General features: G+C 51.6%; 12 protein-coding genes and 1 non-coding gene across 13 annotated transcripts in view; 8 read left to right on the forward strand and 5 right to left on the reverse strand.

Moving 5' to 3' along the window:
* Window positions 1-5856: 5856 nt before the first annotated feature.
* Window positions 5857-20875, forward strand: Calx (sodium/calcium exchanger 3). Its single transcript, XM_029112167.1, has 14 exons — window positions 5857-6546; window positions 8074-8324; window positions 9415-9616; window positions 11862-11952; window positions 12795-13041; window positions 14210-14388; window positions 14518-14758; window positions 16106-16405; window positions 16650-16741; window positions 18176-18309; window positions 19328-19454; window positions 19726-19893; window positions 20208-20493; window positions 20635-20875. Exons 1-14 carry the CDS (start codon window positions 5857-5859, stop codon window positions 20873-20875), a joined length of 3249 nt encoding a protein of 1082 aa, XP_028968000.1.
* Window positions 20876-23032: 2157 nt separating this feature from the next.
* Window positions 23033-25610, reverse strand: LOC100904284 (E3 ubiquitin-protein ligase RNF14). The gene is made up of 4 exons (XM_003745850.1): window positions 25476-25610; window positions 24722-24933; window positions 24348-24564; window positions 23033-24213 (listed from the first exon to the last, which is right to left on the reverse strand). Exons 1-4 carry the CDS (start codon window positions 25483-25485, stop codon window positions 23096-23098), a joined length of 1557 nt encoding a protein of 518 aa, XP_003745898.1. The 5' UTR covers window positions 25486-25610; the 3' UTR covers window positions 23033-23095.
* A 300-nt stretch (window positions 25611-25910) lies between these two features.
* On the forward strand, window positions 25911-28610 carry Snp (Snipper). The gene is made up of 5 exons (XM_003745753.2): window positions 25911-26405; window positions 26569-26685; window positions 26822-26967; window positions 27085-27254; window positions 28498-28610. The coding sequence occupies exons 1-5, from the start codon at window positions 26193-26195 to the stop codon at window positions 28587-28589; spliced, it is 738 nt and encodes a 245-aa protein (XP_003745801.1). The 5' UTR covers window positions 25911-26192; the 3' UTR covers window positions 28590-28610.
* A 34576-nt stretch (window positions 28611-63186) lies between these two features.
* Window positions 63187-69484, reverse strand: BORCS6 (BLOC-1 related complex subunit 6). The gene is made up of 6 exons (XM_018640492.1): window positions 69219-69484; window positions 65206-65341; window positions 64704-64945; window positions 64508-64614; window positions 64202-64285; window positions 63187-63529 (listed from the first exon to the last, which is right to left on the reverse strand). The coding sequence occupies exons 1-6, from the start codon at window positions 69337-69339 to the stop codon at window positions 63383-63385; spliced, it is 837 nt and encodes a 278-aa protein (XP_018496008.1). The 5' UTR covers window positions 69340-69484; the 3' UTR covers window positions 63187-63382.
* A 2511-nt stretch (window positions 69485-71995) lies between these two features.
* LOC100904572 (uncharacterized) lies at window positions 71996-95731 on the forward strand. The gene is given in 26 exon segments (XM_029112168.1): window positions 71996-72026; window positions 74098-74398; window positions 75898-76176; window positions 76319-76497; window positions 77100-77210; window positions 77331-78869; window positions 78872-79264; window positions 79455-79785; window positions 79959-80186; window positions 80281-80359; window positions 81417-81666; window positions 81882-82104; window positions 83101-83264; window positions 85810-86057; window positions 86136-86300; window positions 86400-86543; window positions 86711-86908; window positions 87092-87169; window positions 87251-87319; window positions 93051-93214; window positions 93304-93533; window positions 93652-93750; window positions 93870-93952; window positions 94708-94902; window positions 94999-95087; window positions 95224-95731. Coding segments are annotated over 26 exon segments (5907 nt in total). The 3' UTR covers window positions 95261-95731.
* Window positions 89596-90991, reverse strand: LOC100902222 (probable E3 ubiquitin-protein ligase RNF217). The gene has a single exon (XM_003745756.2). The coding sequence runs from the start codon at window positions 90775-90777 to the stop codon at window positions 89737-89739; it is 1041 nt and encodes a 346-aa protein (XP_003745804.2). The 5' UTR covers window positions 90778-90991; the 3' UTR covers window positions 89596-89736.
* A 771-nt stretch (window positions 95732-96502) lies between the features above and the next one.
* LOC100904718 (venom allergen 5) lies at window positions 96503-97633 on the forward strand. Its single transcript, XM_018640461.2, has 3 exons — window positions 96503-96878; window positions 97050-97294; window positions 97394-97633. Exons 1-3 carry the CDS (start codon window positions 96503-96505, stop codon window positions 97631-97633), a joined length of 861 nt encoding a protein of 286 aa, XP_018495977.2.
* A 2624-nt stretch (window positions 97634-100257) lies between these two features.
* Window positions 100258-103149, reverse strand: LOC100904864 (ribonuclease 3). The gene is made up of 6 exons (XR_003777122.1): window positions 103145-103149; window positions 102722-102773; window positions 102432-102595; window positions 101443-102271; window positions 100715-101338; window positions 100258-100599 (listed from the first exon to the last, which is right to left on the reverse strand). It is a non-coding gene; the product is annotated as a ribonuclease 3 (transcript).
* Window positions 103150-103827: 678 nt separating this feature from the next.
* LOC100902363 (uncharacterized) lies at window positions 103828-104584 on the reverse strand. Its single transcript, XM_003745757.1, has 3 exons — window positions 104417-104584; window positions 104113-104266; window positions 103828-103996 (listed from the first exon to the last, which is right to left on the reverse strand). Exons 1-3 carry the CDS (start codon window positions 104567-104569, stop codon window positions 103950-103952), a joined length of 354 nt encoding a protein of 117 aa, XP_003745805.1. The 5' UTR covers window positions 104570-104584; the 3' UTR covers window positions 103828-103949.
* A 3145-nt stretch (window positions 104585-107729) lies between these two features.
* LOC100902506 (uncharacterized) lies at window positions 107730-109599 on the forward strand. Its single transcript, XM_003745758.1, has 6 exons — window positions 107730-107778; window positions 107954-108058; window positions 108278-108988; window positions 109109-109245; window positions 109335-109486; window positions 109570-109599. Exons 2-5 carry the CDS (start codon window positions 107955-107957, stop codon window positions 109448-109450), a joined length of 1068 nt encoding a protein of 355 aa, XP_003745806.1. The 5' UTR covers window positions 107730-107778; window position 107954; the 3' UTR covers window positions 109451-109486; window positions 109570-109599.
* Window positions 109600-111006: 1407 nt separating this feature from the next.
* On the forward strand, window positions 111007-112984 carry LOC100905007 (uncharacterized). The gene is made up of 5 exons (XM_029112193.1): window positions 111007-111116; window positions 111533-112243; window positions 112420-112556; window positions 112640-112792; window positions 112887-112984. Exons 1-4 carry the CDS (start codon window positions 111007-111009, stop codon window positions 112753-112755), a joined length of 1074 nt encoding a protein of 357 aa, XP_028968026.1. The 3' UTR covers window positions 112756-112792; window positions 112887-112984.
* Window positions 112985-129685: 16701 nt separating this feature from the next.
* LOC100905147 (mucin-5AC-like) lies at window positions 129686-135996 on the forward strand. Its single transcript, XM_029112169.1, is given in 10 exon segments — window positions 129686-130829; window positions 132655-132856; window positions 132903-133571; window positions 133716-133978; window positions 134175-134344; window positions 134458-134564; window positions 134736-134836; window positions 134921-135070; window positions 135461-135598; window positions 135737-135996. Coding segments are annotated over 10 exon segments (3204 nt in total).
* A 1159-nt stretch (window positions 135997-137155) lies between these two features.
* spn-E (tudor domain containing 9 protein spindle E) overlaps window positions 137156-138623 on the forward strand; it is a gene marked incomplete at its 3' end in the record, with an annotated part of 5055 nt that continues 3587 nt past the window's right edge. The window contains exons 1-4 of the mRNA XM_029112170.1: window positions 137156-137380; window positions 138020-138218; window positions 138328-138480; window positions 138588-138623. The exon at window positions 138588-138623 is cut by the window's right edge and continues 50 nt beyond it. Coding sequence (XP_028968003.1) covers window positions 138033-138218; window positions 138328-138480; window positions 138588-138623 — 375 coding nt within the window. The remainder of the gene's footprint in view (window positions 137381-138019; window positions 138219-138327; window positions 138481-138587) is intronic.

Here is a 138623-nt window from a genome sequence, read left to right on the forward strand (position 1 = left end):
AGCAAAAATACACAGATACATTGTCAGCTGCCATCAGTGGCCTTGTGTAAACACTCGGAAGACTTTCTCTCGTCCCCTTTTGAGCTCTTCGATTTTGATCTTCGACAAGCGGCACGGTGACAACTTTTCCCTTCTACATCGATCGACATCGATTTGTCTGAACAAGTCTTTTATGTGTGTCGCCGGACCATGATTTGTAGAGCGAGAGAAAACGTAGCGAGTTTATCGTGCAAATAATTAGGAATTGTCAACGGAGTCCCGTGTTCGCGAGACTGTCAAATCCGATTGCTTTTTCCCTCCGTAGCCGAGTCAGACGACCACCGAGAACGCGTTGGGCCCCGTCCCGCTCCCGTCCCCGTGTACGGCTATTCGGAGATATGCCAAGGAGATATGGAACCGCGACGGCACACTTTCGGCATAAATATACAATACTGAACGCCATCGGCGAAACTTCCGAGCGATTCCCTCGTCTCACCCCCAGAATAATCATGAGCTCTTCATTAGAGACACTCACTCAGTGGTATGCTTAAATAGGTTGTTAATATTCATCGTGTCTATGATTCACGTGGCGCCCAACTGTGAATTCGCTGAAAAAAGGCTGACCAGCTGCCGATGAGCGACCGGAGCCCGTGAGTGGATCATCCGGAGTTCTAGGGATTCTGAACGAGCCGACGGAGTTTTCCGGCTCCGAGATTCCGAGACGGACGGTCTGAGAAGGAGGCTGAGGTGGGACGTTCGAAAATCTCTCATAGCCTCCATGATGTCGAATTTCGCCCAGAGTTTGAACAGCCGCGGGCCTCTCGGTTCCGCGTTGCGTGACTGTTTTGACTAGTGGCCCGATGACTTGAACAGTCTGGACGCTTGATCACACCGACGAAATTCAAGTGTTCGATTGTCATTGCGCTTCCATTTGACCGGTAATCCCCTGTGATAGGTAAGATTTTCCCTCGAAGACTGGCATCCGCATTCGCTCAACAGAGGGACGACGTCGTTGATGCGGCAGCAGAAGCGGCGTGGTGTCGCTCAATAGTCGAGTCGATTTTCCAAATCTCGAAATTACACTTGAAGCCGTTCCTTTGGGTTGGGGCAAAGGGGCGAGGGGGATCAACGCGACGCCTCTCCGAACCCATCTCGCTTATTCTCCATTTGGGAGCGTATTGCCCCAGAAGCTTCCATATCGACGGAAAAGCGGCATCGGACTCCGATGGAGGAGGTCGGCGGATTCCGACTCGGGATCCGAGTCGGCTCTGAAGTTGTCGGACCTGCTGGCAGACTCGATGGTGGTGTACTTTCCTTCGGCCTCTCCGCTATTCCCTTTCTCCTTGGTGCCGGAGGAGACTCAGGTGGCGCGGCGGCAGACTCTATTCGACTGGGAACGAGAACCGGCATCCCAGCAGTGAAAAGTTTCACCACCACCACCGAAACAACCAGCACCAGCGGCCGGTGGCAACATAAGCTCACCAGTCTCGCGCTCTACTCTACTGTCGGAGACTTTAGCGGTGCCCAAGCGGGGCGGCCGGCCATTCAGCCCGCTGCTGCTGCTGCTGCTGCCGTCGCCACCACGGCCAGTCGAACCGCAGTGAGCACAGAAGGAAGCGGGCAGCATCCAGTCAGCCACGCAGCCTGGCAGCAGAGAAAGGGAGATCTCTGAATTCGACCGCGCGCAGGTCGTTGTTGCTGCTGTCGTCGTCGTTGTCGTCGTCGTCGTGGTGGTTTCTTAACGGTGCGGTGTCTGGAACAGGCCCTCGAGCTTGGGTGAATCTTAGGTGAATCTATCGTTGCATTAGAGCTGCCGCCGCCACCGCCGCAAGCACCGCCTGTGAATTTCGGTGAGTTCAGATTGGATTCGTCCGTATCGGGGAGTGAATGTTCGAGTGAGCCGTCAGCCGCAACAATAGTAGCGGCAACACCAGCGACGCATTCAACAACAACGAGAGCAACAAGCGAAAGAAAGTTTCGAGTGATCAATGCGGAATCAACAGCGACCGGAATACCGACAGGCGCGGACTGAGTACCCGCAACACTCTGCAGCGTTAACAGATACATATCAGCTGATCTACGCGATGCAGTCAATGGCATCGACGACGGTTCGTCGATTGAGTCGTTTGGCGTGACACGGAGCAAAGAAGCTCTCGGTGGATGTCGTCAGGCCTCGCCAATCAGTCAGTCAGTCTGTCTGTTGGTCCTTTCGTCGGTCGTTCGATCGATTGGTCGGTCGGTCAGTCAGTCAGTCTGGAACGAGCCAGCGTTCGATATGCTCGCGAGCTGTGTCCGTTCGCGTGCAGTCGGTGAACTCAAATCACGTCTACGCCGCGGATTAGCTGGATCCCAGAAGCGCCTACTTCAGTTCAGAGCGGCATCGTCGGTGACGTGAATGCTTGTTTGCACGCCGACGGAAAGCGTGCCGTCCTCCACCAGCGTTTTTAGGGTCGTCGCCGGCGTCATTACCGTCTTCAGCTGAGTAAACAGGTCTCGCCCAAACTCAAAGCCGCGACTCAGCTATGGACGGCGATTCCCGCGGGATGTCGATGAGCTCCGGATTTTTCTTTCTCCGTCCCGATTCGGGTCTCCGAGTCGTTGTGTCGGACCCGAGCCTCATTAAACGACAGTCGGAATCAACATCGGAGCGCGTTCTCGGTGCGACGAAGTTTTCCCGAGGAGGGAATCGGACAAGAGAAGCAGAAGACAATTCATTTGTGTGTCTTTTTCTTCTGTTCTCTCCCACGAGTGTCTACGCTGGTCTCAGCGATTTTTCTGTGTGAGAGATCCCCTCTTCCCCGGTCTATTGTCCCGGCATTCGTTCGATCTCGCGCGCAGACTCCGCTTTCCTCCGTCAGATCTCGAACGCAGACCTGTGGATCCCGTCCCGGTGGAACTCGACGGAGAAATCCGGACTGCACACAGTGACGGTGGGAGACGGACGCGAGCTTCAACACTACTCCGGGGCATTCTCGTATTTCGGCTCCGTCCGGAAGAGACGGCTGTTAATCATATTCATGTCATTTCGACGGAACATAAAATCGTCGAATTTGTGATACATAAACATGGCATTCATTACATCACAAACGCTGCTGGCGAGCCGCTTCCCGTGCTGCTGTGCTTAGTGATGTGATGATGGTGCCGATGCTCGGTGGCCTCCACCACCGGCGGCATGCGCCCGGCTATCGAGCGAGCCCTCCGGGCGCTCGGGTGGCCAGCAGCTTGGCGGGCAGGCAGGCAGTCATTCAGACAAGCTCTGTGGCACCTTCGAGATTTACACCCGGAACGGGACCTAAGGTCTGCTTCTGGTAAACCTGTGCTTGGTTTCCACCTTAGTTGGAATTCGCTGCCACTGGTGGCTTCTACTTTCTTCTTCTTGACCTTGTGTGATCTACGAGTGTGGGGATCTATTGATCTACGAACACCACACCGGAGACGAATGATTCTGCCTCCGAATCGAAAAGCGAAATCTTTCTTCCCCGAAAGGCTTCGTTTGATCGTCGTAGATCACTGCCGTCGCCAGACGTTTTTTTTTCCACAAGACAGTGATTTTTCCCTGGCTTTGTTTGTCCGGAAATCGAGACCGCGATCTCTCCGATGACGCTCTCCCTGAGAGGAGCTGATTTCGAAGACTTTCCCTGTCGACTCGGCAACGGAAAAGATGAATGGCTCTAGTGAGAGTCCCCGGACTGGCATGTCCTAGCTCCACGTGAGACGGCATCGGAGACTTTCCGAGTACATGTCTGTAGGTGGTTTCGATAGCGTTTTCTCCGTTTCTCTCGAGAGCCCGATCGGATCGCCGCGCGTTGAGCTCAAACCCCATGGCGTTCCATGGACGCGGCCGTCGTGATTGGCTCGATTTTACATCTTGGCAATTTTCGAACCGGGAGGAGGATTCGGGCGCTATAAAAGATCTGAGGCGGGACGCTGGTTCCGGCTACCCTGTCCGGTGACGTACTCAGAGCCGAGGCTCACGGGAGATCGGCGTGCGTCGGTTTTACGAGATGTTGAGAGATCTCTTGTGCCAGTGGTAATGGCGCGGCGAGTCGTCTGCGTCCTCCATAGGGAGCGGCAGCAGCCTCAACTTTGGGCAAACCGAGGGTATTGTGTTCTTCCGAGATCAAGGCCCTCTAGTGACACACATCGAAAGCGGCGGTGATCAGTCGGCTAGCTGGATGGCCGGCTCGCTGACTGACCGACCGGACAGTCGGTCTTGTGCTCTGCATTTCTATGGCTTCGTGTTTGTACCTACTGCTCGGGTCTTGGAAAGCGAAGCGGGCAGAGCGTCTGTGATTAATTCCGTATCAGCTCTAGGGACAAGGAGGTCCAGTCGCTCTCTCGTCCGCCCCGTGTCCGCGCGGTGTATAATTGGATATTTAGAGGGAGACGAGTCCGCCGTTCCCCCAAGTGAAATATTTCTTCTCGGTGGTCGAGGGAGGAGCGCGCTGTTCGTTGCACCGGGAAAAAATATCTGAGAGACAAAACGCTAGGAAACAGCGATCGATTAGAAATCATAGGCCCGGTGAACGCGAAAATGTGGTGGCCGACCTCGACCAATCCCGGTGGTAGGTCTGTCGATCAATCTTTCGGGTCGCATTCCGATAGCCACAATGATGGATCAGGAGGACAACGAGGCTATTTTTCATCGGTCTGTGACCATTGTTGCCTGGAACGATGTCCTTTGAGCTCGAACGACGAATTGGCGTGCTAGCCGCTGCTGGCTGAACGGGCTGAAGGAACAAATACGTGGGCAGAGGAAAGATCCTCACGCGGTGGTTCTGTGTGACATATGAGTATGCGGTGATCGACCGATCGACGCGGAGAGAACGTCTGGACTCCCAAACCTCCGAACGTGGGGACGGCTGGTCTTTCGGACGAAAGAACGGTCGGACTCCCGGACGTAAGGACGAACGGAAGGTCAGACTGCCGGACGCATGACGGTCAGACTCCCGGACGTGATGAACTTCGCGCTCCCAGCGACCTCCAGACGCTCAGACGTCGGAACGTTCGGGCGCTCGGACTGCAGGACGCTCAGACGTCGGGACTTGCCGACCAGAATTGATGAATGGGTCCACGGAGGGTCATGGCGAACGAAGAGGGGGGTAAACTGAAGATGTAAAGAGCAACGTGTTGGATCCATTGCGGGATAGCGGCCTTGTAGCAAGTTGTTGTTGCATCGATCAGACCGACAGGCGAAGAATTCGGCTCTGAGCATCGGTGAGCATTGTGGGCTAGAGGGCGCTGTGATGACGCTCAAGGGTTCGTCTTGGGTTTGCCTTCTTACCGCCTCTTTCGAATCGGGGCCGTCCTCGTCTAGCAGGTGGTCCTGCTGCCAGCTAGGCTTGCCGCTGGCCGGACCTATTGAACGGCCGCACTGTTGAGGCTCTTTCTAGTGGTTGTCGGTGCGTCCGTCCGTCCGTCCATCTGTCTGTCCGTCCGTCCGTCTGTTCGTCTGTCTTTCCGTTCGTTCATCCTTCCGTCCGTCTGTCCGCCGGTCAGTCACTCAGCAAGTCAGTCAGTCGGTCAGTCAGACGAGTGGTCATCCAGTATGCTCGGTGCCAGCTAGCTAGCTAGCTTGATTGCTAGCCAGCGAGTGAGTGAAGTGAGATGCGTTCATCCCGATAATGAATTCTTTGCCGCAAAGCGAGGAGCATTCAGTGATCGATCGAGAAACAAAGCGACAGCGGAAACTTGAACTGATCGAACGGTATTCCTTTCCAGGACAGCATGAAATTCAAGTAGTGTGCGAGGCGACGTGGCAAGCGCTCCCAAAACGGAAATGAACCCTATGAGACGTTGGTGATACGGATCATGTGTGCCTGCAGTGGTTGATATCGGACGTCGACTTCGCGCTGGCCCAGTGCATCCGGCGGAGTGATGAGATACGTTGTGGCGGCGCGGAGGAGCACCGACTTGACGGATGAGCACGCCATGGAAAGCTCGCAAGGCCCTCCGGACCGGGCATTGCGCTCACGGCGTCACCCTCTCTGTAAATTCATCCCCACCTACCAGTTTGTATTGCTATTCACCATCGTCATCGTCGTCGTCGTCTCCCTACTCTCGCATGGTCTGCCTTCGGCGGAAGCGGCACACGCCAGCTCCAGCAGCGGGGGGAGCAGCAGCGGCAGTGGGGGCGCGTCGAACGAAGTCCGGATACCCTACAACCCGAGCGTATTCGCCACCGTGTTTGCCGAAATTCCCCAAGTCAAAGTCGTTAGCGAAAGCAGAGAATCGTCATCCACGGACGACTACGAGGTCGTCGACGGGGATTCCCCCGGTTTCTGGACCTACCTACTCCGGCCGGGCTTTGCGCTACAGAGCGAATCTCAATTGAAAGAGCCACCGACGAACGTCACCGACGATGAGGTTCCCGCTCACCAGAAAGGAAAATGCAAAGACGGACTCATTCTTCCGGCGTGGCGACCGCTGGAGCCTCTTTCGACGGGAGATCGTTGGGCTAGAGGAATAATATACTTTCTAGGACTCGCATATTTCTTCGTGGGCATTTCCATAGTTGCCGATCGTTTCATGGCGGCCATCGAAGTCATCACTTCGCTAGAGAAACAGGTTAGTGCAGAAGATGCGTTCATCCAATTACCTAGGTAGTTCCCCAGTCTAGTCGACTCACGAAGTGGGAAGACTTGACTGTAATTCCGTGAGGAGAGTGAAATCGTTCACCGAGGGCAGATAGCGATTGTGTTGATCATTAGCGACCAACGGTGTCTTTTTGCTGCCGCTGCTCCTCTCGCCAATGGCCGTATGCTCAACAATGTTTCGAGATCGATCGGCTTCTTCGGCGGGCGGACGAGTAGGCAAGCAAGCAAGCAGGTAGATCGTTGTTCTTTCGTTTGACTATACTCCGTTCGTTCGTTCCGTGGCCGTTCGCTTGAAGATGTGACGAGAATGTCAACTTGTTGGTCGCGGTTGCTTGGCTCTGGCCGGAACATCGTCGCATCGAGGCGTCACATCTTGCAGCCCATCGAAATCAACGACCTGGCAGGACCCATTGTGTGTTTGAAGTGACGGCGGGCCGTTCGCTGGTCCTGGTGGTAGTCCTCGTCTTCTTCTTCTTTTTCCCTCCCTGTTGTATGCGATATTCACCGATGGAAATTCTCAGAGTGGGGACAAATCGGTTCCCGACGCTTTGCTGGTGACCACCGAGCGACGTCATTCCGGAAGTCGCATCGGCTTGTTTTCATTGACCGAGACGAAAGAAATAATCCGCCACGTTTGGTGTTCTGCTCCCGATCGGGGAGGTTTTTTTGGTTCGTCTGCCACCAACCGGTTCTTGCCTAGGCATTGAGCTCGGAAAATCGACTGCGGTGACCGAATCTGACTGACTGACTGAGTAGAGTCTGATAGCAGAGCGGGAACTCGACTCGATTCGCCTCTTGACTAACGCTTAGTGAAAATGTAACGACGGAAGCTGTCACCGGTTGGCGTTACTCATTTCTCGGTACTTCGTAGACTCCAATGTAAACTGTATGGGCTCGCACCTTTTGCCGATTGGCCGTCGGCCAGCACACGGTGACGGCGACCGCGACAATATCGCTAACCCGAGCCTTCGGTTCTCCACAAAAATAAAAGTCTGAATGACGAAACTCTGTCGCCGGACGGGAGGACCGTCAGCCGGACGCAAGTCGGAAGCGGTATCGTGCTAATGTCTCGAAAAGCATTGCTGTAATTTTTCACGAAAGCCACAGTTCAAACCCGTGAGCAACGAGGCCGATAGCAGCGTTTCCGAGTCGGCCAGACTCTTGACTAGTCGTCCACTCGTCGTTCAGTTTGTCCGTCCGTCCGTCAGACAGTCAGTCAATCAGTCGGTTAGTCTATAAAGCGGCTAATGAGAACCCACCGAAACCTGGCAACAATTTATAGCTGTCCCGAGGTACTTCCTAACGGAGACGAAAGAAATAGCCCAACCAATAAAAAAGACATTCAACAAGATGCGTTCGACGGTGTGTCGTTGACGACCCTCCATCCTCCTCTAGCGGAGTCGCTGCCCGCCCGAGGGCAACGCATGAATCATTCACGCGAGTCCGCGAGGAACTTCTCACTGCACTTCTCACTAAGAGCTCGTCCAATACATTCCAGGTCACTATAACAACACCGGATGGCGAGAAGCAAGTTATCGCCGTCCGCGTCTGGAATGAAACGGTTTCGAACCTGACGTTGATGGCACTCGGTTCTTCGGCTCCAGAAATCTTGCTGTCTGTGATCGAGATCTACGCGGAGAACTTCGAGGCGGGAGATCTTGGACCGGGAACGATCGTCGGCTCCGCTGCCTTTAATCTGTTCGTCATCATTGCCATTTGTGTTTGGTCGGTGCCGTCGAATGAAGTGAGGTAGGTCGACAGTCCGTCCGTCCGTAAATCTGGGAGCACGTCATTGTTTATCGCCCCCCGTCCGTCCGTCCGTCCGAGCGGTATCCTTTCGCAATAGGGACCCCGCCCCCTCTCGCCTGTCTGATGCCTGAGTGATTCTTCGGCGACGACGACGTATCGCGTTACTATGAGGTGCACGTCGCGTTCAGTCCACTGCACCGTGGATGGAAACTTCGGTGGCTCACAAGTCCGTGGACACAAATACGGTCGCTGGCGAGCGGATAGGCGTAACGGATATGCCAGCCTACCGGATTCGGTGTCTTCCGCACCTCGGCGGTCATTTGCATACAGACGATCGACCGCATCCTCTCAATCCGATGATGGAAAGCCGCCGCCTCCATCGAGACCGTACTGGGCAGCTTTGTCCGATCGGTGCAGTCGAGCAGCCTATCTATCTGTCTGCTCTTCTGTTCCACTGTTAGCGAGTCGGACGAGTATTTCAGCAGTCAGGCGGGAAGCCTAATCTAGAGCTCAGGGAAGCGACTACCTTCTCTAGGGAGGATGAATCAGCTCACAGTTGGGGGACATCACATCGAGGCGGGAGGCATCAGTCGGTCGTTCAGTCAGCCAACTGCGTGTTGCTCACATGATCATTCTGGTCTCGTTAAGGGAACGTAAGCCACTCCGAAGTGCTTTCTTGATGTTTGCGACGGCTCGCTGCTGCCACTCGTGGATCGCCGCCGCCGTCGAACTCTATTCCCCATCGGCGGCGGAACGATTCTCCCGTCGATCGTATGATGCATCGCCGCTATTTCCACCTCGCTATATCTTGCTGCGAGGGTCGAAGGCGGAAAATCCGCCCATCGCTCGATTGACTCGTCACATCATGAATGCGGCCGGACGAGTTTTTACGCAGCCTCGCTGTATTGTTATTGCGTCAGCCGAGCATGTCGCCGAGGGAGAGGGTCCGAGAGATCGCCCCGCGCAGAAAAACAGAGAACTGTTTTTAGAATATATCGCTTAAGGCCTCGTTTTCGACTCCGGAGCAGAGATCCCGAGAGGCAACGGACCCTAAGGAATTCGCTTAAAAAATTCATCCGCTCCATTTCAGACGAATCAAGCACTTGCGAGTGTTCGCCGTCACAATGACATGGTCGGTTTTCGCCTATATATGGCTGTACGCCATTCTGACGTGGAGTTCGTCGGGAGTCATCGAAGTCTGGGAGGGCATTCTCACGTTCCTTTTCTTCCCCATCACCGTCGGTACCGCCTATGCGGCCGATCGAGGCCTCTTGTTGGGCAAGTTCCTTCAAGTAAGTTGAAACCATCGCATACTCGCTGACGCTATTTTTCCCGTCCTATGTATATGGTAGCTATGTAGTTTGTCCAGCGCCTACAAAAAAAAAAGATAGAGAGAGGGAAGAACATCGACCAAGCCGACTCCGTACGGATGGCCTCACTCGGTACGGAGGACTAAGAGAAATAGGCGTACCGTGAAGGCACGCTGACACTCTACTCACAGATTGTTCTTGTTGACCTCGGGAAAAGCCTCCGCGTCCTGGACAGTTCTGCCCTCCGAGCCGGAAAACATTTCTCAGGATGATCCTCTATTTACCCGTCGGACAGGACAGGCTTACGCGCTGTTTATTACGTAGTTACACAATCACGTACACACAGGAACTCGCCTCCGGTCGACAGCACTTCGAGTCACCGAACGACTTCCAAATCTGAAGTCGACCGGCCGCGAGTCGGTTTTCTTCGAGGAAAAACATCCGCGCGGCTATGGGACGAAGCGCCTCTCGTGCTTCCGGACTATCCGAAGTTGAATCTCGGGGAGTATCTTTCTCGAACTTGGCGCCCTGACGTGAATTGCACAATTACAACAGTCTGCGTGCATTCAGCTATCATATGGAATCTTATTGCGGCTCCGCCTCTTGTTATGCTACGGCTCCCCTTTACGCAACACGAATAGAAAACTCGTTATCGACCGCGGTAAATATAGTCTGACAGTGCGAAGGTCGCGAATCCATGTTTTCGGGATCGATTCGAAGACACCGATCAGGACAGAGGTGGTGATCAACGTCACTCAGTCAGTCAGTCAGTCAGTCAGTCAGACAGAGAGCTTATTGCGTCGCAGCGGGACGTATCCTTGCGCTCAATTTCCCGTTCTCCACCTTCCACCGCAATTTCACGAACACCGAAGGATCGGCGCCCGGTTCTCCTTAAGCTTCTCCTTAAGCGACTCGTGTTGCTCTCGATACCTGACGGAGAAGTCGCGGAGCGCGGTCACATATAGTTGTCGCGACGAACGACGATGATACGGAACAGCGGCGGCTTCCTGACTCGTTAGAATCAAAGAGCCCACGAAAGAACAAAGTTGATGAACGCGTTCGGGTAACTAATCAATCCCAGTCTGTAGTCATCTGTCTTAGCCTGCCGGCCGGACGAGCTTCAACGTCAACACGAACAGGCTGAATGAGTTGTCACGAACGACACATTCCGCCGAGAGCATATTGACCGACATCTCGGATGGAACACACTGTTCGTTTCGAATAGACCCATGTACACATGAACACGCATCAATCGTCCGTTTCGGCTCGACGATTAGATGGATCACCGAATCGAGTATTCGGAAGACGGACGAACGGCGATAGATAATGAAGAGAGAGATACGCGATTCAGGGGTATGACAAACTTCATCGACCGATCGGATGTGTCACAATAAACATGCTGTCGGCACGATTCCGCTTCAATCTGACTCAATAGGGTAGAGCAGCTCTTCGTTCAGCCAGCATCATGATTCGGCGTGAACTCACTGCGCTCTTGATGGATTATATGCTGACAGGAAATTATGCTTTGTCATATGGGCCGAGGCATTCGCGATCAGGCATTCCATGCTACGCTTCTCGAGGACTTCGCTCGCGACCGAGAGCACCCCGACCCTCGCCCTCTAGTCGGCGAACGTCATTGAGTGGATCTTCCGCGAGCGCGCACGATATTAGCGGATTCTAGATATGCTTCTCGTACCGCGGATCCCATCCGATCCGCAAATGACTGTCGCCCCCGTTCCTTGCCGGAGAGAAATAATAACGCGGTTCGCGTTCCATGGAACATAGTCCGCCGTTCAGTCTGGAGTGCGGAACGGTCTTGGAGCGCTGCTGCGCGACCATTTTTTCACGTTACGCCACGGAATTCGGTGACAGGTTCGGCCGTTGTTATCCCCATTAACGACGCGACGTGCCTTCTCCATTAGATTTCCCCTGCGGAAGCGGATGGTTAGCCGGTGCTTCCCAGCACTTTGTCGTCGAATGAGTTGTCGCCCATGGAGATTTTTCCCTGAGCCCCCGTAAACCAATCGATTCAGCTACGATTCGATCACGTCTGACTACGCAAAGTTCCGGCCCGCATATATTCATCGCAATAGAAAAAAGTCGACGAACACCGTCTGGTCCGCTACGGCCAACCAATCTCAGTGAGGCGGAACTTCACCCCTCGTGGACTCAGTCGGTCCTCGGGGAGCAAGGAGCTGAAACTTCATCAAAGTTCTCCGTGTTCCAGGGCAGGCAGTACCGTTTGAATAAGCGAGGAGTTATCGTTGGCGGGGAAGGAGGCGACGAAGAGTCGAAGTCGGTTTCGAGCAGCCGGAAGGGTAAGTGCTTTTGGGAGCGTTACGTTCATCTCATCTTCTTTTCCACCTCCTTTTGAGGTAAACGAATTTCCGACTCCATGTTCTCGCTCCCGATGTCTAGCGGACCGGAAGGTCGGTGGATAGACCCGCCTTGAGCAACAGGCGACCTTCGACTCCGTGACGATTCGTTTTCGTCGTTCGAGAAATAGGTTGGCTCCCGACGTCTTGGTTCCTGAGCCTCTCGCCCGGAGCTTTTTCTCTTCCTACGTCGACCGTTAACACTCGCTAGTACTTGTCCTACGTCTCGTATGATGAAGCGAGCCCATTCCTTTCTCGAAAACTTTTCTCTTCTCTGTCGGAGGGCGGTCAGAAACGGCTCAGTCCGAGCGACTCCGAGCTCTAACAACGCCTGCCGTCCGCCCATCGTACGAGCCCCTTGACCCTCGTTGTTGTCGTTGTTGTTGTGGACGCCCTTGGCCGCATCACGTCTCTAAACGTGTCAGATGCGCGAATCACCCGAAAGCCGAGTGCCTGACGACGCCCCGCGAGGAAGCCCACGTTCCCGCGGATGCGATTTTTTCGCGTCTAGCATGCGGATCCCACCTCACCAATAGAGCTTGTTTGGGCAATTTTCGTTGTGGATAAAGTTGTCGACGACGCAAGTTGCGTCATCAAATTACTCGGCGCATTCGCCCACTGTACAATGAAGAAACATAGCCCCGCCGCCCGTCGAACCCCGCCCGAGCTTATCTGAACAGGCCGAGATCCTGAGACTGGAAACAGCCGTGTGGGAGCGAGGAGTTACAAAGCGCCCGATATCAAATGGAGCGAAGGACGCCTAACTCATCCAGGTTCAGTTTCAGGCTCCCTCGAAATTCCGGCCATCACAATTATTCAACCCACGTCTAATGGCGATGTGCCTTCGGGCGATGAACGAGAACACGAAGAAGAGAATTCCGAAGCCGTCGCCTTTGAGAAGCATCGCAAAAACTACATCGACATCCTCCGAAATCTGCGGCGGAAGTATCCGGACGCCCTCATGGAGGAACTCGAAGCGATGGCTCGTGAAGAGATACTCAATCAAGGCCCGAAGTCGCGCGCCTATTACAGGTCAGTGCCGTCGCGGTCCTGCCCGATTCCACGGAAGTTTCATTATGAGGACAAGGGAAGAATGCGATCCGCTCGATATCTTGCTCTAGACTCCTAATCTTCGATATCCGGGTGTGGGGGACCGAGAGAATCGGGCTCGACCCGTAACGCGCGTGGGCTCATCGTCGACGACGATCCACGAACGACTCTAGTCCACCTCCGGAGACGATTCTGCGAGTCTGCAAGGCTTTCATGGACGTACGGGGGCAGGCCAGAGACAGTCAAAGCCAGATTTCCCACGGGTGACACGAATTAGGCCCGAGTCAATCAAAGAGACTCGTTTTCATTCCGCCGTCTCGCAAGTGCTGTCACCGTCGACGAGTCCCGCTCGCGCGCGACTCCCGTCTCGATTATCGGGAGTATTCTGTAGCTTCTGTCCTGTTCAGCGAAATCGATTTTTGCTGTCAGACTGCACGGCGGAAACAGTCGAAAGCGCAAGCTGAATGATGGCTAGGAACTCACGTGAGGTCGCGTCGGGCCTCCCCGGAGATTGCGGCACGTCATAAACATTTCGCCAGACACTCTCGCCGAATCGCTTTCCTTTCTCTGGAAACAGTTCCGCTCGACATTGTGATGAATTTCAGCCGCCATTGAAAAATTAGCTCTCCGTTGGTGTTTACACCAGCACGTTCGCTTCTTCATGAAGCAGATTCGGATGGTTTGCAGATTTATTGACGCAATTTACGATTTCCTCTCTTTTTGCCGTACGTTTCCCGCGCTCAGCAGGTGAAGTTACACGTCAGCGGCACTGTCTGAGGAAACTTGGAAGGAGGGAACAGAGGCTCCCGGAGGTCAATTATTTCCCGTTGCTGGCGAGCTAGCCCGAGCACAAAGCCGGGTTCCCATAGTTAGCGGCTCCATACGAGCCCGGCGGCGCCATGAATGGCTCATATTGAAGTGTGGGCGCCGGAATGAATAATGAATTAATCCACTCGTTTGATTCCCTATTGTCTCCCTCGGATATAAATAAAATCGGTCGTGGAAGCGAATGAGTGCCAATGCCAATCTGAATTAGCAATGTGGCAATAAGGCCATCGTTCCCCGAACTCGAGCCCCAAACTCGAGTTTCAGCGAGGGAGGAACTTGGAATCGTTGTTGATTCTCTTTTCACTGGAACCTCCGATTTCAGAATTCAAGCGACGAGGAAGCTAATGGGAGCTGGCCAATTGATGCGCAGGAGGCCTTCGAGGATGGTCCTTGAGGAGATTCGAGATAGGAGGACGAGAGCATTCTCCAAGGATGAACTCGAGCTCGGAATCCCGCGACCAACCGATGAGCCTCCCACCGTCAAATTATATTTCGATCCCGGTAAGATCCGAAAATTCACAATGTCTCCGAGGTCTCTGCCGCCTACGATGCTCCTCACGGCGGCGCGGCGTCTCGAGAGACTTGGAACGAATACACAGACTTCGTTGACGGCCTATTTATTCCTTCCAGGCCACATCACTTGTATGGAGTCTTGCGGAGAGCTCCAGGCCGTAGTCGTGCGAGAGGCACAAAATGTGGACAATACTGTTTGCGTAGACTACAAAACCGAGGACGGAACGGCGGTCGCGGGGCCCGACTACGAACACGTCGAGGGAACATTGATATTCCGTCCCGGGGAACGAGAGAAGACTATCGCCATCAAAATTATCGATGACGAAGTTTTCGAGGAAGACGAACATTTCTACATCAAGTACGTACCGTCTCGATTCTCCGACTCGAAAGCTCCTCGGTTGCGCTGACCGAGAGATATCAACTCACGTCGTCGTCATCTCGGTGCTCTAGTTCCTGTCTCTGACTTTCGGAGGTCAGGTTTCAAAAGCCGAGGCGAACAGGGCCCGTATGTTTTTTGAAACGAGAGCCATTATAAGATGCTAGCAGAAGCAAAATGATTAGGACTCCCTCCAGAGAGCCATCGTATGGACGACGGAGATACGACCACTGCATGAATCGGGACATTCTATGTATGTATGTAGCCAGCTAGCTAGATGGCCAGCCAGCTGGCTGTGCCTCGTTCCATTTAGACGGCCATCCGTCCCCGGGCCCGGCTCGGAGTTGCGGTGGGGTAAGTGGACGGCGGGGTAAGCGAGCATGTGACAGGGAGGCTCGGGGTAAACAGGGAGAAGAGAGCCCCGCGTCGCGTCGTCGTCGGGAATTCACAAGCCGACCGGAATAATGTCTTTTTTCGCATGTCGACTCTTAGTGAGAAACCGCCGTCCGTCGCCGGCACCACTACTCAGATTCCGACCCGAAGAACTTCCGTTACGACTTCGGGGATCTTACGCTATCTCGCTCAGAACGGGCATGTCGGGGCAGAGGGAAAGCCCCGCTCGGTAGAAAACCCTTCAGCGACGAATGCTCTCGGGGAGCATTCTTCTTCGACAGACTTTCACCGAGTCCGGGGGACATCGTCGTCAAACATTCTGAGAATGTTCAGATTGGTTTCCGAATCGGAAAAAAATGTTCCCTCATTCACTGTCGATGACCCCTTATGTATTTTTCGCTTGCTACGGAGACCATCGGAGAGAGCCCGAAAATCCTGCGGTCGACGGAGTTGACGCAGTTGGGAAGGACAGCAAAGATTGACGCCGGTCGGAGGAGAGCAGAGGCGGTGGGTCAGGGAAAGGGCAAGCCTCGCTGGTGGCAACGAGGGCGACGGCATCCGTAGGAGCCAAACTCTACCCAGATACATAATCAGCATGATTACATGCACACATATGTATGCTATCCGTGCCAGATATCCGTGCCGCTTGCGAGCTGGTCTGCATATGAAAGATTCGCCTCGCTTTGGCGGGGCTAACGACGTCATGCTGCTCCCCTTGTTCCTGCCCTTCTCCTTCGATATCCGCGTTCCTGCCATCATATCCCTGCCCTTATCTCTACTTTCTTAATCCGATCTGCGGATAGGGAATCATCGCGCAGCTTACGCTGCGTCAGGCGTGGCGGAGGCGAGCAAACAATCAGTCTTCCTCCGACGGTCGGGCGAACGCGACCCCCCGAAGAATCGATATAATAACAGAACGAAATCGCTCTTCCTCAGATTGTCGAACCCACGCTACAGCCAGGAGCCTCACGAGGACGATCCACCAGTTGTTCTTGATACCCCATCTATTTGCACTGTTATGATTCTCGATGATGATCACTGTGGATGCTTCCAATTGGCTGAGACCGAAGTTACGCTCAGTGAAGCCACGGGCGAATACAGAGTCACGATCAACAGAAGTTCCGGCGCTCGTGGACGCGTCGTTCTGCCTTATAAGACGATCGCCGACACGGCAAAAGCCGACGAGCAGTATGAGCACGTCGAAGGAACTGTCATATTCGAGAACAACGAGATAACGTGAGTCGTATGCCAATAGTTCGCTTCGATGAGAATTCCTCCTCGCACGGCGCTTACCGAATCGTAACCGATATTCTCAGCAGAATGTACGTGGAACCGAAAACCGATTTTCGCGGCTTACTTTCGCTCGATGGCCTCATACGCTTCTCGTTCCTGCGATTGTGGTCGTTCAAGCCGCCATAGCTTCCCGTCATAAAAAGATATGCCCAGCTGAATATCTCATATCCGAAGTTTTTTTCCGCAGGAAAACGGTTCCAATAACGATCTACGACGAAGAACGCTACGAGAAGAATTTGAGCTTTGTCTTCCAGCTCGGAGATCCCAAAACTGAACAACGTAAGCAATCAACGCTCACAGTTTCTCGACGATTTCATACTTTGCCCGAAGACGGTGCGAAGAGGATCCCTCTATCCCCGTCGGTGATTCCTCCTTGCGGGGAATTCTGAGTGAATTCATTTTCCTCATAGATTGGTAGTTTCCTCATAGTATTGATCTTAGATGAATATCGGCTTGATCTGATGTGAGCCGACTCTCTGAATCGAATCCTCAAAATCGGATGGTTACAATCTGCAGATGACCGTGGGCTGCCTTTGGGTGGGGAAGAAATTTATTCTTGAATCACTCCGGTTCTCAACAGTCGACTGCGGAATGCGAAAGCGGAATACCGCACACAGGGCCCCGGGCGATATGACTGAGCCCTCACTGCGCCCCACTCGAGGGATGATGATGATTCCTCTCTGATTTCATCGCCTCCATTGGGCGCTTACTCGCTGAGTGTAGAACTTGAAGTATGCCTCTCCGCACGTTCATCTTCGCCAAATCCAATCACCCGAGAAGTGGCGACGGCCGATTTTTCTGCGATCTGCCGGAATAATTAGCGGGCAATCCTTCTTCGAGGCCCGAAGTTGTCCCAACGCGGGAACGGAAAGCCCTTTATTTCAATTGCGGGACTACGGCTCAAGGCCATTGGAGCGGTCTCCTAAATTTTCTTCTGGAGAGGCCAAGACAAGAATTCGCGGTCAGGAGAGCCCGGAGTAAGATCGAGCCTGAGTTCCTGAGCACGCTCGGTAATAATGATCGATTCATTCACCCACGGAATCTTCCTCACCTCGTTTTTGAACCTCGCATGTTTCCCTAACGGACGGAGTTCAACGAGAATGCCGGGAGGGGGCAAACTCAGCGAGGCCGAGGAGGGGGGACAGAGCTTGATGAGTTCTCGATTTCCCCAATTTTTCTTTCAAGTTTTCATTGCCGCTGATGGCCCATACAGACGGACGCGGACCGAGCGGGCCCGGAAAGGTGCATATTGAACACATTTCTTTCGCAAGAGCAGAGAGTTCGCTGACAGGGTCCCCGACCGATATGAGGCGAATATTGGATTCGCCCTGTACCATATAACACATGTACATATCCGTTCGACAAGGAACTCACGTTCCCCACGCGTGCTCCCTCGCACCCGTTCCGCTATCGTCATCCATTTGCTCCGGAGCGTTCCGCAATCTGCTCGCTCTAGACCTAATTCGCACGGTTTGTTCTGACACGACCCGTTGTTGGGGATCCTACATTCGAGAGCGCGCTCTTCCACGGTGATCGGGCCCGTCTCCCACGGTGGCTCCCGACTCGTCTCCTCCCAGCCCCCCGATATCGACCATCCCATTCGGTCTTCGGTCAGATGATTCCTATCTACTTCCTTCTTATGTACCCAGAATCAGGCAGGAGAGCTCTAGCTGGCCGAATACTCTCTTCTATCTCGTGTTGTTCCGGTTGCAGAACTGCTCGAGGGGGATAGCCCGATTCCTGAAGACGAGCTCACTAAGGCTCAAAGGATTGCTCTGCAAGGTCTACCGAAGTTGGGTGAAGCTACCAAGTGCATCATTCACATCCGAGAGAGCAAAGAATTCAAAGTAAGTGACCTCATGCCCATCCGCTGATTCATCTATGGAGCCAGGAATGTCCCGTAGACATAACAATCGAATCAAATGTACTGTTACTGCTGAGGTACCAACGTTCATCGCCTTCGGTTATTCCGAGGCTAAGCAATTAGGACTTCTGATTACACCGGCAAAAACAAATCCTAAATACAGAAGTTTCGCCATCAATGAGGTTGTGTTATGCACCTCACATCGAGCTAATCACACCTCACAAGTCAGCTACCTACGTAGCCCTTGATCAATGTGAGCGGCTGGCAGGCCGACCGCCCAGCCAGCGCTAACTGCGCTGGGAGCCGTGTGTGATTTCCTCTATCCATTACGATGCAGCGACAATTGAGTCGATGTTCATTTCCTACGGTTTCGCGACTCGAGCCCTGATGGAACGTGTCGGGGCTTACTACACGACGGTTTCGAGCAATTTCTCCTCGAGAAGCCTTGCGAGGAACGCTCTCTGATACAAAGAAACTTGTCCCGGGCGCCTCGGTGGCTCTTGGTCTTCGGGGCCCGCCGGATCGAATCCAGAAGGGATTTACTCGGATGATTCTATACCCGAGAATCGCTTCACGTAATGAGTTTACCATGGCTTGGCATCGACATAATAACAAGAGAAAATAGAAGAGAGACAATAAGTCCTCAGAAACTATCGAGTGGGAGCGATGCGTTAGAAAACATCCTCGGAGTTTTCGGGAATATTCTCCGGGCCTGAAGACCCGCGAGCTCCGAAACGGCGAGACGAAACCAACGTTCCCCGTCTCTCTGGTGCTCTCGCTCGAAGATAATGAACGAAACTGAATCAAGGGCTCTCAGCGAGCAATCTCAGAAACCGGAGGCCTCCCCTCCTCCTCCGGAGATTCAACGCTGTGCAGGGACGGATTCAATCTCTCTGACGCTCGACCGGACACGCTCGGCGGAACTCGATTTGCTTTTGCTGAAAATGGTAATACCAAGTAGCCTCGTCAATTGACACAGCCATGCTTGCGATTCGTTGCAGAGCACCGTGGACAAGCTCTTCCAGAAAACGCAGTCGTCGATTCTGATAGGTTCGTCATCGTGGAAAGATCAATTCATCGAAGCATTCAAGGTTACTGCGGAGGAAGAGGGCGGAGACGAGGAAGAAGGTAATATTTCTCCGTTCGAGTTTCGGAACCACAGAATCTGTATCAGCCAACAAGAGAGATCCGCCCCCGGGAAACTCGGCGCTCTCGAATTCGATAATAGCGATCAGAACGCTGGGAATGTTCTCATTTCGGCGGATCATCGCGCGTGGGGGGAAATTCTGAAAGGAAAGAATTCCCGGGGAAATTCTTCCGCGGGAATTTCAATATCGTGGGATGGCCGGTCCGGATTCGGTCCGGTATTCGAATTCATGCGATCCCCTCTGTGTCCCAGGTGATGAAGAGGAGATTGGCAGTCTCGTGGGTAGTGGAACCGGAAAGTCATCCGTCCATTCGAAAGATTCGCTTGCCAACCTGCCAACCTGCTCAGACTACGTGTTTCATTTCATCACCGTGTTCTGGAAATTCGTCTTCGCGTTCGTTCCTCCCACCGACTATTTCGGTGAGTGTCGCCGCGAGATCCCCGGCTGGGCGAGGGCTGAGGAAGAAAAGCCGACGGGGAATCGCAAACGCTGTGTGCGATAATAATAATGTCATTATCATTATATTTATCGTACACACAATGTAATAATGATATAATTAGTCTTATTCTATACATGTTCATATAATATAATGATGATGTGATCATACTCATAATATTTATGTCCGTATAATATAACGATGACCATAATGATGGGTTCCGGAAATGCGCGGACCGCGAACCTTTCTCTCTCCTCCCAACGAGCCGTTGATCTAATGCAGTTGGTTCTATTTTAGGTGGCTGGGCCTGTTTCTCGGTATCTATCCTGATGATTGGAGTACTGACGGCGTTCGTAGGAGATTTAGCGTCTCACTTCGGTTGCACGATAGGATTAGCAGATTCTGTGACCGCCATTACCTTCGTAGCTTTAGGAACGTCGATTCCAGACACTTTCGCGTCGAAGGTCGCTGCAATTAACGACAAATACGCCGATTCATCGATCGGTAACGTCACTGGTTCAAACGCGGTGAACGTGTTCCTCGGCATCGGGATCGCGTGGTCGCTTGCGGCCCTCGTGCATTGGTGAGCGCCTAGATGTGGACGAGTTCCCGGGTCGACGGTGACTTCCGGAGATTTTCTCCTTCCAATGGCCAATCGATCGAGTCGGTCTCCGTGATTTCTCCCGCCGCGAATCTGCGCTAACGGGGGAATTTTCGATTGCAGGAAGAACGGCACGACCTTTCGCGTCAGCCCAGGAAACTTGGCCTATTCTCTGACTTTGTTCTGTATCTGCGCTGGAATCGCCTGCGTCGTTCTGCTGCTGCGACGACGGCCCGCCGTAGGAGGGGAACTGGGCGGCCCCATGAAGTATAAATTGCCTACTACGGTGCTCTTGGCGAGTCTGTGGGGATTTTACGTCCTCATGAGTACCCTTGAGGCTTACGGTATTGTCAAAGGATTCTAAAGTTCCTGTTTGAAGATTCCGGAAACCGTTAAGCGGAAACCTTGTGAGCGGAGAGCGAGCCGCGCTTAACCTCGATCTGAATCGTCGGGCTCTCCATTCTGATCGACCAGCGTCCGCTGTTACGTCTCTAGGTCGATCCATCCGTTTGTCCTGCCGTCCGTCCGTGCGTTCAACCGTCTACCCAGACCCTCGCATCCATTAATCCATCCTCATTCATTTACCTCGCCATCAGTTCACACAACCGATCATCGAGCTAGAGACCGTTTGAACGACGAGAACGCCTTACCTGGTCTCGTCAGCGGTACACCGGACCCCCAGCTCCGGGAAAGGAGAAGCAGGGGAGAAGGAGACCACGGACGGTCGGACTGAGCACGGAACAAAAACTCGGTGGACTTTTGGCGGCCTGCACCTCAACGGGAACCCAGACCGCGAACACCATAGCTGTACATAGCTCCTCGGGAGGAGCATCTCATATCAGTAGCGATCGACGTACGAAGCGAGGGAATCTAGTCCAATAATTCGAGAAGCGTGCCCGTCGTCCTCTCAACAAAGACTGCAGCGTCGTTAATTGTTTCGGAGTCGAAACGTCAAGGCTCCAATGAAACCGTTGTCTGCATATTCAATGCCTCTCATATTTTATAAGTCTTGTTATTCGTGTTCATCGGCATCCGGAAAACAAGTTTTTCAGTTCTCTACTTGAGTTTTCCTTTCCGGGACTTACCGTCGTCGACCTGCATGCTCCTTACAGATCCCTGGGAAATAAAAAAGCGCGATACGTTGAAGGACTTCACGAGAACTCGCCTCGCTCAGATACTACATTCATGACAGGCAAATGAATGTGAATCAGTGGAGGTCCCGAACGTCATGTCGGAACCGAGGAAAGACCCGAGTCGGGGCTTCGTAATTGGATAAGTGAGTCCATGATCCGAGGCTGGAGATGTCCGGGATCAGGATGACGTCCTGTCATCTGTAGTCGCTGTCCCGCTCGGAGGTATTCCGAGTGACCGCCCGGAGATTGCTCAGCCCCGGTCACTGAGTTGCGGTCTCTGCCCGCTGAAGCATGTGGGGAACTTCCCCCTTTCAAGTAGGAGGGATTCTACCTGGAGGGAATGCGCATCGGGGAGATGTCGAAAAATCGGAGCAATTCGTTGCGCTTGTTTATGAGGTTCTTCTGAGGCCGGAACGAAGATTAAACTTTGGGTTCTGAGCGCCCGATTCGATGGATGCTCCGGCGGTTGTTTTATGCACTAATTGCAGATTCGTATCGACTACGTCGCTGACTCAGATCCGGCAGTCCGTCCTTATATTCCCGAAACGAAAGTCATTCTCTCCTAGATTTCAATGGATCCAACGCCTTTTGGAACCACGCCGCGAGAGCATCCCCCAACCATGGCTGCTCCGGCCGGGGTCCTGCCCCCTATCTCCGCCTAACAGGTGCTTCAGGCGTCTCGCGCCGGAGTCGGAGAGAGGCGGGGAATCATGGATAATTCTCCTCTTCTTCTCAACGGGGCAGGGCTGTTATCCGCCGACTTTTGTCTTTTCTCTCCCTGCCAGGATAATTGTTGGCTCGTCTGGCTGCCGGACTTCGATCTCGTCCCGCCCCCTTTCCCTCCAGGGGGCGAGAATTCAGAGGGGTAGAGCATAATCAGAGCGAGGCCCCGAAAAAAGTAGTGAACTCTGATTAGACACGAGATCTCAAGTCTCGAGTCATCCCGACCCATCTCTCTATATGCTGGGAACGAGTTCAGCCTGCGCTGCGACTCCAGGGAAGTCGAGAGGCTCAATGACACTAATGCGACAGCGAACACAATAGCTAGAATCTTCCTCGCGTGTAGTCGATTGTGGAATCTCGACTCAGAACCCGTCTGGAGTCTGTAGATTGTCCTCGCGATGAACAAACGATTCTCATCGATCACCTCTTGATATCGAGGAGTCCTGGTCGCGTCCTCTCCGGACCAGAGGTGCCGTCCCGTCATACATATTTTTGTACGTCTCGCTCCAGAGGATTTGCGTCAAAGTATACACAGGTCTCCCCGGACTTATTGTCCTGAAAATTGGGATCCCCATTCCCCGATCCATCGCGCAGATTCACGGGGGAATATAAATCTGAAGCATATCATATCGCTCAGCGGGAGAAGGAATACACGAATGAAAAGATTTCCAAAACACTTTATTTCGCCACCATGATCATACCGATTGATTGGGAAGCTTCCGACAATCTCAAGGCACCAACCAGCGGAACCGCGGATCGTTCAGAAATTGCTCCACGTCGAATTCGACTAAGGCGATTATCCCATCATGCGCGCCTTCGTCGTCTTCATCCCCGTCGTCATCATCGTGCTCATCTCCATCCTCGGCTCCTTCGAAGAGCCGCATGTAACACAGCGATCCCGACACACTGAAGTGATCGTAGGGGTTCTTCAAGCGATCTAGGTCCTTTCCACACAAATAACAAAATTTGCTATGACATTTCCAGCAGACCATCTTATTGCAGCCTTCGCTCTTTTCGATGTCTGTTCGACAATTGGGGCACTTCTTGGAGTTCTTCGAAATCCACTTCTCCGACTCGTCGTTGGCGATTAAAGCCTTGAGGTATTTTTTAGAGTATTTCTTCTCCAACGTCGCCCGCGTCGTCGAATCTCCCTTCAGATATTGCTCTATCGTTGCCTTCTCAGCTTCTGAGTTGAGGATGCACGGGTTGATACCATGGTTCGCACGGCGGCAATCCGTGCAGAACGAATAATTGCATTCGGCGCAGGTTGCAACGGTCGATGACGGATCGGCGATCACAGGTTTCTCACAAGATCGACGGGCACAAGTGGTGATATCTTTCTCTGAGTTTAGGTAGCGCTTCAACAGCAGTTCGTCGTAACGCTCGAAGCATTCGGCGCCTATCAGTCGTTTCACTTCGCTACCGAGAATCTCTGTATCGCATCCCGGCTCCATGCAGGTTACAACCCCGCTCTCGAGACCGCCGTCCATCTGGGTGCGGATGTGTTGCGCGGTGCAGTCGTTGCAGAATGCATGTCCGCAAGGGCTGAAGACCGTCGCATCTTTGCCAGGTACCCTATTGAAGCAGATTGTGCATTCGAATGGAGTGTTCTCGAAATGCTCTCGCTTCGCAGTGACGTTATAGTCCTTCAGGAACGGGACGATATTCGAAACGGGCAGAGGAATGAGTTTGGCACGGCGATCGAATCTGCTCCACGAATCCCTTGGCCTGTCTGGTTCCGACGAGGTACCGGCAGAGTCTTCAGATGTTTTCTCGCGCTTCCTCGTGTGGCTGGAACGATTTTGGAAGAAGAAGAGCTTCTTCAGGTCTATCTCGTCGGCGATCCCTGCATTGAAAGCGGTTCATGTTAAAGGGACATCATGAACCCGGAACGATTTCCCGTTGGACGCTTGACCATGGAGGAATATTCATTGTTTCATCGGGAGATGAAGCATCGAAGAAAGAGCGCGAGATTCTCACCAAGGAAGTTTAGAAGCTCGTTCTCCAAAAAGTCAACCCAGTTGAAGACAATGATCATGTTTTCATTCTCCTTCCACATTTCGTCCAAGCGAGCGCATATTTTATTGAGCTCGAACATGTTCAACCATTGTGCGTGTATGACGAAGCGTGGCGGCTCCAACTCTGGATATCCCTCGGGGAAGACCAGATCCAGATAGAGAGGAGGTAGATAGTTGACCTGCAGATTCCGGATTTATTCCGATCCGATTACGGGTTCCTGGTTTTGACTATACTTCCCGGAGGTTGCAATAGTTTTCAGACGATAAAAATAGGAGTTTGGGGAGGTACACGGAAACGAAAGCAAATGCTTTGAAAGGAGAGAAGAGAAAAATCACCCTGAAACTCTGGGCTTCGAATTGCGGGACATCCAGTTTCACATTGACACTTTCTCTGGGGAGTCTCGTGGAGAATGTCAGCTTAGCACCAAGGAGATTTCCCGTCTTGGTCCGCGCGAAGATCTTCTCGCCATAAATCGATTCAAGCGCATCCAATTCGTCCTGCTGACTTGATAGACACGACGCCGACGTTTCCTCCGGGATGGGGTTCGCTGTGGGATTAGGAACAGAGAGTTTTAGAGCCCCGAATTCGGGGATATCGGCTGAATTCTTTTGGATGTGAAGTGCCAGAAGAGACCAACAACGTGCTACTGTGAGAGCATCACCGAGTGCTCCTAAGCGGATGTGAACAAAACACGAGAGCACAAGGCTGTCCATGACCGGAGGCCAGTCCCTCCGATTCATGAAGTTACATCTGTACCTTCGAGGTACGAGGGACATCGAGCGAAGCCACTTGCCTTCATGAATCGGCAAATCGATGAATTGACATTCGCGACTGACATGGTCTCATACAAGTTATCGGATAAATCGGACTTTAACAGCGGCATTCGACAAATCTAGCGGAAACTCCTCCACCGGAGAAGTCCTCCTCAGAGAGAAGTCCTGAATCGTATCCCAACCCGGAAGATGTCATATTCAATTCGTGTCAATCCACAAGTTTCAGAGACACGTGACCCCGACTTCCAAAGAGTAAGTCGGATTTTCTGTTTCATGGAATCTGAATCCTATTTGTAGGGGAAACGAAGATACGTACCGGATGCCATGGTGTCTTCTATTCAGCGGTGTGAGTCGGACACTATCCCTGTGGTTCGCAGGAAACTCCCGTCAAGACACTCGGGTGCGCCGCCCAGACTGCATCAGGATCACATATACAGCATCGATCGTTGTCACTTCGTTCCAATATTCGCCAGGCTCTTACCCCTAGCAGACGACTCGAGGGATCGTGGTTGGCATTCGAACAAAGAGCAGGCTTCTCGTACCATCCGATATACCGTGATGCGATCGACACTCTAGAGGGAAATTGGGTTTCTGCGGGAGTCCCGGTACGTACAACCAGCTCCGGTCTTCACTCCGGCTACACCAGCTCACTTCCCAGTGTGATATTCCATCCTGCCCCGATCACGCACGGTGAGAGAGAGGGAGGGTGTTGATCAACAAGCGTGCCCTCTCGTTGACACTCGGCGGAATGAACAACAGCTGAGAGCGGAGGCGCCGGTGGCAAAGTGAACTCCGAGCGGTGATTTCAGGACGCGTCGGAGCGAAACTGGTCAGCAGTCGGAACTACCGTCGAATTGCCGAGTCGGCGCCCTGCCCATTTTTCTACAGCAGAAACCTGTGAGGATTCGCTGTTTCCCCCTCCGGGTGGCTGTCTGCAATGTTTTGATTGAAGGCAAGGCCACCACCGGGACCGAGTGATTGTGTGACCATGCATGCGCGGATCGAGAATTCGTGATTCGTAGATCGAGAAAAAATGTTAGGACGGACTTTGACCGCTGCGTCTGTGCGCTGGATCTCCCAGAGAGGATCACGAGATCGGGGAGACTTTCAGAATATCTTGAAGTTTGTTGTGAATGAAAACCAGAAGATGATCAAGAATGCGAAGGCAAAGCAAGTCTTCTCAAACTTTCTTGTCATGGACTTCGAGGCCACTTGTAATCGTGCGGGACCGAAACCCTTCCCACAGGTCAGATATGTTTGAAGATCGAGTACGCCGGAGCCATTTCGAGGATAGCTTCTTCCTGGCAACATAGCCCTTCCCGGCTCGTGTCTCTCCTGCTCCGGAGCCTATTGATAGGACCCGACCATCGCTGTGAGAATTATCTGACAGAATAGATGAATAATTCCAGGAAATCATCGAGTTTCCAGTCTTGAACTTGAGTGCAGATACCTTCGAGGAAGTTTCGCGCTTTCACACTTACGTGCGACCCGACGTCCATCCAGAACTCTCCGACTTCTGCACAGAGGTAATCAGAAAATCTTTTCTAAGGTCTTCGAATGATTGTGACCTGAGGATCAGAATCTCCCTCCAGGTTTCCACTCTTATTATTCCGAGGTTTCCGACAATTGCAAGATTAAGTCTAGATCCCAATCCTCCTATAGTTGACGGGAATCATGCAGAGCATGGTGGAAGACCAGCCTAACTTAGAAGAAACACTCAAGCTGTTCGAGAAATGGCTGGAGGACAATGGGTTGAATACGGAGAACTCTATCCCGGTGACGTTCGGTAATTGGGACTTGGCGACGGCGTGAGTACACCAGATCCGAAACAGAACATACAATCGTGATTATTGAGAGCATTCCCCATGGATGCTCCTCGAGGGACTGTGTGGCTTCCTCGGACTAATCAGAGTGCTTCTTTCCAGTCTGAAACGACAATGCTCATATCTGGGTATCGACGTTCCACCCATCTTGCAGCAGTGGATAAATATCAAGTATCCCATCTTCTACTTCTGGCGCAGTTGGCCCCGAGGTTTGAGCCATTGTTTGGAAAAGGCGGGGCTCGAATTCCAGGGCCGCGCGCACTCCGGAATCGGTGAGACCCAGACTGATATATTGCTTCAGGCATGCTGTTGTACCCTGGTGCTACCTGTGTGCTGACTTCGGTCCAAGCATGCCGAGCGAGTTTAGTGCTTGTCGGTGAAGTTCTATGCTCTCCAACCGTCATGGGTTGTAGCTTCAGCAGATGCGATTCTTCATGTTGCTCAAATCTTCCCGTGTGGGCTGGCCTTGCTCTCGACATCGCAGGGTCGAATACTTCTCAGGCTTCGATTCATTTCTATTGAGCTCTTCGATTTGGAAATCTGATTCGCTCCCCGTCGGCGGGAGATTCGGCGGCGACGAGAAGGGGACGAGTTCCGAGGGTGATCGTGATAGTGATTAGGTAATGGGGGTTTTTTCAAAATGTATAGAGCAGGCGAGGAAATGGGAACAATCGAGGCTTCTCTCGCTTCGGGTGAGCAGACGCTTCCCGGAGCCACCGTAGGGTCCCCAGCCGCGAGTTCCTCGCTGGCGAAGGTCATTGCGAAGTTGGAGACTATAACGCGTCTAATGCCAGGCCTATGCCTCGTTATGGGGGCGAAAGCTCACGAATATCGTGTAGCCTCGTCATGAGAGACTTGAAGGGACCGGCCAAAACGATCGGGACTTCTGAATTCCGTTGTATCTGAAGATCGGTTCTGGGACGGAATGTAGTGTGGGAACCATTGCGAACTCCGCTGCCACTTTCCCACGATGTGCATGGGGGCGAGGAGCCTCGCAAGTCGCAACTGGGCTATCGCCTCCGAATTTCAAAGCCACAGGAGTAGATCCGTCACAATCGATTTGATTAGCATTGAAGGACATGGGACCGGGGCCTGGCAATCTGTCTCTTATATCCGAGAGTTCGTCACCGTGTCCGCTATAGGCGTGACTATTGCCATTGAGGGTACCATAGGCTTGTCCGGGATCGAGCTGTCGGTCTGGGTGTCCGTTACATCCGCGTCCATAATAGCGAGGATCTATTGTACACTGGGGGTCCTGGGGAAAAGTGTGGCGCCCACCATCGAAATCATGCCGAAACTGTTCCGCGAGAGGTCCCCAGCCGATCTGTAGTCTGCGGTTTTCAGTCATGAGAAGTTTTCATTCGAGAGAGCGACTTCACAATGCGGTGAAATTGTGCTCTCGCTTGATTGCTCTAAGACATCCTGAGAACTTCCTTCTTCTGAGAACATCACACCCGAGGACCTGCTTGGATTGAGAATCGGTCCGTCCCTAACACGAGACTTCTCTTTCCCCAGACGACTGCACCAACATCGCACAGCTGCTGAAATATCTAGGCGAGCGGAATATGATTTTCAAACCGACGAATAAGGGGATGTCACCTAGCTGAAATAAATTGAGTTCACTCCAAGTATCATCGCTCTGCTCGAAAGATCGACGAGAATGTACGGAGAATAGATTGACGATGGTCGTCTGCAGGACACGTGGTCGGTGCTTCTTGATGAAGCATTTCTACGGTGTATCCGATCGATGCAGGAGACGAGAATGGAAATTGTGGCTCGGGCCGCTAGGTTCTATGGATTGCGGTGATCCACTTGATTTGAAAGGCGCCTTCCATCCCATCAGTCATCAAACAATCAATCTCGCTTCGAAAGGCGATAACTAGATCTGTGAATTTTCCGACCGAATTTTCCCCGCGAGGTCCCGGCGAATCCTTCCTAAGAGATACAATGAACATTGAGAAACCCCGCGAATGCTGACCGCATGACGTTGGTTTGGCAGGGCACTGGTTCCTCGTGGACGCTCCCAGCGGACCGATCTCGGCTTGGATTCAGAAAGTCGGGGACGGGAAGAAATCCGCTCCGACCGGGGACCTTTCTTGATTCCATCCAGGTTGCGCCTCGTCGTTTCTCCATCCGATCCACTGGGGCTATAGGAATAAGTGGTGACTTGATTTGTCCCTTAAACACATTCTATGCTCATGCGATATGGAGACTCACGAAGTTGATATGGTAGCAACGCCTGAGATATCGTCTCGGATTCGGAATGCCAAAAATTGTGGAATGTTTGTTGAAACTCCTGACACGCAGAGATAAGTCCAGAGGTAGGAGCTTGACTAAGAAGGATCAACTCGTGACCTCGGAGACTTCACGTTATTCGGGTCGAGGACGCGATGAAGAATTCGATGTGAAATTCCTGAGAGGGACCCGCAGATCTCAAGCAGTAAGATATCCTCCGATGTGACGCGGAAGTCTCCTAGGAACTCCCGCCCGAAAACTCCCCGTTCAAGGGAAAGTTTCATCTTTTCCCATGCCCTGAGTGCGAAATGTAGGAGCGCGGGGATCTGATCGCCTCCCGGACATCAGCGATACGCTTACTGGAAAAGGGGAGTCAGGATTCCGGCACCTCACCGAAGGAACAGCAAAAATTCGATAATGGGATTGGTGCGAAGGACTTGTCCGACTAACCTATGGAAATGAGATGAGGTCCTCTGCGCTTGGGAGAAGTATAAGAGTTTATTCGAGTCTTTCGAGGAAGATTTGAATACTATGTGTGACTACAGCTGATGCTTTGGATTGATCGATTAAGGGTCTGCGACTTCTCATCAACAACAACAAACGAGTAGAATGCACTCGAGTTCGTCGCGGAAGCTACGCGCCGACGATACCCTTGTCGGTATCGAGAGATTCCCACTCCACTGAAATCGGTTCCCCCATCAGAAATCTTCCCGTGATTGTTCTCGAACCGGCTTCTGAGGAGTCGAGCTCCCTTGGACCTGTCGAATTCTCCTCCCTCGGTATCTCTCCATTCCGTCAATATCGTTCCACTGCGGGCAGCGGGGACAGTTTGGGTCGAGGTTGTTGCAGTCATGGCCATTTTGTTCCCTTATAATACCGTCTCATCCTTCCGAAACGTTCCGGAAATGAATTCGTCCGAATTCCTGAGACCGCCACTACGACGGATGGGCTCTACAACTCGAACCGGGCTACGAAGACTATCGATGACGATCGGGCTCTTGGGCTTTTTTAGATTTTTGCTTGCTGCATGGAATATTTATTTACAGCGAAACTCTGCCACACTCGATGAGGATCAACGTGGAGTCTAGTCTGGCCGATCTATTTTTCTAGACCATTTAGCGAACGGTATTGTGGGCGCTGTGATCGAAATTTATTTTCCCGAAACGCTCCGATCCTATCTGGTTTTCTGATCTCTGCTTCCAATCATGGACGCCTACATTCCCGTTCGTCACGTAACCGGACCATGAACGGGATAGCATGCCACCCCGAAAATGCGATCCCGTTCGTTGACACACATTTTGATCGAGTCCAGCTTCCTCAGTACCGATTGCTGACATTTCTACGATCTCACTTTCTGCATCCGTCGACGATTCTAAGCGCCAACCCCGGTTGACGATTCGAGGCCTGGGTTCACTGTCTGCACTTCGGTCTTTTTTTTCTTCTGTTTGATCCAAGGTTCGTTGCTGCAATCGACGGGAGGATGTTTGCTTGCCGCTGTTTTAATTGTTTGTTTCTACGATTTCCTCTCTGTCTCTACATCGCTCGCCTCTTGCGTCAGGTTCGCCGTGCTCTATTCATCTCCTACCACCTGCGTGGCTTTCTTTCTGCTGACCTTTTGCTGCACCTAAGGGGCCAGACGACTTCCAGATCGATCGGACTGCGGGCTTCGCTTCAAAACCAGGCTCAAAATAGCTCCGAATGAAATGAAATACTCCGTCGGTCTGCGTTAACTAGGGTCATCGTAGGATAGACAACATTGTTGGGTGATGATGGTGCCGGTGGCTTGCATGCATGCGCTTTGAATCCTTGGCTTTGAAATCCATCACCAGTAGCAACTAATTCAGCAAACGCGCGTTCTCGATATATTTATATAATAGAATATTTTTTTGCGAAAACATGTCGGCTCTGCGCTTTGCACTCAACCGACAGTCTCCTATTTCTGGTGAACGAGAAAAAAGAGGACCATGGCTCGGACAGAGCGCAGCGTTCACATGCTAACGTTGTTCTGCGCCCGGTTTTTTTTCGATTGGGGCTCTTGCATTTGGGTACGTGAGTCGTCTACTCGGACCGTTTGCCGAGACCGAAGTTGTACTTCCTCTTGCGGTACTCCTCGAAATCGTTCATTGGCCACGGTCGTTTTCCCAGACCAAAATTGTATTGGCGCCGTTTGAAGCCGGAGAAGGTGGGTTCGTCGAAAGATCTGCAAAAAATATCAACGCGGCTTCGTCAATCGGCAGTAGATCGAATTATCAGCAATTGGAGCCTCGAGGAGGGGAAACTCTCGAAAAATAAGCAGACGCGACCCCAATGATCAGACTCCATCGGGATTTTCTGCCGCGGATTCCGGGAAGGGACCCCAATCAGTGGGAGGAAGTGGAGGCTGCGCGGAAGAGAATGGAGATGTTCGGGAACGAGTTCCACCGAGAAGTCGAGTCTTTGTTCCGAAAACACGCTCGGAATCGGGTGCAGCTTCGGAAACCGCGCGCGAGGGAAGTCGAGATTTCGGAACGCTTCGAATTACCGCTTCCAGTTACCGCCTCAATTTCCCTGTCCTTCCCGTCACGGTATTCGTTCAACCTACCGTGGAGCTTTGGACATTCATTGCTCGGGCAGGCAAGAGGGGAAAAATCCCCACCAATATAATATTCGTGATGCTCGCGAACCTCTTCGAGAGCTCGACAGAGGGTCCTGAGGATACCATGCAAAGTTATGGCGATTGACGATGATCGCCTTATGCCTTGCAACAAGCGGTATTCTACTGTGAGATGAAGAGCTCCGCTACAGAAACATGAAAAGAGCTTCGAGATTTGTCACAGCTCAGAGCGGCTGATTTTGTGTCCCGAGCTCCGTATCGTGTCTACGAACTCAACATTCCCGGAAGCAGCGGGAATCTCCGCGAAGATTCAGCCCTGAATATATGTACGTATTAGTCCCATGTCTGAATCAAAGTTCCGTGCAGCCTCCTGCTGTGGTCGAGCTCTCATCGTTAATATTGTAATCGAGACTACGAGCGAAGGTTCAGACTGCCTGTCCCTGGCGCAGGGTGGGGGATACGATTTCAGCCCATCATACCGATTGTTTTCCGGAGCGTGTACGACAGCCGAAGTCGGCCATCATCTAGTGCGCAGATATGAACATTGTCAGCCGTGCTCCGAGCGCAGTGAGTCGACTAATTCTGTGACGAACGAGGGCAGCGGTGGGACCTCATCGATGAATCGAGTCCCGAGACTCACACACATATGTTTCTTCTTGGGGCAGAGGTGGGAATTCCCGCACGGAATAGTCTATGCACGGGCTAGACAAGCGGGGAAAATCATCAAGAGGCGGGAGAAATCACAAGCTCCCAGAAGTGCTCTTCTCCCCTCTGTCCCTTATCGAGCGGTCTCTTGGAGGAACTTTCCACATTACGACTCTCGCTCATCCCCCGGAATTTCTCGGTTGCCGCGATATTCGGATTTGGACTTCTTCTACGGCAATAAGGTATCAGCATGTCTTGACGAACCTTACTCCCATTCGAGAAAAGCTTTCCTTCCCCCTCTCAAGTTTCCCAATGCCGATTTCGCCGTACCCCTCTCGCGATTTTCGAAGTCAACAAGGAGCGAATGTAAACTTAGAATCCGCCTCCTACGATACCGCCGAAAAACGACCACACCCGCGAAAAACCACATTGGAACGACTCGAAAATCGGATTCGGGGATCGAGGCTCGAGTGGCTCTGCTGCTCGGCCAAGCGTCTCGAGGCTCTGTCCATTCCGAGTTCGCGCCGCCCGCCAGAGAACTTCATTGCTGTTCCTGGTGTGGACTCGTGGTATTCTTGGAGCGCTTGCGTAGGAGGCGATTAGCAAACCAACGAGTCTGCGATCAGAGCTCTCGACTGCCTTATATAATCCAAGTCGAGAGTCGGAAATGGCGCTCATGCCTCAGTATGAATCGGAGTCGGCATAAATGGCTCGTCACGGTGGGAGCTCCGCCAACGGTGTCGTCCACGCAACACTAACGCACTCCCATTAATTAGCCTCTGATGTCAAGCTGGCAGGTAATCTTCCGGTTTTAAGACCACGTTTTCGTGGGAGTTACGAGGGAATGCAACTTAAGAGCGGAAGGGACCCAGGTAGGCGAGGGCAAAGGTCGAAGGATCCGACGACAGACTCGTCTCAACATCTGACCCGGTCTCAGAACCGATCCTCCTCCTCGCCGCCCGACACGAATGTCAATGGATCAAGCTGCCCATTTTATCTTCTTTTCCCGGTCAGCTAATAGTTGCGGCGGCCTGTCGTGTATTAGACCCGTCCGGTGTTAATATACGAACGCGTGTGGTGCATCGCATCCGTTGTCCTACAATTAACTTCCCGCGGACACGGGGGGGAGGGGCGTCTGCGCGGAAGTTTGCGGGGCTCGTTCTCGGAACACGGGACGCGGGACCAAGTTAGCTATCACGTGTGGAGCCGGATGAATTATAGAGGCGGATACGGTCTGAAGAGGGTGGCTTACGGTTGTGCAGGCATGGGTTCAGGGCTGCGTTTTCCAAGTCCGAATCCGTAACGATGTCCTCCGCTCGGTCTTTTGACGAGAACGTCGTAGATGAGTTGTTCTTCGGGTGTCAGCTCTTGGGCTCGATCGTCTTGAGCCGCCGTCGGACTCATCACAGCCATCAACACCAACAAGCTCAGCAAGGGCACGGCTGTGGCCAACAGGTTCAATCTGTGAATGAATGTTTTTTCTTTGCTTAGTGTCTCATTGTTGAGGATCACCTTTGCTCAGACTCTGCGAATAATAAGAGCTCGAACTCTACATCGTATACGAATCAATGATTGGCGGCGGCAGAGACCTTGGTGAACAACATTGCAGTCGCCCCTCGTCGGATAGTGAAAAACAGTTGTCCGAATGAAGAACCATCAGGACTCGTGGCTATTAATTATCATACGGATGTCGGGCCTCTCTCTGATGTGGTTCCATCACGTTCATTCCTCATCCTTACAAGGAGCATCGTAACCACAGCCAACAACTCCGGTCGCTCCCGACTCGAGATTCACCTATGAAAGCTTGCCGAATTTCCATTTCTTCCCGCAACCCACGGAGAACAAAGCGCAAGAACCCGCTGACCTCCCACAATTCTTTTTGCTTTCATGTGTTAGAATTCTATGATCGACAGGCTCCCTGGCACTTCATCTCAGCTCCACTCGGTGACATACGCGATTGCGAACGCAAGAATATTCGCTAGAAAATTCAATGCTCGAAATTCAGCAAGGGTCACCCTCAATGCTCCACTGGGGAGGAATGGGGCTGTTGCCGTCCCCGTCCCGGAATTACAATGTAGAGCGTGGCGTCTATTTATGTCCGAGCTCCAGACGTCTCTTTCAGGACCTTCAGTAGAGCTGAAAATTCATTACGCAAGCAGCATACAAAGTATCCTCTTCATACAGGCTCAGATAGACATTCCTCGCATAATGTTCGCGACCCGGAAGGACTCACTGTAGGGCAAAGGAGAGTTCAAGGGTGGGAAACCGCAATTACAAGCGCTTCCCTCGTGCGGCAGAGGGTTACAATCCTTGTTAGAGCAAAGTATGAGACCGTCTGCCTCACGCGACGTATAATGCGTGCGTACCTTTGGGGCTCATTTGATCCACACCGGAGAGATGTGAACAGAACGCCGAGTCTCATTACGTGCCAGCTCGAGCAGCATCCAGTCGGGGGCTGTATGGATTTTCAAGCGGGGTTCTTCTCTATTCAGCGACCACCGCGTACCAATAACAACCTCGACAACAATACCTTACGGCCTCTGCATATCCCACAATGCATCCGAGTCGTTTTTTTCGGGGGAACGGAAACTGAATGTCCGGGGGAAACTCTTTCCACGGATCTCATTTCCAGTTTTCCCTTTCATTCGTGATCCATCAACCCTGAATCAGCGTGGGCCGAAGGATACTCTCTCAAGTAATCCATTCCCTCATCAACAAAGCATGAGATGTTTTTGATCTGTAACATCGTGGGAAGAGCAGAGCGACTCCGGAGGAGAATGATCATTGACCGCGCCTGCTCGAACGGGACCTCACTCGATAGAAGTCATAGCGGATCGGACCTTCAAAAAGAGAGGTCCTCCGCCGCGTCTGACTTGTCCTGGGGACATCCGGATTCGACGATCGTAATGTTTCTGCGTCGCATTTCCCGAATCCACAAGTCTCGAAGGATTTCGGGAATTCGGGATGGGCACATGGGAGAATCGCCGAGACCCGTAAGGCACGGCTAACTTCGTGGGCATACGATCGCGCATATGGGCTTTTCTAATCGGTTCAGCTTAGGCAGCTGCTGCCACAAACACGCCCTCAATATCAGGCTTTCGGAAACATCGCTGTGCTCAATAGCAGCCGGTCATGATTCCGTAATTGGGTTACCGCGATTCGGCTACGCATCTGAATTGGGATGTGAACTGAGCGTCTTATTGGTTCACGTCAGAGCCATGCGGCTCCCCGACGCTGCTGCGCTCCGGGGCCCGCGTTGCGACCTGACGATATCATTGCCTACGGATAATCCGGGTATTGCCATTGATGAAACATTCTTTTTGAAGCTCCGTATTCATATAAGGCCAGGATGTCCGGAGAACAGAAAACCTCTTACAAATACGACGCTGGAGCAAGCACGTCTCGGGAGACACTTCGCTGGCGAAACATTCAATCGACGTCTGTATGTAGGTACTCATTTGCATTCGGCGCGAAAATAATATGCTACGCACGAATAGCGCAAGTTTGCGTTCGTAGCCGTGCCGTCGAGCTCTTGAGGAGGTGGGTCCGTTGGTATCAAGCAATCTATTCTGATGTGTGGCGCTTGTTCGCGCGAATTCCGCTCCGAGAGTTTCCCTGGATCCGATGCTCACCGGAGCATACGAAGCTCTATTTCCGAAAGCTTCTCCCGCAATTCCCAGATGACGCCGACCACTTGAGGTTCCACAGAGATCATGAGGAGCTAGCGGGACGGAGAGGAGTGGGTTCGTGAGTTGCCCTGCAGATTCATCCCGGAAACCCGAATCCGAGCGCAGGAATCACGGAATTCGCGTAATTCGTCTCGCGGAATTTCCCCGGTTTTGCATAGACGAGCTGTCTCGCTGCAGGTGGAATTGACACCTGGCGGAGCTCAGCGCTATTTGAGAGAATATTTCGCACATTCCAAATGGGAGGGGCAGCGACCTGGCTGTTGTACCGAGTAACGTAGCGCGGGAAGACGAGCGCAAGCTCCAGCAGCGTTCCAAGGACGGACAAGGCCATTGCGCTTTTGCCGGCTTATGCGCGGAAGTGGTATGAATTCGCTACTTCGAAGCCTTCTTTTAATGTCACCAAGTGAAAAGAATTAAGTGACTCGACGTGGCTGTCGACGAATTCGAGATTTTTCATCGCGTGTGCGATTCCAGACAAAAGCTCTTCAGCCAAAACCTCGAGCAAATCCGCTTAAACGAAAGTCGCGTGGAGCGAGGGGTCAATGTGCAAGTTTTGCCGCTCGATTCTCTCTGTTGTTTCTCTCTAAACAATGATTATTTTAGGAGAATGATCATTGTTTGAGTTTGCTCGACGAGCAAGGGAACAAGCCCCGGACGTCGTACGACTGTTCGATTATCGCAGTCGCACGACCCACGACATCGATCGAGGCTTGTTCCGGGAAATTAAATTTTACTCGCAGAGCGTTGCGAGGAGATAAGAGAGGTTGGTCAAGATTAGCAGCGTGCGACGCGTTCTCTCCCACACTGCGAGTCACTTTTCATTCTTTATTCCCCTACGACTCTTCGTGGAATAAACCGGCCGCACCCGCCTCCCTATGAGCCACGAGAATATGGCGCTCGGTAATTTCTTACTCGGATCGGAGTTTTGTGCTTTATCACCCTCCTCGGGGAATCTGGACTCTAGCTGAGGTCCCTTTCCCGATCACAACTGAGGAATGGCTCGCCCTGATTCATCTCGGAAAGTCAAATGGATAGCCGGATCATAGCAATAATTGTCGGCGCTGACCAAGCTCATCGAGGAACAGCCCGCAATACTAGTGAGCCATGTAGACGGAATCTGGAGTGAGAAATCTGCGAGCGCCGACGGTATCAATGGAAACTTCTTGTCCTCGTTCACGCAGATGCGGGGATGGAAGCATATTGCTACGTGTAGCAGATGTCGACTCGGGAGCTCGGTCGCGATCTCTTTTCAAAACTCGGCAGAGTTCCTCTTACCCCGACGACGTGGGGCTTGTCCTGACAACGACGACGACAAGGTCAGCGACGATAGGAAACACGGGACGGAATCAAGAGACGCTCCTGGACTATATTCCTGGCAGTATATAGCTGCTCTGCGGCACGCCGGCCGATGCTTATGGAAAGGGGCTTAGCGCTGATTTGTTCGAGGTTTACAATTGCATCCTCCCAATGCAAGGTAAAAGTTGAATGGACGTCATTCGGGCATCCGGGACCTATTTCGTTTTGCGACAGAGCGGCAAGACCTTAATTGTTTTCAGAGATATTCGAGGGGGGGGAGAGGTTGGCTCCGTTTCTGACGTGATGAGGAACCATTCTGATGAGCGTGCGTCTGTCTGGTCGATATAGGCCTTGATATGGTTGGTCTTTGTTTGCTGCTGTCGCTGCGGTTTTTCTGTACGGCAGCATAAGAAAGCAGGAGATTGTGCCGTGGTGATGTTTGTTGCGGACGACAGATAAGGCGGCGATGGTAGACGCATGAAAAGCAATTTCAGCCAAGTGGCTTGAGTAGTCGTATCTGAGGTTAGCGTCCAAGTGGAGTGCCCGCCAGCTCGCTCCTTCGCCCGCCTCCTCGATTGCTTGGCACGAGTCTCAGCTGCTCAGCTAGTTGGCGGCCAGATAGCTTTCTGGCCTGTGGACAAGTTTGTCACTTAGGGAACTGACGTCAGGAACGTGGATGAATGTATGGCCTGCACGTAAGTCTTCAATTCGTTGTTCGTGGCGGGAGGCCCGCAGCGGTAGCTCACGAGATCAACTCAGCACGCGGGGATCTCACGCGAAGAGTCGAACTCTTTGTTCCGAGAGACAGTGGTTACGTGAGCTGCGTCTCTGATGCTCTTATTCGCGGAGCCGTCGCGCCGCCTCCTGGCGATTGCACTCGACTTCGGTAATCGATTCGTAGCTGCGAACATTATCAACCGTCCAACGGTGTCGTGAGTGATCGAAAAGAGCCAGAGCCTCCTTTTTGTTCCGGCTATCGTGCCCGATCGCAATTTGGCCGAATAAAAAGCCTGTTGAGCCGAATCGCGTAATGCCAGAGGAATTTCGAAATCTGAGCGATTCAGACTCCATTGTGAGCGATTTGCGTTCCATGTTTTTTTTCGCTGCACGTTGAACGTCTCGAGAATTAATTCAAGTACCTCGTCTCGCTTTCGACAGAGAACTGTCCCATCGGTCGGGGGCTACCGATGACGACAATGATCATTGCGTCTCGTCGATAGTCGCCCGCGTCTTTCCTCGACGCGGAAATGGTGGAATGTCGGAGAGCGTGAGAAAAAATGTGTCCGCCTCCACGGGATCCCACAGAGTTGGCGAATATACGCGTTTTTCGGAAAGGTTGTCCTTGCTGAGTTCCGTGGACGCATCTTGAGTCGCCGAGCCTTTGCTGCTCGACGTCATGTATTCGGATACATGGGAGACATCATGAAATGATGTTCAGAAAGAGCCAAGCCTCGATCATCGATCCGTAGAGTCACTAGACCTGTTTGGAACTCTGAGCGATTGTCGCCATCCGAAGAACAATCCACGAGTCATCATAGCGGCGATCGAGGGCTGCGCGACGGACTTGGTTCACAATTGGCTTCACAAATCGCACGCTTCACCATATTCTCCGGGTCGGATGATCGAACTGTTCAAATCGACGAGATCGAAAAATGGCAAAATTACTCAGTCAGCCCAGACTCGAGTCTAGATGCAGGCTCCCGATGTCGTTCGACACTCCCAGCAACTGACAATCTATCCAGACCCGATGCTCTCTCAACGTCTTCCCGCCCTGAGAGTTTGAGCTGGGGCAACGCTCAAATTGTCACTCCGACTTGAGGAGTATTCGAATCGCCTCGTCCTTGGCGCAGCCGTCGCGACGCCAACGGCTGCTGGTCCTCTCAGCAATTTTGGTCCTATGTCGAAAGTTTCGAGATTTCCAGACAGCAAGGAAGAATTATTCGAATCTCGTTCCCCTCGTCCGACAGCGCTGATGTCTGTCGCACTGTTCACGACCGCTCATGAATCGTAAAATTCAGCAGCGACCCGCAGATCAAGAGGTGGCATCCTTTCTCCTAGGATGGAGCTCAAGTGAAAATCTGGAAGAGGAACCCCCACTCCAACTTTACCGTGGCGTTAGACGAAGAGACCCCACAATAATTGAGGCGAGACTGAAATGAGGGCCATCGCGGTAATTCGTCCAGCATTTCGATCCGATGTCGAAATCCGGATCGATATGCGTCCTTGTTTTCGAACTCTTGAGAGAGGCTGATCTGTCTCACCGTAGGTGTTCAGACTCCCACCGCTCAGCGAGCAAAGTTCGCTCCTGGTCTTCAGACTCTCTCTGGGAGCGATGCGTCTGCACCAAGAAAGAAACTCTCTCCCCGAGTACGCGAAAAAATACAAGGGGGAAGAATGCCGCGGAGATTCTACGGCCGATCTGGTCCGACGTCAAGCCCACCGTTCACATTCTTGGAATGATTCGGTTTTTCTCTCCGCGGGAGCGACCACAATCCAATAAATACAATGAGGGAACTAATGGAAAGGCTTCGTTGACAGAGGAAACTTTCGAGAATCGGGAGCCTCTGGCGCTTGCGTATTCAATTATCACTGATGTCACAGAGCCTCTCTCAACAAGCGTGCCCCTATCTCTAGTTCTTTTCTTAGTTGGATATCTCATCGATTCGTCTGGGCTCACTCCGCGAGAATTTCAAAGTTGAGCGACGTCAATCGAGAGGAGAGCAGCAGCGTATGTCACGGCAGCACCGCCGAGAGACCGCTAACAGCGACAGAGGCCAAGCTTTGAAGTGTTAGGAGATAACTCGAATCTCTTATCTATGGATTTCTGCGAAGACCTCTCAGCAGTCACCGCCTTCATCGAATGACAGGCAGAGTCGTAGAGTTCAGAAACTCCTCTCGGATCCCGCCAGGACGTGCCTGTAGCGGTCGGTCGGGGCTTAAATCCTTGACGTCTCTGTAGTGGCTGCGAAACAGCACTTTCGCCTGCTCAACTCCTCGTTCTTGTAATCTTGCTCCGGTTCCGTCCCGCATGCTTTGCGCTCCAAACCAATCGATCCTTACCAGCGTCGATCGAATCCCCCCTCTGAGTTCATCTATGTAAGATCAATTACACAACCCGGAAATTGATCACATACGAAGTCGAATTTCTGACTGAGTTCCTCTCTCTCTCTCCGTGTCGCCTAGTCTCGAGCGTTGTTCTACCGGAGTTGGAGTCATCTCCGGGCGCTTCGAACGTGGGCGCCTGATATAATGAGACTACTCCTCCGTTGTTCGACCTTTGCTCGTAAAATAGCCCCTAATTTATCTTTCGAATTAATTTGGGCTCATACCTCATCCTCATTAAATCGGAGTCATTGGGTCTTGTATGTCATGCCTCGGGTTCCTGGAACTTATCCTCAAGCTAGACTCGTACCTTCGAGCGTACTTGGATTACACGGATACGAGCTTGAAAAGTAGTTCGATCGATTAATGGAGCATCGATACCATGCGATAAATCAAAAGCTCACGGACCCTTTAGCTCGGTCGGGATCCTCGCTCTAGTGGTCGAATCGGAATCGCGACTGATGTCGTGCCTCAAGCCACTTACTACGACAATACTTGCGCGAATTACGGGATTCGGTGTCCGTACCGTCTACTATCATTGATCGACCGGCGGATGATGCTTACGCTTCTAACTACGGTGCCTCACGACAGGTTTACGAAACACTTATTAAAGCTTTCATGTTCAACCGTCGCCGCTTAGACACCGACCCGCAGATCTAATTCTCGCTCGTCCACCGCTCCCTGCTCTTGGAAAACGTAAACAGATCCAGACCAGCTCCGACAAAAACGTGAGCCGTTCGATCCGGGTCCCCGAGGGAAGAAAGCAGGACGAGGGGTTTTTCGGTCGAGAAAATATGGTCCAGATGAAGTCGCGTGAAGCTCCCGGAGCTATTTGTCATACAGAGGAGGGGAGAGATCGAAAACGCTTCTTCGTAACGGTCTTCGGAATTTCTCGTTGTCATACAACTCCAGACTGACACGCGTCTCCTGAGGCGAAGTCAATCGCTCAGTCAAGCCCGACCGCGGTTCAGCCGCTTGACTTGAACAACCTTCGCGAAAATCCCATCTGACTGACGGGATTCACTCCCGCAGAGTTCTCACTTGCCGAAACCCGGAGGGGGCTTCGGAAACTCGCGTAATTTTCTGAGGCCCCAAACCCATCAGTCAGATTCGTGAAAGCCGTCCAGCAGCGCTGAAGCTCCGATGTGACGTCCTATGGATATTTTTCTCCTCCCGAGATGTTTTTGCTCGGATCTGTGATCACGTGCGGGTCGACCCCGAACGGAGTAGCCCCACTGCGGAATTCCGAGACGATGAGCTGCAAGCCGCGAAAATATCTCCGCTGCACCGTGCTCTTCCGCGCGGTCCTCTCTCCTACCTGGGCGCGAACGCTGACGCGTCGCCGTCAATCAGCCAAGAGTGCCGATATATAAGACCCCGAGGGATACAGGCAGGTGTGGGTTTGGAAGACCCTGGAGGGTGTATCTCGCTCAAGAAAAGCGGAATCCTTGCGGGATCGGTGCGAGCGAAAGCTCGTCGAGCCGCGGATTTCCCGAACGATTATCCTTAGTCAGACCCGCCTTACAATCACAAGGGATTCATTCCTGGGCGCCTCGATCGAAAAGTGAACTATCTGTGGATTTTCGTCTCCTCGCGATGAACCCGCTACCGGACGCAGAACGATAAACCCTGCTGGGGCTCGACGTAGAGTTGTTGTATCGAGACATCGTCGTGGGGTCTAATAGACCCTGTGTAGTGCGAACATTGTAAACGTCTGTTGTTAGAAAGTTCACCCACAAACACACATGAAACGCCCCGAGATTCTTCTCCGTCGAGATCTCCCGGCAGCGTCTTTGTCTTGAAGTTCTCTGAGCTGCTGGGAACGCTCACACCTGTCTTTCTGAAGCGGCACCCCGGAGCATTTTTCCCCCATGGAGCCCTCGGTCAAGTAATTGGATGTCTTTCCGCCGGCGGGCATGCCACACAGGACATGCGTAAATGAAGACAGCGTCCAGAGTGTTTTTGGGATATTTCTGCCGGGAGGAAATTCAACTTCCCTCAAAGGAGAATAACAAAGGTGGAACTCTCTCTCAGAGCATGGGCCCACCCACGTCTACGGCAGCGTAGGCGAAGAATCTTGAAGCGTCTGTACTCGGGTAGAAACTAAGATCCAGCTGGAAATCGACGTCTTGATATTCTCTCTCGATGGAAGAAAAAGCGGTGCGGGACAGCGATTTAGGAATCTATTAGAATTTCAATGAGTGGCGACGCTATCAAATGATCTTTTGAGCTGCGTTAAACTCCCGCGGTTATCTCATCAAAGGAAAAAATCCCTCAAGCCTTCATCCTCTGTCTGCTCTTGCTTGAAAAGTAATCCCGTTTGAGCACTGATAAACTAATCCAATCCTGGCGACCGACTTGACACAATACATACTCTTGGAATTACTTGAATATTTAAACACTCAATCTCGCGCCATGCCCTGCAGCTCGAATTCCCTCTTGAAGGTGACGAACCGCAGTCGTCTGTAGGTGCCACGGCAGAGACTGGAGTCTCCCCACTCTCGGGCACACTTACCCCAGATGGATATAGAGAAATCAACTCAACTGTGACAAATCCGCTGACGCTGTTTTTGAAATCTTTCCAGCACTGACTATCCGTTGAGCTGCAATATGGGGATGACCTATCGGCGGTGCTCATGGGATTGACTTCCCCCGACGAAATGATCACAGAACGATTCATTCTCTCCCCCTGTATCGAGAGCGAGACTCGTGTATTTATTTTCGATGAATCACCCTTGTTGGATCGCCATAAGGCACGACAACTCTGAGCACAACCAGAGGGACAGAAGTTGGCCAACTGCCGAGTAGACGCTCTACCGTCGGTAAATGAGGTCTTACTAGTTGCGTACGAGGATCAATCATGCGGAAAACTCATATTGATGTCTTGAGAAGCCTCCAAGGACTTCACCGCCACCACCATGTCTGCATCGGAGTTTCGCACTGCATCAATCCGCTGTCAAAGGCCGTGACTGTCTTCGCTCCTGATGGAGATTCCTCGTTTTAGCCGCTCTCACAATTCCTCCCTCTCTACCTTCCGATTCGCTCGTCGTCGGTTGTTTCCAAATTCGGGAGAACACTTCCTGGCCCCGAGAGCGGCAGAGAAGAGCGCGTGACATCCGGACTTGATTAATTATTTCATCGAGAATGTGTTCGTCCCAAACGCTCGCATGAATTCTCCTCCGGACGCTCTCAAATCGAGTTCATTTGCGACGAGTCGCGAACAGATTCATTTCGAAATCAGCGTTGTTCAATTTCGACCTTCAAGCCCCCAATGCAGTAGGGTAGAGCAGTGCCGATTACGCACTTCGGATGGACGGGGAGGGTCTCGTTGTAACCAGGGGGAAACTTGCGAAGCGATTCCTCGCAATCGTCATTCGTCCGTCTCGTCCGGTGAAGCGACTGGACGAGGAACAAGGCCTTCCTCGACCGTCCATGGTCATCTTCCAGTCTAGGCAATAATTGTGACAGACGGTATAGTGAAACAGGAGGGCATCGCGTCTGCAGAATGTACAGAGCGAGCGAGTCCAGCATTCGCTCAACTCTTCGTCATTCCACCCGTCCATTAGAGGCGAGGGGTATAAATGGAGCGAAATATTTCGTTGACGAAATTCTTTCATGCTTTGGTGTGTGTGTAGCTCTTCCCTCAAAGCCGCGTGCGCTGAGTCGCCGCCGTAGCGATATCTCATGGCTAGTATGGGAAAGAATCCCCCTCTACGTCCCTATTCCCAGAACTTTAAGGGGGTCTGGTAGCCATCGCGTTCTCAAGCTCCCGATCGACTCAGCAAAGTTTTATGAAGAAGAGTTCCTTCACCGAGTTTCCTCTCGGAGGAAGACGGAATCGGCTAGGAGACCAAGCCACTGTCCGACCGACCAAGCAACCAGGAAGTTCTTTCGGATCAAATAAATCTGGGGCCAGCTGACGTAAAAGCGTCGAAAACGGACGTGATAAGTGGACAAACGAAGACAACAGCTCCAGGTGAGGCCGCTGCTAGCGGAGGAGGAAACGAGCGACTTAAGTCGAGTCCTAACAACGCATCCTCTTATCCGTCGAGCCAACGGTAGAGTCTATGTGGCCCGATGAGAAGCAAACAGGCAATTGAAGAAAATTCTCTCAATTCACGAGAGAACTGCTCCCACATCCTCCTCCACGATTGTCGAGTTGTTTTCCTGCTCTGGACGTGTGAAATCTCTTTCTAAGGTATTTCAAGAGATTCCCAGAAAAGTAATCCATTCTCAGTCGGAGTCCATGATTCGTCTTCCTCCACACGGAAAGGACAAGCCCCATGATGTCATCATCGTTCCAGGGCTCGCCGTTGCCCTACAGGCCTGTGAAGCTCTTTCCTCGCTCCGTTCAGCCTCGGAGATTAGGCCTGGGGTTCAGGCTCCGATGTTATAATGTACCCTCAACTGCGGACTCTCGTCTGGATGATGCTATAACACGAGTCAATGAGAATGTAGTACTGCTCGAGGCAGGAAGCATGATGAAACACCCGGACGTGGACGGAGCAGATACCGGAGACGTCTTTGAGCCGACGACGTGAAAAGAATTGAGTAAGAACTCGCGACCGGAGAGACACTCGGCGAAAACACCGTCGACAATGTTTACAAATTCTGAAAGAGACCGACACTTTCGGCATCGGGGGGGGGGGGTGGGAACAGGACGACTTTGTGAAGTCACGATCAATAGGGACAGGCTCTTCTGTTTGCTACAATCGACAGCTGACTACTCGAGCCCGGTTGATGTCGAAAGGCTTCGGAAAAAACGTTCGAGCTCTAAACAAACTCCACTTAGGCCCGGAGCGTCCGGACCGGAATGGTGGAAAGTTGTGTGTACGTCAACAGTGCATCCTGACTTTTCCCGCGGGCGATCCTGACGCGGGGAGATTGTCAGGATCCCGGTTCAAATTTCGCTTGTTCTGTGGACGTCCGCGAGTGAATTGTTGTTGAAACCGGATGGGACCGGACGCAACTCGAATGCCTCCCATGACTCTCAATGCTGGTCATCTCGATTGGAAAGCTCATGTGAATCCTGGAGGAGATGTCTCGCCTGGGACACCGATCGCCTTGGAAGATCCCAGATCCTCTCGTAATATCGCACGATTTCCATCCGGGATTCTTTGACATCGACCCGTTCAAGCGACGCACGCCCGTCAACGGCGGTGACAGAGTCTTTGTGCATAACGGTTGTCCGCGGATCGATCTCGAAAAAGAGCCGGAGTTCGAGGGATCTACGGATTGGTCCCTGGATCACAGCCCGCGACGCCGTCATCGGACGTGGAATTCCGCCGTGCCAATTTCCCTGGCCTAGACGCTGCAGCTCAGCCATGCCGCTGTGTGGGCCAGAGGCCGATTACCCCTAGGCGATTTTACTTTCGTCTAGAACTGGCGCGCCGATCCCATCCTTTTTGAAACGGGTCGGGATTCCTCAGGCCGTTCGCGCCCTCCTGATGACACGTCAGACACTGGCCTCGACGGTCTCTCGAATATGGAGTTGGTTTGGAGATAGGGCTGCGTGAAACGAGGGATGGGTCGCGAGCGTATGACGCCCCCCGACGCCTGGTCTACATAGGTACATACATGTGATACATGGAATATGGATACGTAAGGTGTGGCCAGCTCTCTCGAGGGACCGTCCGTTAGACTCCTTCACCGTGATGGGAGGAACAATTCTAATGTACACCCGACAGCAATCTTCCAAATCGAGGTCAGTGGGGAGATGCGCACCGGCCGCAGGTTTCCCGCTCCGGCGCGTGAGATCGCCCGCGATTTCCCGCTTCGCAGGTGATCGAGGGGGGGAATCGAGATGATCGCCCGCGGCGTTACCGATTCGGATGCGCACCGTCTCGTTCCGTGTACGATGTCCGACCACCGCCTCGAGAACCTCAAGCGATTTACCCGAGATACGGGCGACGAAGCCTGCCGGAAGGAGGCCCTCCTTTCCGCAAGCCTCGCTCCGCGCTCCGATCGCGAGAACTCACGCGTCAATCAGAGTGATTATCCTTCCACTCGGAAAAATCAGTTCGAAATCGGATTCGAGCTCATGACCATCCAGAGATGCAAGCTTCCGGATGCGGCGAGATCTCGGTTCCCACCGAAGAAAATTCTGGGTCGTCCAACTCGTCTCCGGTATCTGCGTCCCTCGAGAAGTTAGCTTTCGATGACACGGTCGAGCTATCGACGGACGAAGTTAGTCATCGATCCACCTAATGAGATCATACTAGAAGGTCGCGGTCGCTATTCGGATATGCCGCTATTAGGGCTGCCTGAGAAGTTCTTTGAATTGTTGGTCATCTCCGCCGATGGCGCCCGGCGTAAAAATGAGCTAAGCTCGAAATTCGTTTCCAAGTCCATCTGAGTCAAAACCAGAGTCGTCTCAACGATAATTATAGTTATTACGATGAATTATAATTCATCGTGTGCTGATCGATGACTGCTGACACACTTACGAGAGCTCGCATTCTTACACTGCTCACTGATGTGAACACTCCGCCAAGGGTTCGGGTCATTGTGCGACCCGTCCTCCTCTAACCCAAATAAATTCTGATCCGAAGGTCGTAAGTCCTTGTTTCCACATCCGCAGGAATAAGGATGCGCGATCGCTTCCCCGCGGTTCACGGACGTGCGCTTGTCGTTTCTATTCTCTCGGCATGCGCTTGTTCCTCTCTGCTGCCCTATACGCGAACGGAAGAAGGGAAGCAATATCCGCCAGAAACAAACATCGCAGCTGCATATGGAGATGGACGAATAGATGTACGTAGGGTCAATAATTCGGGGATGTCGGCAAAAACAGAGGATGGGTGTATATACGAGCCACATGTGGTCATTCCTGCTAAAATCGCCTGCAGGAACGACTGGCACGGACTCTTCTTTCCCCAAATTTCCGCTCCACAGAGAAACGGTGCGACAATGGCAAGGTTACCGGAGTGACTGCTCATTCTTCCCATTTGATCGCAGAAGGGGCTCGATATCTGCATGATCTGCACATCTGTCTTGAGTTCCGAAAATTCGACGGGAAACGATTGCTCCTATGCGAAATATGGTTCCGGAGCGTCGTCATTACCCCGCATTAGAGCCCCGATTTGCCGGAACCATTGGTTGCACTGATTTAATCTAATGTCTCTTTATTAGGCGATAAAGAGTTATGAGCGTCGTCGAAGGAACGTCTTTTGAGGAAAGAGGTCGTTAATCGAATTCTCCCGGCTGAAACGGTCCGGTCTGCGAGTTAGTCACGCGAAATCGTGGGTTGTTAAGAGATAAATCACTTTGGGAGTTCGCTGAAGAACTTCCTTGCATGGCATGGACTGTGATCGATTCGTTTCGAAATCGAAAGCCTTCATCGAGCTCTACCTGCTTGACCTCGATTTTCTCGGGAAATCTACTTCAAATCTGTCGATCGCTGCCTGAGTTTCATCAGACTGGACAGAGGCGCGGAGTGCGGGAGACTAGGAGGAGAGAGATATTTCGGGAGCGTGGGACGTCAAAACCATAGCTGTCGTACGCTTTGTCACAGCCCCGACCTGATGTCAACCAATCGTTTCGTCTCCGTTCCGCGCAGTTCCCGGGCAGCACGAACTTCGCGAATAGCGGGTAGATAGAGTTTTTCCCGGAGGTGGATGGAGACGCTCTTGTTGCCATGCCTAGGCGCGGTTTGTCGTTGCGAGCTTTGAAACTATTCGCTCGCACACGCAAAATGAATTTCCTCCTCCCCGAGTTCGTCCCCCGCCGCGGTCTCCGACCGACCAGAGACTCGAAGCGCGATTCCACGAGAATCGATCCGGAGACTCAGGGAAATTCTGCCGCTCCGGTGGTCGTCAAATTTTGATCCTATCCGTCTGCAGACAAGCGAATAGAGTCTCTGCCTGAAATGACATCTGAGTCAGAGCGCTGATTCCAGAAGAATGGTGACGAGTCTTTCTGCGACCGGATAACGTCAAAGACTCGACAGACGTGAAGAATGGTGCGCTTGAAAACAAAGTCGGGGAGCAGCTGCTGCCACCGTCCTTTCTGCTCCCACCTTTGATCCATTGGACTTCCTTCTGATCCGCCCGAAAATCTTCTTCGGCGGATTTTCGTGGAATCAGTTCATCGATAACGAACAGAAAGATCCGTGAACCTGCTCCGGGCGAGGAAGATCGAATCATTGCGGGCAGAAAATAACCACTTGAAAGCCAACACCCACGCGCTTGATCGAGATCTTTCAGAGCACGGGTTTCCTGTCGGCGAGTCCGAATGAGCTCGCAGCCGAGAGTACGAGTTCGGCACACAAACGATGGTCACTTATAAATAATGATGGTCATTCGATCGTAAAAATGTTCCGGGGCACTTGTTTGCGGGACGTAACCTTGCCGGATAAAAGCGCCTCAGCCTCCCACTCTCTCACACTGTCAGTCGACCCTGTCGACGCGGAACGGGCTCCAGAGGAAACCGGACATGAATTACCTGGAGCTTCCCGCGATTTGAGGCATCTTGTGTCACAGTTTTACGGACCAGATAATCGGGGAGAGAGAGCAAGACGACATATGTATGTATATTGTGCAGGATGCCTTCCCAACGCTTGCGTCGTCGCCTGATCACAGAGAAATTCATCCGTCGCGCACGGGAAACTTCGGAAAAGGCGCCAGGGACTCTCTGCAGGGTGATGATAACGCACTCAAGTTACAAAGGTTCTGTGGTGGCTTGCAAATGGAGCGCAGGTGGCGGAAGGAAAATTCTCACGTTTCCCTTTCTATCAGTACCGACAGCGTCTAGCAATGACCTACTTCCGTGTGGCCTCTCTTCCCTTTGCTACAATGACGCTCGAAACTTCGTTGTCTCGGTTACGTCAGCCCGCCTTCCCCCCACCCTCACCGGCTCATCGTCCTCCTGTGTCGTTCATAACGATGCCGACGGTGTGCACCGCCGAGGAAGGTACACGATGGTGCATCGCTCGTCCAGAGCAAAAACGCTGGCATTGGGGCATCGGTCTCATGCGATTACCTCGAAATTTCTACGCATGAATCACTCAGCCCACACTTCAAACATAGGAAAGCGTTGGCGTGTTCCGCGCAGCGCTCTTGAATTAGCTTTCAAATCGGAGTTACGGCTGGCCGGTCGGTGACCAACGGGCCCGACGGTTTCTTCCTCCCACTGGCCGTAAGCCTCGCTAGTGGAAGCTGAAGATAAGCCTAAGTGTATTATGGCCATGTGCAGCTGTCGAGAAGTGCCGTAAAGTCTCTGGTGAGCTAAAAGTCCAACGTGGACCGCCTGCAAAACAATTGAAGCTGAAACTAGCACCAGACGGCTGCAGGTGGCGAAAAAGATTCCGAGATTATTACAGAAACGTCTCTCGACTCCTTTTCTGCAGATCCCCCAACTGCGGAATTCGCGGCGCTTCCTCTCTTCCTGCTCCGGAGACGAAAAAAACGTGGGCTGGTTTCCTACCCGGAGGGGGGTTGATCCGGAATGAAGAGTCGTCGTCGTTCATCCTTTCATCGATGAGCCAAGCATTAAATCGTTAAAAATTCACTCGTAATTTTTTTTACCAAAAACTCAAAATAGACGAGAAAATATCCTCCCCATCCTGACAGCCTAAAGCGACTTTAAGAGGCAGTGTTTCACGAATCTTGAAGTGGGCGGGTTGACATTTCCATCATCTTGGGCTGTGGCTTGCGAGGAAACTCACTCTAGGGATCGAGCACACCGCGGATCAGTAAACATACAACTGTGTATTCTTTCACGTCTGTTCCACGAGTCCATGAACGCGTGGCTCTGAGCGCTTCGGTCTCCCGGAAATTACGGTAGCGTCGTAATACAATATTGAAAACACATCAACGAGCTTTCTCGAATTGAGCTGTTGGCGCCGTTGGTTGGGGATTACAGCGTCTCTCGGAACACGGCGAGCTCAAATTTTGCCTCGTGAAGGGCTTGAATTTATCTGTTCGCCAGATATTTGAGATCGAGTCAATTACTGAGTCGCATTCAATCGACTACACAGGAATTCGATGGCACAAGCCCTGTGGAAGGAGCTGATCAGAATTTTCCGCCGCAACATCAATCGGGACGAGATGATGTCTGCTCCGGCTCGGGCACTCAGCAGATTCCGAAGTATTTGTGCTCCGGGAGCTCCTTGCACTGTTTCACGGCGACGACACTCTGGCAATCTTCCGCGTGGGCTGCGACGGTCGGGTCGATACCCCAGTCGACGTTATCGGCGCGGGGAAACTCGAGATTCGGAACCCGTATGTAGTAGTCAAGCAGAAGTTTCAGGTTGTACTTGCAGTCGGAATATCCGGAGACCAAATAGGAAGAAGGCACGGATTTGACCACAGCACAAAATGTTCCGTTCACAGATTCACGCTCGCGGTAGAACAACAGGTTGGCGGGAGTCATGTCTACTTCGAAATCCATTTGGGTGAGTCTCGTGAGATTCTCCGGGGAGATCCGCCGATTGTTCTCGCAATCGTAGTTCAAGACTGGCTTCAGGAAACGTTCCCACTCGAGTTTCAGGGAAGCGCCTTGATCTCGCGACTGAGTGATGTCTGACGGGGACCCGAAGGCCGCGAATGCTGATCTCGCGGTTGAAGTTGCCGCCGGTGCAAGGGTTGAAAACGCGGGAATCCGAATCGACGGCCGTGGCTTCGTTTCCGAGGCTTTGGGGGGAAAATCCCCGCTCGTGAGACTGATTCTCGGGCTACTTAAGAAGAACTCTGCTTCTTGCGGAAGGTCCACGCTTGGAGCTCTGCTCAGAATCACGGCGACCACCACCATTGCCACGATACATGCAGCTCCAATAGCCATAGCGATGATTCGTTGTGGCGCCATTCTCCGACTGAGCGCGGACGACGAGACTGAATGATGAAAACACTCTCCACCACGATAGACTCGAGTCTCTCATCCCGACGAGTCGCCTCTTCTCATTTTCTAGACACGTGTTCCAACATGGGGCATATTCATTTTGCTCCCGAAAAGCGGCTTGTGCATCCGAATGTAATGTGATAAATAAAGCATTCGTCTCTCCTTTCCACGAATCATCGATGATTCTCGGAAGAAGAGACGGTGCGATCGTAACACGGACGAGGTTCGTCCATCACGCGCGCCTCATCGTTCTATTATGAATATTGAAATGCTTTCAAAGTATTGCTATCACTGCTAAAGAAAACGAGACCACCTATCTTCACAGTCGAGCTTCATTCGCCCCTGAAGATAGCATTCTGCCCTGAGAGAGCATATTCCCGTTTCATCGGTTCGGCACTCAGAGAAACGTAGACATGAGGCGGATTGCTTGGGCATAAATATCTCTCCCATTGATTTGAACATGGCACCAGGGGCGTCCTCTTTTTTTCTGGGCGGAAGGAACCGAGATGAAACTCCAGCTCCTGTTCCCAAAGCGGATCAATGAGCAGCGAGAGTAATCTTGTGGCATCAGATACGCGGATGAAAACTTTTCCAAGCGTCAACATATTTCCTCAATGTTTTCTGCCGACGAACGATGGGTTTGTTTACGCGATAGAGCTGGCGAGAAATTTTCTAGGGGCCCCCTCCCCGGATTCGAAAATCTATCCACAGATTATCAGATGCGCTTTCCAACGACAATCACTGAGCAATGATATCAAAGTTTAGAAAAGCGAACTAGCTCTCTGCTACAAGTGATGCATGTTTTTATGGGATATAAACATGACATTCGAGTCGCATCCTGCCTTTCGGCGTTTTGGCACGCTCATGACTAACGACTAAATAGCTCCATGGACTTTGACTCGGAGGAAGGGAATCCGCTCTGTATGCGACTCCCTTCCGCCTCCACGAGGAACCATCCTTGTGTTATTCTTCTCTGAGGCACAGAGCACGTGATTTACTCCGCTCCGATTTCCCAATTGAGTTCCGGACAAACTTCGACGGACTTCGGACTCATTTATTATTAAGGAATGATGTACGGAAAGCAGTTGACAGAGTTTTATAGAGATCAGAAAGAGTATCTGAGTCTCGTCTTCCCATCAGTCAAGAATAGGCTCTTGAACCGATGCTCTTCGATGAATCGACGCTACGGGATTAGAACGATGTGGCTGCTTCGACTGGGGGACACACGGCTCGTTTGGAGGGCAGCACTTCCTTTCAAGCCCTCTTGACTCGTTGGGCTCACCAGAAGCTACTTGTCAATATACTACCTATGTGTATGAATGATGAATGATGACGACCATCCGTGGTAAGGAGCACACTCTCCCAATGCACATTCAATCAACATCTATCTGCAGATTCCAAAAAATTCCCCCTCTGGAAGCTCCTTGCATTGTTTGATGGCAACACAGTTACCGCAGTCAACCGCGAGTCCGACGATATCTTGGCGAATTCTCCACTCTCCGGCTGGAGCTTGCGCGAAGTCTAAATTCGGGAGCCGAACGTAATATTCGGAAAGCATCGTCATATTATATGTGCACTTGTCATATGCGTCAGCGGGTACAGAAAACGCATGACTCATAGAATAAACAAGAGCGCAAGACACCTCGCCCGAACCGTGCTCCCGACGGTAGAATAGCGGAACATCTGGGACTCTGCTAAACTCTGGGTCTTCACCGAAGTCCCTCGTGAAATCCACCCCGGAGATCGACTTCTCAGGTGTGCAGTCATAGTTGAATTCGAGTGCTAGAAAATCCCGCCATCCATTCCGTATGGACGCATTTCGCGTGTTGGATGGGGATGGATCCGTAATGTGGGGAATCGTCGTCGGTAGCGTGGAAGTGACGAGACCCGTCGCCATCGACGTCAGGGAGCTTGAGGGATTCGAAGAAGTCCGAGGCGGCTCCCGGGTCACTATTTCCTCGACTTGTGAAGACTCCATAGGCACGGTAATTATCTCGGTAGGTGGTGTCGTAAACGTTGATTTCCAAATCGACTCTGTCCTCGATGTTACAGACAGCGACTCCGTCTCCTTTGTTGTAGATGTGACAGTGCGCGATTCCGGCATATCTTCAGTGGACACAGGAGCACTTTCAGCAACACTTTGGTCCTCCGATCGCGTAGAGAGGATCGACTTTAGTTCAGTCTCTGGCGAAACGTCTCCACTCGGTCTTCGGATAACGACTACGGTAACTGTCACGACCGCAACTACGCATAAAGCGGCGCCGGCGGCAGCGGCGAGGATCCGTCTCGAGTTTCGGAGCGCCATGCTCTGCCTGAACGCGGAATGCGCGTTACTGAAAACACTCTCCGAGAGTGAAAACTCGGATTTATCAGAGGCTATGCTCATCCTTTCCAACACGAGCGGTCGGTAGAAAATAACAGGCCCAGAGTGGCGAATGTCTCAATGCAACGACAATAGGAACCGATGCGGGAAGGAGCGGCTCGAGATGGAAGTGCTTCCCATGGAATTAGGCTCCCACAAGGAAAGAATGACGACTTAACAGCTTTGTTGTCGGAGAACACTAGTAAATGGGAATATGGGACAGACGGTGGTCTTCAACACCTAGCTGTGAGAAACTTTGTCCGCTCGGAGCTCAATTTACGAATCGGGCTTCACGGGTAACGCCCACCCAAGGTAGCCGAATTGTGGGAATTCGTGGCCCGGAAATCCGTCGACTTCGAGAGCATTATATTCCAACCGAAATCCCGACGCTGCCTCCGTCACAGACGTCACTTTTTTCCTCAAGGGTTCAGGAGGTTTCACGATAGCGCAGGCAGTCGTCCGTGATCCGCAAGAAAATTCATCTGACTCGGGAGCCTGCGTTGTGGGTAACTTCGGCTGCCGAATGAGAAATTTCCGGCCGGAGCCGAGAGTATACCGAAAACAATGTCACGCTTGATTGGAACGTACGGAGAAGGTTTCCCTTCTTCTTCCCGCATCCCAGGCTCGAGCTGCTGTCAGAGCGACTCAACCCTTCGAGGGTCATTAGATTATCCAGCTGTCTGGGACCATCTCCACCGAGAGTCACCGTTGAGCAGGGACACAATCGGTGTCAGTACCAAGTTTATCCGATGTTTTGTCGTTTCTCAGAGGCTACACAGAATTCTGCTCCCGAGAGTGGGTCCAAAGAGGTGGAAGTTCCTCGCAGAGAGTTATCTGGGGGCGGGAGATCGCGTCCCTCTTCCTCGACGACTTCACGACGCGTATCATCTTCCTTTTTGGCGGCCGAGCGGAACACGGACGAGTTGCTCCTGCGCTCGAAAAATGCGCTTGTCCGTGGAGGCTCTTTCCCCGGCGATATCGCGAGCATGGTTAACCTGTTGTATCTTCTCTCGAGCGAAGAATTGGCTCGCTCTCTTTACGAGGTCTCGGGGGGGCAGATTCCGGATTGTTATCGTCACCATGCCGCTCCGCCGCGAGGGCCTCTACTGTTGCAAGTAGTCTCATGCAACAGCAACGGTCAATCTCTCCTCCCCGAGTGGTTTATTTAGTTTCGTTTCTATCTTCATATTTCACGGTCTTGTCTACGAGCGGCTGAAGTGAAAATCAACACGGCGGAAATCCACTTGCGACCCAGCGCCTATCGCTCAACGCCACAGCCTTCCGGGACATGGATTCTGCGAATGGTTCCTTCAGAACAATGAACGAAGTCGCGATCAAATGGTGAGGATGTTCCGCGGCGACAAACCCTGCTGTCTTCAAAGGCTTGTCTTTCGATCTATATGTGAGTTCCCGTCTGCACGAGCATGCGGGTATTTACGTAATATTCGCGAACTCGCAAGCGAGCTCCGGGCAGAGTCTGTGTGCTGATGTCAGAGCTTCAGCGACCGATAGCGCGGCTTGGCGATTTTGCGGTGACTCATCAATAAATTGGGGATGGGAAGCGCACAGGAGCGCGAGAATATGCAGCGGATACTTGTTGACCATTGGTCCCCAGATGTCTCGAAGTCTCAGCTGGAGATTGCGTAAACTTTGTTTCATGACGTGCGGAAAGCCGGCCGGTCGGGAGTATCTCAGCTCTGTCGGAAACGAGCTGAATTCGGAGCCTCAATCAGTTTCACAACTCAAAAAGGTTATTCTCGCAAGACCCCGAGTAGCCACAGACGACGGGATCACGTTTCGAGTCGCGGAGCAAAAATGGACTTGAATTGAATCTTTCTAAAATAGCTACCTCCGATAATTTCCCACTCTCGGCCGCGCTCTTCTTCGCTCTTCCATCTCCGGAACGTTCCCGTGCGGGAGGTACGGGACGACGCAGTATGAATGCCGATCTGAGCTCGCAGCGTGCAGCAAGTCCCAAATATCAAGATCATCTTTCAGCTGGAGCCATTTTCAAGTAGAAGAAGATCGGAGTCATGAAAGCCGAATATGTTCTCGAGTTTTTCATGTGCAACGAAGCAACTCGAGGATTACAGAGGATGAACGACCCAGTGAGGCAAAGGGGGGATCCCTGGATAAATAAGACTTGATAAAGCGAGCTGCTCTGATTTTTTGATGCCTCTCTCTGAATAGACTCTGTGATCCGAGCCGGTCTGCTGAGAGTTTCCGGAATTGAAATCTCGATCTCCGATTCAGAAAGCAAGTCAGCGGAGCGGAGCATCTTTCGATTGTTGATTCATTCACCCTTCTGATGAGCTGGAGATTCACTCTGAGTCGAGATCGGATCGCGCAGCCTCTCAAAGTTCACCCTCATCCATGGAGCTCCTCCGGAATGCCGATTGGCTCCCTCGAACAAACAATTTCCATGCACTCACCGATCCCGAAAGCTTCTCAGGAGAAACTCCGGATCACCGAAGAGTCTCCTGACGTCTCCACGAACGATCCACGGAGAAAATGATCGGCGGCTTGTGGGCGAATTATCGCCGCATATTGCAGCCGAAAGGCGGCCTATTCCCCCTCCCCCGAGTCCGGAGGGGAGCTTAATAACAGCTTACGTTCGGTTAGCATTATTGAAGGCTGGTATATTGATGTGAGCGGGGCGAGAATGCGGTTCGAAATTAAGTTTCTACGACCAGAGTCTTGTCACCAGTTGTTGTCGAACGACAAATGACTCGAAGAGGCCTTGAGCGTAGACTCGGCTGACTGAGTCCGTAAACGGGCCGAGCGCTACTACGACCGACACGCGAGGATCAACCGAAAGGCCGACTATTAGTAGGGGGTTTGCTGGTATCCGTCGATGAATTGCTCAACTCGAGTCCGCAATATCCGACCCGGAACTCGGCGGACAGGGAGAAATTCAGGAAATGTCGAGGGACGCTGCTCACAGACAAGAGTGAGTCTGCTGCACAAGGAAAACCATTGCTTTCATGCGACCATGGCTCGCATATTGTATTTGCGTCGATGGTCCCTTCGGGTATCTGCCCGGACGAAATAACGACTACCGTTCGGCTACCGATTCGGAGAGCGAAAATAAGTTTTCTCGTGAGATGCGGAACAGCGTGGAGGGGGCGGGCATAATCGTATTGTCTGGAACTTGCCGCTTCGTCTATGCTATGTAGTATGCATGCTCCCACAAGCGATTATAATGGGAACAATTCGTCGGTCTCCGGCGCTGTATTGCCAAGCATCGCGACGGCTTGCATTCAGGTAGAGGTTGTAGACTCGAGGATCGACTTTATAACAGGAGACGCGCGAGACAAGGGGAGCTCCGTCAAGCGAAGTCGCAACTTCGAGATCCGAGCGAGGTTTCTACATAGTACCTAGAAGCGAAAACAGACGTCGGCGGGAGCAAGCGAGAAATTCCTAGTGAATGACGTCGAGTAGTCTCTTCGGTAGTTTTGACCACGAATCACTTTTGTCGTGTATTCAGTCTACCATAAGTGGGGAAAAGGGGGCGGAGGTGCATGGTAGTGAGCGTAAAGCATTCCCGAGACGCCGGATGAGGATATTCCTAAGCCATTTAGATATCGCATCTTCACCCCTTCCCTCCCGAGAGAAATCTCCCGCAGAGATGCTCTGAGGCGTGCGATTGCGTCTGAATGCTATATTGTAAACTCGCGAGCCGCACGCGAACCCGCGCACGAGGGCAGACATCCGCCGGACCTGCTTGCAACATCCGCCCGAAGAGGAAGAGCGATCGTCGATGCGGGTGCTGGATCTCAGACAACAAAAACCAGAAGGCTGGACTCGCCGAAATTTCTAATCAGACCGAGTTCGCTCCTTTGAAGTTGCATCTGGCTCCGGAGTGGATGAAATCGGAATGGAGGGTCTCTTTGAGGAGCATCTCATGCTTCGCAAGAGGGCTCTCTCATCACGAACGGGACGAGCCGAAGCTTATTTGTTTGTAGATACGTACATAGGTATAACATTACTCCTCAACGTCCCTTCATGCTTTCCTACTTATAGTGACATGCATAAACAAAGACGTTACGATGCTACGTGGTATGTGGGAGGCTAATGTACGGGGCTCCGGCGATGGCTGAGGCGTATGTTGCAAAAGATTTACTCGAACAAAGAAATCGGACGCTCCGACGCTCCCCCACCCCCGGAGAGCGATGCTGAAGTCTCAGAGGACAGCATGAGTCGCAGAAAGACTCAAAAATAATTCCAGGAATGATTCCTCATGGGATGTCTGACCGGAGCGGGCATCCGATACCTGATCTATATCGAAGCCCGGTCTGCGGTCAAAGTTTTCCGATCTGCACTCCTCGAACCGCCACGTGCCTCGGCAACAAAACATATATCAGGCGGAGCACATGACATCGTGAACTAATCGGATTGTAGTGATCACAGGATCGCGGTCTATGAGAATTCCGTAATCACAGGGAGGGCAGGTTCCGACACGGTATCGGGAAAAGTATCCGCGAGTTCGCTGCACGTGCAATGTCGAGCCGGAGCAGTAACAGAAGTTTCTAAAAAAGTCCTCTCCTGAGAGTCGTACCCGCGAGACTTTTCCTCAAGCTTTTTGACGGGTGCACGTGAGTGAACGTCTCGACGATCGTGACGTTTCTCCTTGCTGAACCATCTCGTTGGTGCCCACATTTTGGGCGAACCTGCTTCACTTTCCCGAAATCGTCAATCATGAGCCCCCGATTCGTATGCCTAAAACTCCCACTACCTCCAGCCCGGCATTCTGCATACTTGAACATATTCATGTATCTATGGCACTTTTCTCAAAATACGCCGCGAAAATTATGGAGATAGTCACGGGTCGGACACAGGCGACCTGTCTGAGCTGGCGTCACTCTGCTTAAAATTCCGCGGCTGGTAGATAGTAGATATCCATCGGAATACAGTTAAGTCGTGGGATCGTCCGATCGAATTGTTATCAGGACCGGTAGAATTCACGGATCACTTGCAGGGCAGTACGTCGACGCTCGAGACTTGACTATATCCTCGAGAAATGGCGATCTCTCGACCGTACCCTGGAGTCGCGCGGAGCGATTCCTTTCACCTCCAAGACGCTTATTACTCCCGAGCATGTTCTGACAAGTCCTAATAAAATCGCCCCGAGATCGAGCGATCATTTTTCCATTCGGAAGTCACTTATTTTGTCTGCGCGCGCGTCATCGGCTCACGAGGAAAACTCAGATACTTAGGCTCAACTCACCTGAGCTGCATTCTGAAGAGTGGTACGCGGTCGAGTTCAGCGGTCGCGTTGAGCTGCAAACCCGGCGCTGCGCTATGGATGCCCTTTGAAGTGCTTGAGATTGCCGAACGCCTTTACTGAAGCTTTCTCTCAGCTGCTTTCCGGCCAGTCGCCAGCGAAGTCTGACGCCGGGGGCTCGAGAACGCGTCTACTTTTATAAACACGGCAAAAAAGTGGCGCCACAAGTTGCCATCGTTGCCTGAATGGAAAGGGACTGTGGCAAGCCACGCCCTCGGAGCCCCTCAACGTTGAGGAGGGCGCGCTTATCGGAGCCACTTAGGGAGAAGGAGGTCCTCTGATAAGTGACGTCAGCTCGACTCTGTACGCCTTGGGTTTCCAGAATCCATGTGGATTTTACGCGCCAAACGAGCGAGCTCGCAATTCCTCTAACTTCTCGTGGACACTAAACACAAGAAGTATGACAACGTCATCTCAAGACCCGCCCTCGTTTCGTCATCATAGTTCTGCTCTCTCGGATGTGCATTTCTCGAATGCACACGGACTGATCCGATTTTGAGCTAGTGAGCACAACTCTCGACCACCATCCAATAATTCTTCTCGTAATTGTAATCCGATGACTTCAGGTTGAGGTTTAGAATGTCAATCACACGCATGCGCTGGGGTTTCTGCTCGTGTTTCAGTTCACCAACGTTCAGTCCATGTTGTTTGTACGGGTTGTTTCGAGGACAGCCTCCCGACGACCGGAAAACTAATCGAGGTCAAGCTCCGTCTCAGGTTCTGCTGTCGGGACTCGGGACTCGGAGTTTCCCCACGATTCGGATCGAGAATCGAGATTCAGAGATGGAATACCGAGAGATGGACGAGTGGCCGCTTCGGTCCGAATGCGTCCAGAGTCAGGGAGGTATCCCTACGCTGCTGGGAAGCTTTTCGGAGTGTCGAGGCTCAGAAACAAATCAACACCGCTCCTGTGTGGTGTCACCATTCATCTCTCCAGGCGAGCTCCTCGGTTCCGATCGTCCCGGCGATTATTCCGCTCTCGAATTCGGGTGTCATCACGCGGACTCGAGCCTGTCGCGGAGACCGCATCTTGTCGCGCGTGATTCGGCATCCGTGTCGGAAGAGTGTCAGATTTGAGTTGATCTCCCATCGGCTGTGGGCGACACGTACGACGGGGATCTCGAGTTGCACGAATCAATACTGCGACGGGACCGCCGGGCCGGCTCTGGTCGCGTATGAAATGTGTATGAGAAGAAAAGCCTCGAAACTACAGTTCTGAGGCAGACCGAGATGCCGTCGCCATGCAAGCAGCGAGACTGTCACCGTATTCTCTTGAATGCGGTCACGCGAATCTCCCACGTGGCTCATCCCTGAGAAAATCACTTTCCAAAGCTGATCCTTGCATAGCCGCATTGACATTGACTCGAGGCTTTCTATCGCGAGCTCCGTAGTTTGAGTCCGGCTTCGAGCTCCCCCATGAAAGATTCCCATCGTTCGTTTCAATCCCCGACCGGAGTACCTCCGTAAGACCGTGGTCTTCCCCTCCCTGACAAGCACTCCGGATCGCCGCGTCGGCGTCGTCACGGTGATTTGGGACTCCTCCTCCTTGCCAAGTTGAGGCAATTGGATAGGTGCTTCCTTTCCGACGCGAGCGTTTCATTTGGATCGGAGACAGGCAGCATCATGACTTTTGAGCTAATTTCGGAAGCTGATGGTCTAAGTAGTTTCTGTTCGACGCAGTTAGCTTAGATCTCAGCGGTGAACCATTTCCCAGCCTCGCTTTGTGAAATTCGAATCGAATAATGATTAAGGATCCCGGATCAGCGGTCCGCCGATAAACGGGGGCGGATCCAGGAATCTTGCGACGGGTTGGGGGCGATGCATCGAGGGAGGGGCGGATTGATACCTGGGTCCAGCTTGAATATGGGGAGTATCGGAAGTCAGAAGGCTCAAGGGGAGGAGCGATCGCCCGACCCGACCTCCTCTCTGCCCCGGATCCGTCGCTGCCACTCCAAGTTATCGAAGGAACACCGGAACGGATCAACAAAAATCGATTGAAAACAGTCTTCATCGGGTATCGGGTTATTGAATCCGGTGTGAACATTCCGAGTACAACTTGGCTTGACGCTCCGGGGGGCGACAGGGACACCGGATTCATCGTGATCAGAGACTTTCGATCCGTGTTTGTGTGGCCAGACTGGATGCTAGATGCTTGCCTATTCCTGGCGAGTAACGAGCGCGCAATGGTATCTCTAAATTAGATTCTGAATGTTCCTTGAGAAGACCAACATGCATTAATTGGATCGAACGAGCTGTTATTGAGCTCATGACAGCAAACTAAACGGAATTATGTTGTCCCCGCTCAGCTCAGGATTCAGTCGCCCGGGGTGTTCACGTGATCCTCATGTCGATCGACTCTAGTCAAGGAAATTTTCGGCCAGTGACTAGCTCGTGGGCTCGAGGAGCGCCGGCCGGTGCGTTCTGTAAGAGGGAGACAGGCATTTGTGCCGCAACCGAAGGAAATCGGACGCCCAATGATACACGAGATCAGGGGATATCCCTCGCATTTCGGGGGCCAAGGAGGTCTGGCTCGATAATTCCTTGATCATCTATCACATGGGGGTGAAAAAAATGAATCTGGCTGTATTCCCGAACGTCTCGAGAATCCAATTCAAGGAATGACTCTCCGACTCCCACACCCTTTAGAATTTCTAAAATGTCGCAAGATGTCTCTGACCGGTCTAAATCCGGAACAGGAGACGTTCTGAGCCGAAGGGATGTCTAGCTATATTTGCCCTTGATTCCTGTGACCTTCCCAAATCGACCCGCTGCGGAGACCATCTGAGAATGAGTGCTTGCCATGGATTTGGACACGGCGGATGCAGCATATGCCTGAGGCTCGCTGAGGTCGTACGACGCGTTCCACGAATGTGGGGAATCCCTCATATCCATATAGGAATGTCCTTCTGAATTTGAGCGAGACTTTCCAATAGACTCCCATGCTCTCGGAGCGTTATTGCTGCGACTCCACGAGCATCTCGAAATCCTTGACAATTCACCCACGTGGAATATCGTACATGTTATGATTCTTTGGAATCCGATTCCGAGAGCCTATACCGTCCAATGTCTCCCCTTGCGGGCTTTCTAACTAGCTAAAGAAGGGACGATCGGACTCGAGCCAGACTCATAACCACCTGTGGAGTGAGCGAGGTTTTAGTGGTCGGTGAGAGGGAAGCCCGCCGTCGCGGTGGGATGGTTCCGAATAGCTGCGAGAATCGGCCGATGATGATGTCCATTGGAAGGAAGAAGTTCGGATTCTGTTTACGACGAGTGAACTTGCCGCGTTGCTGCCAACCGAGTGAACCCGAGCAATCAGAAGTGGCAAAGGTGAGCTCCGTGTGCTCAAAGTCGGATGATAGTCTTATTTACTCAATTAGGATCTTTCATCTTACGCGAGATCTGTGTTTTCGTCTGCACCCATTGCATCGCGTCTTGCGGCGTTGTTTATTAATCAATTATTCCAGCTGTCGCTCAAGGAAACGGCAATTTGCGATTCGGAGTGAGGATCAGAATCACAGAAGGATGCGGAAGCAATCGCTAGGATCGAAGAGTATCCCGGAGAACGAGGGCGGCGAGCAGTCGAATCACGTCGTATGATCCGCGTGTAGTCAGTGAAAGTGGATGACCGACGATTTGAGGCGCGAAATGCCGGGGATGCGCGACATTTTCGCTCTATAATAATTAGAGGACACCCCCACCGCGAGAAACGTTGCCTTCTTCTCGTCGTATTGAGGTTATATCTGCAGGAGCGGCCCTTTGAAAGGCCACAGGTGCCCGAGCATGACATTGGACAGCAGCAGCGAAGTTCGTCTTCAGGAACAATTAGCCTCTCCGAGGATGTACGATAACCGCGACGTCGGGAGCCTAGGGCGACTTGATAGTCTGGAAGACCCCGCTTCCGAAGCGAGAGGAAATGGTTCTCCAACGGGTTTGGGAGGAACTTCCTCTTTCCGACGCGACAAGTGCTCTTATTGAAAGCGCTAAATACTAGGTAGCTTCGATGGATTTCGGAATTGGTATAGCTAAAGGAAATCACAGGAAGCCGTGACGACTACAGTGAAAATGAAAGCCAATGTTGCACGGAAAACGTGTCTAAAGAATCTGTGTTCGATATTTTGAGGGGGCGGACCAAGTGGAGGCATCAGACAAGACTCGGAAAAATAACAGAAGCGTATCGTTTATTCGATCACGAAGGTCAATGGCAAGAGGTTAGACTTTGGAAAGAACGTTATGCTGGGGCTACAAGACCTGTTCCCCTTGAGATTTCGTTTCACCGCTGGAGACTCGGAATTTGTTGATATCTTACGAGGGGTCTCCGATGGAGCTACCTTTCAATCGTGCGGGAGTCGGGACGATGTGGATCAAGTCGCTTTCGATTGTTTCACGTCGACCAGCGATTCGAAGTGAGCTAGGGTTTGCTTTATTTCCTTAACTTCTTGAGCTGTTCGGCACACGGGTTTCATGGCATTGCTGAGTTCTTCATACTTGGCCAACAATCGATACATACTCTGGAAAGGAGACGACATCGTCTTAGGGCTGGATCAATCCAAATGCCTCTCCCCCGAGGCCTGGGTCCTAGGACGGACCTAGACCAGCGACATTCTGTTCGATTCCGCTCGATGATGGTCTGGGACCATATGGAGTATAGAGCGAGACAGACACGTGATATCCAGGGTGATAGGGACTTCCTCTCATCGTGTATAAACAAGAAAGAGTCCAATTCGGGGTCCCGTGCCGGTGGAGCGACTGAGACATGAAAATGACATGAAATGGGCAGAAAATCTTCCTGACCTAAGACGTGGTTGCCAGCTCCCGCCCCTCAGGTAAATTTTGAACTCCATTCTCGACGTCGGACAGTCAGCGGTCTCTCGGGACTTCCTAATGTCGTCCCCGAAGGAGCTGTTCCTCATGCAGAAGTCAAGGAGCTCGCCACCATTTCTTGGCTGTGACCCGATCAGCGCTCGTTGTCTTCCCGGACGATAAGCATGAGAGCACCCTCTGAGCCCCGCTGCCATCTTATTTGTTCAGAAAAATACGAGGCGATTCTAGAGAATAGACCCCTGCTTCCATGACGAGTCAGCAGAGTTGAGCCCCAGCTACGTGGAACGCATGAAGCATCCTATGGTATCATAATCAGCTGTATTATCGGAGGCGGCTCACTCCATATTTAGTCAACTTACCTTAACATTCGCATCGGCAGCATCACAGGCTCTAATCACTCCGGTTTCATAAGCGGCCATGAAGTCAGCAGTGAGCCTTGTCACCTGTGAACCGAGGGAAGGCAATTCCAATACCTCGAGAATTACTCACAGGGATTATTATCATCGCGTCGAATCGCTACACCGAGGTCTAGTATCACCCGAATATTTCTGACAGCTGGGACATTCCCAATAGCCGTTCCCGGAATCGGGGAGAACTGTGGAGACCACACAGACCGTGTTCGTCCGCATTTCATCTCATAGGCAGATCAGGGATATCCAACTCACATTGCGCAACTGACTTGAAAGGGTTTCCATCATATGCTGAACGGAATTGGCCAGTTTCCGGGCGTCACTTTCGAGATCAGCGAGGATTGAAGGCAAGCGAGAAATGTCTGCGATCGAGGGAAAAGAGCATCGTTGTGAAACACACGACTTCGCACCGTAGGCTTTGTTCGAGTCTTACTGTCGAAAAAATCGATACCTGGAGCTGGGGTCGCTGCGAGCGATGTTGCTCGACTCGCTTGACGAATTTTCTCATCGATATCGTCGACGACATAGACCTGCTGCTCTAATGGCCCTCCGGATACTTCTCTGGCGACCTCGGCGTCTGGCGGTCGTCCGAACGCTGCTTCGAACGTAGGCAGCACCTGCATTGTTTCGACTGGTAGCGATGTTGGTATCTGGCGGGCTCTCCGCTCCGGTTCGGCCACCAGAGACTCTTCCCTGGGGGAATAGACAAGTGGGTCGAGACAGGCGCTAGAGAACATATATCTGACTTAACTCTTGCCCGGTTTGCTCTCATGCGACCTGCCATACTTCTCGCGCGACGATTTCACAGAAAGACAGCACCACGGTTTGCGAGCATTCGATATTTTTCCATTGGGTTCTGTCAATTATTTTCCGCGTTCGGCACTTTTTTGGATCCTTCGCTCTGGTATATGAGGGGATCGGCGCGCTTTGAGTCTCTGAAGAGGCCGACTCACCCTTGGTTGATTTTTTCGACCAATTTGGTGATTTCGTCCGTAGTATCCTGCACGGAGTTGAGATCCTGAATTTCTCCCGGTAGTAAATCATCGTCGAGGTCCTCCTCGGCACTTAGGCAGATTTCACTATACGAACCTGGAATTGAGAACGATCACCGACATAGAAACAAGATCGAATTCCTCGAGCTTGCGGCGAAACAGTATCATCTCCGGTTCCCTCTTGAAATCCGCACGGTGATAAGTGATAACGGAATTATTCGCGGGGATGTCTGGCTTGCTTGTTTCGAGGGCGCTTGACTCATCCTTCATGTGTAAAGCCAACTTGTTGTTGATTCTCGATATCTTCGTCATCGAGCATCAGTGGGGAAACACTGATTCCTCGTTTTCACAAAGCCAGGACGTCGGTAATATCCCCATGGGGTTCGAATTCGGGACGGGTATCGTTGAGGTTGACACGCTTATTGACTTCCATATAACAATTTCAGGCATGGGGAGAGAGCGTCGGACCGCTTGCCGGTCGCTCCTGCGGCAAGGGGCCGCGAAGGAACCGCGCGACCTTCGCTCGCCTTGCAATTTGGAACAGGGATTGAACTCTTCGATGGATTCGCTCAACCAATGACGATTCTCTGGCCAGTCGAGAAAAAGGGTCTGAATTCGAATTCTGAGAGAATACGCTAGGCTAGAGGGTCACAGCCATCAAGTACGCCGCAAGAGTTTAGAAACCTATTATATTAAGGTTCAGCTCAGCCCACGGGGTGAAGTCGGACGTGTTTCGGTTTCTTCTGTAAGCTCTCCGGGAAGTCGCAGACTCACTCGAAACGCGACCTGCATTCCAGGGAATGAGGAGCGAAAACCTGTCCTAGATCTGTCAAGTTCCTCCCTCGGACCAGGCGTTCCACCAGGCCTTGTTTCGTGGAGAGAGGGAGCCAAGTATTCCCCTGAACACATCTGGCCTCGCACAGGTACGTTTTGGCGTTCACGCTCTCACCCATTCCGAAGCCAATGGGTGAGAAAAAAATGGGCCAATTCAGTCCTCAGGACTCCATTTTGTTTGGAGAACCCGAAAATTCTCAATCTGTGTCTGACTTTGTCATCCTCGATCGGCGGGGATTCTGTGGGGGGATCGATCTTTGGCAGTACGCCGGGGCGGAACGTGCTCCCGCGGGTAAGGCGCTTGATTCCAGCCAATCGAATGAGAGGGATTCGTAGGAATCCTACATCATTTCGACTGACTTCGTATAAATTATCGATTTTTGTCAACGGGAGGCGAAGAGCAATTTTTTATCGAACGCTTTGTCATCACATGCTCCGAATTTCCTCTCCAGTCGCAGAGCGTAACGGCGATATATTCGTAATCTACGTAAGCGAAACTCCCCGGTCGGAACACGCCGCGCCGCAGATACAAGTCTCGCGACGGATGCTTTAGCTCTAATTCGTGCGTTGACATTCATATAAGTCTCTTCTTCAGGCGTAATCGATCTGTAGCCCTCGGTTCAGAAAGGACGATCGATGCGCCTCGATGGACGGTGTTCGCCTCTGACCGCTAAGATCAGTACCGCTATTATCCATCAGAGACTCGGGACGGGAGCGCGGGAGCTAATGTCAGAGGTTCTCTACGGAAGGAAACCCGATACCCGTGACTCATCGGCCTAGATAAACCAGTTTCTTTTCATGAATGTGGATCACTGTACGAGCAGGAAGCGTCAGACTCAACAGACAGGAATGTGGTCGTCAACCGCAGTCACCCGAAAAAACACGAGCCAGACGTTCAGATTCCCATATCGGAGCGATGAGGGCCCAATTCTCTAGACAGATAGCGAGCACTCCAGGGGAATCGTCCCCTATACTTGGGTCCGCGTCCTCCACAGATTCTGCTTCGCCGATCCATCGAGTATCGCGACGAAAACTGTTGCGCTTCATCTGGGCAAGTGATACAGCCGTGATTCAAGAGAGGAAGCGGTCGGGGAAGCTCAACGTGTTTTTTTGTTCGATGCGCAGAGTAGAGCAGATGTTGTGCGTGCGGCGATCGATTCCTCAAAACACCGAGCACACAGGTAGTTTGTCAGAATTCTCCTGAACTTAGCTCTACGTCCATCTCAAAGGTAGATCCGTCTTTTGTACGACCGATCGGAAGTTCCCCCGTTCCCGTGGGTAAGAGCTCGAAAAGCGAGTTTCCATGGATGGACCTTCGATGGAATCTCGAAGAAATGTCTCGCTCGAAAACTTTGGAGGGCACTCATCTCAGATGAGTCGCCGTTTTCAAGAAATCTTCGAATTACTTGGATTAGGCGTCGTTATCCTGCAGAGGCATTGAACTCCGAGTTCGGATTCGAAGCGTTCCGATGTTGATTGCGATTGTCTACGAATCATTGTTCGGGAGCGCAGAATCATTCGGAAAAAAGAGGAATGCCCTAGAGAGCTGACTGAGCTGAGAGCGAATCCGATTTCGCACGAGATCAATCGGCGAAAGTCGCCGTTATCGTCCTGGTAGAAAAAGGCAAGGACATTGTCTTCAAAAATTCATATTCGCCGGAGCCCCGAATCCCATGTGCTTTCGATATCCGAGAAAGGTCCATAAAAGAGCTGGCTCTTGGACACGTGATTGCTGGCATGAGCTGGAGAGGTTCGCGTCTGTGCGCATTCTCCGATTCCTTATGACTCGCGAGACGACCCGCGAACCTCCGAAACGAAATGCGGCGGGCAAGCACCGAATCGTAGAGTCAGAAATATCCAAACGAGCTCCTCGTCACGAAGGATAGATTCTTTGTCCCTGATGGGGATTTCCGCCTTCCATGAGGGAATTTGTCGGCTCAGGGATCCATTTATGATATTGAATACGGGGCAGGATGGCCATTGTATCGACTTTGAAGGCCTCTCTAGAGCATCGCGAATCCTCAGAAACTCTCTTGAATTACTGTCAATCGATCGATTCCCGCTAATGATCGGTCCATTCACAGACTCAACAAGCTGTGAGGAGTAAGTTTCAGAGGTCGAATGGATCACACTTTGACCCATCAAACAGAGCGTTCCGTCGAAGTGGTTCGATCGAGGGTTTTCGATTGTTCCATGTCATCGGACGTCGAACAGTCAACACTCCGCCCTCTCACTCTCCGTGTTTGTTCTAGCTATCAGAAGAGCAATTCAATCAAGTGTGACATTCATCGACGCAATAAAAATCCGTAAACGTCGCCGTCAGTATTGACGACGAACTCGATTCGACAGTGGACAATCGTCGGCTGCTCTCATTACCTAGCGGCGACGATGCGATGGAAGAAAGGTGGGTGTGCACCTCGTCGAAACGAATCTCAGAGCCGGTGCCATCGAAAGTGACAGGGCAACCTCCGGATGACTTGAATGAGTTTCAAATCGTAATGATGCGCTCCGGAAAACTCTCCTCCTTCCTCATGGAAGTCGCTGATTGGCGCACTCGCGAATTGAATCTACGTTTAAACGAACCATTCTGATCTGTCTATCAGACTAATTAGTAGCGGAGCATTATTCACTGCTGCGAATCAAATTGAGAGGGGGCGCTACCCTTGGACGTGACTCGCGAGGGGGTTGGCATTTCTCCCAATAGCATCCACTTCTTCTATGGGCTCTACGGACACACGCGGGGAGCATATCCCACTCAACGGGTGGTTCGATCCTTCGATCGTCTAAGGATCGTCGAGATAACGTGCGATTTTGGAAGGAAAATCAAATGAGGTGAGATCAAAGAAGAGGTTCCCGTCGCACTCCTGCCAATATCGAGGGGGAGGCAAGTACTCTAGAAGCTTGCCGCCGGAACATGCATCGCCCCCTCCTGGAACCACCACTTTGGGACTCCCGGTCGCGGACTCGAGATTTTCCACGCGGGGCATTCGATGCATTTCCAGGAAAAGAGAGATAGGAGGGGCGGCTCCGCGTCATCGCGCCCCTTCGACCTGGTAGAGCACAGGAGATGGAACCTATGACTGATCGCTTGACTAGGCCAAACGACAGATCTACGTCCGCATGTTCTCTTGAAGACTAACTTGTTACAGCTGCGGCGCGAACGGAACTTTCCGAGCTCCCCTCGGAATGATCCTCTATATCCGGTAGATCTGGCAGCTCATCCGGACTGAGCGGAGTCGACGCTACACTACGTCTACTCATCGCGTCGGACTAGTTCGAACACTGTACACTAAACTTCAAGAATTCCAACATGAAGGTTAGACATCTCTCCTTGCGATCTAGGACCACATCTCCGCTTTTCGCGAAGCTGTCAGTACGCGACGAAAATAGAACGACATCTACAGATGGGCGGCTCCATTTTGGCTTGGCCGGTACGGCGATCACGCGGAGGTCTTTAGCACCGAGGAAAGAGAGAAGAATGCGCTCCTGCCTTCTACAAGGGAACATTATGGATTGCAACCACTTGTTGATTCTGGCGGGATCGGAATCGATGGTCTCCGGGAGTCGTTCCCAGGATCAAATATCACTGACCGAAGTTTTCGATTCCGAGTTCGACCAGACCTCGCGACTGTCGAAGATCGTGAGGCGTGCGCGCGTGCCAAGCTTCCCCTCAAAAGCGCTCCCTCTCCCCGGGAGCTTCGACTACCACAGCAGTATTTACGACGATGACGACCGACGTAAGGACTCCGCAGAGATCAGCTGTGTGCGTACAGTCATATGTCTACTTGATGGATGATCGGACAGATGGGCACACCGCGCGAGTATCATTTGTTCGCCGTTGAACCCCGGGACGTATTCTAGAGATACCTTCTGGAGAAAAGGGAGGAAAACTTGTCCTGAAAATTGTCTGTGAACGTGTGCGTGCGTGTGGATGATTCACGACGGGGCTCCGTCGCAGCTCCACGCTGCGAAGATGTTCTACATCGAGCTGACTGCGGAACAGAGGGATTCGGCTCCGGAAAAACGTAAGTTCCATACAGAACCCTCTTCGTCTCCGGACGAATACTTTCTGTTTCGGTGAAATTGGCTGTTTGAGTATTTCCGCGACTGACCGAGGAGCTCTTACGTCAGTGCGAGTGCTTTCACGCTCACGTGAAGAAAGTGATGCCATTATGATGCGAAATCCTTTAGAGATATATCGGGAAGTTTCAACGGCACAGCGTCGATGATATTGATCGACATTGTCGCGCTCTGCCCTCGGCCGGTACTCGACGACGGCAGATACCTGCTCCATTCGATTGTATAAATATTGGACGACCCTTGGAACAGACCTCTAGAGCTCATTTTCGAATAATTCGTTCACGCGGCCCGGAAAAGCGCGCGGGAAACTGACAGCGGAATTTTCCATGGGTTTCAGCCGCAGTCGAAGGAATAGCCGAAGATCGATGAATAATAATCCATAATTCAATGAGACTCTTTTGTCTCATTCGACAACAACACCGATCGAGCCTGGAGTCTGCTGACGTAGAGACTTCCCGCCGGCGCCGTCAGTTACAGCAGAGCTGCGGGGGAAGAATTCGCGCCTCGGATCTTCTCCAAAATGCCAGGTGCAAATAACTTGGAATATTTTCATGACGACCGGCTCAGCTCCATCGGATGCTTGACGGCACCGCGTGACGTCAACGTCGACACCGAGAGGCGGATGTCAACTCGGACTATCGAGAACAGCTTCCCTTCTCCGTAGATATTTGCTCGATGGATTTGAGTATTGAAAACCATCGCGGGATACGGAGGGCATCTGGTGACACGATTCTCGTGGATGGCCTCGCCCGTCATAAAACCAGCTTCTGAACGCCGCGGTGTATCCTATCGAAAAACTGAGATTTTGACTTCTTGGAGCGATAGAGCTAAAGTCGTTCGACCGATTCGAACGGCTCGAGCGTTCCAAGTATTGTCTCACCTGAGCGCGGATTTCGGCCTTCTCGTGACGCCAGTGACTCTGGAGTCGGGAATCGGTCCCCCCCCCCTCTTCCAGAGTCTCAGAGCTCCACCGATGGAGAGAAACCTCGAATGAGCAGTCGTGTCTGAAACTTTGTTTTTCTCTCGCTCGCTCGTCGACAACAAGTGATGCAACGAAGCCTTGACTTGATGACTGCTGTCCGCAGACGTAAAACGATGATATTCGTCCGTCCGGCGACCGAGTCTGCCCACAGCGTATGGCCCCGCGTAAAGCCCACCACCCCAACCGCCCTCGCGCGAGCCGTGGCTCGAGCGTGAGATGAGACGCATCCCGGAGCCACGTTAGCGTCGTTGTGAGCTAACGTTCCTTCTTCATCGGAAGCGTCCTTGGAAGCATCCGTATAGCTAACGAAAGCGAGTCACGTGGTTTGTCTTCACTGATTCCGAACACGAAATAGCGACTATTCACAGAGCTATCTCCCATTTCGAGTCATTCGGACGTCTCGCGATTCGTATTGAGCTCAATTGAATCACGTTCATCGGACAGTTTCGCCCGAGGTGGATTTTTTTCGTTGGAAAAGCGGTCTCTAGTAGCGTGACCTCTCCACGAAAAAAAACGAGTGGAACACTGGTGTATCCCGCCGGCGATTACACGGTGGGCCTGCCCGTCGTCTGGACATATTGTAGCCAGCGAGGATCACGGCGCAGCACGCGCTGGCGACGACGGCGAGTGTGTGGTGTGATCTCAGAGTCACAACGATTACCCTCGATCGGTAAAGCTCTGGAACTTCTGAGAAGTCGAGCGCACTCTTACTCGGTCGGATCAGCGACGATGACGCTGACGACGAGCCTGGAAGCCATGGATAACCGCCTTAGTCAGATCAGTCGGTGATCGTTGGCCCGCGACGACCTACGCGAGCACCGAATGCTAGAATGTATTCGGCATTGAATGTCTAGCATGTCGTCTCCGCACCGTCGACCGATCGGAGGTGAGTGAACGACTCAATCGACGGATGAGCTTCTCCTCGAGCGACTTCATCATCGCCGGCATCCGATGGTAATGAGAGTCAACATACGACGCCCCACTTCGAGCATTTCGAGGAAACGTCGAATTACGCGCACCAAAGCGTGAAGTTCGCGAGGAGTCGTCGTCCACGTGTTCGTAACTTCACCGCGATGCCGTTGGGAACGAGTGCCACCATAATAATTATGAAGTGCCCAAGTTCCGGAACGTGTGGAAGATTCTCGCAGATATCACAGCCGCCCTTCCAAGCGTCTCAAGCTGGTCCATCAGTGGCTAACTCGGCTATTTGCGGATCTGCTTGCGGTGAGAGCGCTTGCGGCCGAGCTCGCATTTCGTGTTTGGTAAGGATCCGATCAACATCTCATTCCCAAGGGCGGTCCCAAATCAGAGCTCCTTCCGGAAATACCTTCTTTGCTTGCGACATCGTTGGCATGCTCTCGAATTTCGATTTTGTGACTTCGAACTCCGCGATGATCAGCATCGATAGCGGATCGATGAATATCTTTGACTTTGAGGGACGCGGAACCACCGTCCCGAGTATGTTTCTGAATCTTTCCACAATGATTCAGTCATTCGGGTCTCCCAAGTGCTTTTTTGATCGGCGATATCGAGATCTACACAGAGCAATAATAATCGTCGACGGAGCGAGCCAGCACGGAAAGAGGAAGTGTCCGTTGCCGAGCGCCAACTGCTTCAACACTCGGTGTGTAAAAGCTTTTCTGTCTATGCTCATCCAAAATGAGGCTAGTAGAAATCACTTCCATGATTTCAGACTGTGTCAGTCAATAATAAACTGAGAATACTTGAAATTCCAGATCTGGAGCCAGTATTATGGTGGGATGATCATTCTAGTATTCATCGATTTCTATGCCAGTAGCTTATCGATTCTACCAGAGAATCGACCCGGCAATGGGGTGTATTCGTAACGGATATCCGGGCGAAAGGTTCTCGGAGCTCGTTGTATCAAAGATGAATGTCATACTATGGGGTCCATTGGATTTTCTTGGCGGTCCAGTCGGAACGGGTTCAGGGTGGGAGAGTGAGAGTCGGAAAGGCGAGAAAAGGATACAGCGGTATTTTCGTTTGGAAGGAATGGCCAGAGCCTGCTTCCTCGAAGTTTCACTTCCCTCTCAATTGAGGGTTTTTCCTGCGGGCTCGCAGGTCGCTGCCCTGGATGACGTTGTGACTCATCCGAACGGATTTCGATTCGAGCAGACTCTGTTGAGCGGCGTCAATGAATCCCACACGGAATTTTCATGCGGCTCGAGAATGATCGTGATATGGCCTATAGAAACACCTGCAATTTCAAAAATGGAACTTATCCGATCGCATTCACCCGAGACTCTCCCGCGGACTCGGAGCAGCTTCCAGCGCCCGACGGCGTCGCCTGATCGTAGGGCTCGTAAAAGTCCCAGGTGTGATGATTCTTGATAATTGGAATACATCATTCGAGTATCTCATGGGAATGCCGACCGAGCTAGGCTGCACTGACAGATTCTATTTCTTCGATATCGCCGCAATCTCATGTCGAAATCCCAATGACCATGCCATCTCAAACCTACGAAGCTTCGAGTTCATTTGTGGCCGAAATTATATTCATGAAAAATTTCCAATGCCTCCTTTCATGTGCGGAAACTCAAGAGCATTCGGCCATACGAATGATTAATGGAATGAGAGCGATTACTTATGATTTCATCTGGGATAATCGGAGGTATCTCTGAGAATCCAGTCAGACTTTGTGGAAACTTGAAGAAAAGCTTCCACGACTGTTGTCGAGATGATCTTTTGCAGTCAGCCATGGATCCGTCCCCTTATCCGGGGGGATCTGCATAATTCCTCCATGGGGTGGAGCCCGTGAATTAAAGCAGGAAGTTTCGCTCCGTAGGACGAAATACCTATCAGGCTCAGGCTTGATTTCGCAGGATTATTTTCACATTTTTTTTTCGCAGTATGCCTATTCCACCTAGTCCTCACGTTGCCGATAATACCTGTGCACAAAGGGATCTAAAGCATCGAACTCCGTATTCTCATTACAGGTGAGGGGACAAGGACTAAGCCGCCGCTCCCGCCCAAACCAAAGTTGAAGAGCGCTGCAAGAAAACCTGACGGACCCCCAACATGCAACAAGGCAGAGACCGAAGGCGACGACTCTCGAAATGATCTCCACAAAACGTCGACGGAAAAAACACAAGACCATGAGCTCCGCAAAAACACCTATCCCTGCATCTGTGAACACCTCAACGTCGAAGAAACGGTTCCTACACCCAACGAATGCCGGAAATACTTTTTGAAAAAATCTCTGGAAGACTCGGATCTGCTCATGAGATATCATGACACGTGAGTTCTCGATTTATACCCGCCTATTATAGACACAGCATCCTCGGAGGATACCTACGTGGCTTCTACAACAGCCCAGCTTGCATGTTCTCCGGTATCAGATGTAATTGTTGAGATCAGGCCCGCGATTAGACCTATCGATTAGGAAGTCGATGAACAAGTGGCCACGTGAGCACGAATTTTCCCCGAGGTGGGCAAACAGCGACTCTCGACGTACGCGAGAGACCATTCAGAGTATCTGGATGGAAAGAGCGACATCCGAGAGAAGCTTATTTTTAGAAGCGCTGAAGGGCCGAGGCGTCTTGAAGCCCGAGTGACTCTGAGACCAGAGTCCGTGGTCGCCACCACTTGTTCCTTTTACCTTCAGCATCTTGCGTGGCCCGCAGATTGCCCCCTACATGGTCTAATCCGGTGAGATCGACTTCCGCAAAGTCCTTAACGGCTTCTGTCCTCCTGAGCGAGATCTCCCCTCGGGGAAGCGTGTCTCTATTGACGGCGATCGTGACAAGAACGTGCACTGTGTGAAGAAGCTGCCCGAGGAGAAAATCCGCTGCCAGATGCTATAGTCTCGGAAAAGCCCCAGTCAGAGCAATTGCCGATCGGTAGCGATCGTTGTTGACTGAGTCACCGGTTTTCTCACTTCGCACCGCAAGCCTTCATCGGCCGTGTTTGTCGACCGCAAACTCGATGGTCGTTGAAGAAGTTATCGTTGCGTGAATTCGCCCGTGGCGACAAACACCGAAGTTTCTGCGTGTTCATGTGATATCAGACAGAAGGCACATCAGAGATCGACTTTTTTCTGTCTGTCTAGCAGAGTGAACTTTTGATCCCGAGCGGGAGTTTCATTTGAGTCTCGCCCGGGAATGCCTCGACCATGGTGGATGTTGTTATTTTCGAAAAGGAAATATCGAATCAAGGAGAGACGGCTGTCCTCGCTTGTATGCAGGCGAAACTGCCAGGTCTGAGCCCCGAGTTCCTCTGAGTCGATTCCGATTGATTTGATTTCTAGATGCTTCAAAACGGAGGAGTAGCTTCTGTGTTGAGAGATATACTGAGCTCGATTTTGAAGCGACCTTGACGACATTGACTCCAGACTATGTAGAAACAAGGTCCGGTGAACGAGCGTAAGCGCTGGCTAGGGAGACTGGCGACCTCGAAAGACGACTAGTCACTGGGTCAACCCAGGCAACGCTCGCTTAGCAAGCGGGCCCCGGACTCGGACCGGTTTCGTGAGCCAGAAGGGCGTTTCGATCTGCTAATATTCGTGAGAAGGCATATCAAGAAGTAGAAAGAGGTTTTGGGTGGGATCGGCTCACCCACAAAAGAAAACATCCATGGGAGCCCGAATATACGGGGGATACGGCATTGTCTCGACGTCGGTAATCAATGGATCGATCAATCACTCGAGGAATTCATCACGATGCGCCGCGGAGGATTTCTCCCCCCGCTCTCCTTTTATCTGAGGTCGATCGAATCTAGAAGAGTCGACTTGATTCCAGTGGTCGGGACTCGGGAAATTCCTCGGTGGCCTCCAGTTCATCGTCAAGTTTGAGCTACGCCCCGTTTGCGAACCCTCGACACAACGCCCCGTCATCACCGCAGCAGCAGCTGACGACGCCTTGCCCAGTCTCGGAACTCCCGATGCAAGACGCCCCCGTCGAGAAAAGCGATGTCCGAAAACCACTCGTAGGCGAAACGCGGGTCAACACACTCGAGCGGAATCGAATACAGAGCATTGAGGATGAACACAAATACGAGACCTTAGATCACGGCGCTCGGTGAGTTCTCCCAAGATATGAGCGATTCTGCCGAAAACATGAAGTATTATTTCTCGTGGAGTCCTCAGCCGTCGATTCCCGATCGTCGGATGAGATCTGAGGGGGATAGAAGGTCATCCCGAGTCTGTCTTTTCTGCTTCAGAGTGCCACAAGTATCGGAAGACGAGGGCGTTTGCTGCTCTAGCTTGAAGACAAAGATCTCTCCGAAGGTAAAGGAACTAGTGCGCCCTCATCACGAAGGCGATCACTCCAGGGAACGGCCACCCATTCCGAATAAACCTCCGCGACCGAGCCTCCAGAAGAGCTTGCGGCCCAACTCAAGTAAGACCGTGTGTGAGTTAGAAATGAATTTACAAGAATCAAACGAAAATTCTTGTAAAGAGGCTGCTAGCTGACCGGCGAAGCCGACGAGTGCAAAGTTTCGCGCGAGACCTACAGCGCGATTCGCTCGGTCCATGTGGATGACATATACATATATGTCAAGGAATCTTGACAACAAGTTTTTCCGGTCGATGAAAACTCGTTGTATTGCTCACGGGAACGCTCAGAGAACGGCTTGCAGTTATTCAGTTTTCTGTCTCTTGTACACCGTCGTAGAAATAAACTCACTGACACTAGAACACGATAACACTCGCTGCTCGACGTCGACTACCGGCTACAAACTCACCAACGTGGAACTAAGAGCTTGGTCTGCTTCGACTTTTACGTCCCCTCGGTAAGTGCATTTGAGGTCTAGAAATCGGAGGTGGAATATTCCTCTACGTAACAATTCGGTTCTAGATGAGCCCGGAATGTTTTCACATTCCCAAAAAATCTTTGTATGTGTGTGTGTCCGTACGATTTCAATCGAGTGCTCGCTGCTAACCGCAACACACAGAGGCGCTGACGGCTTCACAGCAAAAACATCGGCTTGTGCTTTACAGCGGACACTATCCTCTCGGTGCAATTTGCAGATGAGGGAATAGACGAACGAGAAGCAGACTATAAAGAGAATCTCAGTCTGGTCGATCAAATTAAGGCAGCCGCGCAGAGTGGTAAGCATCCCGAGTGACGATTTTCGATTCGCAAACAATCGACCACCTCGGAGCTGCGCCTTGAACCTCACACACAGACCATCAATACCTGAATACGAACCGGATTCGCTTCTCTCACAGCTGGCTACGAACCCATCGACACGAATCGCAGCGTCGTCCTAACTATTCCTGGAGCTCCGACAAAAGGACGTTCGACCAAAAAAGATCTTTCGACTCGACAGTCTGTTGCATACGCGGACATGGAACCAGAGAGTGAATTCAAGCCCGTCTTAGCTTCGCAGACCTCCATCGAGCTGAAGGGGATCTCTAAAAAGAGAGTTCAAGTCGACGACGAAACCCCGAAGCTACAAATTGACGTGAAAGTTAGCAAGGATAAGAAGAAAGCTTCCGAGAACGTCAAAGCCGTGAAGGAATCTCCAGTGACTGAAGCATCAAGAACCGATGAGAAGAAGAAGGGCCTCATCAAACGCGTCAAAAACATGAAAATGGAGAATCCATTCAAGAAATCCGAAAAGGACGACGACTTTGAGGAACCGTCGGATAGATCGAAATCGGGCTTCAGGAATATGTTCAAGAAGAAAGACAACGACGATTTCGATGATTCCGATGATCAGGACAGACGCACCTTCTCGACGAAGGTTAGTAAAGCGCTCCGTCGCGATAAGAAAGACGGCACCGAACTCGATGAACCTGACGTCTCGCAGGAAGAGAACACAAAAACGTCGAAAGTATTCGGGAAAATCTTCAGGAGCGAATCGAAGACGGCCAGACAGGATGACGACTACCCCGAATGCGACGACCCAAAGAAACCATCGCTGATGAGTAAATTATTCTCCAAGGACCCGAACAAGGAGAATGGCGAAAGGGATGTCCAAGAAGGCGGGAAGAGGTCCTTCATGTCGAAAATGTTCCAGAGAGACCCGCGTGACGATGACGGTGACCTCGACGACGGGACCGAGAAGAAACCCTCCCTGATGAGTCGCGTGTTCTCTCGTGACGCTAGAGATGACGAGCTCGACGGAAGTCACGAGAGGAAAACTTTCTCCGAGAAAATGAGCGATTTCAAGGAGAAGGTCCTCAGCAGGAGGGACCGGATAAGCGACGAGGTCGAGAACGAAGTCAGGGATCCCTCCGAGAAGAAATCGCGATTCGAAAAATATTTCCCGTCCGAAAAACCCATGATACAGCAGTTCGTCCTCACGAAAGAAATGGAGCCAGATTTGAAAAAGCGCCGGATGGGAAAAATCACGAGTTTCCAGCAAACCAAAGAGGTCGAAGGGGAAGTCGACTCGCCAGCGAAAAAAATGATCAAGGAAAATATGGAGAAGATCGCGACCAAAGTCAAAGAAGTTCAGGATATGATGCCGAAGACTTTCATCACCACCAAAGAAAGAGATCCCGAACAAGAGAAACCGGATTACGAGATTACGACGCAAGTGACGGTGAGGAGAACACCTTCTCCCTGCAGATTCGAAGGTCGGAAGAAAACCGTCTCGGAAAGCAGTAATTTCAGTGATCGAGAAAATTTGCAGATCACGCCCGTTTTGGCTGAGGGTAGCGAAAAGCTAACAACGGACAAATCCACGGTTTTCTACGCGAAAATCGGCGAAAGCGAAATTGAAGTCAAGGAGGATCACTACGGTAGGATCCAGGTGGGCGACAAAAAGATCCCATCTATGCGAGACCCTTCAAAATGTTGAAGAGGAGTCTGACCGATCTTTCGAGATCAACTCCGTCGCTACCGTCGCGGGTCGAAGAGCCGATCGAATACATCGACGTCACTGAACTCTCTCAAGAGCCCAAAGAAGAATCCATCAGTCATCACTACGAACAGCTGGGCGAGCCAGGCAAAAAGAAGAAATCGGTGTCGAAATTTAAAGTGCGGGGGCGGAACGGCGCGTCAAACGTCATCATGGTAGAAACCGAACTCGTCAAAGGCAAGAGCTTGAGCTCCCTGAACGAGCCGGCGACCATATCCGTCGTGAAAACCGTTGAGAAACAGAAACCTCCAGTCCCGCCCCGACCGCGCAACATCACAACTCCGACCATCATCGGTGAGCAATGATGCATATGCACACATACATATGAAGATGGAGTCTATATATATGTATATGCATAAATGGAGACCGGTGCCAAATATCATTCGGTGAGCTTCATTGCACCCATCCGATCCGAGGTTCGGGTTCATGGCTGAATTTTTCATGATTGGATTTTTTATACTCACGGAATTCCTCCTTCTCGCAGGGAAGCCGCCCTCGACGCCGACGACGCCGACGTCGTCCAATGCTGAATCTTGCTCGATGGCGCCCTTTGCCCACGTGGAAAATGTCCACGACGAAGGAGTGAGCTCCCCCAGCACTCGGGCGACAACTCCTTTATCACTGTTCGGCGAATCCATCAAGAGGAAACTCGCGCCGCCTCGACCCCCTCCTCCGAAGATCTCTACTGTCACCACCAAAGTAACGCCTACGGCAATCACAACGACGACCGTGTCGTCTGAAAGCAAACCCCAAACAACTACGTTCAAAAAATCGCTCAAACCCTGCAGACCGCCTCCGCCGAAGGTGACAGTCACGTAAGTGGTCCCTGGATCATTTATCCCGATACGTTTTCCTCCAGATCCGCGGAAGGAAGTCTTAATCACTCGTAATCGTCGGAGGGCTCATTCTCCATGAGTGCCTGGTTTCCATGGGTTTTCGGCCCGGAGCTCGTGGAGATCTATCGCAATAAAAGGTTTTCCTCTTTCAGCCGAACAGTGCAGAAGACCCCGGTGACCATGGACAAATATTCCGTCTACTGTCAAACGGACGTTGGCCTGAGCACCGACCTCCTGGCCAAAATCGAACGTGTGGTCTCCTCCTCATACGAGGAGAGTCCTTTCAAGCCTCCGAGGTCAAGATCCACTTCCAAGTCCGTCGACAACGTTGGCGTCGCCAGCACATCGACGTGTAACCCTAGGCCCTATGACGCTGTTTTGTGAGTGTCCATCCGACTGTCACCCGTATATCGATTGGAGAAATGCTAAATCGGATCGAGTTTTCTAACTAATTCTCTGCCCTGAATGTTCTAGTTACGACGAGCCCGTGCGTCTGAGGAAAGCCGGTCTTGGTCAGGAAACCGAGCTCTCGAAACGTATTTCAACGCTACAGGTGAGTCCTCACAATTGCGCGAAGGAATATTAAACTTTATCCCCGTCAAAAAAACCCGAGTGCGCTTTCGTTGCTTTGGGAATGCTTAGTGTCCGCTTAGGGCTTCGTGTGGCTTCACCGTCGATAAACCGGCTCACTTCCACCGTGAACTTCCGTGTGCTCTCTCAAAGATAAGCTGATATCCAAGGCGTTCAGTTAATGGGTCGATGCGGAAACAGGGAGGGGGACGAAACAGAGGAGCACTCCGAGGAAAGAAAAGATGGCCACGTGGATGCGGCTTGGGGAGGCCTGACAGACGAACGAGAGGAATCAGGAGTCAGGAGGAAGAGCTGGGAATCATAATCAGAACATCAATTAACATATGTAGATAGGAGAAAATTCGCAGCGCGAGCTTAATTCAGCTACCGAGTTGTCGAGCAGGCAAGCGAAGGTTGCAACTGACTAGACAACGCATGTGTTATTTGTACTGACGCAGTTCTCGGTTCTCCGACTTTTCGGGCTTCCTCCTGACGTCCTTGGGTTTCTCTGCCGTTTCAGTCTTTCCGGCGCTCCCTGGTCGAGCAAGGGGGGACCCCTCTGCAAGCAGCTGTAGCGTTGGCGATCGTTATGTTCTGGATCTACTGTCCTTTCTTCCTTCTGTCGTTCAGGAGTCTGTGCTGTCTCGCCGTTCTTTTTCTAGTCTTCTTCAAATGAGCTTCAAATCGTCGTCTCACTATAACCCGTGTTTCACGACATTATCCACGGAAGATTTTCCGTCGATGATTGGTCCTGGGAAAAATTCGGGAATGTAATCAAGGAGAAGAGAGAAGTGTCCAAGACTCGGAAGAGATGAGCGGAGGAGACACGATCCGATTTGTGAATGAGAAATATCTTCTTCGAATAAAACTGGAGCTCCTGATGCTGACTCCCAGACTCCTGTCTCTGTCTTGATTGTGTCATCTGTCCGAAGTCACCCATCGGCCTTGAAGGGAACCTCGGTTTTTTCCTATGGGGATCGTTGTGTGAACTCGTAAGGATCATCCTCCACACATCATAAAACCGCTTTCTCCCGAAACAGATTCTTGAAGAAGAAGAACCGCCTCCGTTGCCACCCCGCGGAATTCGACGGTGTAAATCGGAGAGCGACGTGGATTCGTCGGACTCGATTTACTACGATTGCTTGGGACCCGACGAGATGCGCTTCGTCAGTTGGGCTGAAGAGGATGAGGTCCGCGTTTACGAAAGGGTCACCGACGAAAGCCCGAGTAACTCGATTTCTCAGAGTACTCCACCTCCCTCAGCTGCAGCTAGTGAAACTAACCTCCAAGGTGAGCGGAAAATCATTGACTTCAAGACTTCGAGGAGAAAAAAAGTAAACATCCTAACGCATGTCGTATGACTCTCCTTGATAGAATGAAATGTTGGACACTCGGGTCAATGTAACCATTTAGTGACTGTGATCATAGACATCCGAGTATGCACGGGCAGCATGCTGAGATTCAAGATCTCAATCGATGCTCAGCAACTTTTCGCTCATCTGCAGAGCTGGCTAAACCCGAAAAATCACCGTGGTCCCCGCCGAGGGATCTGGGCCTCGATTCCGACTCGGATTGGTCAGATCATCCAGTTCAGAAACCATCCCCTTCGATACTACTCAACAAGAAATCATTCATGGTGCGCGCCATGAAAGATTTTGGAGGCTCATCGACAGACACAGACAATCAAATTCCGCAACAAATTGCGCAGCCTCGAAAGAGACACATCAAGTGAGTTCATGAAAGAGCCATCCACGAGCAGCCGAACCCCGGAAGAGCCCGTTGGTCCGAGAGAACCACGGTCCCTCGACGAAACTACTGTTCTGAAGTAAAAGTATGGGAAACAGGAACGACGGGTTGGCGGGAAGGAAGTCGACGTGTTCCATTCCCAACTTAGCCTTTTTTTATCGTTCAGTCTGGCGCCGCTCCGTTGTCGTATCGAATATTTGGATGGTCGCAGCCGTAATGCGCCGCATGACGCACGGCCTTCCAAGAGCTTGCAGACACTGACCCTCTCGCGTGCTCGAGCACACACACAAACGATCTCAGATAAGGCGGGCCAAAATGTTTAATAGACGGACTTACTCGAGTCATTGCTTTCTCCCAAATCCCATGGCGATCTTCTTTCTCTCTCCTCTCACTCTCAATAAGTCTAGTCAACCACACCTCCAAATCTTGAATTTGTTGTATTTTTGCTCGTTTCGAGCAATTCATGTTCAAGATCGGAGGAGTCCACTAGTTTCCCGTGAAGCGGCTCTCAGACTTCGGTCGATTATTTTTGACGAGCGGATCGAGAGCGTCGTTGCACACCTGCAAAACTCACAAAGCATCCTTGGATCGACACGGATTCACGACCAAATAGCTCAGCCATCCTGCGGAGCCGTTCAGCAACATGTGCTGTCGGCAAAAGGAGCCGGAAACTACGGGCCGAGTGCAGAAGTCGAAAGCTGAGGTCGCTCGATGGTGGTCACGACTCATGAGCCTTCTGCAGAAATGCACCTTCTGTTCGTATGTCGTCTCCGAGATGGAGTTCCTCTTTGTTGAAACAGAGTTCTTCTTAGGTTCCCTCAAACTTTGAACCTTAGTCGATGGTTACCGATTTGAGAGCTAGCGAAGCCTCCGTGAGGAAACAGAGGAAATTGGGAGATTTTATGAATGCCGGTCCATGAACTTGTTTAGAGAGCACGACGTCATTCCGTTGAAATTGTTTGCTTCCTCCGCTTGCAGACGATCTCCGGTTCACTCGACGGCGGATCGAAAAGTCCCCGAAGGATTCAAGCGTCATCACGCGTCGGACTCGGGCGAAGACACCGACGATCTCCTGAAGCGAGCTCAAGAGGTCCAGGATCAACTGCGGCAACTTCTGTCCTACCGCACCGAACAGCTCAGAGGTACCCTCTCCCCACCTGAAGGTCCAGTGAGCAACTCAGAGAGTCAGTCCTAGAAATCCCGCAAGGACCACACTGGAAATTGCGATGGACTCCGAAAAGCGTCGAGCCTGCCGTTCCGCGAGTGTTTGCTAGGCCGTATCCGGAGTTTCTTTCTGAATCACTCATCTCAACACTCCCGGTTCCCAAAAATCGGATCTGAGAGTTCGAAGCCTGGTCGCTGCCTAACCGCGAAAGCACTGACAGACTATCCGCTTAGCGAGGCATTTAGCCGTATGAGTGAGCGGTGCGAGTTCGCAAGAGCCTCGGCCGAATGCTGTGAGTGTTCCATCCAACCATCCTTCCTTCCACTAGTGTTATGTGTCATCGAGCTGCCTCGAGCGGCTTGCACTGCCAGCGTTGGATTACGCGAGTGGACTCACCAGCCGACCGAGTGAGCGGGCGAGCGAGTCGACTGACTCGCGAGTCAGAGATTGTGATTTGAATGCAGTATGACTGGTTGTGTTCTGGCCTCCTTGGCGAAGTGCATTCCGCGAAAATGCAGTACGTTCGGCAACTGATATGTTTTCTCGTCTCGCCTAATGGTTGGATGCACAGCCTCAAATCGAGACTGGTGAGCTGAAGAGCTCGTTCACCCGCATTTCCGCTCGCCGCTTTCTCGCGCTTGTGCGAAGCCGGGCCTATACGTTGCGGGCGGCCAGCCAACCAACCAGCCAGCCAGGCAGACGGCAAGGCGGGAAGGACCGGAGTTACTGAGAGATTCCAGACCGCTGCACAGCTGTGGCAAAACAAGACGCCAAAGTCGAACAGGTTTCACTTGTGGCAGAGGAGATTCTGTTGCCTGTCCCGACCATGGTGGCTGATGTGTTTACTTTGGAAGCTTTTTGCAGCAGCAATGGCGGCAGACTCAGCGGCCACTCTCGACTCTCCGTGGCTACCGCGGCTCTCTGCGTGTGTAGCACGGCTTTTCGCTGCGCTCCGGAGCGTTCTTTTCGTTCTTCTCACTCTCTGGAACTTCATTGACTTCATTGACGCGATGAGGAGTCCGCCAGATTTCAAGTCTCGCTCCACGCGGGTCGATGGCTTAGCCCGGTCTCTATTAGTAGGCATTCTCAAGCAGGCAATCGAAAATTCACAGAGCACTCGAGTTTCGCAGAAGATGCGGACGGTTTTCGGCTCCATGGGTTTCACTTCGGCGGTGGCGAGGTTATATCACAAGAATAATCCGATGGTCCAGGGGCGCGGATCAGCTTTGATTTTGGTCAGCACATCCCGCAGCTAATCTCTTTAATCAGGACCGTGGATAAATGTGACGCCAGAACCGGGTGCGACGGTGCACGCAACGTTTAAGCCGCTGCTTTCGGTGTTTCGTTGGTCTTGGATATCCTCGTAGTGCGCTGGGAACAGTGATCTATTGAAGTATTCATCGATTGATCGGTCGATTGCTGATTGGTGCGATGAATTCTGAAGAAGGAAACTCGGAACACAATCCTTGTGGAACAGGTCGGGGAACTGCGTGAATAATAAGAACGCTTCCAGTCAAACGACCTTGAATTCAGAGACTGTGTGCGGCTACTTTGTTGTCGGCTGGTATTGTTGTCAACGTGACCACACGCTTTGCCGTAGCAGTGAGTCGGACTTGCTAGCGTGAGGAATAGCTGCTCGTCTGCATGGAAGTTTTGACGCTCGGTGAGCGTAGAAACTCGTCGGAGACGCTGCCATCGCGGGGTAGACATTCTGTCTGAAATCGTAGCTAGCTCAGTAGCGGATACAGCTGAATGAATTCGTGAAGTCTCTGGTTTCGTAAGACTGCGTGATTGTCTGAGTTGTTCTGTAAAATATAGATTGCTGGGAAAGGTGTTTTCTGTGTAAAGGGTGACTCCATACGAGCGCTCCGATGTGTTGTGTAGTCTATCTGCATGCAGAGATTTATAGAGACTTGTGCGGTTTCACCGAATGTGTTTACCTTGAATTCTTTTTCAGACTTTTCTGCAGGGCCGAGCAGTCTGTATCGCAACATGAAGGCTCACATTACACATTCACTTGTGACAAACCAGGAAGACGTTCACGCGATTCGCGCCATTCCACTTCCTCGAATCTCCATTAATATTCACTCGAGGAATTATTCTAGAACACCATTACATGCGGAACACGAAGCCGTTCTCTGAGTGAGCGTTCGGCTCGTAATCGGATAATAATTCAGCTCGTTAATCCATTCAGGATCGTATATGAACAGGAAATTTCATGGGGCGCTCGCTATTGTACTTTTCCCTCGCATTACCATACACCAGTAATGAGCATGATAATAAGGATTTTCACTCGGTAGCAACAGGGAACGCTCCAAGAAATTTCTCGATTACTCATAATCCATTAGAATCCGCGAGCAAGATCTGGCAGGGGTTCGATTCCGAGGGTCCCTGTCGGATCGAATGTAGATCTCCTCCAATTGATGTGTATGAGACCCTTGACTTCACCGGACCGAAGCAGGAGCTCGATGCCGAAATCCCGCGCTTAGCGTTCTTGCTAATGTCTGAATTTCGTTCTTCAGTGTGTCTCGAGGCCGATATGTCGTCGTCGACCGACCCGGAGCCGGAACCGGTGTCGTGTTCCCGGGCAGAAGCACAAAAGACTGACACTCGAGAAGAAGCTGTGTCGAGCGATTCAGAAGAGGAGAAAGAATTGACTCCCCCGCCCCTCGACCCTCGCGAAAAGGCTCTGAAACACGCGGCAAACGTCGCGCGTGAAATGGCTTCCTCCGAAGCCGCATTCGTTGACGCGTTGAAGCTAATTGTGGAGGTAGGCACACGATCGAGCTGAGGACTTCTGCTTAGAAATCGCTGGTGGGAAAGACTAAAATCGGTGGATTTCCTGAAGGATTTCAAGGGCGCCATAAATGCCGGTCGCGAACAGCGCGGGGACATCTTGATACCGAATGAAGTCTTGGATCCCATACTCTTATACCTTCCGGAGCTGCTGACCTTTTCATCTGATCTTCTCGACAATCTCAATGCTCGCGTTGCTCGCTACGATGAAGACAAGGTCAGAAAGAGTTTCATTGCTGAGGGACGCAACGGAAAACGTATCGTGTCGATGTTGACCTGGTACACCTAGGATTCGAATCGCTTGCCTCCTCCTCAGGTGATCGCCGACGTTTTCGTCAAGCTAGGGCCGTTTCTCAAATTCTACTCACATTACATCAAGGATTACACAACGAGGTGTAATTATTTGGAAGATGCTCGCAAAAAATACCCTGAGTTCAACCAGATTGTACAGCAGTTCGAGGTTCGTTAAGAGGACCTCCTATGGGTCGGGGGACTGTCAGCCAGGGATCAATGGCCTCTTATTCTGCTACTATAGGCTCCTCTGACTTCATCGGAGGATCCTTCGGCTATGTTCATATGTTGATGGTACACTTTGATGGACGTGTTCTTCATTCGAACCCCTTGTAGGCAAGCCCCCGCTGCAACAAGCTTTCTGTCATACAATACATGTTGAAGCCTGTTCAGCGTATCCCACAGTATCGTCTATTGCTAGACGATTATTTCGAGCACCTACCCGAAGACCACCCGGATCGAGCAAACGCTCAGCAAGGTCTACATATTGTCAGCGCTGTTGCCGACCACGCGGACGAGACTATGAAGCAAGGAGTTAGTTTCTTTGAATTATTTCCACGAGAGTATCACAAAAATCTTCAGATACTCCTCGGTAGGAGGAGCGCCATGATTCGAAAATGTTTTTCCGCGAGTGAGCAATCGCGACCGTCGAGGCGTTCGGTCGAGACGCTTTGCTCGATTGCTTTTCTTCACTGAATCCTTCGTTCGATTCTGCAGGAGAATCACGCGGAGATGGTTCGACTGCAGAACAGTCTCATGATGTCTTCGGGATTCAATGTCTTCAAACCCGGAAGGGTGAGCTTTTTGCGCAGATCTTCCGGCATAAGATATAGCTCCCCTTTCAAATCGCGAGCGTAATGTTGTTTGTCGTTTCAGATGCTCATCAAGAAAGGGAATCTTCTCAAACACAATAGGAAAATACCTCAGTTGAAGCACGTGGTTTTGGTAAGAGCCCCCTTACATACTTCCTCAATCGAAGTGTTTCAGCGGTGGAGTACCTACTTCCGGAAGTTTTCAGAATTTTTATCGAGCTTTGATTGCTACCCATGAGTGCCGGACAGAAATCTGATGAGCTTCGCTAGGAACCCTAAGCAGAATTACAAGACTTTGCCGCGTCGGAATCGAGTCGACTCCGAAAAATCGAAAAGCCAACATAGCGTTTCCTTCGTTGGCTACGCTTACGATCTGCCGAGTAGATTTATTTGGGGTCCGACATCCATTGCCGGATCGGTTGGCGAATCGTTCTGGATTGATCGTAAGCGAAACAATACACTAGTAACTTCAACGTAGAGAAGGGAACCTTCACGGCGCTTAGAAAAAAATTCTGAACCTGTGCAATGCCCGTCTAGACCATGTCTGCTCATAGCTGAACCGAACCTTCTGCTCGTGCCTTCGCTCTTCGGACGCCAAGCGCCGAGGAAGGGTCGGTCCAGTATCACTTGGCCTAGCGTCGGTGGAGCCCAGATTTTTATTCAATGCACCACTGCGGCACTCGACCTTTTCATCGCCGTCGTCGACGTTCCTGCTGCGGGAGCCGCCGCCGCGCCGCCGTGGCTGCTGCTGGTGTGGTTGCTGTCTGGCCTCGACAGAAATTCTGTGAGAAGTTGCAAAGCCTTCAGCAGAACCTCACGAAGTCTAGCTCAGCTGAAAGAATATTGCGCGAGTATATTTACGAATTCAACACAAAACACTAGCGTTTGATGCGAGAAGATAGTGTCAAAACAGTTAGATAAACCCCAGAAGATGGATGCAGTCACGGATGGAGAAGGGTTGGATCAAACGGCCGGACAAGCTACTAGAACGCCGCATTTGGATCTGAATGTACAGCATTCGTTGGATATTGCGAGCATTTTCGCGAAATTTCGGTGCCACGGCGAATATGGAACCGGAACGGAGGAACTGCCTACACGGGAAAGTTGATCGGAGAAAAACTTCTGTGCGAAGACGTTCGCTCCTAACGGTCGTTAAGGTCATCGGCTTTTGGAGCGGCTTGCCGCGTAACGATCAGCGAATTCAGGTCATTCGTTCTCGCTTACGTCGAAAGCCCCAGACGAGCATCTGGCATTTTCTTCGGGCGTTGCGAGCTAGCCTCCTCCAGATTCGATCCGAAGAAAAAATCAGCTCCCTTCGTGCGGAGCTGAAAACGAATGGAACTAGGTGGCGATAGGGATCAATCGGCCTCAGGAGGGGGAACGAGGGGAGGGGGATTTAGGCGAAGGAGCGCGTCCCCCGGAGACACAAGCGCAACGTCGAACGTAACAAGAATTAGGCGATCGAAAATTCGCCATCGACGGTCGAAGCCTGAGTCGCCCACCCGAATTTCGAATCCATCTCAAAAGTTTCGTCCGGAGAAACAACACGATCTTGCATCAGACACGGTCAGTGAACACTGGCCGTGGAGAAAGTCGTGGAGAGAAACGCGTTCCGATGGCGTAATTCGAATAGTCGTACGTCGCCGTCGCTAAACTGTAATTCAACTTCCGCTGCCTGCCAGCGGCATGCTTACGTCGCAGCCGTCGTGAAATCCGGATGCGTTTTCCCAAAACGCCTTCTTCCGCTTTGACCCAGAAGAGCTCTGGCCCGTTTCAATCCGTGTGTTCGGACACGGTCTTCCCAAGAGCTTCGGCTTTCAGCTGGTCATGCGAACTTATCGGATTCGTATCGAAAGTTGTTCGGACTAGACCTGCTTGCGGAAAAGAACCAGCACACGCAAGAAACAGGGCACGGGGAGATGGAGCTCTAGCCGGTTGCTCTGCGATGGAGGCGCCCGGAACTTAGTTGCTGATCCCAGTGAGAGCGGTAGTTCGGAAGAAGTCTTTCAGCCAGTTCGTCGATGACCGTCGATTTTTCCCACCGATGTGGGGCATGGTCAAAGCATTACTTATGCAGATGATGGCTGCGCTGACACCACTATCGTGAGTTGATCTCAGTCAGAAGTTTTTCGTGTTTTCCATCGTCAGTAACTATGGGATCAGACGGAGCAACGTTCAGCTGACAGAGTCGAGGCGAAAGAAAGAACGAGAGCCGCATTCTTAGTGGGCCATTCTGTTCGCCTCGGGGAATATTCCAAGAATGTCGCAGGTCATCTGGCCGCTGATGATTCATCGCGATCAGCTCGATCTATTAGTCAATAATGCGCTCATAATCTTGTGGCTGGTTCGTTGCTGATACCGATTAGAAAGTACTAGAATCTTTCGGGGCAAAGACGACTAAATTCGGTACTCTGGAGCAATGCTCTCTTTATTTCACTGGAGCTTATAATTGAATGCACGAGAAATACCATTGGGCGATGAATAGTCCTCGGCTTCGAAGACAACTGGAGACTCTGGAAGGAGATCACAGACAATCGCTCAGAACTGTTCTCACGGGTCCGGAGAATTATTGGCTTTCTCCGCTTTGACTTTTCCCTCCGGAGCTTTCGATTCCTGCGATGATGACGACGATGGCGACCTACGCCCGAAACACGACATGAAATGCTTGTGCACATGATAGCCCGCGTACATCGGTAGAGCGAGCAGCGCGACAACCGTGAGCCCACAGAGAGCGCCAATGCCAGCCAGCGGGATCGCGATTAATCGACCCAGAAACACAGCGCTTCTGATCAGTTTCCTTTGAAACGGTTTGTTTGGCTTGTATCTGTATTTACAGCCAAACACGCTCAGTTTGCTGTAGTGGTCACCGAAAAACTTCATGTGACGGAGCTGTCCGCCACATCGGTAACAGAAATGCGTTCGGCAATGCGCGCAGTTCATGTGGTCACAGCCAGATGCTCTCTGTATGTAGATTTTACAGCGTGGGCACTTCTGAGCGTTCCATTGACCCTCCGAAATTGACTTGGCCCAGGATTTCAGCTGACTGAGGTGGGATGAACTGTAGAGATCGCACGAGACTCCCTCGTGGTTCGCATCGCAGCGGAAGCACCAGACCAGGAAGCAGTGTGGGCATTTGCCGCCGTCGTACTGGACGACGATTGTGGCACAGCGCGGACATCGTTTGTCGCCGCGGATCTGTCGAGCGAACTCGTCTCTGACTTGGGTTCGGCCGCTTTCTTCGAGAATTTGCAGAACCAAACGATCCGACACGAACTTATCACAGTTGGGACACTCGATACGAGCAACACATCGCGTAACTTTACGTTCCAAATACTCAGCAAAACACAAAGTACACACAAACACTCCACAGCATTCACGACGTTTTGACTTGTCCTCGCCGGAGAAACAAATTTCACATGGTGACGAGTTTTTGGTGACCGCTGGCGGCAAATCGACGGTACAAGACACTCCCGTGTGCTCTCCGCCGAGCTCCTCCACTACCACTTCGAGTATCTGTTCGGCGTCCGCATGGGATTTATTCGCGGACAGCCGCAACGGACCCAGGGCTTCGATCGTGGCGCCGGCCGTCATTGCGGCCGCATCTGTTACCACCGCTGCCGTAGCTCAGCTCGTTGGTTAGACTGGCGTTTTCGAATAGCGGCAAATGCTCCGATGGCGAGAAGAAACCGAAGACGTCGGCGACGGCGGAGGAGGATTGGGGGAGGGTGATGATGATGAAGAGGACAACCAGGAGATCTAGCGGATGACGACTTCGATGATTATCATCACGACGTTGGAAACGAGCTCCACGTGCACGTCTCGCGAGATCACGCACCGAGCGACTGCAAGAGAAAGTCTCTATAATTTCCTCTCACGCTCTTCGCATCGCTAGCATTTTACAAAACGCGCGAAAGAATACAGGACCGAGAAGAGTCGAGTCGGTCTTGTCCATCTCATTGTAAAATGTGGGTATTCTCCACCCTTGTGTGAATCGTTACGGTGGATGACTCGATTCCGGTGGAACGAAAAACAAACTCAGGGGCAAGGAGGACAGCCTTGAAACGTCACATTCAGTAGTGATCAACAACAAACCAGGTCTTCGTCGACTCAAAGCCAGAACTTACGACTTCCGCCTAATCAGGAGACAAGGGTGTCAAAGCAAATTTTTATGCCCGTATCTTTCATCCGAGAAAGTCGAATAATGTCATTCCATCGGATCCAACGGGAGCGGCAGGAACTACTCCGTCTAGCTCGCCAGGGAGCCTTGAGATAGAACAATCTTTTTTTTTGGTAGTTTCCCTGAATGATGGACTTTGGAGTGGAGCTTCGGTCAACCTTAGCTAGCGCCATCAGCAACGTTCCGTCGGGGCTGAGCTAAAATAACAGGATACTGAGTGAGCCTGGTCCAAGATAACTCGCCCCGAATTCCACCAATGATTAATTCACGGTGGAAACGATCAACGAAGGTCATCAGACTAAAAATAGTGCGACTGCTCTATCAATCAACGATACCGCCCGTGACCCTTCATGAATATCTAGGAAAACCACTGACGGATGCGATGCTCTTCCTTGCCTATGCCTATGCCTTTGACGTGACGGCCGTCGCTCACCGAACCGGTGGATCCCGACGCCAGCTTTGTCGGCGCTCGGTAACCTGAGCCGTGGGTGCAAGCAAGCGACTTACCGGAATATCGCAGGATGTCTTTTCCCGGGAAGTTTTTCGCGATGAAGTCCCGTTGTTCGAATGCGCTCTCACCCTGGGAACGATCCGAGTCTCGGAGAGGCCGAGAGCAGACGATGTCGGACGGACTCCTCCCGAGCACCACCCAAGCCATAATCTGCCGGTGGGATCGGTCATTCCGCGGGACGCAACTCGCCTCTCTCCGCCCCCCCCCCCCAACCTCGCCGAGAGACGGTGAGAGACAAACGGCTTCTCGAAGCACCCCACGGAATAATCGAGTGGCACTGTGGATTTTTCCCCTATTTCTCCTCTTCATCTCCCTCGATCGGATCGAGCCGAATTACTCGGTTCTCAGACAAGGGGATGAACGTGTTTGGATCGAGCAGGCGAGAATCGCAATCCGACCGCTGAGCAACGATCGAAAGGGATCAAGTTCTTCGATATCCCCGGCAGCCCGATCAAGCTCTTTTGAAATCGTCATCGGCCTGATCGTGGGACCAAGAGGTAATCTTGACAGGAAAATCTCTCCAAGTCGGAGAAAGTCGATGCCTCAGACCAGGACATGTATGTCATTGTCGTCCTAGTCACCCGTAACGATCTCGTAAGAAACCCAAACGAATACTAACTGACGTGATCGGCCACCCATTGTTTCCCAGACGGCCTTCAAACATGATGTTACTTAACAACGCCCGCGCAGAGGCCCGTTTCTGGGCCAGGGACCAAGCGAGTCGACAAGCTGGCTGCCGCGCGACTTTGTCGATGACTCGACAGTCCCGGAAGAGGGGAACTTCATTTTGTGCCAGTGAATTTTCTGTCCTTTGCGAACCAAATGTTTCTTTCGGAGCTTGTGAATCGAGACTTGTAAACAAGTTTCGATTAGCAGTCGGCGCCTCCACTTCCCGCTGTTTCTTCATACTGCAATGAGCCACCGCTTCCGTCCAATTTAATTGGATGGGGCAGACAATCCAATGCTGGGGAGCGGGCGCTGAAAAGAATTATGATGCGGAATGATTTGCATATACTACGTTCTAGCTTCCTGTACGTTCACTTTAAGGATGCATTCATTTCGTTGGATTAGAGTTTGAATGATGAGAAAAATTTCATTCATGTACAAACCCAGGGGCGTCAGGCGCCGAGACGAACTCAGAAAATCGTTCCAACCATTTCTTTCCCTCCATCTCAGTTCTCGGATTGCCTCACCTACATGACTCAAGTTCAATCGACTCTGAACACCTTGAAGTCAATCAGAGAATTTTCTTTCGATCACCTGACCGTGAAAGCCGACGAGAGATACCCCAATGAGTTTAGCGTTCTTTCGGATTGGAAGTCCTTCACGTTGATAGCTCAGTAAGTACTCTGCATCCTACATGACCGAGGAGCCAATAATTACTTTCGTATTGTTCCGAATATCATCGGACTTCTGATCGTGTTTCCAGAAACCCTGAAGAACGTCAAGAGTGGATGGATGCGATAAGTCAAGCCGTAGAAGTGTATCACCAGAAACGGCTGACTTTAGCTGTCGACTCCGAGGGACAGCAAGACGAGAAGGGGGAGAGCGAAGTGAATCAGGCACCCGTCTGGACCCCAGATTCACGAGTGTCGAAATGTCAGATATGCAAAATTCGATTCACCACTCTTCGGCGGCGGCACCATTGTCGTAACTGTGGTAAGTTCGCCGAATTCCTCGACGTTTTTTCCAAGAATTGGGTGTGGAGGTAGTTTCATTCGCGCGGAGTTTTTCCCGAATACTTTCAAACCAGAACCGCCGATCTTTCTGGCCGCAGGTATCGTTGTGTGCGGAAAGTGCTCTCTGCGTGAGGCACGGCTGCCGTACCATGGGGGCGCCTATGAACGTGTTTGCGACACCTGTGCCCGGAAGCTCCGTGAGTGTCGACTTGGCAGCTGAGGCTCACCCTAACCTTTCGGTATTTCCTCGGTCCCCGGATCGGAATCCGCTCGCAGCTCCAGATTCGTTTGCTTACCGATGGCTTCGATTTTCCAGCGAGAGAGAGATTGAAGTCGACCGCTGGGCTGCCCGAAATCACGCCCGGATCTCCCGAAGGCAACAGAGGAAAGATTCTCTTCGTAAGTATCGCTCCATTGACGTTAGCTCTGCGCCCCCTCCCTCTGGAATCCAGTAAGGAAATTACGTGAATCTGACCGAGAGTGATCTAGGATGGCTCACCAAAACTGGCAGAGCCACGGAATCCAGCAAGTGTCAGCGAATCTGTTGAGAAGAGCGTTTGTTGTAGCTCGTTCCCGACAGCGTTCCGGGACATTAATCGACGGATCCGGTATGAGGGCCCCGCGGAATTGAAATCGTTCCTGCTTTGGTCGTTTCCCGATTTCGTCGAAGCAGCTCGCGGCTCTCTCGGGCGACTCTTCCGGAATCCGCTCGAGGAAAGAACGTGACTCGAAAATAAGGCGTCTAGAAGCAATGTTTTGCGCCCTTGGGAAGCAACGAACTTCCCGGACGTCAATATTGATGGAAATCGTAGGGAAAATACAAGCAAGAGGCGCGGTAGAAGAATAAGTAGCCTCTCCAATCAAATGGCGGCAATCCCCACGAAAATTGCGCCTCGTGATTTTCCTCCCATCGGATTCGGCTGTCTCTCTTGCTGCGAACAACACCTACTCTCCGGCTCGTGGAGTATCCCCGGCACCGTGTCGATTTCACACCAAAAATATACGACTCGATGTTTTTACCTGTTTTCCATTTTGATCCGTCGAGGATTCGACGACTCGGCATCTTCAGAGACGTACGGATCATTTCTAGCATCGGATGATGGGTACGGAAAAACAGGCACAGCTATATCCAAATCGATTGCTTTCCCGAGCAGGAACTGGGGTCTAATGACGACGGATGTACAATGAGCGGATACCTAAAAATGTTCAAGAAAGGCTCTTGGAAACGCTGCTGGTACGTCCTGAAAGAAAGAGTCCTCTACGTCTACAAGGCCAGCGAAGACGTTGATCCGGTGGACACTGTGGTGGTTCTCGGATTTGAAGTTGTCGATATCGATGGCGCTAAAAAGGTAGATATGTATTCACGACGCGATGACATCGGAAGGCAGCGGCAGTGGACGTATCGGGTAATGATGCGGTCATTTCGGAACTTAATTGAATTCCAGAGCGACCAGTCGGACCTCTACTTCAAGCTTCGACATCAGGGATTGGACGACATGGTGCTTTGTGCCGACGACGCCAACACGGCAGCTGAGTGAGTGGGTCCGAATGATTAGGAAATCATGAGTTCGGAATGGAGTTAATGTAGACAGAGATCGATTGACGACAGGGGGCAAGATGACGCTGCTGAATTGGAGCCACGATGTCTCAGATTTGCTTCAAATTTGCAGGTGGAAGGAGAAAATCCGGAGTGCCACTCAGATATGAGATTGCAGAACACGGAGCTCTCCCGTTCAGGAGAATAATTGTACATAGACAATCCAAAATCATCGTTTCGTAGTGTTGCAATATTGGAGAGCGGGGACAACTCGTTGACTTTCCGCATATTTATTGATTGAAGTCGCCAGTCTTAGTTAGAGGTTTCTGGCGTCTGTCGATTATAGTCTTAGTATTTGATTTCTTACTTCCCAAAGATCTTCTGAGACTCTTACTCCTCGCCGATTTTGTAAAAATTGACCCGAATGAGGAAGTCAGTCGGTGATGAGAATGAAATAAGTGGCTATCAAGGTTATCATAGTTCAAGGGGGAATTTGTAAACATCCCGGAACAGGATGTCTCGAACCATGGGGACCTGTCGCTGCCTCTTGTTTAGTTCCAGTGGATGCTACATAGAGACAATCGAAATATGGGTCCGAGTTGTTGGGAGAATCGAGAAGAGTAATAAACCTTGATGTGTTTCGAAGGACCGCCTCTTTAATGGGAACATGAGCTTGATTTGGAAGCGTCACGACCCCGACCACGATAGGTGTTTTGGTCAAACTCCTCCGAGTCCCTTCCGGTTCGCTCGACGTTCACTGATTCGGCGATTTCGAGGCGTCGCTCGTTGACGGTCGCGACTCTCACAACCATAATGGAGCTCGAGTTGCACTCATGAAATGACGGAATCCCAGGGTATCCCCCACCATTGACCCTCGATCATGGTGAATCATGCAGTTGACGGTTCGAGCAGAGCCTTCATATGCCTCGCGTTCCATGACCGTCTGAGAAGGAAGCGTGTCGATCGGACGTGGAATCCATACTTCGGTAGTTTGATTCTCTCCACAGGATAATCCGGGATTGCAAATCGTTGATTCATTCCCCATCCCCGGAATCGGGAAGGCTTCGGGAATGCTTTTCGTGTTCTCCAATTTCTGTGTTTGCGAAAACACGTCACGCTTGAGGGGACAGGCTCTCCCGAAGCTTGAATGCGAGTTGGCAGCGAAACACGAGTTGGACGCGTTTTCGGCGGTATTCACCTAGCGTCAAACGAGCTCAATTCGGTTCTCTCTGGAAAACAGGATCATATACGCTTTGTTCGCCTCTAATGAATATCTTACGTCATGTAATGAACGCTCCATTCAGAGATCCCTGCGATGAAAAAGCATCCGGCGGCGTATGCTCGACTCAAGTTCTGGTTGATGTCTGAACGCCATTCTGTCGCGATCACTGGAACTGCGAGGCAGACATATCATGATTGTATCGCTGGTGGTTTTGCTCATCTCAGGAGAATCTTTTTTCGTGTCTGGCCAGTGCCCCAAGCGAGATATCAAGTGCACTTATCCTGTTCTCAAGGAGTTCGATTCCTCGGGCAAGCAACTGTTGGGTCATGCATCCTGCATCAGGAAGGAATGTTCAAATGTTGTCGAGCACGATAATGGGGAGTCCAAACAGACCGTGTTGACGATTCACAATGAATACCGACGCATCATAGCACTTGGAGAGGACGCGCACTTCAAGAGGCGAGCACGATCGAGTCAAGGAGCCGGGAACATGCTGCAACTCGTTTGGGACGACAACCTAGCCGAAAACGCCATCAAATGGGCTTTTCAACTCTGCATGGATCGAGGTCAGTGACTGCTCGAGCAAGAACAGCCGAGTTCAATTCCTAATGTTCGTGGAGATATTTCTCCGATTTCTGCCACAGCTCCGCCGCCAAGCCTATTTCATGTATGGAATGCGCAATTTTTTCTCAATTGAGTGCTCTCGCTATCGAGCTGTTCGATCTTTCCATGACCAGGAAGACCCACAGGTCGCTTGTGGCGTCACGACATGCTGAAGTGCCGGAGCACCGATCAGTTCGAGAACGTCGGTCAATCGCTATTCTGGGTGCACGACGCTCAAGGTTCAATGAATTGGAAGCATGCTATCGGGTCGTGGTTCAACCAGCGCTTCAACTTGGTCGAGGACCAGCTCCATCAACCGCCGGGGCTGCATACGAACGTTACTGAATTCCTGCAACTCATCTGGGCAGACACGTTTAAGGTACAGTAATGATTGTACCCTCCGAGGATATTCTACCGGACAAGCTAGAAGGAGAATCGATGTGGCGATGTCGGGAAACAGGTATATTTTTCTCGACAGGTCGGATGCGGTTACCTAAAGGCAACTTTTGACAACCCGGTGGATCCCGTGAGTCGTTATGTGCAATCGATATACGTTTGCAACTACGGCCCGCAGGGGAATCGGCCGTGGCAGTACGTGTATAGAGTCGGACGAGCTGCTTCTAACTGTCCGATCGGTTCTGCTCCCAGTAAAGACTACAAGGGACTGTGTAAGGTTTTCGATGAGGATCTGGTCCGGGAAAGTAATGGCAACTACTGATGAGAGGGAGTGAAGAATTGAAGAAGAGGGCTTCTGGGCATTCATAAAGTTGATTGGTCTCCGATTCCACATTTCCGACATTTCGATTGCATTCAATGAATCGGAAACCGACTGACTGGTATACATCAATGCTGTACTCATTCCACGGAGCGCGGAGAAAATCGCGTAATTCTTAGTCGAAACATGATCTATTTCTCTTCTCGGCAGTCCCATCGTCCCATGAGACTTCCTTCATTCGTGACCGTTGGCGCCCACCTGGAGAGCGCTCATGATTCAAGGCGCTCGTATGCACTTCGGAATTCGACCTTAGGACGGAGTTCTGGGCGATGATTTCTTTAAATTTGATACTAGCGCGCGGAGTTCGTAAATCCTAAGCGCGAAAATCGAGAAGTGCATTTATTGGTCAGCGTGAATAGTCGTGAGATCCTTCAGCCATGAGCGCGAGCGATCCGTAAGCGCATCGAATCAATAATTGTACTGCCATGAGTCTTATCACCATAAGGGATTAGCTTGTGGCTCCACAGTGAGGTAGAGGACCCCCGGAAACTTCAGTCGTTCCCTCAGGGGAAAACCTGTGCGCGCTTCTTCGCATGACCGTTTTCCTTCTTGACATTTCGCATTGTTCCTGGTCGAGATGCACCTCCCAACCTCCATCGGAGATGTGCGCGAGGGTACCGTCATATCACAAGAAACCCGCTCGTTGGGGTCTTGAATGGGAATGAGGTCTCAATCCTTATTCGACATTTATTCTGAGCTGAGCGACCATGATGCAGATGGCGGAGAGAGCTTTTGGGAGTATCAGGGAAATCTGCCAGCGCGTAGAGGATACGCGAAAGAATCGTGATTCTTCATCGGCAGCCGGCTCTTCCCGCGGGCCTCCATCGCTTCTATAATTATCGGAGCGAGAGGTGGAAAACCAGATTCCGGTAATCCCTCATGGGATCTCACATGGTATTCGCTTCCCTTCCTGACGCTGCGCCGCCATGGACACGGCAGGATTCCCCTTCCGGATGAAGTGCAGGATCGACTGGTCAAGTCCATTTATGTGAATCTGGAGCAATCCATTCATTATTCGAGCCTCGCGTTCGTATAAGAAACAACACAGAACATCAGCCCGTAAGGCTAGGCGGCTCAGAGACTATGAAAGAGTCGCTCTCCCCCCTCAACTCAGCTTTCAATGGATAGCGTCACATCAGTTGACATGGAGGGCACTCGTCGGATCTAACTTTCCCTCAGATTTGAGAAGTGTTCTGAAATATCTCAAATGGAATCTTCGCTCAAGTCCTCTACTACAGTGCTTCCGGATTTGTTTCCGGCGCGAGACCCCCGCCGGAGTCCTTGACTCTGTCAGAGACCCCTCGCGATATCATTCGAAAAGTACTAGTCGGTGGCTTTGCCAGACAAAAATATTTGCCGCTTCTTCATGGAATTCGCCTCCTCGACATATGAAGGAGTTCCGACCCTCGATGGCTTTCCGAAATGCTCGCACGCTATGTTGACTTTTTTCCCATAGTATCACAGCATTGCACCTATTTCCCCCGACCTTTCCGGACCCCGAGATCGGGGGGGGGGGGGTCTTGAGACCCCCTCTCGGAAACCCCTGATCCACTTCCTTGGAATTTCGTCTAGTCTCTATCGAGCCGATGGGACACTCGGAAGCGCAAAAGTAGAAGAACAGCTTAGATTTACAGTACTTCACGTTTTATTTCTAGAATATAAAATATATCTTCCGTGGCGTACACGATCACGGATCACATGAGAACACTCTGAAGGATCAGCTAAACAGCTGTCGGCGTCGGACACAATCTCAAAAACAAATCAGCCACATTTCCATGAATAGATCCTATGCTTTATTCGAGCTGCGGTTTCTTCGAGTCCTGGAGTCTTGAAGAGCGCCTACATGACGTGTCAAAAAGAGAAACTGTAATTGTACAAATTCATACAAGATTTATGTACATAGTTATTTCACCAATCGGTTGCTTGTGATGATGCTGACGGAATTCTGTGACTAATGCCCGGTGCGGAACAGACTCTCCCTGTCTGAACAGGCGGTAGTATGAACAAGGGAATACACTCGCTGCTGCTAAGCTCAAATCTCCAACCCCATCATATCGTACCGTAAACCCCACCATCTTCATGGTTCCCTCTCAGACGCCAATGAGCATCGGGAAAGCCGGTCGGGAGTTTCGAGGGACAATGTTTGATAGAGAAAACATCTTCTCATCTTCTCGAAGAATCAGCTAGTCCAACCCTGAGCTCGACGATTGAGCGCTACGAGAGAAGAGAAAATTCACCACCCCTACATGATCGTGTGTATTTCATCTCACACCGCTCGATGAGCCTCTTCTCCCTGCGAATTTGAGAATTCTGTCGACAACATTCAATCTATATATCCATATGTTCAGCGGACAATTTGTCGAGAGTCGCTTTCGTGCTGCGACCCTTACGAGCTCCTTTCGCCGAGCAATACTCGCGTACAATTTCAGGAAGCTCCCATGTTTAGCGCAGGAACTAAGCACAACACGACTACGGAGATTTTGAAGTCACGATTCAGGTGTTAGAGGAGTCGCTGAGTGAGATGCATAGAGACTTGTCGTTCGAGGTTGAAGAGATCACGGCAATGACCAGAGCGGCGACGGATTGGCGATTCGGTCTTCCGATGGCATACCGCATTTTGTCATCATCCACATCGTGATGATGTTGATGATGGGGGACCAAGAGCCCGAAGCGCCTCTTCATCGCACGCCATCGTTTCTTTACTGCCTATCTAGTTGTATGGATTTTCCACAGCGAAACACTTAGCGGGCTCCTTCCGTTCGCCGCTTGGCAAGTTCGATGGCATACGTTGTGTCAAGAACGTGTGGACCCACAGTAAACTTGGGGTGTTGTCTGCAGAAATCGGCAGCGTCTGTCGAGTTTCGGAAAAACACAAATGCGGCATGCTTCTCTCGAATGACCCGGATCCGCTGGAATTCGGACACGGACAGAGATTTTAGCTTCAGTCCAGGCCTCCCCGGTCAGTGCTCGATCGGAATCCCGCGAGCCATTCGATTCACGATCGGTCAATCTTCTTCTACTCACCTCAATAACATAATCCTCGAAAGCGATTTTCAGAGTGCGCTCGTCCAAATGATCATCTATTCTGTGCAGAATCACCTGCCGACTTTGTTTCTGCTCCTTCGTTTCCTGGTCCTGTGACTGTAAGCCTGGTTGTTGCTGGTCTTTGCCAAGTTTTTCACGAGCGGCTTGACGTCGGCGTTCCTCCTTCATCTTCAGGACTTTCTCACGTTCCTTCTTCTGCTGCATCACTTGGAGTTCGTACTCGTCTGCGTGATTATCAAATCAATTACGAATAGGGTAGAAAATAACCCAATCGGGATTTCTCGTCAGTTCTGCGGATGGTTCCCGGAGACGGAACCTAGAACGGATCATGGGGCGGAAGGACGAACCTGGCTCTTTTTTTGGTTTTGTGCTGGAGTCCTCCCGCGATGGTCGTCGCTCCCTGTGGTGATCTCTAAGATAATCTCGATCCCTCGACTCCCTCTCGTATTCCCTTTCGTACTCCCTCGAATGATCCCTGTGATCTCTCCGAGATTTGTAGTCACGTTCCCTCGATCGGGACCGCTCGCGGTTCCGAGGAGGACTCCTATGTCGCGGAGGACTTCGCCAAGAAGTCGGGGGAGATCCGTAACCGCCTTGATGGCTCTGAAATGGGACGATCGTTCATTGCTCGCCACGCTCCCGTCAGCGGGCCGATTTCCCGAGTTTTCGAGCGAGTTAGATGTCAAATAAAACTTTCTCCAACTCACCCCTATCACGGGCGGGGGCACGCTGGGATCGAACATAGGGGGGAAGCCTCCCATGTTTGGCGGAGGTGGTCGGAAATTTTTGTTGATATATATTTTTTGTCCCTTATGCTGCGCCATTACCATCGGCGGGGGCTGATGTCTGACCATCGGGGGCGGCGGCACCGACATCATGGGAGGAGGAGGTTGAATATTGGGAGGGGGTGGGAAAGACGGGGGCATGCTATGGGCAGGGGGAGGGGGCATTGGATAGCCTGGGGGGAGGACGTTCAAAGTTGGAGGGGGGAGCAGGGGTGGACAAGGATTTTGGGGGGGATACGGCATTCTGTGCGGAGGAGGCATACCGTTCGGGGGGGGAAGGAAATTCGGCGGCGGTATGTTAGGGAAGTTCGGGGGTACCGGAGGCGGCGGAACTGGTCCAGGATGTTGGGGATAGCCATGCGGGGCATGTTGCAGCAAAGGTCTTGTGTGTCTGGGTCGAGGCGGTCCGTCTCTCATGATCCGAGGCCCATACGGTCGGGGCCGATCGTGTCGAAAACGTCCAAGAGGTCCTCCAGGACCACCCATCCCTCGGCCTCTTCCGCTCCTCAAGCCCATCGATGAATGATGCATGCCAATCGTAGGGATTTCGACGTTCTCCAGTGACTCGGGGATCCCATTGCGATTCTTGCCACCCCGCGTGGAAATCACGCGTTCCTGTTGGAAACGACTCCTTCCGGATTTCTGTTCCTCCTCCTCATCATCGTCGTCTCTGTCCCGCTCCCGAATCCTATCTTGGTTCACAACGACCTGGAGCGAGATATCCATTGTCATCCTTTGAGCGCTGAGTTTACTGAACTTCACAGCGAGTATCTCGAGAAGCAGCGAATACCCCATGCGAGGTCGCAAAGGGCACACACTTCGAGCATGAGACTCACCTGTACGCCGCCGCCGTCATCATCTGATTCGGAACAGGCCTCTTCGGTTAAAGTACTCGCTTCGGGCTCAGCTACCTGTTCTGGCTCAACTTCGGGTGTTTTCGTTTTTCTCGCTCCTGGACTTCCGGAGCTTTGGCGGCCGGCTCGGACACGTCTCCTTGAGGAGGCACGGACGGCTCATCGGATCCCAGGAGATCGTCTTCACCTCCGAGCAATAACGTGTCATCGTCGAAGTCTTCCTGTATCATCACAAATTCGCTCGTGAGCCTCAATTCAGACCGGGAATGAACCCACGGCCGGGTCTCACAGATCGAGCCCATGGGAGACACAATGAATTCGGCAGGAAGACTTCTGTCCCAACTCACCTTGAGTAACAGTCCGTCGTCTTCTGCCAGAAGCTCCTCTTCGTGGATTGAGCTGAATGAGAAACGGGTAAGATAATCATTCCGGGGACTCGCATCGACAGCTCGGGTTAGAAACTTCAGGAGATTAAGGATGCCAGAAGGAGACGCTATGTTTCCTTCCGGAAGAAATCTTGAGGGTCAAGCACTCCGTGAAATCTGCCGCCCGTCACTAACGAACCTCCGAGACACGACAAGTTAGGGGGGAGATAAGCAAGGTTCGAAGGTCAGAGGATCGAGTCACTTTCAGAGCAATGAAACACGCTACGGCTGAAGCTTATTGCACGTGGGAAAACTTCGCGGTGAGATTCCGAATATGCATCGGATCATCCCCAATCCGTCGCGCTCCTTCTCGAAGGCCGATTGACACCTTTGATTCCAACTTACCTCATTTCGATAGTTGTTGCCACCGGCGAGGGGTGAGACTCTCGTCACTACAAAGCTGTAGGCTCGAGGCTCAAATCTGGAAAACAGGAAGTCTCAACACCGGAGCTGCCACCAGATTCAGGAATCCACCGAACTCGCGATAACGGGTAGAGCTCCAGAATCGCACAAGATACTCAACCGATTAGATCGATCATTAGATCAGCTGTTAAACGGCAGACTTTGCATCCTATTTGCGTGTCTCTTCCTCCACGGATTTATTTCTGAAAGTCGCGGCGAAACAAACCGTCTCGGAATCGAATCGGCAGCAAGCGAAGAGTCAACAACGCATGGTGTTTCTCAGGGAGCTCTTTAGCAGAAGAGGTCCGCGCGCGAAAATTCGAAATTTCGCGCCGAAGACAAACGTGCCGCCGTCGCGGCTAGAGAGGTCGCGGGGGAATCGCCCACCACCAGATATCCGGCTTTCATTCGCGACTCACGAATGGAATTCATCGCTGCGGTCATTATTCCGCTCTCTGCTCCACTATTCCCTTCCGGTTCCGGTTCAGATGAGTTCGAGACGGGGAGCCCAAATCCTGAGCGTCTCGAGCTTCCCGGATACAAGGAGATTTCCCGATTGGTTCGTTCCCGTATCTCGAGATTGCGCGCTCGGTCTCGGAAAAAGTTCTCGAGCTGAGAGAAAACATGAATTTATTCGGTTACTACGCTAGAGATTCACGAGGATCCGAATGGAGGAGCGCTGTCTGTCAGTTTTCTGATCTACTGGCTTGATGGCCCATTGTACGATTCACATGTCGCGTCGAGGCCGTCACAACATTTCAGTTCTGAATGTGCAGATCTTGAAGAAGCATGCCACTGTAAAGAGGAGAGCGACACCTATCAACGACGATGATCGAGCGTAGACTCATTGAAGGCGCAGGATTCCTGATTGGACGACGCGCGACGCGTGGGATTGAACCGCAGCGACTTACTTTTGCCGATACCTTCCCTATTGCTGCCATCGGCGCTCTTGATTCCCATTCCGGGCTTCTGATCCGTAATCCCGGTCCTCCGGACCGCACGAATACCTTCGTCAACGAAAAACTTGGCCGATGGACCGATTCCGCGATAGACGAATACGGGTGCCTGGAAATATTCTGCCTCGCTTAGCCTACTCGCTCGGTTGAAAAGGATATCTCCACTGACGACCCAGAGTTTAGGATGCGGAAACACAAACAAGCAGGTCTCCCTCAAGAGCTGCTCCACCGACCGATCGTCTGGACAAGAACAACTCACCCGCTTCACTTCTCTCAGAAAGTCGCTTAGTGGACCGGATCGTTCCTGGGAGTCGTCGAACTCGCGCAATACTCCGAATTCGTCCAGAGGGGCCGCCGACCCCATGGCCAAGAGGACCGCGAACGCGAGGCAAACGACTCGATGCGACCACATATCGATACTTTGTGATGCCGGCTCCCATTCTCGGGCTCTTTTCATACTACCTCCTGAAATGACCCTCCGCTCCTGAATAGTGGCGTTTCTCCTGTAATCCTCCACACCGGTAATGCGCAGCCCGGAATAGGTCGACGGAGACGAAACAAATCAACTCACCGACTGCGGATCTCGCGTATGATGCTGAGCTAAGTTGATTAGATCAGTAATCTTCCATGAGAGTTGTGTTTTTAGGAGAAAAGCCTGCTGATGCCCGGGGATGAGCTAATTTGACTTCGGTTGACCCTTCCCCTTCGTATGAGGATAGTCCTAAGCCGCGGTCGCTGGTTCGAGGTATGGCTTTCGGAACGTGGGTCCTGTCATTGGTCTGTATCCTATTAAGCCAGTGATGCTAGGAAAACGCGTCTGGTGGCTTTCTCGTGGTGCTACAAGTGGTTCTTAGAGCTCTGCTCATCGCCGGAGTTGTCCGGTTCGATCCCGAGCGCTTTCTGTTCGGAACTTCACGTTCCTGAAAGCTTGACTGCAGTCGAGGCTTAGACGCGCCGCCATGGGTGAATCCTTTGTGATTTGCGCAGGGTGCAAGCTCTACATCGATCGATATCTGCTAGGCTAAGCGAAAGTTCTGAAGTTCCTTCTCCCGAAGTTCTGAAGATGCTCCTCCCGGAATTCCGAGGTTCCTCGCCCCAAAGCGACCGGAATCGGCGGATTCTCCGCGACACGCGCAGGGAGGAAGCTTGATACCGATACTCGATTTTACACGCGGAGTTCTAAAGGTCATGTACCCGAAGAAAGCCAAGAGCTCGGGTCCGCGGCGGAATCGCAAACCAGCCCGAAAACCACCGAGATACAGAATCGTTCCCTCGGCTATCCCGTTTTGGACGGGCGGCCATCTGACAATCGGTGCATTCGGGACTGCGGATGAGGGCAAATGGTTTTGGGTCTCAACACGAAGACTCCCGGGACCGGATCCCTTGAACCTGAAAAGCATGGATTCAATAAAAGCCTGATCTCTCACGAGCCCAGGGTTGGATTCGCCTCAGGAGCGCCTCATCAGGGAAGAGGAAACCGAAATGACGGCAGGTAAATATTCATCTCCTTCTGGAAGCGTGGGACCCCTAGTGGAGACGGGAATACACCTTCTGCGGACGGAAAACACTTAAATTCGTCGAAACTGGTTTGCCGCGAGTCGTTGACGGAAGGGCGGCTTGACGATCCCCGGAGCGGGACACAATCCGTTATTCGCACACATGTCAGCGGGCGCTGATCTCTCAGGGCGATATTCTGGCGCCAATAGCTCATCTCTGACACTCTCACCGAAGGTGTCGGTTGAATGGAGGCCTTTCGCGGTGAAGAGCTTAACGGTGAAGCGGGGAAATATCATGAACAGGTTCAGGTCATGAGTTTTAACCAGCGTCGCCGATCCAGCTCGAAAACGCAAATGAGGATGTCATATTTCCTCCCCGTGAGGCATGATGGCTTCAATCTGCGAGAACCGGACGCTCATCCGATCCGCGACGAGCGTCGGAACTCGGAACACAGGCATGGCTCACTTTCATTTCTGCTCTTTTGGTCTCTATAATTAACATTCACGTGTTCGATCCAATGCGTCTGATTGAGAATTCAAGCAGAGGAGATTAACGGTTCCGATAGTACCGGACGGACTCGCTGGAGGTCAGGGAACTCGAAAACTGATCCGCAATACCGTTTCGGCTACGTCCAGTGACGGGCTTTCGAAACCGGTTCTGGCCATTGACCCGGCTCAAATGGGTCACTCTGCCGCAATGGTCAGAAGAAAGCAGAAATTTGGACTGAGAAAAAGAAAGTTCAGGAACGAAGCAATACACATACACTCGGTTCTCTCAAAATCACTTTTTTTTGGAACAGCTAACTGGATAAGACCCGACGCTGAAAGGGATCACTGAGTCTATAATCAGGAAAAGTGTTACAGAGGGCAGATAGCTTGAATTAGTTTGCGGGACAAAATTACGGCCCGTCGTCGAGAGAAATAAAAAAGGTCAAATCTCCACCCTTCTCGCATCCTGCACCGATGCCTGAATTCGGAGACAGACCACAGCTTCGGAGGAAGCGGCAGCACTCTGGAGGAGAAGAATCTTGGAATCCTGGAGGAGAAGAATTCAGGGAATCTCCCGCTTGCGACCATGTCCTCGGGAAAATTATAGCAATCGAGAAGCTTCGAGCGTCTTGCTCGAATGGTTGATCTATGGCTTTCTTTCGCGCGAGCCGCGCCCGATTATGAAACGAGTCAATGGAAAAAATCAAATGACTCCCACCGATGCGCCAGGATCCTCTCAAGCGCGGCTGCTATGGGATACGTCGCACACATCGTTTAGTATCGTCTCAACCCTCGACTTCCTCTCCGTCGCCCTCCTTCCCTATTCATAGAGGGAATTCCGATCGGTACGAATCTCCGAATTTCTCAGAAATGTTCAGGGCAGATGTCCCGCCTCGTTTCCCAAAGCTTCGTCGACAGTGGCGTCGGCGTCAGTCTTATCTCCTGTGGTTCCGGTACCTCCACGATCTTTCCTGAGCTACCACATGATAAGTGGGTCATCCCCGAAGATTTCTGGTCGTAGAATAGACGTCTCGTCTACGCTTCATCGGTTTCAGAACGCATCCATTCATCATCGAGTTGAGTACTTCCGAGCTCTCTGGCCGTGCTTCCGTCCTCGGAAGCAATGTGAACCTTGGCTGTGTGCTCCAGCCCGAAAAAAACTTCTGGCCGTGCAAACGTATGCTTCTAGGCAATGGGGCTCCAGGCAACCCCGAGAGAATTGGCGGACGAGATTTCGCATCCGAGCTGACTTCGAAAACGCTCCGCTCGAGTTCGAATCTTGATCATTCTTCCCCAGTCCGGAACATCGAGCGTATTTCGGCAGCTGCACGCTCGACGCACGATCGCCGGTGACGATCGGAAGTTTGTGAAATGCGAATTTCCCCGGCGAAATTTCTCTCCCGAAGTTTTCCGCAGGTCAACGACTGGGGACGCTCAATAATTATAATCAACATGGTGAAAAGGAATGCCTTGCGGCTGTCTGCGGCTTTTGCCGCATCTGCCGGGTGTCGACCAAGACGAGAGAGAGGCCTGCGACTGTAACCCACATTCGGAGACCTGTTCTTTCTCAGAAGTTCCGACGGATCCGGACACCAGAAGCGGCTCGTACTTCATTTTTCCCGTTTCATCATACGAGGTAAGCAGCACAAGATATGGCTTTAAGGTCCGAATGAGCGAGACGGACTTCCCATTTCCAAGTCTCGTGAGTTCGTCGGATTTTCGTGCCGCGGGAGCTCAGATTTTTCGCTTGAGAGCGAACGATGCACATGCAAATGTAAGGGAAGTTCTGACGGTAGCTTGATGGTCCACAGTATGAAGAATCTTGCGGTCCTCGCGGCCGTATTTGTGGCTGCCGCCATCCCAGCGGTGCAAGCGCAATCATCACGACCCCAGCTGGGTTACTTCACATTCCTCCGGTAAGTAATTTCCGGAGCAGTTTTTGTGACCGAAAATCAAAAGCCAGCTTTGCTCCTGCCGGGGAAGTCACACTCGAGTCGGTGGTGTCCGAGGCAATACGGGGCTGATTATCGGGGAACTATTCGAGTATTCTACCTCCTTGGACCGCTTGTATGTACAAGTTGGGAAAGAACTGTCTCAAACGCGGAATTACGGAACTAAAACTTCCCTACATCCAGGTACCGGAACCAGGAGTGCGAAGGCCGATACGGTCAGAATGGAACTTGTGTGACCGAGAGCGATTGTCAGTCCCGTCAGGGACTTGACGTCGGTCGATGCGCCGAGGGCTACGGAGTGTGTTGCCGAGTCTCTTTCACGTGCAAGATGGTGAACAGGAAGAACGAGACCGAGTTCGTGAACCCCGGCTATCCTAATGGAGAAACTGGAACTTCAACCTGCGACGTCACCCTCGAGAAAACTTCGGACATCTGTCAGATCCGTCTGGACTTCATAGAGTTCTCATTAGCTCAACCCGACGAGAAAGGTCTCTGCTCTCGTGACTCGTTCATGGTCAGGAACACCGTTGGGGAGAAATTCCCCATTCTCTGTGGTGAAAACAGTGGTCAGCACATCTACATCGATATGGGACGTCAGTCTGGGAACCCAGTGGTACTGTCAGTCGTGTCGACAGGAGCTCATTCGCACGAGCGTAAGTGGAGGATTAAAGTGTCCTACATCCCTTGCGGATCGCTTGATATCGTTCCACCCGGATGTCTGCAGAACTTCCGAGCGCCGAGCGCCATCGTCCGTTCGTTCAATTACGGATCTCCACTGACCGGCAATGTGCGCTACCTCTCCAACCTCCGATATTCGGTCTGTCTTCGTGTTGAAGAAAACTTCTGCTCTATTAAATGGGAGACCGAAACCGAGGACTCATACAGCTTCGGACGGTAAGTGGAGATGGGCTGTCTTACTTCTCTCGCGTACGGGGTCACACTGCGGGAGAGCAGGATATCGGGTAGGCAATGCCATCCAGGGATTCTGAATTGACGTCTATTTCTAAACTTCAGTCCATACGAGAGCGGTACCTCGGGAGCAAATTGCGAAGATGACTTCATCACCATCGATCAAGGTTCCACCTATGGAATGGGTCCCGGAGAGGACAGATTCTGTGGCAGTCGTCTCCATGAGAGAAACGTTCTCATCTGTAAGTATATGACCTCGTCCCAGAATTGCTCATTTTCCAGTATCGGGGACGGGACTCATACTGAGAGACGATTTTTCCTCAAATTTCAGCTCACAGTAAACCGTTCCTGCTACGAGTCACATCCAATAGCGATGCGGCTGGAAACTCGATTGAGTCTCAAACTGGCTTCTCCCTGAGATACACTCAGCTCCCTTGTGTGGATTAAGGGGGATGAGATATTCTAGGACATCTCAAGTAGATGGTGAGCATGCAACGATGACGTCCATTCTCGGCACGCACTGCCCCATCCCCTCGAGACTCACTCTCGATCTTCCCCTCTTCCAGAGGACGCACATTTTCGAGATGGAGCAAGAAGCAAGGCCCTTCCTTCTTCCGGAGAGTGAGCAAGGGACTGATGGCTGAAACTTCAGATGTGAACATCAGGCTCCTGATCGAAACTTAATCTCACGGCGTAAATTATTTAAGGAATGCGAACAGATATCTATTCCGATTAATTCCTGGAGAATAAAAAATGGAATCTCATATGGATCGGCTCTTGCTTCGCGAATAGAGGACAAGCAAGGATCGCGTCAGAATATTCAGGAGACACTGATTATATTATGCAAGATTTCTCTCGAGAGAGAGAATGGTGCTCAAAGAACTAGCGAGAGCGAATCCGCACCTCGAGGTGACGAGCCCGAAGTCGTCCTACGCTACCACAATACACAATCGTCGTAGTGATATCACTGGGTTTCGATTCGCTTGGCTTCGGGTGTGTGACAATCACGGCGAGAAGAGTGAGTTGACACTGAGCATCAAATGCACGGGAGCAGTTCGTACCCATATCTTGGGCAGTTTCCGCTCTCTCTTCTTTGAGAAGAAGCGATCAAAATCTCGATCGGAGCCTCGGAATCGACGTTTGACACGTCATTCAGCACACCTATTCCCCAAGCTCGATAATGAACTTCTCACTTCTCGGCCTATCCCAAGCCGAGCCGTTGCCGAAAATACGGAACTTTACGGAAAGCTCCATGACAGATTCACTTTACTCGCCCTTGGAATCTCCGCCGCCTGAGCCAATCAGAGCGAGGACGAGACATCGGCTGACAGGAGATATTCCGGGCTCAAGATGAACGGGCTGAATCTGAGAAGAGCGTGCGAGCTGAGACAGACTCGGGAGCTCATTCCAGCGAGCTACAGAGTGAAGAATTCTGTATCATCTCTTGAGGGACGTCGATCAATCACGCTGCAAGCCTTTCCAGGCAACCTCATCGTCTGCAAAATCGCGATCCCGACCATAGAGACGCGGAGGATCCCAGAGTCCTGAATACAGTTGGGAAATCTATCTCTCGGTCACGCGGACGATCCCATGATATCCGCGAGAACATACTGGCGTCGGCCGCAAGCTTCCATTAGGGGAAACCATATCGGACGCAGAGACGAAAATTCGCTCCCCGTCGATACTTGAAATTCTCGCTCGTAGAAGAAATCCACCGGCATTCGAAAGATACGAGCGAGAGAAAGACCTGCGGTTCTAACCTACATTAGACGCCTCATCCTCTCTCAAAAGCACCACTGGATCGGACGGTCGCGTATACTTCAGTCCACCCAGCCATCGTACGAGGTAAGAGCACCCGTCTACGAAAATTTTCCACACCGCGCTGAAATACCGAAAAGCGCAGATCCAAGCCCGCAGCAATATCCTGCACAGGAGCTGATTATTGTGGATAGCGTATACTGAGGTGATACAGTGCGATAATCGAAGACTCTTCGTTAGGCACTATGAAGGCGCTCCAGGTAGCGATCGCCACTGTGGCTCTAGTAGCAATAACCATTCCTGCCGTGCAAGGACAATCCTCTCGACCCCAATTGGGATACTTCACGTTTTTGAGGTAAGTGATTGACAAAGCTCCGGATATTAACTTGTAACTTCCCGGGTTTTGAAGATTTTTTTTCTAACCGCGACATTTGATGATTCATTGGCTCCCATCTCGAAAGTTTTCCTCTAGAAAAAGATCCCACTCATGCTCATTAGCTCGAGCGGGAGCGAATCTTCCTCAATCGAGATTGTTCCGCGAAAGAATTCAGACGCTGATCCGCAGAAAAAAAATCGACCCCATGTCTAAACGACGTACCGATGGGGGCTTCGGTAACCGGTTTCGGTCGTTGGCTCCAATCAAGTGGGTCATACTGGTGTCTGAAGAGAATGGAATTCTTCAAAAGCGCCGCCCGGAGAAAACTCGTGGGACCCTACGATCGGGAAGCTACAGGCAGGAGTCGGAACTTCACGGCTCGATTCCGATTTCAGGTATCGAAACCAGGAATGCGAGGGCCGCTACGGACAGAACGGAACTTGTGTCACCGAGAGCGATTGTCAGTCCCGTCAGGGTATCGACATCGGACGATGCGCTGAGGGTTATGGTGTGTGCTGCCGCGTCTCGTTCACTTGCAAAATGGTGAACAGGAAGAACGAGACCGAGTTCGTGAACCCCGGCTATCCTAACGGAGAAACTGGCACTTCGACCTGTGACGTCACTCTCGAGAAGACTCCGGACATTTGCCAAATCCGTTTGGACTTCCTGGAATTCTCGCTGGCTCAGCCCGACGAGAAGGGACTTTGTTCCCGAGACGCCTTCATGGTCCGGAACACCGTCGGGGAGAAGTTCCCCATCCTCTGCGGTGAAAACAGCGGCCAGCACATTTACATAGATACGGGACGCCAATCTGGGAACCCAATCGTACTGTCGGTCGTGTCGACCGGAGCGCACTCGTTCGAGCGCAAGTGGAGGATCAAAGTTTCTTACATTCCTTGCGGATCGCTCGATATTGTTCCGCCGGGTTGCCTGCAGAACTTCCGTTCGGCTTCTGCCATCGTTCGGTCATTCAACTACGGAGCTCCTCTCAGCACCAATGTTCGTTACCTTTCTAATCTCCGCTACGCGGTCTGTCTCCGCGTCGAAGAGAACTTCTGCTCGATAAAATGGGAAACCGAAAATGAGGACTCGTTCAGCTTCGGACGGTGAGCGCGTGGTCGAACGCTACCCTATTTTCTCGATGAGATAAAGAATTGGAGATACAGTGAATAGAGCGGATAACTGAATATCTGCTTGTCCGTATGAGCGTAGAGATCCGCTGATCCCTTCCAACGGGTCCGTCAAAGTACGGCTCTTTGATTTTCTGTTATTTTTTTCGCAGTCCCTACGACAGCGCCACTTCAGGAGCGAATTGCGAGGACGATTTCGTCAATATCGATCAGGGATCGACCTACGGAATGGGTCCAGGAGAAGATCGATTCTGCGGTGCAAGGCTGCACGAAAGAAACGTTCTTATCTGTGAGTTGAAATCGCGAATCGCTCCATCGATCTAGGAGATCTCAATCTGAGACGAGGTCGCTAACGGTGAACTTCTCCCACAGCGCACAGCAAGCCTTTCCTGCTCCGAGTGACGTCGAATTCCGATGCGGCCGGCAACTCTATGGAGTCCCAGACTGGGTTCTCTTTGCGGTACACGCAATTGCCTTGTGTCGATTGACAAGGGGAGCTCGGTGTTGAACACACTGAAATCGACGGTAAGCTACCCACGCGAAACCCCCATCCCTTCTTGAAGCCCATCGAGCGATGAAATACGAAATTGTATTTCGCTAATTTGCGTCTCTGTTCCAGAGGATGTAAACTTCTAGGTGCCGCTAGTGATCGGCCGACGATGATGGCGCCGATACAGGGACGGGTGCTACAGCCCCGAGAGTACGGTGCATGTTCAGCGTTGAGAGGAGATATGGAGTTCTCAAGGAATTTCAGTCAGATCCGAAAATTCACCAGTCCATAGGTGCGGATGGCTATTTATTGATTGATTAATTTATTTATTTATTCGATTCTTACTCCCGGAGCGATGCCGAGTCGAGTAGGAGAGTCTGAGTACTGATATAGAAGCGGATCGAGAATTTTCCGAATAAAACCGACGAAGCTCAGAATGAAGTTGTTTTCGATTCCATGAGGAAGAATGTTCGTCACGACGTCATCGGAATTATCACCCGCGAGGGATGCATAAAAATGTTATCAGCTTCAGTCCGAGCCGACTTGAGGACTCTCAAAGCAGGACGCTAATCGAAATATGCCACATTCTATGAATCCAGCCGCTGACGGCAGAGCATACCTTGCGAAATTCTCCACGGCGCGGCGGTTCTCGCAAATTGGCAGAGACTTGGTACCGGCTATTCCTCCTCGAGAATGAGCCATCAAATCTCCGCTCTGATTGAATACTTAGGTTTTATGATGGAGTCCCAGGTCGACCTCCATCCAGCCCTTGGTAATGCGGAAACATCCGTTCCATGAACGCCGGCGTAACTCTCAAGAATTGAATTCCAGCGATCGGAGTTTGTCGAACTCCTGTTTTGGCAACGAGACTCATTTCATGAGCTTTCTCTCCGAGTCATCCAGATGAGACCTCGTGAAGCTCATTTCTGTCCTTGTTCCTTTCGGGAGCACGAAACCGCGGAAATTCTGAGACGGAGCAGCCGAAGCGCCGTCTCTGATAGGTAGAGAGACGTCATGAAGTCTCGCCGGTCGGCGTCGCCGAATCAAGCTGCATGTCATGTAGGATCGCCCGGAGAGGATGGACAGATCCTAGCCGTGCCGTCCTTGGCCGGAACGGATCAGATCCCTTCTGAAGCGAAATGAATTCGATGATTGCTGTTTGTCCGAGTGAATCCACCTTGAGAACTGCATGATGCCGTATCGGTAGCTGAAAAATGAACAATGCCATAAGTACCTACGGAAAGCCGCAAAATTCGGAAAGACTGACCAAGTACATACCGAAAATAATTAGCCGATCGTCGGCTTCTGTTGAAAGCATCCCCAGCAGACCGCTCGTTTCCCGTATCAGATGACATGAAGAGCCTTCGCACACTGTTCGTGTTATGTGCGGGCTTGTCCCTGGGCGAATGTCTTGGGATTCGCGCAAATTCCCCTCCGGCGCTCACCGTACTCAGGACTCCTCCCTACGCGGCTGCTATCATCGCGCTCACCGGGATCTCTGCTTCCGCGATACATGAGGGTCATGATTGATTGTTATCCTCTGCCGTGAGGCTATTTCCCCCGCAAGGCTGGAGAGCGATTCCGCAATGGCCAACGCGCGATTCCCAACGTCAACACTTCCCCAATTGAATTCGATGCTCCCTGGAAGCCAACGGAGTCAAGATTTTGACTACCTGTGCCGCACGGGACCTGCTAGCTTTGGCCGGCACGAGGAGAAGACAAATAGCATGCTGAATCAAAGAGCCGATACCACCCTCGCAGACGGATACCTACTTAATCGCTAAATAAGAGTGCTCACGGGATAGACGCAGCTGATCGTTGCAGGTCCGGATGCGGCAGCCTGCCGCGTCCTATGGTAATTCCTCGGAAACTGAGAATATTATTCTCTGTAAACGTCACATGGTGTCCACTATCTGGGTGCGGACCACGGAGAGTATCCTCGGACCACCGAATCGCGACTTGCGGATTGGGGCTGAGGGAGGTGGGGCGAAAAACCCGAAAGTTGCGTCATCTTGCGTTTGGATAACTCTTTTTCCCGAGAGAGAGAGCCTCAGGAACGTCCTGGTGCCGATCAAGAGAAAGTTTTTGCCCGACTAGGGAACGGAATCATGCCGGGAGCGGATCTTCGTCGGTGAGGAAGCACATTTTTTCTCCGCTCAAGGCAATGAAAGTAGAAAGACCCCATAAATGAGCATCGGAAGTTTTACCGCCGTGCGGTCCCTTGAATACGTCATGTTAGACCTGGGAATCTGCGATCGCCTGAGTCAATGTTCGGGATCGACGAGACACCTGTCAAGATTGACATGGTCTCCTTCCGCCGGGACTCGAGTTGGAGCGTCGAAAGATCGTTCATGGAAGGAGTTCATGCTTTCTGCATGTTGAGGTCACTTTATTACTCTACTTTATCAGGTTTCATTCAGACTGTTGAAGCAAAAGTCTGGGATAGCAGTATAGCAGGAGCCACGTGCGAATCCCGAATTTCAGTGGAACGATTGAATGAGGAAAGTATGGGGGAAAAAGTGTCACCCGTAATCTCTTACCCTCTATTAGAAAAAAACAGACGTTTAATGTTCATTACGAGTTTCCAAATCATGTCACCGAAGCATGGATCGCTTTCGTGGAATACGAACATCTTCATTGGCCATAGCGCGGTCAAAAGGCAATCCGAGGGAGTTTAGCGATGGGTCAATGAGCATTTATTCTCGATGCTCACAAGCGGTGATGTAATGATCCGCACAGTTTTTGAAAGCTTCGTATTCGCGACGAACTGTCCCGTAATTATTATGCATAATAATTGCGGCTTCCCTATGATTCTCGACTCCAAACCAGTAGAAGAAGAATGGAATTGATTGTCTCGAGCTTTCCAAAGAGCACTCGACCGAAGTCGACGATCGTATTTGGAGCTTTCGACGCGCGATCCTCTCAAGTGATGAAAGTTGCTCCGAACACCCACCGCGAAGCTTAGCATGGGAGTTATTCAAGCTAGACCTTCTTCTTTTGGGCTTCTCGTGTGCCAATGAGTTCCGATGAGCTGAGACCCAGATGTCCGCGCCGATCCTAGACCCTGGAACTGTATGACCGAAGACTCTGCTGTCATCGTCACCGCTTGGCGTCGTTCGTCGGAATCGGACATGCAGCATCTTTGAATTGGGATGGACGAATTTGAGCCATTATCCGCCCTTGATCATCGACCGGAATAGATCGCTTCCAAATCAGTTTTTCTCTGAAGCTTAACGGATTTGATGATTACTGTTTGTTCTACTGAAGTAACCTTGAAAACTGCATGGTGCCATATCGGTAGCCGAAAAATGAAAAATGTCATCCGTACATAAAACCCACAAAAATCGGAAAGAGTGACCGGGCATCGATAAAAAGCCGAGCGTTGGCGTTTGTAGAAAGCATTCCCAGTCAATAGCCCGTGCTTCGGAATTAAAGACATGGAGAGAATTTACACCGCAGTGTTCGTCTCTCTGGTAACGTTGGCCTCTGCTGGACATTTCGGACCTCGCGTGTCTTATTCTCCAGTGCGCACTGTCTTCAGGACTATCCCCGTCGCGGCGGCTCCTGTCGCGCTTCCTGTAGCCTCCGCTCCCGTTGTACATCAAGTCGGCGTGGCCAAACTTGCCCGCTTGAATTACGCCCCGCAAGCAGTGGTTAACGTGAACTATGTCCGTCAACCAGTTCTGTCGTACGTGACCCGACCGGTGAAATCGGTCTCCTATGTGAATCGTCCCTTCGTGTCCTTCAGCTCCCATCCCATCTTGAGTGCGGCTCCCGTCGCCGCGCATGGTGCTCCTGTTGCTCTTCACGGTCCTCCCGTTGCCGTTCATGGCGCTCCCGTCGCACTGCATGGCCCTCCTGTCGCGGCTCACGGGCCCCCCGTCGCGTTGCACGGTCCCCCGGTCGCGCTGCACGGTCCCCCGGTCGCGTTGCACGGTCCTCCTGTCGCGTTGCACGCTGCTCCAGTTCCAGTGAAGGTCGCTCATGCGCCGCTTCCGGTGGGCTTTTCGCAAGCTCCGGTTCCGTACGCTGTCTCTCACGCGCCGATCCCGCTTGGCTTCGCTCCTGCCCCGGTGCCTGTTAGGGTTTCGCGCGTGTCTACGGTGGGAGTTTCAGCTACTCCACTCTCGGTGAGGATCTCGAGTGCACCAGCCTCATTCGGATTCGCTTCGATCTCACACGCTTTGAGCGCTTGGAGGAAGGCTTGAAGTACCATGCTGTGATTCCATGAAGGGCCATCGATCATGTATCAATGGAGATTTTCGAAAAGTTGACGACGGAATCGATTCCATGACGCCTGGAATCGACCGTGTGAATAAAGGTTCACCGAACGGTAATTCCGTACGGTTCCTCACGTCAGTTAGACTTCTGTATGATTATCTCGAGCGACGGTTCGACAACCCGTCAACTCGTTCCTTCTTGCGCTGATTTTCATTTGGACTCCCAGCAACTAAATGATCGCATGAATTTCAGCAATCCTCACAGGTGATTTTGTAAGTGAGTCAGTCAGCCGTCTAATGTTCTGACATTCATACATCTATCATCGAGAATTTCTTGAAAGACGGGTGGAAAATTTCATATTTAGAGTTCGACTTCCGAAAATTGAAGCTTTCACTATGCCGAATGCATGTAAGAAGTGTCTAACCTGCAAGGAACTCACAAACTGTATCGGATTTCTCATGGAACCATTCACGCCAGCCATCTCATTGTGATATTTGACAGTTGTATCCTCATCGCGCGTTTCTATCACTGACAAAAGGTCGACCGACTGCTCGACCGGCCGGCCGGCCGGCTGCCCGCCCGCACGCCCGATCGTTCATTCTACCGTTCGCCCGTTCGCTCACTCGCTCGTCCAAGGGTGTTGTGCACTACGACCTGGCTTTGAAAAAATGCGAGTCGTTCATCGGAGCGAGTTTTTCATCAACTAGTTCGCTCGACGGCCTGACTACCATGATGACGGCGGCGGCGCGCGGGAGCGACCTTACCGGCGAGGCTTAATAAATCTATGAAATGCTTCACTATGTTTATTTTGAATAAAGATTTTCGGCGGTGCTCTATGCTCGGAGTCAGTCGGCCATTCGTTTCAGGAGGGAAAGTGACGAACGAAGGAAAGCCCAAAGAAGAAACCGTCCAGAAAACGCTCGCTGAGAAAATGATTTCCGTTGGATGTTGTCAGAGTCGATGGAGTCACGGTCATTGAAAAATCGCTTGCCAAAAACTCGACCTTTTCCCTTCTTCGCCATGGAGCGGACATACGACAGACTCGTCTCCTGTCGCTGTGCACGACATTCCCTTCGGTCTCGACTCTCGCTCACCCAATCGGGAGAAACATTCGTTGGGCGCTTTCGTGGCCCCACCATCTATCTTCTGCTCTTTCGTTTCTTGCGCGAGCGCACCGTTCTGGTGCTCGATGATCGATTCCGAGCCGGATAGAAATCCACGCTCATGGAATGTCAAATGTCGCTGCCGCGAACCAAGCCAGGTTTCTGCTGGGGAAGGACAAGAATGACTTGTGAGTTCGCATTTTCCAAAGTAGCCATAAAGTGGGCGCGAATGGACATACATTCAAAATACAGAAGATAGGTCGATAGACAAGGGGTCAGAAACGGGATCGGGTAGGATTCGACCAGTCCGGCGGATCGGCGGACTGTTGGGTCGATTCAATTGAACGAGAATGCTTTCTCTGTGGGGCCATCGCTCGCTCGCCGTCGGACAGAGCCGCCGCTGCTTTCGTCCTGCTAAACTCGCGTGGAGCAAATCGGCCCCTGCGACAATGGTTCCATCCAGCACTGACACTCGGAGTCGAGCTTTCGCTTCTTATTATGAGGCCTTTTGTCGACGATATTTGTCCACAAATCATGATTCCCTCATGACAGAAAATGAAGCATTGTATCCGCTATTGTTACTGCAGTCTACTCGTAGTTGTTGTTGATGGTGTCGCTGAACTTCTATATTTCTGGAGACGAAGTCTATCGATGACCACGAACTTGATTCGAACGCAAAATTCGTCAGATAGCCTGATTGTGGCGCTCGGAACAAAGGCGAAACTTTTTGCTGGGACGTTTTCTCTTCATTTTTCTTCCCGCCATCGATATTCTCGAGAAAAATGAGTTTGTCTCGTATTGTACGCTTGCTCGAAACCGGCCCGGCTCAGATGGACAAGCCTGACCGGGCATTCACCGAGCTGAGCCAAGCTCAGTCTCAAAAACCTCATTCGGCTGCATTTGTGACAAACCAGAAGTCTAATTCTCCCGCTAGCTTAATCGAAGAGAGGCGGCGGAGTTCGCCCTGATGTCCATTGAAAAGTCCCGACAGCTGCAGCTCGAGAGAACGCCACGAAAAATAGGATGATGAATCGCCCAGAGAGCGAATAGGTCTACGGAACGCAAGGTGATAGGATTTAGAATTCTGCGGAGAGAAGGCTCAGGACCAGAGCGAAATCCATTTGCAGCATCCCATGAGCGCCATGACCGCCCTTCGATAAGTCTTGAGCTCGAGAACGACCTTTCTCCCAATTTCTCCTCTGGATATCGATCGAAGACAGTTCAAAAGATGAGCTTCGCGGATCTCATTTCGAAACGCGCCCTGGGAGCATCTTCGTGATGTCCGATTATCACCGATTGGATCCGTGATTAGAAATCGTATAGAAATCACGAAGTCAGCTTGCATCCGCTCAGAAGCAATAGCCTCTTGTTGAAGCTAGCGATCGCTCTTCAAACTTCATAATCTTGATTATCTCCCGCTGTATCCATCGACAGTTTTTTGTTTCTTTTCCGAGAGCACCCAGCCGTCAACGGATCCGATATTCGATTGTTTAAAATCGATATTCAAGTGGTTCGACGTGGAACAGAGGAATAAATCGGTCTTCGCGAGACTCACATTCAGCGGCTGCTCGAGCAGGTAACCCGTCCCCATTGTTCCCACGGACGGAAAGCGTCCGAGCCGAGAGTCAAGAAAACACCCCTTGTCAATAACGAAAAGTTCTTCTAGCGAAAAATGTAGATCCTCGGCGTGTTTACGCATTCTACAATTCCGCCCCTTTTTCATCCGCGCCAGATAATGCTTCCATCTCCGCGAAATCCCGCGAATAGCTTTTATGCTGACGAGGGTCCGTCGTGGAATTTCCTAAAGGAACAAAATTACCTTATAACTTTTGAATCACCAAACATATCGAGGCAGAGGTCTTCCGATAGGGAGCCTCCGATGGCTTCATGTAGGCGAATTCCCTTGCGAGGCGTCACAGAAGCAATCGCGATGAGTCGGAGGGAGAAGAAGAATATAAGCATAACTCCCCTCGACGGGGAATTTCCTTCGAAACGCCGAGTGCGCCGTTTTTCGGAAAATCTCATCGCGACGTGCTCGTCACGCCACGAGATGAGCGTATGTACATGAATGGACCGGCTCGGCGGCCGTGGACGAGAGCAGTCTCTCCAAAGTCCAGAAACGTCCATGCAGAAGATATAGAGCCTCGCCTATCTTCTTTCTCTCGGCATACAAGCTGAGGTGCCGCTATCGGAATCGCACACAGGTGATCAATTGGAGTAAGTTACGTGAAGTTCAGGTCCCTTGCTTGTGTGCCATTCGCACTTCCAAAACGAGCTTCAAAAATATCATTCGCTATAGGTCGTTCGGAAAATTGATAGATTCGAAGGTTTGCGGGGAAGATGGTCTCCCTCCGATTGGGGTCGGGGCAAGCAGCAGACGTCTCACGTAATCGACGGATAATATCTCCGTTTCGGTCGCACAGCGACGGCTCGCACCGCAGATCGAGTACTGCGCCAACTCCGTGGAGTTTACCGTCCGAACGGTCGATACGCGGAGTCCACCTCCATCGGAACTGGGAAATCATTATTGAGTCGATATTTGTCTCGACATTAGGCCGCATCTCATTTCTCTCACTCAGTGGGGTTCATCGTTCCCGAAACACCGATTTCCGCGACAACCGGTAGTGCATCAACAATAGTTGCCCGTGAGATCTCATCCAACTTCAACATAGTTGAACAATCACACCTACGATGATTATTATTTGATGTGCGTTAACCTTTGCCCACCTAGCTGTGACAGCACCAGCTCTAGGACATTCTTGGAATAGTGTTCGCTCCCGCCGCAAGCACTCCTCCTGTGGCCTCCTGATCTACGCCGAGCGAGCGAGTCTTCTCAGGGCGTTCTCCGTTCAGAGACTACATCTTCATTCTCGGAATTATCGACGCATATATCCGACAAAAGAAGGATACACACCGTGAATATTCTTATTGGGGGCAGTCATATTCGGGACTTCTCCAATGATCGGGCCGGTTTCTGAAAGAGTCGGGCAGTCTCCGATAGACGGGCTTTCTCTGATTGACGGGAACCTTCGAGAGGGGTCTCGGGTAATCAGCTCGTTAAGGGTGCGAAATTCCTCTCGCGGCTAATTGTAAGCTGGAATGGGTGGCCGGGGTCATTCTTCGTAAGTGAGCGGAAGAAATGTACGGTTAGTCTCCGATGAGCTCGCACGATTTGAATATTCGTAGAATGGATAGAATGGCCCACCCTTCAATTGAAATAGTCGCGGAATGCTGTGTGTACTGTGGCCATTTGGATGGAAGATGCCCTGGTATCATTGTGGGGAGCCGTGTAGCGTACAGAGCGTCCCGGACAGAGTCACTCAGACGTCGCGACGTCTGTAGGAAATTCGGAAATTCGTTTGAGCTTTCAGTGGCATAGGTTAGCAGGGGACGCGCCGGCTGGTCGCAGTATGTATTCCCCAGCATGGCGAGCTCACTTTTTCACATCGATGCAAACCGCGCCTCGACCTCCAAAGTGGCTGGAAATAGAATTTCCGGATAAGTGGGGAAAGAGCGGGGGAAAATTCGATGAGCCTCGAAACCCTGGACGGAGTCAGATTCCGCAGGAGCTGGACTGAGGTAAGGAGCGGCGCACTCCTCCTCTCCGACTCGAAGTCACGAGAATCACTTAGATTCCGCTGCGGAGTAATCGACAGACCGAAGAGAGAGACCGTAAGTTGATTAGACAGGGACGAACAAGGAATTCACCAAGTTTTCGCTTCCAAAATTCATCTCTCCTTACACGATATGCTCTCATTGTTATCCTATCGATTCAACGAAGATTCCTCGTACCGCTGAATCGATCTGAAACTACGCCTCGGATCGGCATCCTCATCGTTCCAACCTCGGCTGTATTTTCGCGTTTTCCCTGGTGGACTCCGATTTTCTGGCTGCGCCGCATTGTTCCCCAGCAGATTCGACGAGCTGATCTCCATACGGCTCCTACAGATGCTTTCTTACAACATGCTATCGGGTTTTCAGCGTAAGCAGCTCGTGAATGAAGTCGTGCTTCTGTAGACGAGTGAGTCGGTCAGCGTCCATAATTCATCCCCATCCGAGCGATGGCTGTGAACGGAGTAGAGCGTTTGCCCTTAGGCCCTTGGAAGAAGTGAAGGAAGACCCTTTCTTCAGACGACCCTCGCCGCTAGGGGGCGATTCTTTCAACCCCAGCTCTTCAGCTATTCGAACTAGTATTCGGATCACGAACTTGTACGAGTACGGCAGAACCTAGCCCTTAGTTCATCAGAGGAAAGTAAAACGTGTAGTGTGTCCTCAAGGGACCGTGTCCCAGGATAATTTCTGCGGGACTGACGCCAAAATTCAAACAGCCGGTGAGTTGAGCGCCGCGAAAGAACCATTCACAAAACGGCCCATGTTGTACATGTACTCGGTGCTGCGGAGCAGAGCGATTCCCTCCAGTGCTATACAAATCAATCGAAGTTTTTCGCCATTCCGTAACTAGGGAGGTTCTGCTTCATTTTCCAATGGAGGATGTAGTTCTCCGACGGAAATTGAACACTCCCTCGCTGCCGACCCGGCTCCAGCCCCCTCCAGGGAACTGCCGCGGGGGGGGGGGGCGTAAGTTCAGCGCGCGCTGGTCAAGATCTTTCGGAAATTCCGAACGACGGGGTTGGGAGCGTTTCGATTAGGGGGATCGAGGCGTGTATTATCTGCTCGGGGTCCCGCGTATCGGCCGAGCTACATCGCTTGAGAGGCTTGACAGAACTTTCAAATATCTAGGGAAGAAATGAAAATTCACCCAAAATTCCTTCTTTGTCTGAATGATAAGCTTTCGGGAGGAAGTAGGGCGCTGATCGAGCACTCGGGAGGGATCTGGATCGTGTCAGTCAGAAATGCTTGACATCGCGGCCTTTGTCATCTCAGGTTGCCCTCAGGAGAATTCCGTCAAAAGACGTTTCCTCTCGACTTGTATCTCAAAGTCCGGGAAGCCATTCCGCCGCCAGAAACCGTGATCAAGGGTCCGATCGCCTTTGTGGTTTTATTTTCCGTTATATTCTTGAAGAATCCTGGCTCACGGCGTGGGGGAAAGCAATGGGCCTCAATGTGCACGAAAACTCGCTCATTCCCGCTGAAGAAATGAAGATGCGATTCTATGCGTGTGAATCGCTGAAGGGCCGTCAACGTCTTAGAAAGACACGTTATCCATACGCCGCGGATGAATTCTGTACAATTACGTAAAGTGATCGACCTTCTGATTTTTAGCAAGACCTGTTCCGTACTTTGTGCGCTTTCCCCCGTACATCCGCAGTGATTCCAATAGTTTTTATGACGACACCAATATCACAATCAGCCGTGGGTTGTTCCTCTGCTCAACCTCACGATATTATCACGAAATCTCACGAAGATTATAATCTTCATGTGATAAAGCGAGCTTCGCCCGCCTTCCAAATTCTTTCCGTTCTCTCGTATCGATCATCATCTACGGGAGATCTGAATACGCTGTCGATCGAAAAGTTGGGCCCCTATAGACGGAGACGCTCCCATCTGGTCGATATCGATGTCACATGCTTCACCTACGTGCTCGGACTCGATATCACTCCCGTGGACTGCCTTATGGCTTGGGAGTGATACGTCGCCTCCGTGATACACAGTCGATCCGGAGGAGTCTGTTTATTTGTCGTATCGACTCAGTATCTCTACTCGATAACGGCTTCTCGGACTCCTTGACGGACACCCCCGAGGGTCGACCTCAGAGCTCCTCAGTCAGCTAACGGAGTCATCTCAAATTCGTCCCTCATCTCATCCTTCCGGCTTCGACATAAAACTCGCATATTGGTCCCTCGCGCATGAGGGAAATATCACAGGACGTTTCAAATTCCATTTTCAAACAGGCCCGTCCACAAGAGATGAAGCGCTCACTCTTCCGTATTGAGCGTATTTGACTCCTGATTCCTATTCCTCCCGTTTGCGTGACTTTTCCTTTCTTAGAGCTTCCCGAAGCGAATTCGAGGAGAGCGCCTTCTATCATTCATCGGCGCGAAAGACTTTCTTCGAACTTCCCCCTAGCTCGGTCTCCGGTATGCGTCGTTTGTCACGGGGACGATCGAAGACGTCCATTCGGGAACGGGAGAGATGTACGGAACACTCAGTCTGTCAGGTCTGAGAAAGGCCGAAAAGCGTCACGAAACGATCAACAATCGGGAGCGAGTAGGATACGGGTCGTCCTCGTGCAGCACATTCATTCTCGTGCTGGGAAAAGCCAAGGTCGGAACGTTGATTCATTCATTGCAGTCAGTCGTAATTCTGTTTGTCTGTGTATAGAGTTGGAGTTAAGCTGACAATACGTTTCTCACGAATCATCCCGGTTTTTGAACGATGTGGATTCCCACCAAAGATGTTGATGAGTTCTTCGCGTTCTCCGTTACAAAGTTGGCACCACAGCTGCGATTCTTCTCGACGCGATTTTATGAGTTGGAAAATGCCCAAGGTGGCGGCCACTGGCTAAGCTGGGAGCGAAGATGATCAAGGCTCTCATATTGGGATTTAACGAGCTGGCTCTCGTGCTGATTGTCACACCCCACACAATGGTATGCTAGGCATTGTGAGATGCCTCGCACATGGATGATTGAATTTCGCATCTTCAAAGTCCCGCTGCCACTGCGGGAATAGAGAGCCGCGTCTCGGGCACTGTCACGCTGCTCGCGGAGAAGGATAATCGGTTCTCGCTCAATTGTTCATTTATTCTGAAAACAATATCGTGCTCGAAAGTTTGCAATTGGAAATTGAATGTTTCGAATCAGGAATAGCTGCCAAGATGTGCGAATTCGACAGGTCGAACATTCGCGCAAATGGTTCCTCCGCTCGTTCATTTATGAGGCTTTGTCTTGACTCCAAGAATGTTTGTTGACTTCGACGAATCTTTCGACACTCTATCGCTCGCTGGCCACTCACTCAGAGCAAGTGACCGGACCAGATGCACAGTCCCCTTCTCATGGACACACACACACACACTCACTGCTATACTTTCGAAGATCGGTTGCGAAGTCGTAAGAAAAATCCAGACGACGACGACGTCAACGCCATGTCGAACAATTCCATAATTATCAAAAGGCTGGAGAGAAAATGGAGGAGCTCGAAAGTGATGTATTTGCCTCCGACACATTGTTGCCAGTCGCAGCAGTTTTCCGTGTGGGGATGTATTATTTTTTTGGCAGGACCAGCACCACAGATCTTGGGGAGTGCCGACTGCCGTCAACCGATGTTTCTATGACCGAGTGAAGTTCTATTTCTTTGCTTCACATCAATCGTTAACCAAGGGGAGAATCTCCGATGCAGGTCTTAGATTCCTTTTCCTCATGGCAGGGGCGCTCAAGCATTCGAGATACCATGGAAAGAACTTACGAATGAGCAGTTTGACGAAAAATTCCGCGCGTGACGTGGAACACAATTCGGTGAAACTTCCATGAGCGATTAAGGAAGTTAGCCAGCCGGCCGGCCCGTGAGTCTGCTGTCTGAAGGTCTCCCCCAGCTCACCCTTCGAATCTGGGGCGGATCCTGTGTCCTATGACAGCGACAGTTCCTGGAAAACAGAATTGGACAATGGTAAATGTGACCAATCAGGCACCAGGAATAGCAAACGATACCCTATCGACGGGTCACATCGCCCACCGGCGCACCCATTTGCTCCGGTCTTACCGTCCGTCCATCCGTTTCCCGATCTGCTAGCAGTTCGTCTATCATTCGGTCTTTCGGCCAGAAGATATTCGATTTTCCGGCCTCAAATTCTTTTCTCACGAAGGCAAGCTGCAGGTCATTTGCGGAAGTGTCCAAAAATGCGTCGGAGGCACATTCGACGCAAACGCATCCCATCGCAGCTCGTCATAATCGTGGGAGCGGATCAATATGTCGCGATACGATTACTGATACGTAAACACGTTTTTGCCTCCGTTTTCCGAATTCGAACTCGAAGTTTCTCAAGAGAAACCTTCATGCTGGCTTCGAACGGTCATTTAGGTTGAGGACCGGTATCGACGCGCCGTAATGAGTGGTTTTGTCGAGGAATTTGTCGCGAAGTGACATTCGGCCATCGGCGACGTCATTCGGCCCCGCTGAACCGAAACCGCATGTTTCGTGTGAGCTTTCCCATCGAAAACCATATCCACGCCTATAGTGTATGCATGTTTTTCGGATGTCTCTCCCGCTCGAAGGAAAACGAAAGAAGAAGAGCTGAAATCACCCCACCGCCTGATGTGACTGAATGTAGGGGACGTTGCGATGAGATCATCCGTCTGTCGAAGCTTCAGAAAACTGCCTCAGACACACGCATTTCTCCCAGTACCGCTTGTGACAATCGTCCTCGCGAATTTCGTCCCGACCCATAGCACTTTCGCATTGTGGCTCCGTGATCGAGACTTGAAGACTTTGACATGTTAACTTCTCGCTAACATTGAATAGACACATAGATTGACAGAGCGTTCCTCTCCTGCCGTCGTGTGACTCCTACGACGTGCTTTACAGACGAGTCGGTCAGTCGTCGAAGACCATCTGGCCTCCACAGGGATGGGAGAAATTTCGCCGACAGCCTCATTCTCCTATGGTCGATTCTGCGGTCGCCCCGGGTTCCCTTTCACCCGTAGTTTATATGGGGAGGCTTCCTGAGAAACGAATGCGCGCCCAACATGCGAAAGGATCGATTACTTGAAGCCGAATCACTCAGGATTCCCGTTTTCGAAAGCACATGTACATACCTTTCTCCTAAATCTTGCATCGAGAACTATCTGAGTGAGACTCGTTCGATTTTGGCAAAGAAGTCGATCAGTTAAAGTTCTCCGAATACGGTCGGCATCTCTACGGGTCGTCCGCTGGCACCGCGCCTTATTACGGAACGGAATCGCACGGGAGGATACTCACAGTCAGAATATGAATCCTCCAGCCCATTCCGTTTGGAAATATTTCCAAGTTCGCTCCGGTGTCCCGAGTTCATCTCCAATGCCGCAACGATCCCCTCCGTCAGGCATTTCATCGACCAGTGGGTAGCCGTGGTCATGAGAAGAATCAGTAGAGATGTCTCCCATGATTTTTGAATTCATTGGAAGTCAGCTACATCTGTACCGATGGGGAAGATCCCCGGAATGGGCGGAATTTCTCGTGATCTCGCTCAGAAGTTTCCCCCGGGTTCCTCCCCATTTTTTCTTGCAAGCCAGCACCAATGAGGTACAGGCACACTGACGAAACTTGTGCGAATGAAACTAGTATTGATGTTAAAAAAAACATCATATCACGTCGGACAACTCGTTCATGCGAGCTTCGTTCACAGCCACCGCAATAGCCACGATATCAAAATAAAGGAAAATATACAAGAGTAATTATTGGCTCTCGAGTAGTAGTTGTCAAGGTGTCTTCAGTCTGCGAAGATTCTCATTTGTCTCGGGTCAGCGGGTCAAATTGCTTTTGATCCACGGGAGACGCTGCGCTGACGTAGAACGCTGTGGTGAACGCCGATGGTGGACGTTGGCGTTCAGCGTCTCCCGACGGTACGGTTAGCGATAGGGCGAGAGAATATACGGTTTCTCTGACCCAGTCTCGTCTAAAAGGATTATATCGGCAATCTTGAGAGGAGAAGGCAAAGTTCGAAAATTGAAATCGTCAAAATCCCAAAACCGTAAAACAGGTGTTGTTTTCGGTGCGGTTCCGCACCACGACAGTGAATCACAAACCGACTGACACCCTGCCTTCCCGTGGCAAATGATGCCTCCACGGGAAATCGCGCGTATGGAGCCTCGGCATCCATGACTTTCACCGTTACAACACACTGTGACGGACAACAATTATGACGAAAAACAATATTCGTTACGCTGTAAACCGACCGCGACCACTTCGGTAGTTTTGAATTTGCATAAGAAACCAGAAATGCACCGATCGAGAGCCGCGATCCGGCGTGCGAGCGCTCGCTCCAACCGTCGTCGACGAGAAGATCCGCCGCCGACGTTCCGCGAGCGTATCGAGAACTCTTATCGAGCTCGGCGATAGCGGGCTCGCTCGTCGGTCGTAGGGCGTCTCTCTGAACTTTGGCGACCCCAGGAATCCGGTCGGAATCACTAGATGGTTTCTAGTTGCCTCCAAGATGATTCAACCTGACCGCAACTTCGATATCCCGCGACATGAAACTTGTTGCAGACGTCGCGACAATAGTCTTGCGTTCACTCATGTCCGGCGGTATTGTTGCGCTTCTGTCGATTGTGTACGAGGGTGAAGAAAGTTGTCGCTCCTGAGGTTCCCCAAGATATCAAGATCCATATTGACGGGGGAACTTCGGGACTAGGCGCAGTCCCCGGCTTTGATGACGGCGCTCAGCAACATCAACCGGAACTTACAGACCCTTACGGGATGGAAGCATTATTTCGAAGGGGAACCATCCATGGATGTTATCCTACCGACGGTCCCACCGCAGCGGGGAGATTTCGCTCAAGTCGCTCAACGCGCGATCTTTCAGCCTGTCGATGGTTCTGCTGGTATGGATCTGCTGAGCTACCACAGTCTGATGAGACGCGAACGTCCGTCTTAATTACCAACGACGTTAACCTTGGCCCCAGCGGTGCGCTGTAAGTTGTCGGACTCCGCCGGACGTACGTACGTGTAATATCGGTTCAGCAGGAAGGTTTTTGCGGTCGAAACCTATAAATCCCTCACTTCTCCGTCTGTATCCTTCCGTCGCGCTCTTCGATTCCGCTGGCTCCGTACGCAGGCACAGTTCAAGTGTGAGATCGTCTGTGTGCGTCATGGCGACCGTAAAATATTTCTACGTCTGCGTTTAGTCAAGGACCGAAACATCAAACGATGCGCGTTCTCAACTCATACACAGCAAATAACAACAAGTCGAGTCGCCGCTCGTAGCAGTGTCATCAAGGAATCAAACGGACTTGAATGAAAATGAGAAAAACGATGATGCTGACGTTTTGAATGATAATGACCACGATGGCTGAGCGGCTCAGCGATGCCCTGAGTCCTGTCGGTGGAGTCGAAGCACCGTTTGGACCATCATCAATCTGTAATCAATCATTCACAGATTGAAGGTTTTGAGAATTAGTCAGTGAAAAGAACCTAATACAACGGCTCGACGGCAGCCGAGCTCACACAGAAATCCGCGAGCCGCGCACGGTGGATCGCGATTCCTTGACCGCCACCCATGAACAACAATCACTGTAGCACAAAAGCAATGCGCACAATTTTAACAGCGCAGGATTATTGAGAAGCGAATCGAGTCGAAATATACTCGATGCGGAAATCGCCCAATACGCTTGACGGGCCAGTGGACACGGATCCGGCCCGATCGATGCCGGACATTTGACTCCGGAGACAAAAATTCTGGGGATATTTCATTCGTACGGGCACAATGGAACACAATGAAGTGTCACGCTGCATCAGCCGGACTTTGCAACAGGATACGTGAAAACATAGATCGGCCGACGAGGCGAAGCCCGTGCCATAGTTTCGTAACCTGAAGCTCTCGCAGACAGGCCCCACGGAGACAACTCGAGTGCGAAATAGAAAAAAATCTCTACTGCCACTTCTAGAACAAAAAAATTATATTTGGTTTCAGACATGCATCGGCCGGTTCGGTTGACTGTTTTTGCGCTGTTGGCTATGTGGCCCGCGACGATCCTGTCCCAACCGTACAGCTATATTTACTTCAAAGGACCCGGTGCCAAAGAACCAACGTTCTCCTTCAACCTAACCCATCCTGGAGATCCTCTACCCAATAACCGGAATCGACCACTCTTCTCAGCGGCTCGCTTCGCGTCCACGAGAGCCCCCGTCAGGGTTGCTTCCACTGATTCCCCCCGACAATCGGAGCGGACCACACCAGCGAACGCGGTCGAACTAACGACGTCCGTTCCTTCGACGTTCGATGTTCCCGTGTTCCTTTCCGAAGGTCGTTTCCCAACCTCACCGCCTAGATCTCAGCGAAACAGGGCCAGTCACATGCGTTCGACGGAAAATTCACGAAGCGACGATGACGCCGCTTTTTTGTTCTCCACAACGAAAAAGTTTCCCGCTCCGCGATCCGTGTCGACAGCATCTGGAATTCAAAGGATACCGTCCCTGTTCGATGGAGATTTCAAGCCATTCAAGTTCCCGAAAGGGAAATCGGGCATCATGGTTCGCCTTCCAGGAGGGGCTAGCTACTATGTTGACTTTTCGCCGAATGTCCCGAATAACCAACGGACGAGCTCTTCACCTCCTCGAGCATTTGGTTTTCCCACGACACCGCCCACTCAGACAGCGACGTCTCCGCCGGCGGTGAATTCATTGACGGCTGGTACGACCAGATCCCCGACATCTCCGAGACAGTTCCCCACAGCTATTCCTCCAGCATCGTCGGTGCCGGGGCTGGACGATGCAAACTTCCTGTTCACTCCTCCTAGATCGTCGAGTTTCACCCCGGGCTTCAGCCCCGCCGGCAAGAGACCATCGAAGTTCACCCGACCCTTGCCGACTCGGAGTCCGCCGAAACAACGATTTCAAGCAGGCATCTTCTTCCTCTCAAACGGAACGATCTCGTCGGTTCCCTCAACTCGGAAACCCTTCGGGCGGACCAACGATAACTTCGCGAGGTTCAACCCGAATCCATCTGGCGGGGCTCGGAGACCTGCGGACCCCCCGATGAATTCCGGATCCGGTGGGCGCCCAAAATTGTCCAGGGGTCAAAACCTGCGCGGACAGCTCGGAGGTCCCTCCGTTCCGATCTTCCCCAACCCAGCCGTGGAGAGAGGCCGCAACGATGACGGTGAGTAGACTCCTGATGATCTTGATTTTCCGGTTTAGGGAGATGTTTATCCAAGGGACAAAAACGTAAGTCGCTCCATCGTTCGAGGCAAGGGGTTTTCCTCTACCGCAATAAACGGAAGAGGTTCTCGCTGTGACCAGTTTGACTGTGGACTTAGTTCCCAAGTTGTTCACATGCGCATATTAATAGTCCACCAACTTCACTACGACTTCGGGAAGAATGGCTAAATACATAATCACTGTGATTACGACGTAGAGTTGACCTCTTGCTCTGCGATAGGATCTGACTTGGCCTTGAACGCATAATCTTCCGGTTCGTCATAACCAACAATGGTCTATAAACATCACACCATGTAGTAGAAGACTGATTCCGTCTCGATTTACGACTCGAGTCCTCATTGATCCCGTTCAGCCTATTCGTTGACCATTGTTCGTCACAAATCCCCTCTTATCCATAGCTCTTTCCACCATTCGCTCCCTCCCGGGCATGGATCAAATTTAGAGGTGTTCCGGGATCTTCGACGAATCGACGATAAAGTCCGCATTGAGAGCAGAAGGTCCTTGTTCACTGGATATTCAGACATTGAAGAAGCTCGAAGCAAGAAAAAACTGAGGGACAATCGTCGAAAGCTTGAGCTTTAGGTTCGCAAGGTGACAAGCGCTCGCGATCACCTCGATCGGTCATCACCAAACAGTCGGATAGAAACTGCGCAAACTATAGAAGGAGAATCGCTTTCCGAAAATCCTTGATCTAGGCATCTAGGGTTCCAAATGTGAAGCGCGAACTTTTCTGGTGGCGGCTGCGATCACAGTCAAAAAATTGACGCTTACACGTCGCGCTCTGACCCCGGCAGTAGACAGCCGCGCGCTTGACAAACGCCATGCACACGGTCAGACGCAGCGAGAATGTTTCACTTGAGACGAAACTTGAGCAAGCTAATAACTTAAGAGCAGACAGACGACACTAGTTAAGCGTTTTGATGGACGTTTTCTGATTGCGTCTGCACGCGGAAAACGGCTGACCGTGAATTCTGTCACCACGTATAGGGAGCATTTCCCACGCGAGATGTCGCACGGAAGCTCCGACCGGCTCACTCTCACCTAATCACATTACATTAGCGTTGCCGCCTCGCTAGTTGAAACCGTTCCACAGAATAAGAGAGAGGCTTTGTGTTTTCCTCGTTGCTCATAACACAACTATTGCTCTCGTCACCCCGGCATCACCATTTGAATAATATTCCATTGTTCTCGCTCAGCTCGCGATTTGGACACTTTTTTTCACGTGACCGAGTGAAACATTCAGGGAAACATTTCTTTGCACGTCGTCCGTCAAAGCAAAAATCAGGCTTGAAAAAGCTCCGACCCCATGTCGGTAGCCTGTGATCGCCACGCAAACCTTGGGGCTCGCCTGGACGAAAACGTCTCCTAAAAAAGATCTCGAACCCCCACGAAAAATTCAACGCGAAATGTCAAAGGTGAATGAGTCGTCGCATTGCTCGATTTGATGCATGGATTTTCGCATGCAACAGTCGATTGTCAAGCATATTCACTCGCGACGGACATCGCCAATGTGATAAGTCAAACTTTCTCGATAAAGCTGTTGATAGCGCCGGAGGCACAAGGATTCCGCGGTAGCTCGGAACCTGATGGTGTGCGACACTATTCTCTGCCAAATCAAGCGCGTGAAATATCCGAACCCGTCGAATTTTCTCATGCTGAATACCCACCCTCGTACGTCGAGATTTCTGTCGGACGTTTTCCTGCGTCAGCCCGGAAGATGAGCGGAGGCGGATCCGACTAACGGCAGGACTCTCTATCTCCAACAGGCGCAACTCCCCGTAGGAAAGTCGTTCCCACGCGGAATCCGGAAGTTATTCGTCAGCTGCGAGACAAGTTACGCGAGCAGAACCTCAAAGATCTCAGCGACTCCCCCCAGAAAGAGAAGAATCGTCAGCTAAAGTAAGACCATCAGCGAATATTTTCTGATGAAAATGCCTCCGATCGATGTGAATGAGAGCGCCGGGATGAGTTTTCCGGCGTTTGCCGCTAAGACCGCATTCAATATTGTCTTCAGTGCGGCCGTGTTTGATTCTGCGCGGAATTTCAATAGCATTGACGCCCGACCTGTCAGCAAAACCCCGGAGCGTCCCAGAAATTCAACATCAAGTTCAAGGCCCGCTCCGCCGACGTCTAGTGTCACGGATGTGTTCACGACCGGTAGGACAGCGTTCACGCAGCCTGGTACAACGCGGAAACCGACGACTCCTGACGTATTCACAGCCTTCGGAGATGACGTCGGAACCTCACGTCCTAGCCTCGATCTGACCGATCCGCCACCGACCTCGACGAGCTTCACGACTCCGCGACCCACGAGAGCTCCTGTCCTCATCACGAGACGACCCATTACGGGTCCACGAACGTTCCCCCCGTCAACAAGCAGAAAGCCGAATCTCCCGCAATTCGTCACTACACTCGCTCCGACGACCACCGATTCACCAACGACGTTCTTGCCGGTCACATTCGCTCCAATAACCTACAGCCCAACGACATTCGCACCTTTCGTTACCGAGAGATTCACCTCCAGACCAACGACAACTCCGCGTCCTACCACGCCGAGGTTCAGAGCGGTCGCCACCACAACCGAAGCTCCTCCAATGCAAGCGCCAACAACGACGCGACGACCTCTGACAACTCTCCGGGATTTCGCGGTCAGCCCCCGCGCGGATGTTTGCCCAGTTCGAAGGTGAATGCGTCAGGGCGATTTTTTCGCCGATGATCGACGCTCGATACTGTTCATTCGCTGTGCATCTTTCCCGACCTTTTGAGCATGAACGTCGGGGAAAGACATCGGTACTAACATTGACGATCCTCCACGATCTCACTGCAGGTACAATCAACGTCACACGTCATGTGTCCCGAAGACCTGCTCGACTCACGAGAGAGGCCTGAAGAACGGGGATCTCGAAGAGATTTTGTACTCACACAACAAATATCGGGCCGATGTAGCGACAGGATCCACGGCCTACTCTCAGCTGCCTCAGGCTTCGGATATGCTCCTAATGGAGTGGGATGACGAGCTCGCTGCTGTGGCGCAAGCTCACGCCGATCTTTGCAGTTTCGATCACGATTGTCCGTCCTGCAGACGTATAAGTGAGTACATGGAATCGATCTTGTCAAGGTTTCGGGAGGCTATCTGACGCAAGCCTAGGGGCATCACCGTCGGCAAATTTTACACCGATATCGGTGTTGAGAAGGTTCGAGGTTTGGAAAGACTGAGGAGAGCTCGACCGATACGCATTCGGAAATACCTCTCGTCGTATTATCAGATATTTTCCATTGGCTTAAGGCAAGTTCCCAGCCGTCGGGCAGAACCTGTGTCTCGATCAGACGAACACCAGAAATCCTCAGGCCAACTGGACTGCCTGTATCACTCGATGGTTCGAGGAAGCTTCAATGGTCCGGCCTAACGACGTGCATCCGTATTCATTCGTCCACGCCACTGGTCATTTCACTCAGGTAGACCTGTCCCGAAAGCCAAGTCGCATCGCATGCTTCCGCCGGGCGAATTCTTCGATTTCATACAGAATTCTCCATAGCTCGTCATGATTTTCTTGTATTTCCTCACGTAGATGATGTGGTCGCGAACTTGGAAAATTGGCTGTGGCTTCACCATGTATCCATCGAGACAGCCGCCGTACACCTACGACTTGCTTTACACCTGCAATTATGGTCCCGCGTAAGTACCTCCGTCGCTGAAATCCAGCGAAGCTCAGTGTAGTCCCTCCGCTGGGGTAGAAATTTCTTAGAGAAGAAGCTCGCCATCCATGTACAGTTTCTATTAGGAGTCTTCCTTCCCCATTCATTTTCCCTCGTCACGAGTGTCTATCGCTCACGAGCATTATTCCAGGGGCAACACCATCGGAGAGAACATGTACGGTTTGGGAGCACCCTGTTCTGCTTGTCCCAGGGGTACCAAATGCATGAAAAACGAATTCTTCGGACTTTGTGGTAAGATAGCAGCGCTCCGAGTAGATCCGAGTCATGGCTTCCATCAGGGCGGGAGTCACGATCGCAATCACGTAAATTTTCCAGAGTCCCAGAGCTCGTTGGGACCCCTGCCCGAGCCATTCCCTGGTCCGGCAGGGGGTTTGCTGCTGAGCTGCAGCTTTAATGAGATCAGTAGTGACGACTGCGCGGCGGAAACAAACGGACCTTTTGTCTTGAACGCTCCGCTCGCGATCGGTGAGTTGAAGAATATACCGAAATCATTCATCACAATGGGAGTCGTAGAATCGTACGCGCTGTGTACTGCGCGAGCCGAATCGGTGCTCGGACAGACGCCCCATTCGGAGCGACGATTTCCCCAAATCACGAATTCAGGGACAAGGGTGCCCACTCAGTTCGCGCTCAGGCTAGACCGCATAGATTGACGGGATATTTTATTAGCCACAATGGAACTCGAGCCTCCCATAGCTGCATATCGGACCCCGGGGCTGATATTGAGCCAGGAGCGAATCGTCGGCGTCGCGGAGGATCGAAGCTCTCCGTAGTCGCTGTGCATGCGATCATGGCTCATGGCGCAGATCGACCGTGCGAACGGGCACAGGGTGAACTAACAGCCATGCCTTGCAGGGAGTCATATCGAAGTGGTTCTGAAACCTGGGCAACAGGCCCGTCTCAGCTTTAGGAAACCAATCCCGTCGGAGAATCCGATTTGTGTCATTGTCAATTACGATATCGGCGCGGACGAGAACGGCAAAACGAGCTACGGTAAGTGGATTGGTCCACATACATCCCTGAACTAAGCGATTTCACTACCAATTACTCTTACTCCGCGATTCTACAACAAAATCAGCTACGCTGTAACTCAGAACTTCCGACGATACGTGATGAGTGTCATCCCCGCAGGAAAAATGACACTGACCGTCCGCGGGAAAAACTACGAAGCCGAGGGTAATTTCGGGGATCCCAGCGACGATGGCGTACGCAAGTTCTTCTACAACGTCGACACCTTGGGTCTCGTGAAGAAATTGGAACTCTCATTCGTCTTCGCGGTTCCTACGGGCTCCGCTGACACCTTCTTCAATCTATACGACGTCAACGTAATCCAAGACACGTGCTTTGACTACTATCAAAAGAATCAGCTCCGGGCGAAAGCTAAGGCTTAAGGAACGATGTGGAAGTCGTTCTCTGCCCTCCGTCGAGGAAAGAAATCTACGGAAATGTGAGCTGGAAGATGGCATGCGAGATGTAAGCTCTCTCCCTCTCATGACGTTACGACACGTCAGACAAGGCCAATTCAAAGCCTCAGAGTTGCCGACAGATGTAAATAAAACCGTTGTTGTGATCTGTGAATGATGAGTGAAACGTAGCCGCGTCGGGATTGCTCTCAGTTTCTGAATGGAATAATTGCAAAACATCAATATGATGATATCGATGTTCCGAATAAAGTTCCCCCCCATAGAGGTACCGCGCGCTCAATCATCTGTGTAGGCGTCAAACAACTATCCAGAGCGTTGAATCGAGCGTGGCGCGAGAAACACGGCGACCGCATCGCGTACTGAGAGGAGAGGGATCCATTCTCCGGGACAAGCACTTGCGAGTCTGCCCTGCGCGGAGTCAGACCCGCAGTCGAGTGATTCTTACGTTGCTGCCGAGATGCAGGAAAAAAATCGCAATCTCGCAGAGTTTAGGCTTACCGGCCATAAGATAAGTCTCGTGGATGATCTGATGAATTGCACAAGTCGGATAGCTGCGACAATACGCTACTTGGGTAGAAACCACGACCCGTCCCATTGAGAACCAACCCACATAGAATCGCGGTCTGTATGGACGATCCTATAATCCGCGGAGTCCTCCGAGAACTCGCACCCACGGCACCTAAAGTATCCTTTCTTGAAGCAGGGAGTCTGGAGGGGAGGGAGGGATGACGACATATGCTCATTTGGTACTCGGCACGGATGCCGAACGGGTAAAGTTGTCGGACAGCATACTACAGCAAGACCTGTTCAGAATGTTCAGAATATTCCAGAGATTTCGTCCGGTGCGAGGGCTATTCCGTCTGATCCGAGTCTAGAGACATCGGAGCATCCATGGGACATTGAATCTCAAGCATCGATTCGATTCCAGGGAAGATGGTAGAATGAAGGAAGCTGAAACAACCTATGCTAGAATAAACTTCCATGAATAAAGCGAGTAGTGGAAGTCGAGCTTTGACAGTCATCGATGAGACTTTTCCCCGCCTCGGAAAGCAGACGACAGACGCCTGAGAGTGTCGCCGACAGCGGCAACGGAATCTTCCCTCTCCCAAAAATGCGTTCAGCAGACGTTGTTCTGGATGAAGGGAAGTGGTGGAATCAGGAATTCGTAGGTCGGAGCCGGTGTGAAAAATGATGTGAACCACGAAAGGACACAGCTTCTAGTCCTCACCTCTCGATTTATCGGTATGAATCGTGTGAAGCCCGCGGTGAATCTCTGTTATACGAAAATTTGGAATGCGGTCGCTGACTTCTGAAGACGATGAATCCTCCGACCACATCTAATTCCGGATAGGTTAGTCTGTGAGTTGCCGCGCCGCGATTATGCCTTGACAGTCCTGTCTCCCGAGACTGGGGGAGGTCTCCGCCCATAAACTTCCCAACACGATGGCAGTCTCCGCCGGTCGTTCCTCTTCGCTGCAACCACAGTAGCACGGCGCGAGAGATAGCGAAGCTTTCATTGAAACCGAATACATCTAAGTGAACTCCGGGAATCATGGCAATGCACTCGATGATTCCTGATTCTCTCGTCAGGGATCACCATTCTGATCTCTAAGCTTTCTTCTCCGAATGATTCGAGATTCATGAGCGCGAAAGGCGCAGAGTTTCATTCTTTCCGTTCAGGGCATTCCGCGGCTCGGTGATTCCGTCACTCATTAGCCGGGTGTGCTTTCCATCATTTCATGCGCTCAACAGATGTGTCGGATCTGGATTACTGACTTCTCGATCGGTATTGGAAGCGCGCAGTCTCCGCATGATTGAAACCCGATACACCGGGAGACATAGCGACATGGCTGCGATCGGAATTCGGCTTGAAGTGGCCGCAAAATTGCAGTCGCCTTCTCGAAAGATCTGTAAGCTCATCGGAGACCTCATGTGGTCGCCGTGGCTCGGGGAGGGCTAAACTCTTCAGAGGATGAGGTTTCTTTTCCAGAAACCCGTTCAAGATGGCCAGTGGCGACGACTACGACAGTGTCGTCGAAAGACTGAGGAAGAACTACTTCAAGCCGGGGAATTTACCGAAGAGGCCAGACCTTCCGGCGGCTAACCATGAACGAGAAATTCTGCAGAGCATCTCAAAATACCCTGTCACCATCATCGCTGGTCACACTGGCTGTGGTAAAACGACTCTGGTATTCGAAATTCCGCTTTCTCCAACTCTATCTAAAGTCCTTCTATTCGGAAGCACCCACCTGTCGGGCTATCTACGGTCTCACGAGAGCCTCCTCACCCTTCCGATAGGTGCCTCAAATGCTCCTCGAGCACGAGCTCTACAGGAATGGTAGAGTCTGCAAGATGGTTGTCACACAGCCGAGGAGAATCGCTGCCATGAGCGTCACCCACACGGTCTGTCGCGACCGTAACTGGGACGTGGGCAGTATCTGTGGTTATCAGGTCCGAGCTTCTTAGAGAACCCCCGCATAACATTGTGGTGCGATGCATAGCCGAGTTCTCGATGGATGGCATCCCCAACTATTGAACGTTGTTCTCTCCTCGCTCAGGTGGGAATGGATCGAGAAATAGGCACTGACACGTGC

This window comes from Galendromus occidentalis, unplaced genomic scaffold, assembly GCF_000255335.2.
Source record: "Galendromus occidentalis unplaced genomic scaffold, Mocc_1.1 scf7180000077485, whole genome shotgun sequence".
Taxonomy (NCBI): Eukaryota; Metazoa; Arthropoda; class Arachnida; order Mesostigmata; family Phytoseiidae; genus Galendromus; species Galendromus occidentalis.

What these genes read in the sequence shown, in the direction of transcription:
- BORCS6 (XM_018640492.1), bottom strand. Translation starts at nt 69,339, where the DNA reads ATGAGTAGACGTAGTGTAGCGTCGACTCCGCTCAGTCCGGATGAGCTG. An exon ending in TCGCGCCGCAGCTGTAACAA is followed by an intron (nt 65,342 to 69,218) that starts GTTAGTCTTCAA and finishes TCTCAATTCCAG; the next exon opens with GTTCGTATAGTGAAATCTGC. An exon ending in TTTCAAGTCAGTTGCGCAAT is followed by an intron (nt 64,286 to 64,507) that starts GTGAGTTGGATA and finishes CTCGGTTCACAG; the next exon opens with GTGACAAGGCTCACTGCTGA.
- Calx (XM_029112167.1), top strand. Translation starts at nt 5,857, where the DNA reads ATGAGATACGTTGTGGCGGCGCGGAGGAGCACCGACTTGACGGATGAG. An exon ending in TGTTGGGCAAGTTCCTTCAA is followed by an intron (nt 9,617 to 11,861) that starts GTAAGTTGAAAC and finishes TCCGTGTTCCAG; the next exon opens with GGCAGGCAGTACCGTTTGAA. An exon ending in AGATCCCAAAACTGAACAAC is followed by an intron (nt 16,742 to 18,175) that starts GTAAGCAATCAA and finishes TTCCGGTTGCAG; the next exon opens with AACTGCTCGAGGGGGATAGC.
- LOC100902506 (XM_003745758.1), top strand. Translation starts at nt 107,955, where the DNA reads ATGAAGAATCTTGCGGTCCTCGCGGCCGTATTTGTGGCTGCCGCCATC. An exon ending in GGTTACTTCACATTCCTCCG is followed by an intron (nt 108,059 to 108,277) that starts GTAAGTAATTTC and finishes CCCTACATCCAG; the next exon opens with GTACCGGAACCAGGAGTGCG. An exon ending in TGAGAGAAACGTTCTCATCT is followed by an intron (nt 109,246 to 109,334) that starts GTAAGTATATGA and finishes CTCAAATTTCAG; the next exon opens with CTCACAGTAAACCGTTCCTG.
- LOC100905007 (XM_029112193.1), top strand. Translation starts at nt 111,007, where the DNA reads ATGAAGGCGCTCCAGGTAGCGATCGCCACTGTGGCTCTAGTAGCAATA. An exon ending in GGATACTTCACGTTTTTGAG is followed by an intron (nt 111,117 to 111,532) that starts GTAAGTGATTGA and finishes TTCCGATTTCAG; the next exon opens with GTATCGAAACCAGGAATGCG. An exon ending in GACTCGTTCAGCTTCGGACG is followed by an intron (nt 112,244 to 112,419) that starts GTGAGCGCGTGG and finishes TTTTTTTCGCAG; the next exon opens with TCCCTACGACAGCGCCACTT.
- Snp (XM_003745753.2), top strand. Translation starts at nt 26,193, where the DNA reads ATGTTAGGACGGACTTTGACCGCTGCGTCTGTGCGCTGGATCTCCCAG. An exon ending in GACCGAAACCCTTCCCACAG is followed by an intron (nt 26,406 to 26,568) that starts GTCAGATATGTT and finishes GAATAATTCCAG; the next exon opens with GAAATCATCGAGTTTCCAGT. An exon ending in CCGCGCGCACTCCGGAATCG is followed by an intron (nt 27,255 to 28,497) that starts GTGAGACCCAGA and finishes CTCTTTCCCCAG; the next exon opens with ACGACTGCACCAACATCGCA.
- LOC100902222 (XM_003745756.2), bottom strand. Translation starts at nt 90,777, where the DNA reads ATGACGGCCGGCGCCACGATCGAAGCCCTGGGTCCGTTGCGGCTGTCC.
- LOC100904718 (XM_018640461.2), top strand. Translation starts at nt 96,503, where the DNA reads ATGATTGTATCGCTGGTGGTTTTGCTCATCTCAGGAGAATCTTTTTTC. An exon ending in TCAACTCTGCATGGATCGAG is followed by an intron (nt 96,879 to 97,049) that starts GTCAGTGACTGC and finishes TTCCATGACCAG; the next exon opens with GAAGACCCACAGGTCGCTTG. An exon ending in TCTGGGCAGACACGTTTAAG is followed by an intron (nt 97,295 to 97,393) that starts GTACAGTAATGA and finishes TTTTCTCGACAG; the next exon opens with GTCGGATGCGGTTACCTAAA.
- LOC100904284 (XM_003745850.1), bottom strand. An exon ending in TCGAAGCCCAGAGTTTCAGG is followed by an intron (nt 24,565 to 24,721) that starts GTGATTTTTCTC and finishes CGGAATCTGCAG; the next exon opens with GTCAACTATCTACCTCCTCT. An exon ending in CGAGCTTCTAAACTTCCTTG is followed by an intron (nt 24,214 to 24,347) that starts GTGAGAATCTCG and finishes CTTTCAATGCAG; the next exon opens with GGATCGCCGACGAGATAGAC.
- LOC100902363 (XM_003745757.1), bottom strand. Translation starts at nt 104,569, where the DNA reads ATGTGGTCGCATCGAGTCGTTTGCCTCGCGTTCGCGGTCCTCTTGGCC. An exon ending in TTCTGAGAGAAGTGAAGCGG is followed by an intron (nt 104,267 to 104,416) that starts GTGAGTTGTTCT and finishes GAATATTTCCAG; the next exon opens with GCACCCGTATTCGTCTATCG. An exon ending in TAGGGAAGGTATCGGCAAAA is followed by an intron (nt 103,997 to 104,112) that starts GTAAGTCGCTGC and finishes TCCTCTTTACAG; the next exon opens with TGGCATGCTTCTTCAAGATC.